We start from the raw sequence: 144179 nt of genomic DNA, 5'->3' as shown, positions 1-144179 counted from the left end.
ACAAATTTGAATAACACTGAGGTCAATGTTTACAAAAATTGTGCCACGTTACAATATATTGGGTAAAATTTATAAGATTAGTGACAGTTGAGCGTTTAGGCATACATCCATGTTGATTCTGATGGATAATCGGGACTATGGCGGAATTAATTATAGGTAGAATTGACTTCTCAAATACTTTTGCAAAATTAGTGATTATCGAAATGGATTACTAGTTCGAGATTTCAGTTGAATTTCCTGATTTATATTCAGGTGCCACCTTAGTTTGCTTCCAAGATAGTGGAAAATTTCCAGTGTTTAATATTTTATTGAATATTTCACATAAAGGAGTAGCAATTAATATTTTAAGATCTTTAATCATGAAGGATGGGATTCCGTCCACTCCTGATGTAAAAGATGGTTTTAAAGTTTTAAGTGCTTTGTCAACGTCTGTAGATTGTAGTTGAAGATTTAAAACTGAAGAAGGAATATGGAAATTTAAATCTGGAGAATTCAGAGGAGGAAAATCGGTGGTTGGATTATGTACAGATGCGTAAAAATTTGCAAAATTATTCACTATATCTTGGAAGCCTACTACTGGGTGATCGTCAAGGGTCATTTGGTTTGTGATTCTGGTCTTTGGGTTTAATGTATTCAAGTTTTTCCAAAATGTTTTTGGATCATTATAAAGTAGTGATTGTAAATATGATTGATAGTTTTTAAAAGATATTTGTATGTTTAAATTATGGCTAAATTCTTTTAGGTTTATTTTGAGAAATTGAGTCCGACTTGATTTATATCTTTTATACATGGTATGTTTTAGGGAAATATCTGAGATAATATCATTTGTAAACCAAGGAGGATATTTAGGAGAGAGTAACTGTTGCGAGAAAGTAGGAATATTATCTGTCATTGATGATAAAAGTTGACAATTAATTTTTGATGCAATCTTATCAATTGTGTCTAATTGTATATCATATAAATTGTTAAAAGATAAAAATGATTGGTAAAGCGCAGCATAGTTCCCCTTTTTTAAATTAAAACGTGGAGATTTATAAGAAACTTTTGATGGATCAGTGTTTATGAGATTTTTTTGATTAGTAGGACATAATGTTACTATTAAGGGGGGATGGTGTTTATCAGGTGGAACAAAAGAAATAGGAGCTTCGCACACATCTAATTGATCTTCGCTAAAAATAAGGTCAAGAATGTTACCGTAATGGTTGGTAATTTTATTAAATTGTATTAAATTTAGAGTTAATGTAAAATTTTTTAATAAAAACGCCTTGGAATTCCACCCGTTATCAGTTTGAACCTGATTATTGATTTTAGTAAATGAAGGTACATTAAAATCACCTAAAACTAAGATACGTGTATTGTATGTAATGAGCTCTTCTGAGAGTGTTGTCAAAAATACGTTGAAAATTGAAAACTGATATGGATGGTACAATATATAAAAGTAAAATATTTAATGAACGTGAAACGGTTAAAGATACTTTCACGAAAACAAGGTTCAAGAACTGGTAAAGTTCATTTGAAATATTAATTTTTGCGTTCTTAATTTTTTATTAATTGCAAGCAAAACACCTCCTCCCCTGCGATCTTGTCTGTCATTACGAGTAACATTGAACATATGATGGGGAAAGATTAAAGCACTATCCACATTATCCCTGTGCCAAGTTTCCGTGAATGCTAAAATATCACAAACATAAAAATCCTGAAAATCTTTTACGGTTAACAATTTAGAATTTAAACCGCAAACATTTTGATAAAAAATGTCTATTGTGTATGTGTCATTTGGGTAGAGATGACTGGTTGATTGACGATGATTCTCGGAGATCCATTGATGTGGCGTATTTTCAGGTTCGATTCTCCCTGAGCTATACGCGTCTGTAGTACTGTCTTCGCCTGCCAATAGTCATCCAACTGCATTCGGGTTCTGTCTACAGTGACAATGACTTTGCTGTAGTGTGGAGAGGATTTGATTTTCTCTCGCGAATTTTTCGCTGCAGTCAAGATCGTAGTGGCAATTTCCGGTGATCTGCAGAGGATCTTTAAAGGTCGTGGATTAGGTCGAGAAGATGAGAATTTACCAATTCGTATTATACGTAATTCAGAAATGTCAATAGAAATAGAAATGTCATCGAAAAGAATAAAAGAAAGCAAATCCCTTGATTCCTTTAAATCGAGATCAAGATTAAAAATATTTTCTTGAAATGCCTCAGGTAAACCAAATATAATAACATTAGATTTCGATTTCATTCGCATTTCCATTTCACTAAATAGATACTCACTTGACTCATCAGAAAGAGACTTATTTTCGAGTGTTTGTAATCTTGTCGTGAGAGTGGACACATGCGAAATAGTTGTATTTATTTTTTCTTCGTTAACAACTACACGGTCACCAAGGTCGTTGACGTCGCTGCGAAGATTAGTTAAGATTGAATTGATACCCTCAAAACCTTGAGCCACTTGTACACTTAGGGCATGGATGTCACTGGACAGTTGGTCAATTTTTTCTTGCGGGGGAAGCGGGGACGCAGATCTTGACGATGTCTCTGAGCCTGAGCATTTAGGACAGCTAACACCTGGTACAATATTGGCTTTGAGCTCTGCACAACTCGGATGATATGCAGAGTTGCATATAGTGCAAGTGATAGGGTCTTTTACCTTTGCCTTGCAAACTTTACAATTTTGAGACATGGTTTTAAATGTTTACTAACTTATCTATGTCACTATATTGTCAACACCTTCGCATAGTCTTATTATTGAAAGAGAAAAAGGACAGATATATATTTGTGAAGTTAGCAGGCAAATTTATAGGCACAGGCGAGTTGAGCTGGTAGTAATTTCTGAGCACGTGTAGGAGAGCACTTTTTAACTGTAGAAAATAGGATTTTCGTTGGAAAAAAAACCTATACTTTTCAGGATAAATAATGGGGTTGGTTAACACTTTACGTTCTGCTTGTTAAAACACAAGTTTTCACTATATAGACCACAAATTGTAAATAATTCGGTATAGAGTACACGTTTTTAGTATGTACAGTAGAAAACCATAGCAAGATTGTAATTGTTAAATTTGTAGATGAAAACCACCAATAATCCAATAAAAAATACCAATTTAGTACTCAGTTTTGCGACTCATCAATCCACTCACACAGTAGTATGTTGAAAATACACTTTTTGTGTCAAAAAACCACTCGAATATGGAGCGACTCAAACAATACAACTACTCGATTTCAGGACCGTATACAATTTGTAATGCAAGTTGTAATGATTTTTGATAATTTTTATTAATTTTTGAAAAAATTCAAAATTTTCAAAAATTGTTAAAAATGGTTAAAAATCAATTATTTAAAAAAAAAATTATTTTTTAGTTAAATTGAGTTAATATAGCTGAAAAATGCAAGTTCTAATAATTTTTGATAATTTTTATTAATTTTTGAAGAAAATTCAAAATTTTCACGAATTGTTAACAATTTGTATTGCTTCCTGACTTGCTCGCTCAACTCGCAACTACTCATTTGATTGCTGCTGTCTGCTCGTGATATTTTATTGGAGGACGACTGTTTTGTTTGAGAATCATTGTGCCTTCTTGTCGAGTCGTACCCGCGTAAATAATAATTAAAGTTAAAGTCTCGCCTAGGGTGGTTACAATTATGGCGCCCAACGCGTGTTAATTATAGAATAACAGTATACTTTTCTTTATTGGGATTTAACCCATCGAATCTTTCAAATACATATATAAAGTATAAAATTTTCAATTTTCTCCACGGAAAATTCCGCGATTGGCGTCCGTATATTGCACCGCCATGCGACTTTTCCAGCGTTGAAAATTCGAATCTTCTTTAAAATTTCAAAAAAAAAAATGTTTTCTCGCGTAGTTGAACATTTTTTATCCCTCTTTGAATAAAATTTTGTTAAACTGCGAAAAACACATGATTCTCGAGCGAAACTCTAGATCCTATAGAGTAAATTAGCCTTTTTTAAAATTAAATAAAATTAATAATGACACATAAAATATAAGTGCTTGCTCTCTCTCTCACTTCGCTTAAAATAATGATTTTTCGTTTCTGCTATTGTAAACGCATTTAAGGTTTATATTGAACTTTTATACTGTCGCTTGTTTTAATTTGAGAAATTCATTCTTTCGCTTTTTGTTTCGCTTATATATTTATATAAGATATGTATAATTTCGAATTAATCGTCAAACCGAGAACGATTACCAAGGAAATTACTCAGACTAGAAAATGGTCATTCTTTTCTTGCTATAGTTAAGCGTATAGTCGCCGAACAAATCATCGCGTAAACACAGCTGTGTACAAAATTGTCTCCCTTTTCCCCGCTGGCATTAGTCCTACGACAAACTAAACGAGAAATTTTCCCCGAAAAATATCTCGAAATTAAATTACTTCAAGGTGAAATTTAATTCCAAATTAAAATAATAAAAATAAAAAAATATATTTTTTTTTCCCAAATATTAATTACTATTATTATACACTATTTTTTTCTCTCTTTCCAAAAGACATTTAAATAATCAATTAATTATGAACAAAAAATAATTTTTACAAAATTTTTTTTCTCTCTTTCTCCTTCTCAACAAAAAGAAGAATAATTAAAAATACAAATTAAATACCAAAATTACAAATGCCACCAAAACCAGACAAAATCTCGCTATAACAAATCGGGACCAATAACACGCTCTATCAGAGCATCAAAATCGCAGTCAGTATTAGAAACTGAACTAGCCTTTCGACCGTCAACTCAACTCTCACGATCACCACACGGTTTACAATACATTTCTTCCCTGGATAATACCATGGAGAAACACGAATCCGCGCCCACTGTCGGACCAACCGCCCCCGGCGGAAAAGAAACCACTACCAGTGACAACAGAACTGACGATCAATCGACAAACAATAACCAGTCAATTTCCTCTAATCCAAATCGCGATGACATTAGCATTTACAAAATCGCAACGAAATCGCAGCCTTTAAGGACGAAACAACAAATTTGCTCAGTGCCTTTCGCGTAGAAACAAACCAAATAATAGATGCATCCCACACTGAAACGAATCGAGCGCTAGAAATCCTCGATCAATGAAATCCAATCAAAAGTTGCGCACATACCCCCGCTACTAATACCCTCACCGCTTCTAACAAAGGTGCGAAGGCTATGAGCCAAACGGGAAAATGCCAACCGCGCAAAACCCCCAACCCCCTCTAGCCACATCCTCACTGCGAAGCCTGTTTCCATCACGCTCATTACAATTTGACAAAAATCATCAAATTTACGATTACTCAGTACCACCCCGCGCAAAAAAATGAACTAATACAACTAATACACAGACCGAAACCAGCTCCTCGCGCAGTAGTTCCCAACGTACACAAAATTATTTCCTCGTGGGGACTACAATTTTCCGGAAAATTGGAAGCAAATGATTTTATCACGGAATTCGAAAACAGATTATCGGCAACCGATATAAATCCCAATGACGAGATTCACTCGCTTTCACAAGTACTTACAGAACACGTGTTTACCTGGTACACACGGAGAAAAAAACATATATTTTCAGTGTGAACTATAGGACAACACTCTATTGTTTCTAGTTTACTATCTATGTAGTGTAAAAACAATCATAATCATTTTTACACTCCGGGAAGGTGCAGAACATTATTTTGTCGGTTTTATAGGCCCGGGTTGGAAGAGTGGGGGTATAACACTTCTCCCCAATGGAGTGAAACGGCTACTGCTGATGTAACAACATTGTAGTAGTGTCGCTAAAAAAAAGCTTCTAATAGTCTCAGGTAACTTAACTTGATTATTATATAGTTTATAATATTTTTCTGCAATTTCTCGATCAATAACTTACTTCATGTGTTGAATCTTCTTATATTTGTCTTTTTCAGTTTTGAATTCGGCTTAAAAAATAAATTCCTATTTTTGTACAGTATTAATAATTATATATGTATTTTGAGGATAAAACATTGATTATTGGATAATTTTTTTATGCATAAAATATGGATATTACATAATATTGGTATAGAAGATGTTTCTTTTGGTTGTCTTAAATGTTTCATATTAAAAATACTTCAATCTATTTAGTTTTTTTGGTATTGGATAACATTGGAATTGAATATATTTCGATATTGAAAAAAAATTGTCTGTTTGATAATAGTGGATGGAAAAGTATTGGAAAAGTATTTAAATAGAAAGAAAGAGGGTTGAACATTGTTTTAAGGGTTGAAGTTGTTTTATGGGTTAAATAATAGTTTGTAAGTTGAATATTGATTTGAATATTAATAAAAAGTGCAAAGGAAAACACAGCCACACAAAAAAAAAAAGTACCCGGGCCGGGGAATGAGACCACCATTTCTTGATGTATTTTGATGCGCTGAACCCGAATCTGAAGTCCGTTTAGCTCCATCACGTCAGGATTTTGACATAACCTCAAAAAACATAGATGAATTTAAATGACAGGAGAAATTTTTTAAATAATGGCAGATCTGTTTGAATCTTGTTACTCGGGGGTGTTTGGGGTCGCTGATTACGAATTTAACGTCAGATTTATAAAATTCAAAATGGCGGATTCAATATGGCGGACGAATTTTTAAAAAGTAGTTGGATTTTTACGAAAATTGGTATCTAGGGGTTTTGGGAGTCGCTGATTACAAATTTATCGTCAGATTATTCAAATTCAAAATGGCGGATCCAATATGGCGGACGAGTTTTTAAAAAATAGTTGAATTTTTATGTAACTTGGCCGATACTGGGGTTCCGAGTCCCTGCATCGTAATACGTTTCCTACGTGTGTCTGCCATGACGGCATCAAAGCCATTATCCAGGGACTTAGCCGGATAGCGGACAAACTCCGTTGTCCACCGTCACCGCGTGGAGGTACCCTGGATGCAGACACATGTAGAAACATAAAGATATTTGACCACCGTACTATATCTGCCATTTTACATTTGAATAATCTGACGTTAAATTCGTAATCAGCGACTCCAAAAAACCCCATGATACCAATTTTTGTAAAAATCCAACTACTTTTTAAAAATTTGTCCGCCATATTGGATCCGCCATTTTGAATTTGAATAATCTGACGATAAATTTGTAATCAGCGACTCCCAAAACCCCTAGATACCAATTTTCGTAAAAATCCAACTACTTTTTAAAAATTCGTCCGCCATATTGAATCCGCCATTTTGAATTTTATAAATCTGACGTTAAATTCGTAATCAGCGACCCCAAAAACCCCCGAGTAACAAGATTCAAGCAAATCTGCCATTATTTAAAAAATTTCTCCTGTCATATAAAATCAGCTATGTTTTTTGAGGTTATGTCAAAATCCTGACGTGATGGAGCTAAACGGACTTCAGATTCGTGTTCAGCGCATCAAAATACATCAAGAAATGATGGTCTCATTTCCCGGCCCGGGTACTTTTTTTTTTTTGTGTGGCTGTGAAATAAGTTAAATAATAATCATTATCGAAAATGATGTAATGTGGAAAAAGATTAAACAACGATAATTCACGTTCATAAAAGACTATCATTATTGCATTAGTTAGCTGAATTATAGTTAATGAAACATTTTATAGGTGAAACACATGTAAATAAATTTTTTTAAAGCAAGAAACTAAAATAAACGATTAGTTTTGAAAATTGACTTTATCAATTCTTTTTAATTCTTTTTTCATTATGCAAAGTACTTTGTATTTACAAATGCTTGATTTAGTAGTTCCAATTGGAGAAAGAGATAAACATATTCGAATAGTTTTTAGATGTAAAAACATTTCTGGTCATTGGATTTGTGTTTATTACGATAGAGTAAGACTTTATATTTTTGATAGCCTTAATGCAGGGTGTTTGAATATTCATCAAATAGTATATTTAATTAGATTTTTCCCTTTTAAACCCTGGCGGATTTGATTTACCTAAATTCGACCCAGCTGGGGCGAATCTAAGTCGAATTTAGGTAATTATAAAAAAAAAGCTTTAAATTGATGAAAATTTATAAAAATTAGTATTGTGAGGTTAAATGAACATTTATAGAGTTAATTTTTGCAAGAATTTTAATTATTAATGTGATAAATAATCACTTGATATGTGCAAGTGGTAACTGTAGATTTTAACTCGTTGTCAGTTTTCATAATATTTTCAAGAAATTAGTGTAAAATGTGTGAAAAAATAATTTATATTTAATAGAAATTGCAAATTTTATGAAATTATTTTATTATTTATCGAGCACAGTTTAAAATAATTGCAATTTAATTTAAAAAAAAAAGTTTTCTTAAAAGTGATAAGAACTCTACTTTACCGACAGCAAGAGGATATTTTCAGGTAAGTAAAGTTATTGTAGCGTGTAGTTTTGTTGTGACTAAAAGATGTCGCTTTAGTTTCTATAGTGATCAGACAGGATTATCGAATCTCATGATATAAAACTGAATAGGTAACGCATACCTTTCTTTCTTACTACAAGGAATATAACATAAGTACTTCTTTGTTTAACATTGCGTTTCTCTATCTAGACGATTGAAAATGGCAGAAGAACATCATCGTCTAAAATCTTAATCTTCTTCCTTTTTGTTTTAAAAATAAAAAAAAATATACATATATCTGTGTATATGTATATAGGGGAGAGTGACAAACAGTGGGACTTTTTTTTTCAAAGACATATTAATATGTCAATTTTATATATTTTTGGGCACTTTTTGGTATTACCATAAAGTTTGAACTCTTTTCTACATAATGCGTATATTCTATTTAAATTATATTGTGATTAAATAGAAAAATTTCAAGTTTACGAAACTTGATACATTTTTCTTGTTTTGAAGGTTTGTGTTAAACAGTGGGACACCTATTATTAAATGAAGAGCTCCACGGAATAACGATCTATGGCACAATTGAAAAGTTTGGTTATGAGCTTTCAAAAAATGTAAATTTTTATGAAATTTGTAATAAGTATGTATATGTAAATTGTTATTTATTACACTTTTGGTAACTATTATTAATTCTATTAGTTACAATAATTCGCTTACAGCTATTAATTTATAAAATTTTTATATTTTTTGAAAGCTCATAACCAAGCTTTTCAATTGTGCCATAGATCGTTATTCCGTGGAGCTCTTCAAATAATGAATAATTGTTTCAATAATAATATTCTGCTTCATACTTTGTAAATATATATGTTTTGCATTAAATAACGTTAACAAATGTTGCAAAACACTCATAATTTAATAATATTTTACATTTTTATAATACGATGTCAAGTCTCGTATGAAAAATTGCTATTATTTTTTTTTACGTTTACAGTACTGCTGATCATACGTCATAATTTGGTCAGAACCTAAAAACAATTTGGAGAAAAAATTGAATAGTCGTTCTCTTATCAAGTTTTATTTTTCAAATGTTGCCGAACAATAATTGTAATAATTATAAATTTTGAATTTTTTAATGTTTTTTAGCATAAAAAAATCACATTTTTAGTCGCTGTGTAAGTATAAATGCGCATCCGTATAGCTGACACAACTTATAATTAGTGTTGCCAAAATCCACGTTTCATAAACTTAAATTTTTGCCTGTTCCAGTGTTTAATGTCCCACTGTTTAAATTGAGCAATCGCAAAAAATTATTTAAATAAAAATTGTTTGTAAAATTTTAAAATATTTTAAATTATTGGATATTATACTTAAAAATATGAGTAAACGAAGTAACAATTACACTTTTTTAAAAAACTGTCCTATCTATATAAAAATCAGCATTGTATTTCAAGAAAAAATTTACTCCGTAACGTCAAAAACAGTTTTTTTCCATTTTCTTTGTAAATAATGAATCAATGTGGCTAAAATTTTTGGAGATACTGTGTTGTCATAAACATGGTTTACATTTAAATTTTGGTCGAGTTTCTTGAAGTAGTTTTTCAGGAAATTAAAGTGTCCTACTATTTAAACTGCCCACTGTTTATCACTCTCCCTTACCTGTATTAGAGCCCTAGAAAATTTTAATAAAAAAATTTTTTAATTATTACCTGGCCCCTCAGAATTAATCTTCATTAACAAAGGCTCTATTGTACAAGGATTGTATTGTTTGTGGTAATTGTTCTGAGGGTCTAATACTGGTATATACATATTTTTTTTTATTTTGAAAACAGAAAAAAAGAAGAGTAAGATTTTTAGGCGAAGATATTCTTATGTTATTTTGAATCCTCTAGATAGAGAAATGCAATATTAAATGAAAATGTTTATATGTTATATTCCTTGATGGGAGAAAGAAAGATATACATTAACTCTTCAGTTTTTGACTTTTATCTTTATATTTCCATGTGAGAATACACGGAAAAAATTTCAAAACGTCAGCCGTGCCGATGCCAATGTAAACCTACAGTACATTTCATTATGTACTCAGAGTTAATCTTCATTAACAAAGGTTCTATTGGCCAGGGGTTGGTATATCTTTATTTTTCAAGATAATAAATGTGAAAAAAGGAATTATTACCTGGGTCCTCAGAGTTAATCCTGATTAACAAAGGTTCTCTTGTCCAATGGTTGGTTTGTTTGTGGTATTTGTTCCAGGGTTTTAATACAGGTATAAATACGTATATGAGGCAAAATTCCTGAAATGTCCGAGCAAAAAATTAAAAGTTCTCGAATTTAATCCGATTTTGAGATAAACGTAAATTAACATTTTGACCTTGAATTTCAAGGTCAAATGTTATTTAAAAAAAAAAATTTTTATTAACAGCGTGTAGCCCGTCAAAAAGCTTTAAAAATCATTATATATATGTTAACTTTTATGCATTCTACTTATAAATATTGTACATTGTAAAAAAATTTTTTTTTCTAAAGTCAAAAATTAAAAACGTAATTCAAAAACTATTTTATTAAATTCAATAATAATTGATTTTTAGACTTTCACCAACAATAACAACATTTTAGAAAAGTATGGATTAAATTCGAGAACTTTTAATTTTTTGTTCGGACATTTCAGGAATTTTGCCTCATATATGTTATTTATAATGAACTACTGATTACTCATATAAGAGTGTCCTTTTGCACTTATTGGCTGATCAGTAGTTACAGATTCATAGTTACTTATAGTTCTCTCATTCTTTTGGATATTTGGTAGTTTTATTAGATAAAAGGCAAAATCGGTTATATTGGATTAAAGTAAAAATTGGTTATACTGAATTAAAGGAAAAATTGGTTATATTTAATAAAAGGTAAAATTGGTTATATTAGAGAGAGTGAGCAAAAGGGTTAAAAATATTTAGATTTTCATAAATCAAAAATAAAATTAAACGAAGTATACTATGGCCAACATAAAAGAGTATGTTATTTTAAGTGATAAAGATTTAAAAATTATTGAAAATTGAAATAAATTGTTAAATTACATGCATATGTACAAATTTGAAGATTTATTAAGCAAAGATTCCAATTCTTTTTTCAATACGCAAAGTGCTTTGTATGTACAAATGCTTGATTTTGTTGTCCCAATTAGAGAAGGTGATAAACATATATCATATAAACATATAAACATATTTGTGTCTATTACGATAGAGTAAGGCTTTATATTTTTGATAGCCTTAATGAGGGGTGTTTAAATGTGCATCAAATAAAATATTTAATTAGATTGTTCTCTTTTAAACCAACAGTAGTTTTTGAAGCTGTTGATCAACAACCTTTTGGTAGTGTTGAGTGTGGAGTATATGCAATAGCATTTGCAACATCTATATTATTTAACGCAATGCCAAACCGTGTAAATTATGAAACTGATAATATCAAAATGAGAAACCATTTTAAGTCAATGTTTGAAAATAATTGCTTAAATCATTTTCCGACAGTAAGAACGTCTCACAATAGGAATTCTATAATAGAGAATGATTAGAACCGTCTTTTCATAAATTGAACTCAGGAACATAAAAATTATATTTTTAGTAATTATATTCCCAGTAATAATATTAACAGAATTCTATTAACACAAGATTTAAAAATTAAACATTCTCTAAATGACACTAGTGAAAAGAAAATAATTCGTACAACTGATAATAATGTGAACAAAATTTCACCACATGAATATTTAAAAATGAAAAATTTTCTGAGTAAAGAAAATGATAAAAAGATAAATCGAGCAATTAAAGAGAAGGGAAGAAAAAGGAAGGCAAGGCGCGAAGTTACATATGAGCAGAAAATAATAAGACAGGAGAATGAGAGATTGAGAAAACGTAATCGTAATAAAACAGAAATAAAAAAGAAAGAGCGCAAAAAAAATTTGACATGCAAAAAAAAGAAATTATCTATAAAAACTGAAGATGGAAAGAAAATACGCAAGGATAAGAATTTGGCATGTAGGAAAAGAAAAATATCAATGGAAACTCAAAATGAAAAGAATGTGCGTCAAGAAAATAATTTGTCATGTAAAAAGAAAAAATTTTCTACGACAACGGAAGATGAAAAGAATGTGTGAAGAAAAGAATTTGACATGTAAAAACGATAATCGGAATAAAAAAAGTGCAGGAGTTGCAATAATGTCTTTTGAAGATTTCGATGAAAGTAAAGTTCAACAGAATTATTTAGGTGTAATAAATGTAGAATGTAAGTTTTGTAATGCGTTACATTTTTTGTGTGAAAGACCGTCACATAGATACATCACCGAGGTATGTCCCCGCGAAGAGGACATTATGATATCGCCTGAATGTCACAAAAATATTCCCGGTTGATATCAGCTTGACATTCAAGCAATATTCCGTGCTACTTGGGTGGTAGATCCAATATAAAGAAATTTTTTTGAAAAAAAATGAATAAAAAATATGCTTAATGCACACTTGCAACGTAGTCGGCCGCTTGCGGACGACAAAGTTGCTAGTTATGTAAATAATCAAGCCATTCCAAATCAAAAGAGGCAGATTTCAAAAAGGAGAGAATTCGTCTCAACTTAAGCAGTAATTTCTAATACTTATTTTCCTTAGGAATATAGCGACCAAACATGACATATTCTGCAATAATAATTAGCAGAAAAACTTTTGCTGTAACCTAAAATTGTATTTAAACCAAGATTGTCTCCTAAAATCACTGCAAGAATAAATTTTATATTAACTTTTCCATTTTTAGTTAAGACATCGATACCTATTTCAGCTAAATATTTGAATTCTGCAATTAATTTTGCAAATGTTATTTTATTACCCACTGTTTTATAATCATCATGATGAATTAACATTGCTAAAATAATATTTTTTAACTTTCCCCTAAATTGAGCTGGAATGTATAGCTAAACAATATAGGCTGCACCGAGTTTATGGATTCCATTATGAGAATCAAGTGCATTCCCTGTTTCGTACTCATCGAAATATAATCCCAAAGGAAGACTATTCCGTTTTTAAGGAAGACATGTATTCTAAAACCGTATCCAATACACCTTAAGTCTCAAAGAAAGATTTTAAAACATCCATTAATGGAATTACTTCAACACTTCTATTTTTTGGTACTTCTTTTCCAACAATTACTTCAAAATCTTCACATACAGTATAAGAAGTAGGATCAGTGTAAAGTCCCTTTTCTCTGAGATTTTTAAAGCGTAAATGTTCAGTTTTGTTTTTTCCTAAAGTGGTGGGCAAAATTTGAAACATGGAATCAATTTTATTTTGTTCTTTTTGAGGAATGCAATATTTGTCTAAATTTTTTTTAGTTTTTTCATGTATTAAATTTAATGGAATTGTTACAGTGTTATTCATTTTTTCCATTACACATTGAACAAGATTTCTAGGAATCGCAGGTTTACTTACAAATTCGTAATCATACGAGTTACTTTATCCTCAATCAAATCAGTTAAATTACATTCTTGTTGACTTTGAGATGTTTTAAAACTTTGACTATTATTTGAAATTTTTGAAGTTGTCAGATGGTACTTAATAATGAGTCGTCGGATATTAGAGAAGAAGCAATAAGTGGTGGGAATTTCGAGTTATTTGAACTAACAGTGCTGACACAAGAGATATTAGGATCTGAATTAGAACAAAAATTCATAGAAGGTGTGTGTCATGAACTCGATTTCGATGTGCTTGGACTTATGTTACAAGCAGGCGTAATAAATACCTCATGGTGGATTTCAGGAGAAAAAATAGACGAAATTGATAAAGATGAGCTTGTGCAAGGAGTACTAGCATTTGGTACAGCAGTGGCGGATCCAAGGGGGGGGTCATGGGGGTCATGACCCCCCCTGGGAGTCTGGAGTAAGAAAAAATTAAAACCTTTTAATCCGAGTTTGTGGTTCAAATATTAGACCTGCGTACAGAAGTTTTACATATAAATTTCTCTATCTTGTGTTCTGATAGTCTATTTTTTACTAATATTAGAGCTTTTAATCTGATTCGCACAGTTTCCATGATTTTAAATGCTTTGGCAACCTTTCTAAATTGTGACCCCACTCTGACTCTTAGGTCGAACCATCGATTTCTGAGAGAATCGATTGTCAAGAAATCGATTCTGGTAACTCGAAGGTTTTTGTTGAAAACAGCAAGTTCTATCACTGGACAACGATTCGTTTATAGAATGCTCTATTGACATGAAATTGGAAGTTTTGCTAAGAAAATAAATCTGATATATATGTGTTTTACATTATTGTTTGACTTTAGTGCGTTTCGAATATAATAATGACATACAACTCGAAAGTTGTAGTTCAATTCTGATTTAGGGGTTATGTTGTGTAAGTTTACACTTTTGCCTTTTATAATTTAAAAAACTTAAACTGAAACTAATAAAGTCTTATTATTTAAAGATTTCTTCTATTCGACGTAAATATTTCATCGACATTTTTCCGTTTCATTGGATTTTATATTTTGTGCTTTTAACCTTGCATGTTTCTTTACCTCGTTCTGTTTGAAATATTGTTCAAATACGTTTCGTTGTTTAAGTTATTTTGCGTTCTGTAAAATAGTTATCCTTCCAAACAACATTTTTATTTATTCTAACCTCACAAATAAGTTTTTGAATTTTGTTTAAGTGGATATGTAAAAAATATACACTTTGGAAAGAATAATTATGGTGAGTACATTAGTAAACATCTGTTATTTTTGTTTTTAGCTCCTCTTATTTGCTATAAAATGCGATTTTTCTTTTTTTGGTGTAGGGTGATTTAAAGAGAAAAGGTGGTGGTTCAAAAAGTAAAGATTCTATTAGAAAAATTGATAGTTTTTTCGTAAAAAAACCAAAATTAGATGCTGTCGAATCTGTGGAAAAAAATTCCCTAATACCAAAAATTGATGTCTCTGATGCTTCTGTTCCTGACGCTGCAATTGAATTGCCAAAGAATGCGTCTTGTAATGATGATTCCATTAATCCGCCTTCTCAATCTGATTTGGCATCAGACATTGGTTGTTATATAGGAAAGCAGATAAGTGACGAAACTAAAAGTAAATTACTTCAGCAACATTGGACGCCACCTGATAATTACAAATTTCCTTATAATGTTGTGAAAAAAAATGGAAAAGAAACAAAAAAGTACGCTCAAAGATCACATCTTACTAAATTTCATTGGCTTGTTTTGTCACCCAAAGATCGCGGACTGTACTGTATATATTGTGCTCTTTTTGTGACATCTACAGGAGGAGGTTTCCAAAATAGAACGCCACTTAAGAGACTGGTTAAAGAACCTTTAACTGCATTCCATAAATTAACGGGTGAAAATGGAGTCCTTTTAAAACACGAAAACAATGAGTACCACCGAATGGCCGTTGAATCAGGAAAAAATTTTGTTAAAAGTTTTTTTCATCCTGCTGCTGATGTTACTAACCAAGTTTTTACTCAACGCATGGCTCAAATAAAAGAAAATAGAAGCCGCCTACAACCAATTGTCAATACGATTATCTTTTGTGGTCGCCAAAATATTCCATTGCGTGGTCATAGAGATGATGGGATGCTTTCGAGTACAAGTAAAAGTAAGCAAGTTTTGAACGATAGTTTGGTAGCAAATGAAAATGGAAATTTTAGAGCTCTTTTAAAATTTCGCATAAACTCTGGTGACAAAGTATTACAACAACATTTGGAAACCGCCAAGAGTAATGCTACTTACATCAGTAAAACTGTACAAAATGAATTGATTGACGTTTGTAAGGAAATTATACAGGAAAAAATTATACATGATTTAAAGGAAGTTAAATTTTTTTCAATTATATTCGATGAAACAACTGACATATCACATATTGAGCAACTAAGTCTTTCTTTTAGATATTTCCACAATGATAAAATATTAGAGAAGTTTATAACTTTCTGTAACACGTACGAGATGCTCCGATATGAAAAGGAAGACAAGATAGCGGATAGCAAAACGTCTGAATGCGACCAAGAGCGTCGATTGACAGGTGAAGCTTTGGCCAAAATTGTAAAGAATCTTTGTTACAAATTTAATATAGATTTAAACTGGTGTGTGGGGATTTGTACTGACAGTTGTGCGGTTATGGCATCTGAAGTAAAAGGAGCTGTTCAAGAATTAATAAAAAAAGCTAAACATGCTAAACGTTTGCCATGTAACAATCACGTTTTAACCCTTTGAAGCACAGCGGTACACCAGTGTACCACATACTTAGATTATATGATATATGGCGAAAAAATTTGTTAAAACCTGCTTGGATTCGCTTAAAATTCAGTACTCGGGGGTTTTAGGGGTCGCTGATTACGAATCTGCTGTCAGTTTTTCAAAATTAAAAATGGCGGATCTAATATGGCGGACCATTTTTTTAAAGTTGCTTGAATTTGCTTGAAATTCATTACTCGGGGGTTTTTAGGGTCACTGATTACGAATCTGATGTCAGTTTTTCAAAAATCAAAATGGCGGATCCAATATGGCAGACTTTTTTTTAAAAAATCGTTCGGATTTGCTCGAAATTCAATACTCGGGGGTTTTTAGGGTCACTGATTACGAATCTGATGTCAGTTTTTCAAAAATCAAAATGGTGGATCCAATATGGCGGACCATTTTTAAAACTTGCTTGAATTTGCTTGAAATCCGTTACTCGAGGGTTTTTAGGGTCGCTGATTACGATTCAGATGTCAGTTTTTTAAAATTCAATATGGCGGATCCAATATGGCGGACACATTTTTTAAAACATGCTTGAATTTGCTTAAAATTCAGTACTCGGGAGGTTTTTAGGATCGCTGATCACGAATCTGATGTTAGTTTTTCAAATTTCATAATGGCGGATCCAATATGGCGGACCATTTTTTAAAACTTGCTTGAATTTTTTTGAAATTTAGTACTATGGGGTTTTTAGGGTCGCTGATTACGAATATGGTGTCATTTTCTGCAAATTCATAATGGCGGATTCAATATGGTGGACCATTTTTTAAAACTTGCTTGAATTTGCTTGAAATCCGTTACTCGGGGTTTTTAGGGTCGCTGATTACGAATCTGATGTTAGTTTTTAAAATATCTAGAAGTTTTTGAATACAATCGCGTCATTGATTTCTATAAATTTTAAATCATTTTTTCATCAGCTAAATAAGAACTTTTCTCTTTTTTAAGCACTAAAGAAAGGAGTGTGTAAATATATGAATAAATTTATATATTTCTGAAAAAGAAAAAATTCTTTATTGTTATATCCAGAAACATGAACTAGGAAAATAATTCGAATCCCTGATATTTGATTTTGATACGTTTTGCTATCAAAAATATGTTGGTATTTTTGACGGCATTTATCGGGTTAGCATATGTGTTATTTAAATTGTGAGTAAACTGTTGTAATGCAGGAAACTTCTCTCATAAAAGTTACTTGTAAAGATTGTTACCCAGCTCTAAAGGTAATGTCCTAATAATCAGCCAGTCGGTGATTTTGCAACGAAACTGTTTCATACTTATCTCAAAAAAACTTCTGCTTTGATCGATGATAGATTCATGCGTGACATTGTAGTCTAAAATACACTAAGATATTCTGTGTTACCATTTATTTACTTTCAGTCCACTTTAGCATATCAGATTTATCTACGTCATAAATGTGCTCACTGTGATCTTCATCTCATCAAAATATTTTTACATTGACATCTTTGCTTGTTCAATTAGCAAAATGGTCCGCCATATTGGATCCGCCATTATGAATTTTGAAAAACTAACATCTGAATCGTAATCATCGACCCTAAAAACCCTCGAGTAACGGATTTCAAACAAATTCAAGCAAGTTTTAAAAAATGGTCCGCCATATTGGATCCGCCATTTTGATTTTTGAAAAACTGACATCAGATTTGTAATCAGCGACCCTAAAAACCCCCGAGTATTGAATTTCGAGCAAATCCGAACGATTTTTTTAAACAAGTCCGCCATATTGGATCCGCCAATTTGATTTTTGAAAAACTGACATCAGATTCGTTATCAGCGACCCTAAAAACCCTCGAGTATTGAATTTCAAGCAATTCCGAACGATTTTTTAAAAAAAAGTTTCCCATATTGGATCCGCCATTTTGATTTTTGAAAAACTGACATCAGATTCGTAATCAGTGACCCCAAAAACCCCCGAGTATTGAATTTCAAGCAATTCCGAACGATTTTTTAAAAAAAGTCCACCATATTGAATCCGCCATTTTGAATTTTAAAAAACTGACCTCGGATTCGTAATCAGTGACCCCAAAAACCCCCGAGAGTTTCAAGCAAATACGAACGATTTTTTAAAAAAAGTCCGCCATATTGGATTCGCCATTTAGAATTTTGAAAAACTGACAGCAGATTCGTGATCAGCGACCCTAAAAACCCTTATATGTGTTTAAGTAATTGAAATACATCCATGTCAAAAATTCGTGCTTCAAAGGGTTAAATAATGCTTTGGAGAAATCCGTTAAAGTTGCTTCGTGTCGTAATACTTCTGGTACAATGAGAAAAATTGTTGCTTTTGCAAATGCTTCAGCTAAACGACATGAAGTGTTTGTTGAGGAAATTGGAAATTCAATGAAGGGAATTTGTGAAACTCGTTGGGTCGAAAGACATGATGGACATCTACAATTTCAAGGCGACAACTTACTGAAAATCTGTAATGCCTTAGAAAGAATTTCTTTGTGGAAAGATAGAAATACTGCTAGTGATGCTCATTGTTTACTTCAAGCACTCCGAAGCTCTGATTTCATTGTGTCTTCTGTTTGTTTAAACGATATTTTAGGTAAGCAATATATTTTATATTAAATAATTATCTTTGAGCCTACAGTTTTATTCATGTTCCGCAAAATCTTTGAACTGAGTTATAGTTATAATTGAAGTAAATTCTATAACTTTACAAAAAGAACAGTCTGTGTATCTGCCTGACATTTTTAATATTGTATTACTTAGTTCTCACAGTAAAAGATCAAACTATTTTTATGATACTACATTTTTAACTGATTAGTTTAACTATTTTGTATTTTCAGGGACAACTGTTTCACTGAGTCGCTTACTTCAGACAGCTTCAATAGATTTGAAAAATGCCATGGATGCAATAACTGACATAATAACTATATTACAGCAAAAAAGGAGAAAATGCTGATGTAGTTTTTCATCAGTTGTTCTCTGACGCCAAAAAAATTGCGGAACAGTTAGACGTAGAGCTGCGATCTCCTCGTATAACTAACAGACAAATTCATCGAGCTAATAATCTGCCAGCACAATCTGTTGAAGAATACTATCGCAGGTCGATATACATACCTCTTTTGGATCACATCATAAATGACTTGCAAGAAAGACTTTCTCCTGAAGTAATGAAGCTGTTTGAGTTAAATGTATTTTTCCCAAAATCAACCTATGATGAGCATGATCTACATGTTGTACGCAAGCTTACAAAGTTTTACAATGAGCTTTTAGATAATGTTAACGAATCCACAGTGCTTCAGGAATATAAACTTTGGATAGCCAAATGGCAAAGAGAATTAAATAATGGGACGAAAATTCCACAAACAATACCCCAAATAATTGACGTATGTGACAGTAATCTCTACCCAAATGTCAAAAAATTTCTACATATTCTTGCAACTATACCAGTGAGTGGAGCGACAGCAGAAAGGTCTTTTTCAACATTGCGTCGGCTCAAAACCTGGCTTCGATCAACTATGGGAGAAGAGCGTCTTACAGGATTAGCATTGTTGAATATCCACCATCAGATCGAGGTTAATGATGAAGAGGTTATCGATCGCTTTGGACGGAAAAAAAGAAAAATAGATTTTATCTTATAACTTTTGTTTTTTTTAATGCAGAAAATAACAATTATATTTAATTTGTTAAAATTTATTACTGTTTTCAAAAGAGTCAATAAATGACTATAATAAACATTGCAGTTTTATATATATATATATATATATATATATATATATCATGACCCCCCCCCTGGAGAGACGGCTGGATCCGCCACTGTGGTACAGAGACTTTTGGATCAGTAGGAGGCGAAACTAATTTTTTTGGAAAATGTAATGGATGTTCAAGATTAACATGACGTTTAAAGGAATTCAAAAGAGAAAATGGTCTTTCACATATAGAATAATATACGATAATGTGAAATTAAAGCTCGTAGGGATGTGTTGCAAATTACTTTACATAAGTGGCAACGCATTTTTCAAGAAAAAGATAAAAAAAATAAATTGCACTAAATGAAAATATTATATAAGTAGAAACTCCGCAGTTTTTCGATTTCGGTTTTATGATTTCGGATTTTCGATTTTTCGATTTCGCTTCTCGGATTTCTATTTTTTGATTTCGGTTTTTCGAGTGTTATTCTGTGTGTTAGGAAAAAAAATCTCCAACGGGACGGGATAACCTCGAAATGAAACACTGCGATGTTAATGTTAATGAAATATAAAATTGAGAATTTATTAAGTGAAAAACTATTAAAATAAAAGTAATATATTATTAAGAAATATAGTACTTGTGAATCACTCGACTTAACTAACTCGCCACTTTGGTTGACACACCTTTTCGTGTAACAATCACTTTCTATCGTCGCTATCGACCCTTTTGTAACCGTCCAATAAATATTTTCTGTAAAAAATAATATATTAAAATATTAATTTTGAATTCATTATGCATATATAAATTAATAACACGTGCATTTTATTAAAAAAATACCTCAAAATTGGCTCCGAATTTACAAGATCAACTGCAACTTCAATTTGCAAAATACTTTCTACGTCACTTGTAGTAAATATTTTATAAATGTAGCGTTTAATAAAATTTCAGAGGTGTACACTAGTACAAGGGTATTGACCATTCAAAGATTGGTAAATTTTAAAACATACATCTAGAGCTTGTAGTAAACTTTCCATCACATATCTCATAGTGTAAACGCAAACGTAAATCGAGTGAACTTTTTCGAGTGTGTTCCCAATAACCATAATGAAAGGTTGCACAGTATCACCTCTTTCGTTGGCTCTTCGATTGATACGATCAAGATGAATTTCTAATTCTGTCAAATCCTGCATAAAATGGATTTTGAATATAAATTAATTAATTAATAAATTATGAAATATTTACATGAACATGAAGGAAAAATGTTTCTACTAATTCTGTATTCGATGGTCTGAAGTTTTTCTTGGTTTTCTTGTTACGAATCGTTCCAGCATTAAAAAGTTAAGGCAGATAATTTAACACTATAGCGTCTAAAATAAAAATTTGTTTTTAAAAATCAATTTTTTTTATTCAAATCGATTGAAAAATTACACCTATAACATACCTTCTTAAAATTATTATAGTAGTATATTGATTGTTATGTAATTTTTTATTAAACTGAGGTAAAATTTATTATTACAGTTTTAACCTGGATAATTAAGAAAAGAGAATTAAAATTTTAGATTACCATTTCTCTTTTTGGAGTCTCTTGTTTCAGGAAAGTACTTGTTCTTAATTCCCAATTTTATAACCCCACGTGAAAGGTATTCCAAGGCAGAATGCAATAAAGTTTTGTGGTCAGGATACTTATTAGCAGGTACGAAATAAATGGACCCCTTTTCAGTTGGATACGCTAGGATTATTTCTCTTGTAGCTTTTATGATTATTTCTTTTGGAATTCTAAAAAAGTTAAATTAAATTATTGTTTAAACTAAAGCTTCTTATATAAATGCAAAAGATTATAAATTGCTATAAAACTGCACATTATTTTTGGAATAATTTTGGAATAAATAATTCACAACTGAATGCACCAAATGTTTTCGAGAGGTGATGTTTAATTTATCTCCAGATTTTAAAGCAAGACGACCTTCAACGTTGGTTGAAATATACGTTTTCAAACTCTAGAAATGTTTAAAATTGAACATTTAAAATGTAAAGGAAACAAAAAAATTTTTAAAACGTGTGTATTTAATAATTTCTTTAATAGTGAAATCTTAATAATCTTAATACACACGTTTTCAAACAATGGTTTATCTTGTTGTCCTGAAGAAGTATATTCAACGGATGCGTCAGTTTTTGAACTATTTAATGCAGAAGTATTATTTCTGTATCGATAATTTTAGCTCCATTAAAATCTGAAAATCCATTTTCATCTGTGGTTTTAACTCCATTATCTTGTACAGAATCTCCGAATTGTTCACTTTTTGCACTATTTGATAGAGATGAAAATAATTCTGTCGGGGTAGTTTCAGGTTCGTCAAGATCTATCGTAAGGGATCCGTCAGCTTCGACAGTTGCTCCAACCCCTTTATATTTTCAAAAAATGTTAAAATCCAAATAAACTAAAATAAATAAGAATAAAATATGAATAAATACAATAAATAAATCTGAATAAAATTAAAAAAAAGTTCTCTTAAGAGTAACTCACAATTGTTATCTTCTTTACTTTGGTTTTCCTTAACAAGATTAGCCTTTTCGTCATTAACCTTAAAAAAATAAATCAATTTAATAATAATAATAATGTTTCTTTATTTTTACTTTTATTAGGGTTCCGTACGCGAAGGGGGAACCCTATTAATGAGACTAGTGAAGCAAGGCATGTACCCCCCCTAGCAGCCACACGAATTTATCTATGTATTTTGGCGTGTAGATTACAGGAAAAATATAGCGAGCACAATTGGAGTTGATGTTCATATTGTTTTTAAGGAAAACTCATATTTTTAGAAGAAATCATGGATTTTTGGAATAAAAAAGAAGAAAATTTTATCCTAAGGGATCCAAATTTATACTTTTTTACGTATTTTTACGTGTAGATTATAAAAAAAATATAGTAAGCATGATTGGAGTTAATTATCATAGTGTTTTCAAGGAAAACCTGATAATTTTCGATATATGTGACTATGTGTCTATCTATGTGTTTTCATGCTCACATTACAGGAAAAATTAAGCAAAATTGCAATTTTTCCACATGCCTTCACACTTTTACTCCCTTAAATTTTAGGTTTCAGGGTACGGAACCCTCGGTTTTAATGCGAGTGTAACTCGCACTTGTCCGATTTTTATTATTATTTTATGTGTAAAGATTTCAAAATCCACCGATTTTAAAAATAAATTGTAATGTTTGAGAAATTTGCTTCTTGGACCAGTGAGTTTAATTATAATTTTAATATCTTCATTATTTAAAAGAGTAAACATCATCGATTTCATTTTCTGAAAAATTATTTTTAAAATAAAGGATGATAAATTACTAATATTATTAATTTTCCTAAAAGCGGTTAATTTAATTTTCCTAGAGTGTAAGACAAATAATGTAAAATGTGTACCATTTACAAAGGGAAAAATATAGTAGAGTGTAAATAATATTATCAAGAATTTCAAATTAACCAAATAAATTTTTAACATTGAAAATTTAACACTCCAGTTTTCTCCTTGCAGCACTTACCGTAATACTTGGCAAACTTGGGACGAATTCGCGACTAAATTTCGGCACACTATTGGCGAACCAGTCGATGATTAATATTTAACAAATGAAATTCAACATTCGGTTTAAAAAGTCAACGAAACCGCAGTACAATTTATTATTAGAATCAGCGCCCTTTACAATAAATTAGAGGAAAAAGTAACCGACAAAAAGCAACTCGATCGAATATATAGAGCTTTAGACCCCGCTTTAGTGTTTCACTTCAACCGCGAATCTTTTGCAACTTATGACGATTTAATAACAAATGTTCATAAATACGAAAAGAAGCTCGCGAATATGCAACAAACAACAAAAATACGGAACCAAGACTCTAAAAAGCCTCGTCAGCTTCGCGGGAAAAATCAATTGAACGCTATTGAAACACAACCTGCCCCAAATAACGAAAAACAACAAAAGGTGGTTTATCAAAAACCTAAACCAGAGGGCACGCGAAAACAAACAGCGCCCCCCAAAAAAAAGCCAAACCGGAAATAAAATTAAATAAAGCGGACATTTACAGGGAACAAATTAAGCGCTTACAAGCTAATCTCCCTGAAGAAAAAAAAACCCCGCACATTCCGAAAAGGCCCCTTCGTCGCGACATTTGCGCCGTCACTCTTCTTCTCAATCGTCTCGCTCCTCGCGCTCTGCTTCATCGCAGAAGGAGACGCAGATCGCCGTCACGTAAAAAACGCGATAGTTAAAAAAAAGAGACCGTCGCGATAATAACGGCAGAAATAATAATAATCGCTACAACAATAGGGACGGAAATCGTGGACATAATAGAGGTGGTTGGAAAGGCCATAACACCTATTATAACAATGGCTATGGCTACCCCCACCAATTTCCGCCACACTGTCCTCCGAACTGCCAATGTGGTGCACAGGCACAAGGACCGCAACCTACATACGGTCCTCCGCCACCACCAAATCCTTGGCGCAACGGATACAACCGCGAGTTTCCCAATTCAAACTGCCCTAACGCACATCCAAAAAAACGACAAAGATGCCAGGAGAGACTAATCCTCCCTGGCGAAACAAAAAATAATAAAACGGCCGAAACATTAAAATTAAATTCCGATCAGAATAATCAGTTTTCCCAACAAAATCGCGATAAAATCGATGATCATGCAATCGCAAGCTGCAGCCACACCGCAATCGAGTCAACGCACTTTCCTGAAAATGCCATAATGCTTAGCCAAGCGCCGGCCACCAGAGATGAAGCTAGTGATTCCGACTGTGACTGGGGCGAATGCTATCTCTCAGAGTACGAAACGGAGCACGAAGACTCGGACGATGAATCCCCCTCCACCGACCAATTGAAGGCGGTAAGAGTAGGGTTATTCTCGCTCGCGTTACCACCCACAACTCCCAATAACCAATTATTTACGTTAAAGGAGACTCCTGAGTGTAACGTACAAAAAGGGCACGCAGTGCCCTTACCGTCTTAATAGCGATTAACGATCACGACATCGATTAAAATAGGCAAAAAAAAATTTACGGGATAACTAGATACCGGAAGTGATCGCACCTTTATTTCGGGTGAACTTTACGACAAATTAAAATAATTCACAAATGGCGAACCGGTCTATGACGCAATAACTCACGCCGGTGTACAACTTGCGCAACGCGATCACGTAGCCACGCCACGTTACTCCACGAAATTTGACATTGAGATTGACAATTGCGATGGTGAATTTTGGTTTGCAATCCTGGACGGACTCACCACGCCAATCATTCTCGGAATGGATTTAATAACCCAATGGAAGGTAGTAATTAACGCCATCCGCGGTTATTGATCCATTGGCGGTTCAAATACCAAACATCCCTTTTTAACAGCCATTAATATGGTTAGTTTCATCAATTCGGCTCAATTAATCATGCTAACTCCGAAACAATTTAAAACGCTCGAAGAATTCTTAGACCAGGAATTATCGAACTTTGCAGCGTATACGGGTGTCGTCAACGATCTGACCACCCATGTAATCGAACTGACGGATCCCACACCATTTAAAATAAAACAGTATCGACGCAGCGCAAATCGACAAATACATCGAGAGAAAATTTATTGTTAGAGGTAACGGTCAATTTGCAAGCCCAGCGATTTTAACTTATGGTAAAGATACCGTGGGTTTGTATCAACTACCGCAGACTGAATAAGGTCACGAAAAAGTCAGCGTATCCATTACCGCGTATGGACTCGATCTTGGACGCATTGTCAGAAGCTAAAATTATCAGTACTATTGATCTTACTGACGAGTTCCATCACATCCTGATCCATCCCGATTCGCGAGAATACACGGCTTTTGCAGTACCCGGTCGCGGACAATTCGAATGGGTCAGAATGCCCTTCGGCCTAACTAACGCGACGGCTACATTCCAAGAGTTTACTGATCGATTAAAAGAAAAGTTTGTCGAGCACGTGCGAAAGCACGATCTCCCCGAACGCTTTATCTGTCAGGTATACGCCTACCTGGATGACTGGGTAATAATTTCTCAAACTTTCGAAGAACACCTTTAAATTCTAAAAATTATACTCCGAATTCTTCGCGAAGCCGGAATGTCAATAAATAGAGAAAAATCGTTCTTCGTGAAAGTCTCAGTCGAGTACCTCGGCTAAATTCTCGATCACGAAGGCCTTAACTCAAACCCAAACGTATCGCACCGATTCTAGAACGGCCAAGGCCCAAGAATCGCAAGGAATTACGCCAATTCAATGGCTCTGTTAATTGGTACCACCGCCACCTGCGCAATATAGCGCGAGTACAAGAACCGCTTAACAAATTAGCGAGTCCTAAAGTACCATGGAAGTGGACTGATCAACATGAAGCCGCGTTTATTGCAGTCAAAAATGAATTAAGAAACGCTTTGACGCTAAATGCACAACGGCCCGGCCTACCGTTCTTTTTATACACAGACGCGAGCGATACAGGAATCGGCGGCATCCTGACACAACAAGATACCGACTCCAGAGATGGGCAATGGAGCTTGCCGCACATCGTATAAAAATCGAGCACCGAAAAGGGACGTTAAACAAAGCGGCGGATACGCTATCTCGTCTTTACGAAAAACCTCTGGAAGCCACGCCCCCGATCCAATTCGACCTCCTCGTAACGAGATCCTTCCTATCCTCTCTAAATACCATGACTCACCTCAATCTGCACACCAAGGTTCCGATAAAACTTATCGATCAGTTCTTAACTAGTGCTATTGGCCTGGTATGCGAAAAAACATCGAACGTTATGTCAATGAATGCGAGACTTGTTTGCATTGTAAACCCGACAACTCTCCTCCGCAGGGTTTAATGTACCCGCGAAAAATTACAGAACCATGGGAAACCGTGTCCCTTGATATCATGGGCCCCCTACCGCGTTCAAAATCAGGCAAATGCTATATTTTAGTTTGCGAGGACGTTTACACAAAATACATTGAATGATACACGCTTTCTAAAGCAGACGCCCCAAAGATTATTAAATCACTAACAATGCTAATCAACCGATGGTGAACCCCAAAAACATTTTTAACTGATAACGGTACGGAATTCGTAAATAAAAATCTCACGAAATTTATGCAAAAAGTTGGCTGTACTCAGCGAACAACCCCAGTTTACCATCCGCAATCCAATCCGGTAGAACGCGTAAATCGAAACCTGAAAACGATGATTGCTAGTCTCCTAGAGGAAGATCAACGAGAGTGGGACAATTCGCTTGAAGAAATACAATTCGCGTATAACACAACTATTCACACTTCGCTAGGCGTAACCCCGGCGTTCCTAAACTTCGCTCGCGAACCGCGGCGTACCGGTGGACCATTACAAGATTGACCCCGCCGACAAGACAGTTGACGGAACCACTAACGAATGGTTGGAACGTGTTAAACGAATCGACAGTCTTCGTGTTAAAATACATGAACACATGACTAAGGCCAGCGAGAAACAGAGAAATTTTTTAAACAAAAACCGTGAGTTGCGAGTGATATACTATAAAAATTTCACTACTGCCACGTCAGGAGGCAACAAGCGGATGTACGGGGATCCACTGGTGATGGCAATTCAAGAAGGGGGGATTGTAACCCTTAATTACTCAATATTTCTCGTTTTAACCTATAAAACCCTACTTAAATATTATTAGTATTTAAATCTCGCGGTGGTTTAGTTTGCCCGGCTGAATATGGTGCGTTGGTCGATGCCTAGCAGACGACAAACGCACGCCATTCAGACCTCGCGAGCCGGCCCGCAGAGAAAAGCTAGCCTTCACGCCGATTACAATTTGTATTCGCGATCGTGATATTTAATAGCAATATAAATCACAATATCGCGTGTTTATTGTATTAATCTTCCAAGACATTGTAATCATATTATTAAAGCTTTATTATATTGAACCTTGTGTCGTTATTGTGGTGTAAACCAGTTTGTTTCCAGCATTGGATAATATCGAGCAGTCCATCGATCCAGTAAGTCCACTTTGTATTGCTTTCTGACTTGCTGGCTCAACTCGCAACTACTCATCTGATTACTGCAGGCTGCTCGTGATATTCTATTGGAGGACGACTGTTTTGTTCGAGAATCATTGTGCCTTCTTGTCGAGTCGTACCCGCCTAAATAATAATTAAAAGTTAAAGTCTCGCCAAGGGTGGTTACAAAATAAATAAAAATAAAGCACGAATATTGTATTTGTGTGAAATATTTGCTTACAACTTCCGAAGTATAAAACACCTTTTTGACTACGCTTACCTTTAAAATTAAATATAAACGTAACAGCAAGTGACCACGAAAAGTAATTGACTGAAAGAACATTTATTTATAATTCTACAAGTTACCACACTATTTGATTGAAACATTTAGGTCAATAGGAAATAATTTAATTATTATTAGTAATAAACAAAAAAGAATAATTTTGCATTAATTAAGCAAACTTTTATTTATTTATGCATCTGCATGAATAATAATAATAATATAATATGCATACATAATTATTTTTATTTTTTAATTCCAGTCTTTCATATTATGTTGTTTTATATATAATACATAAGTGACCATAAATCAACTCACGTCTGTAAATGTTACTCCCTTTTGCTTTTTAATTTATTTACATTATATTTCATTGTCTTTGAAACGGTTCGTGGGCGTTATTTGAAAGTTTACAGTGTAAGGCTCCAAAAGTTCTTTTCTTGCTTAAGGGGTAAAACCACTCGAGAACCTCAAAAATTAGCATAATTTTAACAATTTTTTCAAGAAAAGTATAAAAGTAATGAGAAATATTTTTATATATCTTTATTGTGTACACTTTAAAGATAAAAAAATATGCACAGTGGTCTTGAAGCAGCGGCAGGAATGAAAATGGATGTAAAATGTTTCAAAGCATAGTTTTTTCCTGAAGACCTATAGATGCCAAATTTTCAAACCCCGAAATCGTACCCCATTTTTTAAAATAAAAAAATTTTTTTGACTTGGTACGCTACACGAATTTTACCCTATATATCTTCTGGAAGAACTATGCGTTGGAAAATCTTCCTTCCATTTTCATAAACCTTGCCGATGCCACTGCTTTAAAACCACTATGTATACTTCATAAAAAAAAAAAAAAAAATATCAGGTGTTTCATCCTGGGACAAAATTTTTTTTTTCTATTTGTACATCTCAAAAGCTAGAGAAAGGCATAGGGGATTTTTTAAACTTGATTTTTGCAAAAATAATGAACATTTTAAGAAAAAAATAGGCACTACCCAGCTAAAAATTCATTTACATGATCCTTGACAAATTCTCTACAGGATCCTGACAGAATCTTCCACAGGATATTGGAACAACGATCCTGAACAGGAACCTATGCAGAAACATTTGTTACTATGGTTCCTTTGCAGATTCCTGTACAAGAAAATTTATTAAAAATAATGTCATGCAAAGGTTCCTACACAGGAACAGTTGCATGATCCTGTACAGGAAAATATTTTACTCTTTTTTATGCCAACGTACATTTGTAGGAATCATAAAAGGTCCCCACGCAGGATCGAAGGTGTATTTTTTTAAATAGAGGAAGGTGGGGGAATTGGAGCCCTTTAAAGAAAATGATTAAAAAAACCAACATATTATTATAACAAAATATTGTTTCGGTCATATTTTACTCCTTTTGTTATTTATCATTAATTATAATTAATTAGAAATTAAGAAAAAGAAAGGAAATTTGCAAAAAAAAAAATTTTTCTAAAAAAATGCATTTTCTCTCATTATCCCACATATGGGGTATTAGGAGCTCTTACTTGAAATTCCAATAAAATAATAAAATTTCTATTTTCTTTCAATATATTTTTTATTTTGTCAATAATTCTCGACAGATGAACATTTTACAAAATATTTAAGACATAAAAAAGACCTACAGCTTCTTTGGTATTAAAATATCCAATAATAACACATTTTGGACAATAAAACACAAATGTAGATTCTCAACAATTACATAGGCAACAACATCAAATTTTATAAATGAATCTTGTTCAATTTTCACAGAAATAAGAAAAGCCATATCGAGGTAACGAAACTCTGCTGGCTGACACAATTCTTCCATTACCCCAAAGAATTTTCACAGGCCACAATTTTAAAAAATGAAGAAAAACAAATTTAATTATTACCTCTATTTTTATTCATGTATCCAAATCTCTACACATATTTATCTCTAATAAAATCACAAAACATAATTAAATAATATATTTTTAACTATTTAATTTGATATCCAGAAATATTTTCCATTTAAGAAGAAAAACTCGAAAACTTGTTTTTCCTTGTAGTTTCTACAAATCTTTCAGAAATGTGACCATTTGTCTTGGTATGACATACAGGAAGACTGTCCAAGTTTTCGGAGTTATTTCTTCGAAATTAAAAGTATCTATGCACTTGTAATTTAAAAGCTCCCATTACCCCACCTTCCCCTACAATAAAAATGTTTTAATTTTGTGATAAATATATATCGATATACTTATTTTAAAAAAAAACCATTGCAGGAGCCATAGAAACTTAATGCGCAACAAGTAAAGTTGTTAATATTCAGGAACAAAGGTTCCTGCATGGGATCCTGTGGAGGTTCATGTGCAAGAATTTATATTAGAAAATTTGTTTTAAACTTTCAGACAAAGGAACATCTGTAACTAACGTTCCTGTCCAGGATCCTGTGAAGGATCTCTGTTCTAATATCCTGCGCAAGATCCTGGCAGGATCCTTTACAGGAATTTTTAACAGGGTATATTGTTTGTAACTAAAGAAATATGCAACATACAAAAAATTTGTACGTCTTTCTCTACGTAATATTATTAAGAAACTAAAGTCAAATTTTTAAGTAAATCGGTTGAGATTTATGAAAGCTATGTTTTCGGCCAGCTCAAAAAAGTAGTTTTGAGAAAAACGCGTAAAAAGTATTACTTATGATTTTTTTGATATACCTTTCATCTACAATGCCTGCGCCATATAATCAGTGGAATTTAACTGACTAGTTGTAATAATTACTGCAAATTAGTTAAATTTTACTGATGGACCAAGCCAAGAGTTAAAGTGAAGTAGAAATGTCACAGCATTAGATTATATAACAAAATACCTTCACCGAGCACGCAGTACAGGATCACGAACGGGATCAAATTCAATCACTTAAAAAGTGTTTCTTCTTATAATTAATATAGTTTCTTATTTTATACATCCTTAAGCACCTTTTAAAGGAAAAAGAATTTTTTTGATTTCATGAAAATTCTAGAATGGTTTAACCCCTTAAGTAAAATGTTACGCTATGTCAAATTCATAGATTCATAGATAGTTCATAGATAGTCTTCATAGATTCCACTTTTTAAAATCTGATTCATTATTTTTATAAATCACATAAGTTTTATTAAGCTTTTCTAATAAAAAAAACCGTAAATATTATCTAAATATAACCGTGAAATATAGCAAAAAATGTTATAGGATAACATTTTCTGAATATAAGATCTCAATTGCACAATGTAATATTGCCTCATTCTATTACGTACTATTGGTATATATTTTATTACTTTAAAATTATGTTCACTAAAAATATTAATCTGCTCTTATTATTTTAATACAATATACTTATTATTAGTTTAATTTCAACAAGGCATGAACTGTCACCAATGGCCGTGGATACAGTTCAGATGCGATGTACAAAATGTATATATATAGGGAACGTTTACATATAATATTATGAGCTTCAGAGCTTAAAGTTAAAAAAAATCGGATCCTAAATCAGATAAAAAATCGGAGAATAAATCTGACAATATTTAGGATGAAGAAATTGGAACAGGATTTAGGATATGAATAAAGTTTATGTTCCAATTTATGTTCTGATTCAACATATGATTAAATATTGTATTAAAACTTAAATGTGTGATAGCTAAACAAATTATTTGACTAATAATTAACTCTGGAATTAGAAGAACGTATCATCTCGAAAATGTCTGGAAACATAATATTCATACTTTTTATCAGAAAAAAATTAAAATTAAGTAGGATTAAAACTACACAGAGATTTTGCTAAATATGATACGAAAATACCTAATGGAAAATGTAGGTCTTATATTTAAAAAATTCGAAATTTAATTTAGTAACTGATCAATTTACTGACCTTGTTTAAAATTTTTGACGTATTGTTGTTGGCATTAGGAATAATTCGGATTGTGAAACTAGCGATTTCGGAAATTAGATGCATATGAATTTTCTCCAAATTTTAAATAGTTTTACTCTTAATTATTCTAAATTCGATTCCTCATACGAAATAATTATTAATTGGCCTAATCTGAATATGAACTAATTCTTATTTGGTCTAATCTTCATTTAATATAATCCTCATTTGACCTAATCTTAATGTAACCTAATTTGTCTTTGACATAATATTTATCTGTCTTAATTCTTAATTGGCCTAAATTTTTGTGGTTATTACAAATGAGTATTATATCACTAGTTAAACAAACCTGATTATTTTAAATGACAACAACTTAACCACCATAGATCGGACTAATTTAAATTTATTCCGAAATAGGTCTAAAATTTTAACCAGGGTGGCGAAAAAGTAGGTTTAATCTTACTTAATTTTAATTTTGTTTTCTAATAAAAGAGTAAGAATATCAGTTTTCCAGCCCTTTGCGAGATGGTCCGTTCTTCTGATTCCATGAGTTAATTATTAATCAAATAATCTGCTTAGCTATCACACATTTAAGTTTTAATACGATATTTAATCATATACTTAATCAGACCATAAATCGGACCATGATTCGGACGTGAATTCATATCCTAAAGGATCTTTTCTAAACATGAGACAATATATATAACTCTTATGTAAAATTGCATGAGATGGGTAAAGTTAAAAAAGTGCGTGACATCATATGTTAACTTATCGATTGGTCTCTTTTCGGTTTAGAAAATAACAACTGATATGAACATTTATCAGTTACAATAATAAAATTCTTTTAACAATCCTATATTAAACAAGCATAAAAAAACATCAAAACTTTTAATTTCAGTTAATTAGGTTATTTGTTTTCTATTTTTTACATTTCACAAAATCATGAAACTGTTGTTACACAAGTTTTCGTAACATTTTTTGTTCCAAAAATTTATTTACAAATCATAATGTTGAGTAGATATTAATTTTTTATACAATACGATCAAACTGGTAATTCAATTAAGGAATATAGCACATATTCTTACAGTAGGGGACACGTATGCAGGTTTTTTTTGAAAAATTTTTAAACTAAAAATATTTAACGAAAAGTTTTATATGTCGTTCCAAAAGTGTTGTCCAGGGCTACAACATTGCCTAAGAAAATAGTAATTTTTTTCAAAAATAAAAAATTTACGTTTGATTTTTTGAATATGGAATTTTTTTTGTTCAAAAAATAATTTGACTTGCAGGTTGAGACACCTAGTAATTGTAAAATGGTTGAAATAAAATAAATAACGACGTCATTTAAAAAAATTTATTTATTTATTTGTGTTGAAGGTATTGAAGATTCAAAAAGTTTAAAAATGTATTAATTTTTGTCAGAATCGGCATCTAAGTTACAATTGTGTCTTGAAAATTTCTAATATCCTCGGAGCTTATTAAAAAAATTTAGTTTATTTGTCTCACAGTTACTGCCAATTTATTGTAATGTTTAGTAGGTGATGATCGTTAAGGGCTGAATTTAATCCTTTTGGAGTTGATAGTAACTGGAATATATTCTACGAGATTTCTAGTATTTATGGAATTTATTAAAACTTTTTGTTTAGAATAACTATCAAGTTGTCGAAATAAAGTCAAGTGACTCTCCGCGTCTCAACCTGCATACATCACTGTTATATTTTGATGACATAAAATCTTTTATCGGTGTTAAGATAGATTTGAAATTCTATTGGAATGTTAAAATAGAACAAAAACTGCTATGTAAATATTCTTTTCACTTTTCTCTATCACTATAAAATATACACTTTATTCACTGCACGAAAATGATTTAAAACACTTTTTTCTTAAACATTTTTTATATGCTCTGGCTCGAACTTATATAAAACGAGTTACAGCTTATGTTTTATATAAATAGTTTGCTACTAACAAAATAAAAATTTGGTAATTGGTAATTTAACAATTTAGTATTATTAGTTATATGCTAAATAATATCTTACTGTCGTAACCTGCATACATCTGTCCTAGTATATATTCTACGAAATATTTATCACATTACAAAGTATCTTCGTTAATTTTAAGTTTTGAGAAAAACGCGTTTAAAGTTTTCGATACAAAAAAGTAGAGTTTTAACTATTTCTTTGAAAACGTTATGTATTCGAAAATAACTATTGCACTAAAACCAAGATTTACTATCACTTGCTAATAGTGCTTGCTTCTGACAATTAATAAAATTATATTGACAAGAAAGCGAAAAAATAAAGGGATCTTGTGCGCACCGTTAACTACATTTGATAGCATTTGAAGTGCTAGACTTATGTACATTGTATCATTTATACTTCGAATTATAGATTAACCTGTGGACTGCCGGAAAGCCTAAATTTAGTCTTTTTTGCTGGATTTTGCTAAACGCCGGCGGGCTAAAGGTTAATAACACAGGTTTACAAATTCGGGTCAACTTTTAAACCCAGAAAGTAAAGAGCGTTTTTTAACGTATTTTTTTATGCTGAATTCGAATCCATTATTAGATTTTCCGTACCACGTCAAAATTCAAAATGGCGGATCCAAAATGGAAGCAAAAAATGAAAAATCAATTTGATTTGCTTGAAACTTGTTACTCAGGAGTTTTAAGGGTCGCTGATTACGAATGTGGCATCAGATTTTTAAAATCCAATATGGCGGAAAAAATTTAAAAATTGATCGGATTTGCTTAAAACTTGTTTAAAAATCTGATGTCAAATTCGTAATCAGCGACCTCAAAAACCCTCCGAGTAACAAGTTTTAAGCAAGTCCAATTAATTTTTAATTTTGTCATCCGTTAAATTGGATATTTCATTTAAAATTTTAAAAATCTAATGCCAGATTCGTCATCAGCGACTTCAAAAACCCCTAAGTAACGTATTTCAAGCAAATCTGATCAATTTTTAAATTTTTGTCCGCCATATTAAATCCGTTATTTTGAAAATATAATGCTATATTCGTAATCAGCGACCCCAAAAACCCCCGAGTAACGATTTTTAAGTGAATTGAAGCGATTTTCAGAAAAGTCTTCTGCCATATTAAATCCGCTATTTTGAATTTTAAAAATCTGACTTCATATTTGTAATCTGCGACTTTAAAAACCTTGAACAAAGTTATGTCTTTTTTTTATAAATAATATAGTTTAGTTAACAATAACAATTTTGTTAAAAGCATCAAAAATTGCAATTATCTCAAAAACCTGACGTGTACTAAAAAAACGGACTGTGGATTCGAATTCAGCATTAAAATTTACTTCAGGAACAGGACTATGTTTCTCGGGTCCAAAACCATGTATTCCTGTGTAATGTAGGATCATATTCTACAGATACCCAGTGGGACAATTGCCAAGACTGAATATTGGCTAAATATTGGACCAGTTATTTTAGCCAATATTAGACCAAGCCTGGGAGTGTAGAGACCAATGCCAAGGATCTAATTTCAATATTGGCCCAATATTCAACCAATATTCAAAAATTCAAAAAATCAGACTTTAGCCAAGATTAAAAAAATTAATTATTAAAAATGAAATATAATAAAAATTTTTTATTATATTTATATATTATATTTTATTATACATAATAACATTATTATTTTCCTTCAGAACAAGGGTTATAATATATAAAATCATCCGCAATAAGCGGAGAAAAAGAAAAAAATATTTCCTAACCTCTTGCTAGGCATTAACAATTATCAGCTAAATAAAAGTGATATTCTGAAGATTCTGTACATATCGTGGATACTTATACCCTAACCGATTGATGTTGTTTATGAGAGAAAAAAACAGTGCCATCTGGCGGATAGTTGGAAAGTTAACGTAGCGCGAAATTTAAATTGCGTGAAGGAAAAACAGTAAGTATAAACATTTACTTGAAAATGTATTTACTTAAGAATGCATACTATCGCATTAAACAAAACTTAATTAATGTTATAATGGTCACAAATAATTTTTTTAATTTTAATTCTTTATACTTACAGTTTTCCCTTCATGCAGTTTGAATTTCGCGCTACGTTAACTTTCCAACTATACGCCAGATGGCAGTGTTTTTCTCTCCCATAAACAACATCAATCGGTTAGCGTATAAGTATCCACGATATGTACAGAATCTTCACAATATCACTTTTATTTAGCTGATAATAATTGTTAATGCCTAGCAGGACGTTAGGAAATATTTTTTTCATTTTCTCCGTTTATTGCGGATGATTTTATATATAACCCTTGTTCTGAAGGGAAATAATAATGTTATTATGTATAATAAAATATAATATACACTGGAAGCCCGATCAGCGGTCACTCAATCAGCGGTTTTCTGTTTACATAGTTTGTAGGTGAGGCTAGCGAAGGGCAAAGAGGGAGCTGTCGAGTGGCGGCAGCACCGTATATACTGAAGGCGCTCTGTGCCCTTTAATTTTCGTGTATATTGCCGTGTGAAAAATGTCGAAGAAAAGAAAAGAAAACAATTATTTGACTTATGAAGAAAAATGTCAGGTATTTAAAAAAATTAAGTTAGGTGAATCTAAAGAAGATATTATGCGGGTTACATAATATTAGTAGATCTGCTTACAATCGATTGCGTGACAATGGTGAAAAAGTTGTCGAAGAAATTGGAAGCAATTCTGAAATATTGAAAAAAATACTAAAGGTAGTACTGATAAACATTTGGATTCCACTTTAATCACCTGGTTTCAGCAAATTCGTGACAGAGGTGATCCAATTTCTGAACCGATATTAAAAGAGAAAGCTCTTCTTTTAAGCCAGCATCTTAATCCTGCTTCTAATTTTAAAGTAAGTATTTACTTGACATATAAATAAAATAAATAATCTTTTTGATAAAACTATTACTATATAACAAAATTTTAATGAAACAATTTGAACGAGCTGATTGTAAAATTGTTTGTACATATGTCATTAGTGTTTATTTGTTCTGATGTGTTCAATGTTGTATTTTTTAGCCGAATGTACCAAAAAAAGGGTTAAATGTTTTGTTATTTTAAAGAAAGTAACGTAAAATATTATAGGTTATGTTTACCATAGTTTAAGCTTGATTAAAAGTTTATTTTCGTTGTTTGAAAGCAAAATGTTTTTTCATTTCGCGTGGCATCTAATTTATTGACGTTTTTTCCATGCAAGTGATGGTTGGCTTCAGCGTTTCAAGAAGCGATACGGCATAAAAAATGTTGAAATAAAAGGTGAAAAATTGTCCAACGATCCTAAAAACGCTAAAGAATTTTCACTGTTCTTTCAAGAAAAAGTGATCAAAGAAAAATTGTCGTTAGACAATATATATAACGCTGATGAATCAGGGATATATTGGCGATCTTTAGTTTCTAAGACTCTTGCCTTGAGTACAGAAGCAGAAGTTTCAGGACGGAAGGAACACAAAGAGCGCATAACAGCCCTCTTTTGCTCTAACGCGCAAGGAAGTCATCGAATTCCGATATTAGTTGTCGGGAAATCATGTACATCTAGGTGTTTAAAGAACTTAGTTACACCCGCGATGAAAGAAAATCGCCTAAAATATTTTGAAAGTCTTGGAGTGATATACACTCATCAGAACAGTTCCTGGATGGACCGGCAAATATTTATGCTGTGGTACGTATTAAATTAAATTTATACTCAAATATGTGTTTAAATACATTTTTTCCTAAATTAATGTGATAAATTTTTAATAATAATATGTACAATTTTCAGGTATAAGCAGATATTTATCCCGTTTGTAAAGGAACACCAAAAACAAACAGGTGTGGCGGGAATCGTCACTTTGATTTTAGACAATGCTCCATCGCATCCGAGTGAAAAGGAGCTGAATGCCGTGGATAAAATTTTCAACGTTCAATTTTTGCCGCCAAATGTAACGGCGTTAATACAACCCTTAGATCAGGGCTTAATATCGCTTACAAAAAAACATTACAAAAAAAATTTACTGCAACGTGCATTATTTTTTTCCACAGGCACAGAGAGATATTTAAAAAATTTAAATTTGGATGATTGTTTTATTCTCCTCAGGAAAGCGTGGGAAATTTTAGATGAGTCTAGACTACACAAAGTTTGGAGATCAATTTTAGGTGATTCGTTCATTAACGATCAAAATCGTTCTACTGCCTCCAATAATAAAGGCTTAGAGTCTTCAACAACTCCTGTTAACGAGGAATTGTCAAATCAGCAAGAGTTTAGCGATCAGAATCACTTCAATGACAACGGTTTGCAGGCTTCAGCAACTCCTCTGGAGAAGGAATCATTGAATTTTCCCGAAGGCTTTGGAGAACGAATTGTTAATATCTTCACAAATTCGTATTTCTCAATACACGAGTCAAGAAAACATCTTTTACAATGGTTACATGAAGACGAAAAAGATGATTGTGGGTGGGAGCCTATGACGGATGAGATGATAATAAAGTTGGTAACTACTGGAATAGTTGAAACAACTAACATTGCAAACGAAGTAGAAGAGACGAATAAAAGTGAAAATTTGCAAACTAAAATTTCACACTCACAAGCACTTGAAAGTCTCCAACTATTGAAGACTTATATGGAAAGTGAAGATTTTTTGCCACAACATCACGCTTGCCTTGAAGTCATTGAAAAAACAATAGAAAAAAAAATTCGTGAAATTCCGTCAAAAAATTATAACTTTTACAATCCTATATTTTTTACACTGAGAAAAATATTTTCTTATTTTAAAGTTAACAATAATTTTAAAGGATTTTATTTAACTGAATAAATTTATAAGCTTAATTAAAATGCTGTCAATTTTTTTCTCACATTATTTGAGATATAAAATTATGCAATATTAAATTTTAGAACTTTTATTTATTGAAAATACGATAATTTTTTAAAATCCATACGATTGCTTGTTTAGAATCATGACAAAAACCTATAAAAAAATTGCCGATAAAAAATAATAAAAATTGTGGAATAAGTACATAGAAATAAAATAAATATAATAATAATAATAATTTAATTCTATTAATTTTAATAGTATTAAAATAATTATATAATAATAATAATAACTCCATAATTTAGAAAAGCACGTGCATCCAGTGGTATAATATTAAAATAATTTCATCAGGAAATCTTTTCTGTTTGCGAATTATTTTAACATTTTTCTGCCAAAATGTAAAATTTGTAAAAAAGGGAGACATGTATCCTACTGGATATTTGTGCTCCTTAATTTTTAAGTATCTTTAAATTTTAATTCATAATATGTTGAAAATTGTTATTTAACCTGAAGAGGACGACAACGTTGTCGTCGAAACGTCGTAAAGACAAAAACTTTTTATGTGAAATAAAAAAATATATATTAATCCAGAATTTCCTGATGAAATTATTTCCATAATTTAGTTTAAGAAAAACGATTTTTTGACATTTTTCAGAACCTAAAATCATATTTCACTAAAAAAAATTAAGAAATGCATTTTTTAACAGTTTTTTTTTTTTTTAAATTTTATTTAAAATTATTAATGATTTAATTGTTTTTTAATTTCCCACAGTATATTATAGTTTAAAATTATTAATATTGTCAGAAAAAAAATTGATAATCTTGAACAGCATTAATTTCGATAGGTTGAAATTTCACCGGTTCCTCCCCTTAAACTTAACCATGTTTGCCTGTGTAGCAAAGATAAAATAAGTTTTTAATCAAGTATAATACGTTTGATTTAGAAAAATTGGTTTCTAGTGTACTTCATTCAATTTTTTATTTTTTCGAAATATTTAGTGTGAAAAGAATGGTACCCAATCATAAAGTAGTTCGTACGGCCCTGTATGTTTACACTTTCGTGCTTATCTGATCCGCTCTATCAGCGGTAGTGCACCCCCGGAGCTGACCGCTAATCGGGCTTCCAGTGTATAAATATAACAAAAAATTTTTATTATATTTCATTTTTAATAATTAATTTTTTTAATCTTGGCTAAAGTCTGATTTTTTGTATTTTTGAATATTGGTTGAATATTGGGCCAATATTGAAATTAGATCCTTGGCATTGGTCTCTACACTCCCAGACTTGGTCTAATATTGGCTAAAATAACTGGTCCAATATTGTCAAAAGTGCTTTCATTATTGGATTAATATTCAGCCAATTGTGCTTTTTTCACTGGGTACTAAAGTAATTTTTAAAGGAAGAAATAAAAATTTTCTTTACACGAGTTTTCCCCCTTAAATTATTCAATTTTAAAAATTCTACTTTTTAAAAATATTGGTTAAGTACGTCCTATCTTAATACTGATATTAGTTTTTAATAGACTTTTGTCTGTTCTGTAAGTTTTGACCAAAAACATTCGGAAACATAGTAGGTTCATCCTTGTTCGTTAGAATGTTAAATTATTATCTTAAATCAATGTGTCTTATAAATATGTTTTCACACGTACGTGTACAAAGTTCACTGCAGTTTACAGAATTTTTTTTTACAAATTTTTGTTTCGTCGTTGATTTTTAAGAATATCGCTAATATTATTTTCTTTGTTCTTATTTAAAATACGAGTCTCAACTTGCTGGTCCTAATTCTGGCCAAAAGGTGGCGGCCATCTTTCTTTTTTCCCAAGTATACCAGAATTCTTATTTTACTCTGGATAGATGTGTAGTTATTCTGAATTGAGGCAACACACTGGTTGATAAAATCGACTTATTTCCATGCGATATCGTAGATATAATAAACTTTTAGATTTTTTATTGATAACTAAACAGAAAATAAATTTTTTTGATCTATATGGTTTTATTAACCCCTTGAATGTGAGAATACATCTATAGAAGTACATTCTAAAGTGGACTTCCAGTGTGAGGTACGTCTATAGACGTACATACAAAAAAATTGATAAAAGGCACAAAAAACAAGTAGATTTAAATCACACATACGTTATTTATGGTATTTTTGACGCAGAATCCGAATTTAAAGTCAAATTTTGAAAATTCAAAAACTAAAATCCAATATGGCTACTTAAAAGTAGACTTGAAACTTGTTACTCGGGGGTTTTCGGGTCCGCTGAATTCGAATCTGATGTTATCAATTCCTGTGGCATATAAGTTGTGGGTACATACGGATTAGACAAGTATTTACCGACATGTACTTGGTGTGATCTTTTCGACACGTAGTTCAATGATTTGAATTCAGAAAATAAAATATATAAATATTTTATTTATAAATAAATTAGACTTTTGTATAACTTTACTGATTGATCTTTCAAAACCTTTGCAAACTGTTAAATCAAAGCAATTGATAATAAAAATCTGCGCATTATTTAGAAATAGTGTACAGCTTTGGTACAGATTCAAAAAAATACTTAACATATTTTTAATCAAAATATTATCCTGGATTTGAAAAATGTGATCCACTATTGCTCATTATACTAAACATAAGTAATAATTTTCTTAATCTATTTACGATGCTTGATTTAAAAATAAAATTGTATACGATAAATATGTTATATTCATATCGTATAAAAAACAATAAATAAAAATTATTAATGAAAATATGGAAAATTTTTGAAAACAAAATGAACACTTAGAGCCAGTGAATGATAATGGTGAACCAGTGAATGAAATCTCATTATTTTTAAAACATTTACTACTTCAAATAGTTTGAAAATTTAAAAAGATCTACTTATCATTGTCTTTTAAACAAAGATGCTCTCTATAATTTAATTATTGTTTTGATTCTATATCGCAAATTCGGATAAAATTTATTTTATTGTAAAATTATGTTAATATCATTTTTCATAATTGTTATGTTCTTTAATACCTTGTAAGGTATTAAATAATTTATATATAATATGTATGAGGCAAAATTTTTGAAGTGATCCAACTTTAAAATTGAAGGTTTTCGGATCGGGCTGAAATTTGCACAAACTTTAGTACTATGGGTAAGTACTTCACCCACAAATTATTATTATGTTTTATAGAAAACTGTAGAGGGGGAGGGAGTTCAAGTTTTTGGTCAAATGTAAACAGTGAATTTTTTAAAAAATTGTAACTTCTATATAAATGGATGAAAAAAATTTTGACCTATATGTTTTCGAAAGGTTTTTTTGTGCTATTTCGAATGGTCAAAAATTTTTTTTTAATTCAAAATGTACCTCTTTTTTTGAAAATCAAAAATATTTTTGATTTTTTCTTTCAAAAAGGCCCTTTCTTTCTCTTTTTTTAATTCTCAAAATGAAGCTTAAGAAATATACTTTCAATACCAAAAAAATAGAATGACATTTTTTTTTCTTTTCGAGATATTAATTAATTAATTAATTAATGTTTATAACAAATGGAATATTTTACAAACAAATAAAGTTATGGTAATTCTGAACTTACCAATTAAAAGTTAAGGTAATTTCGCATCCAACGAGCCCTATATGAAGTATTTTCGATAAGTAGATTGTTAATAAACAATTGTAATGTTAACTAATTGTTTATTAATAATCTACTTATCCAAAATACTTCACGTAAGGCTCGTTGGATGCGGAATTACGTTAACTTTCAAATGCTGATTTCAGAATTATGGTAACTTTATATGTTTTTAAAATATTCCATTTGTTATAAACATTAATTAATTAATTAATTAATATCTCGAAAACAAAAAAATGTCATTCTATTTTTTTGGTATTGAAAGTATATTTCTTAAGCTTCATTTTGAGGATAAAAAAAAGAGAAAAGAAGTGCCAAATATTTTTGATTTTCAAAAAAAAGAGGTACATTTTGAATTAAAAAAAAAAATTTTCACCATTGGAAATAGCACAAAAAAACCTTTCGAAAACATATACACTACCGTCCGAAATTGTGCGAACTCTGCTTTTTCAACAACTATAAAACTGTTCAAATCTTCAAAAATATTAAAACTAAAATTTTTTCCTCTTTATTTTATTAAAGCTAATAAAAGTCTGAAAGAAATGACACCTTGACAAAGAGAATATGTTAATTTTTCAATTAGATATCTAAGAAAAACCCAATTTTCAACGTTTTTACTATTTTTTTAATTTCTCTGGCAAAAATTAATATTTTCAAACGTTCTTAGGCTCATTGAAATCGTATTTTGTTATGCAATTTAAATTATATAAAACAATTCATGTACACATTCTTCCCTAGCGTAGGCAAACCGTGAAAGTTGGCTCATAAAATGTCAAAAAATTGTGATTAATATTTATATGACAAAAAATGATCAGTAAAATGTATAAATCTTAAATTTACTTACATAAATCAGAGAAGTTAAGAATGATATATTTACTTGATTTTTAAACATTATATTTTATTGTAGAATTAAATTTAAATTTTTTGACATTTTATGAGCCAACTTTCACGGTTTGCATACGCTAGGGAAGAATGTGTACATGAATTGTTTTATATAATTTGAATTGCATAACAAAATACGATTTCAATGAGCCTAAGAACGTTTAAAAATATTAATTTTTGCCAGAGAAATAAAAAAAATAGTAAAAACATTGAAAATTGGGTTTTTCTTAGATATCTAATTGAAAAATTAACATATTCTCTTTGTCAAGGTGTCATTTCTTTCAGAATTTTATTAGCTTTAATAAAATAAAGAGGAAAAAATTTTAGTTTTAATATTTTTGAAGATTTGAACAGTTTTATAGTTGTTGAAAAAGCAGAGTTCGCACAATTTCGGACGGTAGTGTAGGTCAAAATTTTTTTTATCCATTTATATAGAAGTTACAATTTTTTAAAAATCCACTGTTCACATTTGACGAAAAACTTGAACCCCCTCCCCCTCTACAGTTTTGCATAAAACATAATAATAATTTGTAGGTGAAGTACTTACCCATAGTACTAAAGTTTGTGCAAATTTCAGCCCGATCCGAAAACCTTTAATTTTAAAGTTAGATCACTTCAGGAATTTTGCCTCGTGTATATATTATATATATATATATTTAATTTATAAAATAATTTATAAAATATGATATATTGAACATTTAATCAATTTACCATTTTTTTATTAAATAATTTTTAGCATTAGTTACACGTACTTTTTAGCCAAATGTTTATTTACTAGTGAATGTGTGTTTTCTCCAAATTATCATAATGTACTATATTCAAAAAAATTAAATACATGAAACTATTTCGTAAGTCAACATCATTTAAAATAGAATGTATGTTTTGATGGTTGATGTCTCAAAAAGATCTATAATTTATTTAATTATTTATTATAATTAGTTTTAACAATGTAACATTTTTTCTCTTAGGCGATCATGTGATTGATTTATAAATGAATGTAAAGTATTTCTCATTATACGCTGATTAATATAACTACATCCTCAAGAACTTTTTGTTTTCTTGTTTAGTTAGCAATAAAAATCTAAAGGTTTGTTATGCACAACATAGCATCGGATTGAAATACAATCAGACAGTAAGTTGACTCGATTTAAAATAAACCAATTCGAACAGCACTACCTCGGATTTCGACAATTTTAACTAGAGGCGGTTCGGTTAATTTTGAATCGAAGAGGGTCATGCCTTATTTCGCAAATTTGACATTACTAACTATTAAACAATCCATAATAATACACCCAATTGCATAAATGATGTTCTTCCGGTTCGATGGTATTTTGTGACACTTATATATATAAGGCATTTTACGTGTAATGTCTAGAGTTAAAAAATTGATTTCTCGAAAAAAGTGAAACTTTGGGAAATTGTAGTCCTACCTGATAGTAAAATATCCCCAAAAAAAATTTTGAAATTTTGGAAGAGATAGAGGGGGGACAAATTTATCAGTTTTCCCTGACACCGCCTACTATTTGAATTTTTTTATCTATAAATGCAATAAAAAAATTTTGGGAGGTATGTTTTTTGAAGGTTTTGTGATGTTCTTTCAAATGGTGAATTTCGTTTTTTAAAACTTTTGAATTTTGACCTTAATTTTCTATAATTAAACATAAATTTTCTATTTACACTAAAATCAGTCCGATTTTTTTAAATAAATAAATGTCAGCGCGCGCGGCGAGGCGGTCGATTTATACCGTGCCACGGTAGCTGTTTACACTGGCGCTCGCCGACATAAAATCTTTGATATTTAATATCTCGAAAACAAAAAAATCGGCATTCTGAAAATTTATATACAAATCGGAAAAAACCTCAGCTTTCGTTTGTAATTATTTATTTTTAAAAAAATGGACTGATTTTAGTGAAAATAGTAAATTTATGTTAAATAATAGAAAATTAAGGTCAAAATTCACCATTGGAAAGAACATGAAAAAACCTTTAAAAAACATACCTCCCAAAATTTCATAAAAGTCAAAAAATTTTTTGGGGATATTTTACTATCAGGTAGGACAACAATTTTCCCAAGTTTCACTTTTTTTCAAGAAATCAATTTTTTAACTCAGGAAATTACACGTAAAATGCCTCATATATAATAATTTTATTAATTCGTCGCATATGGTGTATACATTGGTTACACGTTATATACCACGATCTAATAAAATTATTATACAAGCGTCTCGATTTTACAAGATATTGCAACCAATGTACAGTCAACTTTACCCGACGGGAAATTCACTTCAGAAATCAGGATTTCCTGATTTTAGAATTAAAGGAATAGTTTAAGAAATTTTCGAAATCTATAGAAATCCCGGGAAGTTTCATACGAAATCTCAGGAAATCTTAGTAGAAATCGCTGGGAGTCTTGACACAGTGTCGGCTCGGCAGCCGACATCTGCCGAACGCAACTGAGCAAGTCCGAAGTATTTATCGACTAATGATCACATCTATGTATAGTGTCGTTATCACATGCCGAGTCACTTTTTATAAAATTATAACGAGTTTGATTTTTAGACATAACTGAGCACAAGAATTTTCAAATTTATTATAATTATTAGAGTAGAAGGGGGTAATGTAGTGCAGCGCCTCTACCGACTAAGCGAATGAATCGAATTACTTGCCGTTGGTATAGTAGCTGTGTGGTGATAAGTCATGCTCATGTCAGCCATTACGGTTGTTATTATGCACCTGTCACAAAAACTGTAGCGTCATTTGAAAAACACGCGTTTTTCCAAAAATAATTTCATTTTTCTGACAGTGTTGAAAAAGGTTTATAATTTATATAAAAAAAATCAGGTGAGTGTTTTCTGAAGTGAAATTTATCGCTGAATACAAATCTGGTATTATTTTGGCAATATTTTTTATATTTACTTAGTTATTGTAATCGACGTGAAATAAGTGTCGTGGGGAAATGTAGTGCACTCGGTTGGGAGAAATGTAGTGCAACTGATGGAGCCGTCCAAATAAAGCGAAGCTTCAGGAAAACGATGAGGACGTTAATGGAGTCGTCCTGAAGCACAGAACTAAACGTCCTCGTCGATAAGAAAATTTTGTATTCATGTTTACGTTTTTTTTCAGATTTTAGCAGTTTCTTATTTTTTTTAAACAAATAACTATTTTTAAACTTTTTATATATTTTATGTACCTAATAGTGCTTAACTTTTTCAAATAAATTAGTTCCTTTTCATTTAAATTGTTGTATTTATTGATTATTTATTCTATTAATAATTAATATTTCATAAACTATAAATATTATAGATTCTTTAGAAGAATAAAAATGATTTAAAAAATTATTTTTTAAATGCGCTTTCAAAAAGTGCGTGATTGTTTTTGATATATTTAATAAACTTATAAACATAAAAAGTCGATCAAAGTTGATTTTTACCAAGCTAATCCAAAATTTCATTTCAATATACATGGCCGCTTCCCCTTATTTTCACTCGATAGTCATCCCTACTCCTCTCGACTATCAAGGCGCTCACGCTCGGTCTCAGAATTCGATTCTCTCTCTGTGAATAGTGCCATAAACAAAATCCATTGAAAACTTGGATTTAGAAAAGGCACTATTTGCAAAGAGCAAATCGAATCGCGCAAGAGGAGAAATGTACTGAAAGAGGGGGTACTACAATTCTAAGAAAAAGCTTATCAGATGTTCAATCTTTGGCAATATTCATAGAGTTGACTGTATACCATATTCGTGATATACACCATATGTCACGAATTAATACAATTATTATAGAACTGTCACGCTTTTCAAAGTGTTGTCAAACCGGATGGACAGCATTTATGCAATTGGGTGTATTAACTTACAAATTGAGAATCGATATGTCTATAGTTAACTTTACATAGAGAATTTGTATACAAGATTTACTTAATTACTTTCTGAGACCCTTTAAAAAAAGTTGTTTTGGCTTTATCAGCATAAGTCATGGCAGATTCATCAGAAATTAAAAAACAAAATATTTTTATACTTGAACGAAGAAAAAAGAAAAAAATTTTAATTTATAGCGGAGTTTTAAAAAGAATGCCATTTTTTGGTGAAATTTCCATCACGTTTTGGCCTGTAGAAATAGTTATGATTAAAAAAATCCTTTGTTCAAGCACGAGATAATATTGAAAAATATTATAAAATAATATATAAAATATTATCTTATAAGAATATTATTTTAAAGAAGTGTGCCAAATATGAACAAGATCGGTTTGTATCTTTTCGAGAAATCGTAATAACCGACATCAAAAACAGCGTTTCGAGAAAAATGCGATTAAAGTTTTAAAGTGAAATAACACGCAGAAAAATTTTTTGTTTCAAATTACATAAAATCAGCGATTTTGGCACAATATAACAACTAAGATATTCGCAACTAGTTGTCCTTACAAGGTGAGAGGTAGCGAGGGAGACAGACAAACAATAGCTAAGGAAAATATGTCAGGTTTACTTGCGACGTGCCAGGCTGAAGTACTGCGCAGGGGGAACTTCCGAAAGATCTATCTCTTAGAAAATTTCTCCACTCGAATTGGAATTTTGGGATAATATTCTGGACATAATGAACTATTTTTTCAAGCAAAAAAAATATTTTTAAGTTGAAACCCACCTAATCCCTTAAGTAGTTTTATTACACAATGGTTTACTTATAGCTAACGTAATAATCGAAACAGTAACACCAAGTTAGTTAAGTTTAACGTGCGATACGGATAATTAAATGAAATATATCAAAGATAATATTCTTGATACTAAAGCATCTTACACAAATCATGTAATTGATTTCAATTGATTACTTTAGATAAAATAAAAATATTTTCATAAAAATAAAAGAAGAACGACGTTTTTGCGCATGTAAAGAAACATTCTACCTTCACGGATGTATAAACAGATGAAAATTAAGGAAGTGTAGAAAAACAAGAGTTATAAAAGAAATATAAATCGTAAGAAAAAAAATTATTTTATTTTGTATTCAGAAGCAAAGGAGCGAATTTTTTCTGGAGGAAAAATCATATGTATTTATTTTCTTAATAACTGGGACGCAACTGTCTCCATTGCTTCACAGGTTTCTCACCACTGTCATTATTTCTTTCGTACCTCCGGTACATATATGTATGTACACACTTACAAAATTTGATGTAACTTTTATAAAGTTTGTAAACTTTTATATCACTACGCGTCAAATTTTTTTCTATTATAAATGGTCACTGCTACGTGAAAAAAATTATAAATTACATAATTCAAGTATAATTATTTATAACAATAGGTATAACATTGAAAATAATTTTAAAAAATGTTATATAACAATTTAGTCATTTCATTAATGTTTTAGACAAAAATTTTTAACAACACTTTAGTTTCTTATGGTTTTGCGGTCGCTGTTTACGAATCTAAAGTCAGATTTTAAAAATTCAAAACGACGGATCAAATATGGCTGACAAGTTTTGTAGAAATTTTATAAGTGATTATATTTTCTAAAAACTTGACACTCGGGGGTCCTTAAGGGGTTACACCACTTTGAAAGCATGAAAAAATACGCATTTTTCAAGAATTTTTTTTGTAGAAAGGAAATTTTTTTAATAAAATTAAAATACATAACATTAATATGCTACAATTAAACTAGAAAAAAAATATTTAGAAATTTTTTTTTAATTGCCTGCGACAGCTTATTTAGCGGAGCGCTTCAAAAATCGATGGTCTTGCGGTGGCCTAGATAATTCAGTCTTGATTTAAGCTAAAATAAAAAACCAAAAAGCTTTAATTTCTGTAGTCCAAAATCTAAAGAAATATGTAGCAGTTTTTAAATATAATTATTTACGATTTCTGGGCAACTTTAAGTAATGGAATTTTAATCCAAAAAACATATTTTTTTATTCAAAACGATGCCATTTTGTCAAAAATACGTATTTTTAAAAACGGCTATGTATTTCTTTAGATTTTGGGCTACAGAAACTAATGATTTTTGGCTTTTTATTTAAGCTCAAATCTGGACTGAGATATCTGGGCCTCCGCACGACCATCGATTTTTGCAGCGCTCCGCTAAATAAGCTGTCGCAGGCAATTAAAAAAAAATTTCTAAATATTTTTTTGTACTTTAATTGTAGCATAATAATGTTATGTGTTATGTATTATTTTATTAAAAAATTTTCCTTTCTTAAAAAAAAATTCTTGAAAAACGAGTATTTTTTCATGCCGTTAAAGTGGTGTAAACCCCTTAAGGTCGCTAATTCGCGTACGTGAAAGTACGAAAGGGTTATATTTGTTTGCAGTAAAAAGAGTGATATATTGGTAATGGCTTATCCGTTAATATTTCTCTTACTTACTGATACTGAATATGAATTTAATGTTTATTTGTTTTAAAAGTAAATGAAATACGAAGTTTATATATTAATGATAATCAACAAATATAAGTAATTAAAAACTTGTGAAAAACAAATAATAATACAGGTCCAGAAACAAAAATAACATATGCATTAAATTTGTATCTACTGTTGGTAAGTAATTGCAACGTGATTTACTAACGAATCAGAGTTTCAATTATTACAAAATGTCATTAATAAAATAACTCTTTTTTTCTTCAAATTTTCAATTTTTTATGATTGTAGCTTTTTAAATTAATCATTATTTGTATTTATGGGTTATGTGCTAGAAAAGAACAAATAACACGTTCAAGACATTTTTTCTAAAAAATACTTAAAATTAATGATAATAATAATGATGACGATACAATAGTAATTAACCTTATTCGATCAGATCATATAGGGAAAAAAATATAAATTTCATATTATCTAAAATTTTCATACTCCTATGGTACAAAAACTCTATTCTGTAACCGTGTATGAAACTAATTTACATTATACAATAAATATTATTTATAATTTGAAATCTAATTATATCTTTTGTCTAGCAATATTTATTAATTGTTCTTTTTTTTAATTGATTCTAGAAGAGGTAAGGCAAATTATTTCAGTTTCTATTTTCAAGAATTAAATTATATTTGTGCGCCATTGAAAACTCTATTCCGTATCCGGTCACAAATGCAAGTTTTAAATGTAAACTAATATATTACGGAAACAATGGAGTGGTTAGTAGTTAGAATAATGGTGCGGTTATAGGTCAGTGCGAATTAGGATAAAAGAAAAGAAAATATACTGTATAATTGAGATTTTCATTTGAGCAGACTTCAGTAACACAAAGAAAACTCCATTCCGTAACCGCAGTAAATTCAGAATGATGTTAAATAAATGATAAATATTATTAATCATTTTTAAGATAGTCTTTTATTTAAATAAAATATTGCAAATACTATTGACTGATTATTTATACAATTTGTAACTTAACTTCCTTATAACAAGTTTCAACCGAATACAATCAATTTTTAAAATTTCATCAGCCATATTATATCCGCCTTTTCGAATTTTTGAAATCTGACTTCTCATAGGAATAGTCATATTAATATTTTTTATTTTTTTAATTTAATCATAATTTTGCATTTATCCTTTTCAAGAAATTTGCCTTTATATGTCTGTTAAAGTCATTTTTTCATTTAAAGCACTACAAATGTCGTCAGTGTATACCACTTTCTTAAAATTACACCAGAGTTAAAATTCCGTATACCACCCAGTGGGCAAAAAATCCTGTTCGTTTTAAAAACGTTTAAGAACGTTTCATGTCCGCCAAATAATGTTCAGAAACATTTTCAGATCATGGATGTTCAAATAATGTTCTGGAACATTGTTTGTCTGACATGAAACGTTAAAACGTTTTTGGAACAAATATAGTTTATGGCATACTGGAAAGCTAACGAGTTGGTATACGGAATCCTGTGTTTGCTATACAATTTTTTATTAGGTTATTCTAAGTATATTATACCAATTTAAAATTTAAAGGGGTAGTAAATTATTTTGAATAAATGAAAATATATGCAAAATAAATTAACAGCATTACAATTAAATTACTAGTAAAATAATTATTTTAACACAGATAAATGTGAAAGCGAGTTCCACGCAGAACAACGACTGTAAAATCCTAGACGTGCTCAGGCGGTGGATCTTCATTGATGTTTTCAGAAGGTGAAATCATAATTTCTAATTGTTCTTTTCTCATCTCTTCCTGGATTTTGTCATCATCAAAATCTTCAACATTTAGAAAACTGCGTCTTACTGCACCATTAGCAATGGTTGAAAGTGACGTTTTTTTCTGGGTATCTCTCCATGGAGTTGTGAGGATCTTCAATCTCTGAAAATTGCATCATTAGTCATTTTAATATAATATACTTTACACAATTTTGTGTCTTAATTATTATCCAAATATTATACTTAATAAAAATTGTCATACAATATTGAATAAAGTTTCACCTTGGTCATTTTTATTGATTTTAATTACAAAGCAACACATATTTTTTGGTCAAGGAAGAAGGGTTCATTACAATATATAAATAGGGTAAAATTCCTGTAGCGTACTTTAACCACGAAGTATTGTTAGGTTTTTTCAAAAACTACATACAGGAGAGGGGGGGGCGTTGAATTTTTTTGAAAAATTTAAACAGTGAATTTTTGAAGACTTATAACTTTTAAACAGAAAGATGAAAAAAAATTGACATATATGTTTTCGAAAGGATTTTTCCTGCTCTTTCGAAGGGTGCAAAAATTTTTTCTAAAAATTAAAAATTTGACCCTTTTTTGTTATTACTTTTAAACACTAAGATGAAAAAATTTAGACCTATATGTTTTCGAAATGTTTTTTCATGCTCTTTTAAATGGTAAAAAAATTTTCAAAAAATTCAAAATTTTTAGAAATGCTAAGGAAACTATTATTTTGGTTGGAAACTTCGGTAACATATTAAAAAACGGGGTACAATGTAAGGGGCCAAGTCACGCGCCTACCAAGCGTACTCTTCGCGCACACAATATATGCTTTTAAATATGGAATAAGATTCTTGTAGCGTACTAAGTGAAAAAAACGTGATCGGATCGGGCTGTACCTTGCACATTATGTCGGCACAAAAAGTCTTTGCCCCTCAGAATTGGTCAACTTTGCAGGATGATAACTCAAGAAAAAAAAATCGTAGTAATTTAAGGTAAACAATGAAATAAGTCTTGTTTATATGCGCGTAAATTGATATGTAACGCATGTAAGGAAAAATTTTTTCTTCTAATTTATTAAGTAATATGCATAAAAATGTAGCCTAAAAATTTGACTTTTTAAAATCAATGCACTTTTACCTGTTCCTTCCATGAAAATTATACTCATAAAAATTTACTTCAGAAAAATTGTCAACTTCTTTCCTATACAAAGTAATTTACTCAACTTAAAAATATTAATATTTGTTAATGTTATTAACATTTTTATTTAACGTTGATATATCAACTGATAATAAAGATACAGTTTTGCGCTAAATTTTAAAATGTACAGTTAAAAAAATTAAACAAAACTTGATAATTTTTACTTTGATTCAATACATATTTCGGTGGTAGTTCGTTTAAGAAATTTTCAGTTTTTAATGAGGTGTTGAAGAAAAAAACGTAACAAAAAAAGGGTAACAATGACAAGTGCTACTCACCGATCGAAAAGGTTCTTATAGTGAATTTTAAGGCCAAGCTTTTTTGGACCTTTAAAGACATAGAGAAGCAAGTGGAACTAATTTTTTTAGAAGTTTTTTATGCAATATGCAGCGTAGAAAATCGCTTTTTTCTTTTATTCAGAAAATGATAATTAACAACTTGTTAACTTACATTCCTTAGAATTTTTACTAAACAGTTTGAAGTGTGAATCCCTACGATATATTTATTAGCAATAGATATAGCAAAGTTGAACAAAAATGTTTATAACATTTACAAATATTAATATTTTTAAGTTCAGTAAAGTTCTTTGTATAAGGAAGAAGTTGATAATTTTGCTATAAAATTTGTAAATTTTTATGAGTACAATTATTATGGAAGGAACAGTAGAAAGTGCATTGATTTTAAAAAGTCCCATATTTAGGCGACATTTTTATGCATATTACTTAAGGGAGGGGGTATGGTTAATTCGGTGTAAAACAGGTACTTTTTTAATAATTTTTTTTGGTGATATAAACTGTGTTACTTTATTAACTTAATTTCCACATATTAATACAATATTTGAAGTATATTTTCCTAAATTCTGATTGAAAAATATTGCAAATTGTACGAGTGGCAGTAAATCTCTTCGTGCGCCTCGTAAAAAAATGGATTTGCGGTGTTCAACGTAACTCGCAACAGAATCATCTGAATAAAAAATTTTTTTTTGTTAAAGGAGATGTTTTTCGAGGTAACTACGAGAGTTTTTTTTTACTTTTCGCAGCACTTGAAACCCAAAAACTCGATTTTCGCTAAAAAAATCGATCAATTTTTTACTGTATAATTAATAATTATTAAAAAAAGCTCTCGTAGTTACCTGGGGAATTTAGTCAAAAAGAACTGTGCCAAATTTCAGAACAATTGGTTCAGATGATTTTGAGATATCGATATCGTGTCAAGTGTGTTAAATGCTTTTGAATGCTTTTGACAATTTTAAGTTAGGTTAGCCAACCTATGTTTTCAACATGGATAGTACAATGGTTGGTTACACTTGATATGGAATGACTCATATATACCTATATTCTTCCATTGGCGATGTATCTTCCACTGGCGATGTATAAAGCTAATAGCAGTTCCGCCAGTGGAGTTTAAGTCTCAAAAAGGGTGTGGTTTTTAGTGGGTCGACCAGAACAAGAGCGCACGGTGTGTTATTTTTGCAATTTCATGTTCAAAACCTAATGTCTCTTGAACACATTGACAAAATTGAATGAACCTTGGACCAAAATAAAGCTAAATAAATGTAGAATAGAGGAAAATTAAAGGGAACCCTTGATTTATTTTTTTGAGCTCCTGGGTGTCGAGTGAAGTTAGCATTTTTTAGGAAAAAATGGTAAATTGAAGTATACAAACCGGTATATCATGGTAAAACTTAATAAAACAACTTTTTTGTAAGCATTTAGGATCACTGAATACAAAACTAAAGTTCATTTTTCAAAATTCAAAATGGAGAATTCAAAATGGCGGACTAAAACAATGCAATTTTGAAACAAAAATTTTTTTGTTCAAACTGTGGTACTTTAACGTTTTTGAGGTCGCTGAATTTAAATATGATGGTAAAATTTGAAAATTCAAAATGGCGAATCCAATATGGCGAACAGAAAATTTAAAAAGTGCTTAGATTTCAATGAGACTTGGTACTTTAACGTTTTCGAGGTCGCTGAATTCAAATATGATGACAAAATTTAAAAATGCAAAATGGCGGATCTACTCTCTAAATCTGAATCAGTGAAAATTTCGCTGATTTTCTCAGTGACAAAGATTTTCACTGAGAATCAGCGACTATCACTGACGAAACAGTGACTTTACTGAAGTTGCTTCTGCGCCGACGCAGTAAATTTCAGAGCGTCATTTGGTGCAAGAGAAATCTGGGCAAGTTAGGTTAAAAGTTATATCAACATTTGCGTTTTTTAAGTGAAAAAATTGTTTAAATACTTAGTAAGTACATATTATACACTATTATTTACCTTTTGGATCATAAGTTCATATACAGTAGTTGAATTTATATCAAAATTTGATCAAAGATTACTTTGGTTTATACAGTGTTATTTTTAACTATTTTATAATAAATTTAACAAAATACGTAATGATTATAATTAATTAATTAAATTTTCTTTGTTTTATAGATGGTTTCGATTATATAAAATTCATAAATTGTTCAAATTATCATTTGAAAACTAATTCGTTTTCGTTTGACACGAAACATAACCTCACTTATATTTTTCATGCGATATTAATATTTATCACTATTTTTGCGCATAATTTTAACTATACCGACAATTGATTTTCCCTTTAATTACTTCTGCTTTGTATTTTGTAGATTACACTTTTACTCGGAATCAGCAATAATTTCAATAAGATGGATTTATCGAATATATCTACATTGCCCTTAGAATTGTACACCAAGTTAAGGGACAATAATATTCCAGAGGAAATATTTCAAATTTTAGAAGGTTTGTGTAAAAAGATTTTAGTTAAATCTTTTTACACAAACCTTCTAAAATTTGAAATTTTCTATAATTTCATTGAAAATTATGTTTATGATCTTCACACGGGAACTCGCAGTGTAGTTACATCGATGCACATCAATGTGTGCAACGTTATCAACGAAGAATCGTCAAATTAGTTTTATAGTTTATCAAACAAGTCATTGAAACTTCGATTAATGTGTTTTCTATTTATTTTCAATGGATGTTTCATTTTTTATATTTTTGTGTTTTTATTCTACGTTTTAAACTTACGTTTTCCTAATATTAATTTACGAATAATTACTAAATAATGTTCAGTTTTCCTAATTGATGTACGTGTTTCAATAAATATAATATTTTTCATTAAACTAATATTTTATCTTTTGACACAGAAAAAACTAAGAAATATTTAATTCACTGAAAAATCAGTGAAAAACTACTAATTAGATCAGCGAACTTTCACTGTTTAAATCAGTGAAATAATTCCTCGCTGATTGAAACAGTGAAATTCCACTGATTCCCAGTGGTATACTTATAGCTATTTCAATCAGTGACTATTCACTGAGAATAAGTGGGATTTCGCTGATTCAGATTTAGAGAGTAATATGTCGGACAAAATATTTATAAAATTTTTAGATTTCAACGAAGCGTAGTGATTATAAATTTTTTTTTATATGAGTCGCCGGAAAGTAAAACCACACATAAAATTCTGACGGACATGTTAATTCAATGGGAGTCAGAATTTTATGTGAGGTTTTACTTTCCGGCGACTTATATATTCATATTGAGCATTATATTTGAAGTCTGTGACTAGAAAAATAATAAAACACTACGCTTCGTTGAAATCTAAGAATTTTATAAATATTTTGTCCGCCATATTGGATCCGCCATTTTGCATTTTTAAATTTTTTCATCATATATGAATTTAGCGACCTCGAAAACGTTAAAGTACCAAGTCTCCTTGAAATCTAAGCACATTGAAAAATTTTTCGTCCGCCATTTTGGGTCCGTCATTTTGAATTTTTAAATTTTAACATCATACTTGGCTTCAGCGACCTCAAAAACATTAAAATACCACAGTTTGAACAAAAAAATTTTTGTTTCAAAATTGCATTGTTTTAGTCCGCCATTTTGAATTCTCCATTTTGAATTTTGAAAAATGAACTTTAGTTTTGTATTCAGTGATCCTAAATGCTTACAAAAAAGTTGTTTTATTAAGTTTTACCATGATATACCGGTTTGTATACTTCAATTTACCATTTTTTCCTAAAAAATGCTAACTTCACTCGACTCCCAGGAGTTCAAAAAAAATAAATCAAGGGTTCCCTATAATTTTCCTCTATTCTACATTTATTTAGCTTTATTTTGGTTCAAGGTTCATTCAATTTGGTCAATGTGTTCAAGAGACATTAGGTTTTGAACATGAAATTGCAAAAATAACACACTGTGGAGCGGTCATCCCCACATAACCTGAGAGTACGGGCTCCAGGTATCTGACTTGGAAGTAGGCCTCCAGGGTTATGTAGATTTTCCACTTCCCTCGTAATGAAAAAAAAAAAAATAATAAAAAAAATCATAATATACCTATATTAGTATTTTAGTTCTGATTTTAATCTCAAACTCAAAGACGAATTGACGTGAAACGATCCATATACACTGGAACGCCGGTTATTAGGACACTTGATTATTTGGAAAGCTTAGGCGCTAAAACGGGGTGAGGAGAAAAGGGAAGTATCTCTGCACGCAGTAGCGCATCTATTAAAGAGTCCGTTCCCCGCCTTGATTTAACGTATTATTTTGCAATTATTTATTGGTGTTTTATGAATATGATAAAAATTATTAAGCTGTGTGACAATTTTGGTAAGTAAAATTTGTTTTATTTCTAAAAAACAATTAATATTTCTCACTTAATTAATATTTTCTTTTCTCACGTCTCATGCGCCTAACCTCAAAATTGTTGTTCAACTGTCAAACTTTGGTTATGTATTTCAATCGAAGGCAGCAAAAACTTCTTACGGCCCTGTAAGTTTATGCTTTTTTGTCAAGGTGACCTTTCCAGATTATTCGGACACACACCCGAGTTGTCCTAATAACCGGCGTTCCAGTGTATCTATAGGTTAAAAAGAACATAACCTCAAAAATCAAGGTCAAGAGTAACCAACCTAAGACCTTTGTTTTTGACATGGTAAGTACAATATAGGTCTTAGGAATAGCTTAAAAATTAAATGACATATGTGAAACATAACCACAAAATTAAAGGTCATAAGTTAAAATACCTACAGGACCTGCAGGTCAAGCACTCAAAGGTTAAAAAGTCATAAGTGAAAATTCTTACAAGTCATGTACTTTAAAGTACTTTTGGTCAAAAATAATATGTCAAAAACCAAAGATATCCTGAAAATTATAGGCACTGTATGAAAAGGAAATTTTATTATTGTGATTTATTTTTAGTTTATTATGGTTAGTTTATTTATGGTAACATATGATGAACCAATAATCTCTGCAAACTTTCAAGATGAGCATATGCCTCCTTTCGGAAATACAGAGGGTCAAAGGTTTAAAAATACAAAATGTCGGATCCAATCCACCTTTGTTGGTTGGATTATTAACCCGTATCTTTGTTGAACGGGTTGTCGATTACATCTTACCTTTGTTGGTTGGATTATTATCCCTTGTCTTTATTGATCAGGTTGTCGATTACATCTTGCCTTTGTTGGTTGAATCATTATACCTTATCTTTGTTGATCGGTTTGCAGATGACATCTTGCCTTCGTAGGTTGGATTATTCCATCTTACCTTTGTTGGTTAAATTATTACATCTTGCCTTCGCAAGCTGGATTCGGCATTACATCTAGCCTTTATTGGATATATTGGATCCTCCATTTTGATTTTTTTAAAACTGATACCAGATTCGTAATCAGCGACCCCAAAAACCCCCGAGTAACCATTTTCAAGTAAATTGGATGGATTTTTAAAATTGTTGTCCGACATATTAGATCCGCCATTTTGAATTTTAGAAAACGGACTTCAAATTCGTAATTAGCAGACGAAAATCTTGAACGAACCATTTCGTCTGATTTTTTGAACATTATTATTCTATAATATTGCATGTTCTTTTTTTTGCCATAGCCCCCTTTGACCCTCTGTATTTCTGTAAGAAGGCATATGCTCATCTTGAAATTTTGCAGAGATTATTGGGTCATCATATGTTACCATTTGGCATAAAGAAAGTTTTAAAATTCGAGGTACGACAAACGGGCATATCCTGCCGAGGTTCTTTAGATAAAATTTTTTTAATTTTAATACTTGCAAGACTTTAAAAAATTAATCATTAAAGTAAAAAAGAATGGGGGTTGGCGCGCGAAGCGCGCATGGGAACGAGGCTCCCCTAGTTATTATTTTAAATAATATGCATTTTTACACAGGTTTTGAGATACGAAATTCTAAAATTCTAATATATACTAATACATAGGTATAGTTAATTCCCATGTAGCATTCAATCCTCTATAATTCTAGAGACAAATTCTGAACGGTACGAGAGTTGAATGGTAGACGAGTACATCGATACTAATATAGGTACGCCAACGCCGCCGCTGTATCAAGACTTTGAATATAGCCGAAAGTCCCAGGATTGCCTCTGTGTTCGAGACTATGTTTGACAAACATAACCATAAATTTAGGTCAAATTCTAGCGAGAAATACCCCCTAACCAAGAATCGAACATAACCTTAAAATAAGCTCAAATTTTGTCGGGAAATACCTCCCATCAACAAACAAAAGGAACATAACTTCAAAATTTAAATGAAGTTCGACCGTGAATATAGCCGCAAGTCCCGAGGATTACCGTTGGGTTCGAATCTATGTCCGACAGACAACCTCAAATATCCCTAACCAAAAAACGGTGAAAATCTTTTTATAATGGAGAGAGATCTAAAGAAAGGGACCTTAGAAGCAAAAAATGATAAGGTACGTTTTGAAATTTTTAAGTGAAAATACAGAAAGACGTTCAACTCGTAATGGAAAGTAATTATATTTAAGTCTTCTTTACATCCGAAATATTCAATAAAAAATGATTTCAGTTTTACAAAAACAAAAATAAACTTTTAATTCAAGTAAAGCTGTCGTAAACATAACCTATAATTCATCTGCTTTTAAGGTCCCTTTCTTGCGAACGCGTCACATGTACACAAAATTAAATTTCTAAGTCAGAAGCAATCCCCATAACAAAATTTAAAATTTTGTTGTGTTTATGTTCGCCGCAATAGGAAACTCATCTTAAATAATTTTTATACGTGCTGGGTGTCGAGTATGTAATTTGATTTGATTCTGACATCAAATTCAAATTTATTTTGACGTCAAAGTCAAATTTAATTCAAGAAATTCATTTCTTGATTTGATTTTGACGTCAAATTCAAATTTATTTCGACGTCAAAGTCAATTTTAATTCGAGACATTCATTTGTTCATTTAACTTTGACGTCAGAATCAAATCAAATTACGTAATCGACACCCTGTTTATCTTTATCAAGACGACATCTATATTTTATTGTTTTTTGGATTGAAACTTTTATTTTCTCATGATTTTTAATCTTTTAAGTTGCATTTTTAGATTGGTAAATTACTATCTTCTTACAGCTTTTTTCTGACATGTGTATTTATGTGAAAATAAAAATTTCATTCAAACGTATTCTATTACACCGTCCAACAAAATTCAACTTTTTTTTCACACACGAAAAAATCAATGATTTTCAGAAACTAGGACCAAAAAAAAAGATACCCGTGTCTGGCCAATTCATTTGAAAGTTGTTTCTTAGGGGTTTTTGGGGTCGCTGATTACGAATATGATGTCAAATTTTCAAAATTCAAAATGACGGATTCAATATGGCGGTCGAAATTTATAAAAGTTCATCGAATTCACTTGAAACTTTTTACTTGAATGTTTTTGGGGTCGCTGATGACGAATATGATGTCAGATTTTGAAAATTCAAAATGGCGGATCCAATTTGGCGGTCGAAATTTATAACTATTAATTATTTTTTGTAAAAATTTGGTATCTAGGGGTTTTTGGGGTCGCTGAGTACGAATCTGAAGTCAGATTTTTAAAATTCAAAATGGCAGATTCAATATGGCGTTTGAAATTTATAAAAGTTCGTCGAATTCACTTGAAACTTGTTACTTGAAGGTTTTTGGGGTTGCTGATTACAAATTTGATGTCGGGTTTTCAAAATACAAAATGGCGAATCCAATATGGTGGTCGAATCTTTAAATCGTAAAAATAAGAGTCTAAAATTTACACAAACGTAAAAAAAAGTTGTTATGAAATGTTTCTATTAATTTTATTTTATTGCATTATATTTGTTTAATAAATTTTGATTATAACCTCTTGAATTTATTAATTCTAATAGAAACTTAATTTATTAAAAATCACTTAAAATAAAAATTTTAAAATGTTAGCTTGCAAATTTTAACAAAAAATTAATCGAACATTTAAAGTGCCATATTGAATTTTAAAAATCTACAATCAGATTCGTACTCAGCGACCCCAAAAAGCCAGAGATACGAAGTTTTATAAAAAACTAATAACATTTAAAAATTTCGACTACCATATTCGATCCGCCATTTTGAATTTTGAAAACCCGACATCGAATTCGTTATCAGCGACCCCAAAAACCCCTAAGTAACAACTTTCAAATAAATTGGTGAATTTTTATAAATTTCAATCGCCATATTGGATCCGCCATTTTGAATTTTGAAAATATAACATCAGATTCGTAATCAGCGACCCGGAAAACCCCGAGGTACCAGGTTAAAAATCGGTGTGCACTCTAGCTGACACAAGTTTCAATCGATCCTCTTAGTTTTTTTTATTTTGCTTGTGATATAATTATCTAGCCAAATAGGGGAAGCTGGGGATTTGGTACTGATGGAATATCGACATCAAAAACATCGAATGTTTCGTTTTCGATTCGATATTTTCCATATATCGATGTTTGGAATCTATGTCTTCCCCAACCGGGTAAGAGAGACAGATACAAATTTCTTTTTGCTTTCTCGTGGAGGAAGCTTTGTAGTCCTTTCGTTTATAAAATTTTTCAAAACGGTGAAAATAAATTTTCCTCTATATAGAAACATGTTATATGAGATCCTGATCAATTGTCCGGATGTATGTGTGTGTGTGGATCGTTTTTGTGAACACGATATCTTTAACAGGTTTTAATGGATTTGGGTAAAATTTGGTAGGCTTATTTATCCCATTAATCTCTCAAAAATGAAGAGAAGATTTTTAAAAATACCCCCAAAAAAAATTTTATCGTCTTTTTTCCAAAATTTTTTTTTAATTGAAAAAATTTTTAAATAAAAAATTTAAGGTAATATATAATATAATCCTCTTCTTTACGTCAAGACGAATCGATTACTATATATAAAGCATATATTTGATTGAAATTTAAAGAATTAATGAAAGTTAAAAAATAAAAAATTCACATTTTAGCTAAAAAATGTTTTATTTATAAAAATTCAAGTTTATATATGAAATAATTGTATTCCCTGCATTTAAACGAATCGATTGCTATATATAAAGTACAGATTTAATTTAAAATTTTAGAATTAATAAAAATTAAAAAATCAAAAATTAATATTTTAGCTAAAAAATTTTGTGGTTTTTTAAATTCAAGTTAATACATAAAATAATTGAATTCCTTTCATTGAAACGAATCGTTTCGTATATATAAAGTATATGTTGCACCCAAAATTAGTGATGCACTTCGATCAAAACAATCGAGAAATGACCACTTTCAGACGAGATGTTTGCTAGTTTATAACGAGGCCTCGTCTTGCTTCATTTTTTATTTCAAGTAGCTTGAAATTGACGAGACTGATCGCAGATTCTTTTAATAATAAAATTAATGTCAAGATAGAATAAATGTAACCTAAAAAGCTACGTCCAGGATAACTATATGTATAGCAGAATATAACATTTTTTCAATTTAAATTTAGCCCATATTATCCGAAGTATAAATTATATTATTACAAAATTTATCAAATCTTTCATTTACGAAGAAAATATTGTTAGCTTTGACGAAATTCTTTTTTGGAAAAAAATTTAATTTTAAATTTTTCAAAAGTCATTTTACAGTGTTAGATTTGATTTACTTAACAATGAATACATTAAGATTTTTATTCAAATACGGTAACATTTATAGATTTTCAAGCCTTATATTTCATTGATTTTTTTTAATTAAAGAAAAAGGCATTCTTTGTATTATAGAAAAATTATTATAATTTAATTGATAAATTCAAAGTAAAACAGGTAAATTACAATGAAATGATAATTATATAATAAAGATAATTTAAATGAACACTAATGTAATACATACATAGGTATATAAGTAATCTGTGGTTAGGTTTAGGAGGAAACTGTCAAAATGACGAGTTTTTGAATTAAAAACGAGTCGAGAAAAAACAAAAGAACATACGAGCGCTTGACATAAAAAGTCGTCGTGTGACGAACATAAAATAAACGAGACAGACGAGCATCTCGTCTCGATATGCATCACTACCCAAAATAAATTACAATTTTCTTAATTTTTCAAAAAATGTAATGAATTTAAATCAGTTTTTAACTCTTCACACAATGAGGAGGCAAAATGTTTATGAAATAAACATAAAGGACCCCCTCCGACTCACTCCTTGTTTTAGATTATCTTTGGGTTAACAGCAGCAATAATTAAAATTATAATTTTTTACTTTTAAGTAAGCAAATAAGATAAGTTTAAAATACATTGTTTATTAAATATTTATTCATACCATCTCTTTCTATATACAAGTTTAACACAAATTTGAAGGGTTTATGTAAATAGTATATTTTACAGTATCATTAAGCAATTTGAAGATTTTGAAGTTCTTTTACATTATACAGGGTGTTCCAAAAGTATGAAAACTTGAAAATATCTCGAAAAGTAAGAATTTTTGTAAAAAATGTTCAAGACAAGAGTTGTTCCAAACAAAAAGATGTACATCTTTGAAACAAAAAAATTGGGCCCGGAGCCCAATGTTAGGCCCTACAATGAAAAAAGTGGTTTTCTTAAATGAGACCACTAATTTTCAGTATCAAATTCGTAATCTCCATGAAATTCTGCGTTCAGACATGTGGTATAAGTGCCCAAAATATTGGGCCCAATCCAAGATATTGGGTCCAAAATTTATCAACAGATAAATATATTTTAAAAACTCGCATCTTGGAGGGATTTTGAGATCACAGGATTAGAAATTGAGCATAGAGCCCAATGTAAGATTCTGCAGCCCAATGTGAGGGCCCAATATTTTTGGAATTTGTACCACAAGTCTAAGCCCAGCATTTCATAACGATTACGAAATGGAAGGAAACTAATTTTTTTACTGTAGGCCTCACATTGGGCTGCGGAATCTTACATTGGGCTCTGTGCCCAATTTGAAAAGTAGCTTTGAATTTTTAATCCTGTGACCCCAAAAACTCCAAAAGATGCGATTTTATAAATTAATTTATTTGTCAAAAAATGTCGAGCCCAATCCTAGACATTGGGCCCAACATTTTTTGGCTTTTGTACTACAAGTCTAAACCCAGAATTTCATAACGATTCTGAAATGGATACTGAAAATTAGAGTGTTTTTTTTAAACAACTAATTTTTTTAATGTGGGCCTCACATTGGGCCGCGGAATCTTACATTGGGCTTTGTGTACAATTTGAAAATTAGCTTCGAATTTCTAATTCTGTGACCCCAAAAACCCCTAAAGATGCGATTTTTTAAATTTATTTATTTAACGAAAAATGTTGGGCCTAATCCCAGACATTGGGACTAAAATTTTTGTCATTTTTACTGCAAGTTTAAACCCAGAAATTCATGGGGATTAGTAATTGGATACTGAAAATTAATGGGTTTTATTTAAGGAGGTTCATCCCTTCAAGCGGTACTCATTCTATTAGGGGTTTTCCGTAAGTTTAAAACCGACAGCTATAGTCCATAAAAGTTGAGCTCCACTGGCCAATTTAGAGGTTAATTTGCCGTTTCTCCTCTTCTTTCTTTTATTTACATGGAATAAGTTCAAAAGTTGCTAACTTTGATTAACATTTACTTCACAACCAAACGGTAAAAAAATTTCATATTTTTGTAAAAACTGTTAAAACTCATAATTTAAAACATATTAGTTTTTGAAAAAAATCTGTAGAACCGTTTTTTTTAATTAATGAAAACATGGTCATTTTTCATGTTTTTTCACTGTTCCCATGTAAAACTTCAAACTTTATCAATTTTTATCTTGAAAATGATACGGTAAAATTCAATAAAATTTGAACAACACATGTAAAGTGATGTCAATAATACATCTTAAAAATTTTTAAAAAATCTGTAGAAAATCGATTTTGGGAATTGGGCCGCGGAATCTTACATTTGACTCTATGCCTAATTTTTTTGTTTGAAAGATGTACATCTTTTTGTTTGGAACAACTTTTGTCTTGAACATTTTTTACAAAAATTCGTACTTTTCCAAGTATTTGCAAGTTTCCATACTTTTGAAACACCCTTTAGATTACAAATTATTTTTATTACTTATTATTTTACAATTTAATATTTAAATTTTTTATTCTAAGCTATTATACTATTAGAAGATTTGTTTATTTTAAAAATAAGGTCGTACTATTTAATAATTCACGTAATCTTTTGATTTCTAAATATTCGATGGTAAAACATCGAAGACATCGATGTTTATATATCGATACAAGTGTAGAAACATAAATTTTTACCTTCATGAGATAAAATTTCTGTAAGTTGAAAACAATACAAAAATGTTACGAATTAACATTGACATACTGTAACATAACTTCATTTCACTTTCTATTCATTCTTATTTCATATTTATCACATTTTTAACTACATTTTCATTTACTCACTTCTATTATCACTTTCACTAAATTTTCTCGTCGATATATATCACCTTTACTTAATTTTCACTTCAACTAGAAAATCATCTTTTCGTCAATTTTATTTAGCCTTTTCTATCACATTAGTTTTTAACTTTCCTCACACTTCACTTACAATTCACACATACATTTTTCTTACTTTACTTTTATTTTGCTGTAACTTCACTGTACTCTTATTTGAGAGTGAATTCAATTGAAAGTGAAGTAAAGTAAAACATAGTAGCACCTCAGATAATTCAGCAACATTTTAAAGTCATACCCTTTTGTTGATTAGGACTAATCCACTTGCGTTTATAAGCTTTGATATTCGATTAGTACTCGGGTGTTTTTTCAAGTGAAACAAAAAATCGCGAAATCAGTGTATCATGCTATAAAACCTCTGTATTACAATATATTATTGTCTCGAGGCGATCAATTTAATAAAGTAATTTATATTTATTTTAATAATGCCGCCTTAAAAAGTAAAGAAGATTTTTTATTAGAACGTGTAACATTTGCCTGAAAATAAAAGCAATTAGGCCACAATTATCTACAATTTATTAATGTGCATGACTTTAATCTTATATTAGAAGCAAACAAGAATTGGATATTTAAAATATTGGTCGAAGGATTAGAACATTTTTGTACCCATGGCAGAATTATTACGAGACAGTGAATATGAAGATGATAGTACTGATAATAAAGAAATTGTATTTGATGATAATAATAATGATGATAATAATGTGGATGACGAAGAAGATGCAAGTGATGATGAAGAAGATGGAAGTAATAACGAAGAAGATGTAAGTGATGATGATGAACATGTCAATGATATAGATGATGTACTGGTTGAAAACTTTAGAGATCTAGAAGTTCGTAATAATGACGCGGGTGGAAATGAAATGGAAATTGTTAAAGATGTGAACGGGGAGAATAAAGCCATGAACATTGATATAATTGAAGGTCAGGGTAGAGAAGGTCAACAAGAGACCTTATTTAAGGTATCACATCAGTAAAACCGTTTTCTATAAATTTTCTTGAAAATTTTCCCATATGTTCTTATTATCATTCTTGACAAATTTGCAAAATATGAAGAATTTTCGCCGTACGGAATCAGAGATATTAGCAATCAAAGTTGCTTATTTTGCATGGGAGACGGGACTAATGTATGGGGGAGAAGTACATTTTCATAAATATCATCAGAAGTTTTCTATAAATTTTTTTCAAAAACTAATGTTGAATTCACGAATAAATTTGGAACTAAAATATACAAAGAAATTTATAATTTACCGTGCCGTTTATTTGTAATTATAAATTAAAAATTCTATTTCATGACGTCATTTGCAATATATAGCACACCCGCCACTTTGATGTGGCAACTTCGCAGGATGGTAACATTAGTTAGAGAGAGACAGTAGTCCACAGTAGTCAAAGCGAGACTTATAGCGACGTTGTCAAACCTCCTACTCCTTCTAATCGCTGCTAGTGTGGGGTATACGTGTACGAGTGTATTTGTAGAAGTAGGTACAGTATGGGCTGAGAGTATAGGGAGTTAAGGGCGAAAGTATAGTGAGGGAAGTAGTAATGCGAGCTACAAACTTTTGACTCCGATTAGTGCCGATGTGATACCTTAAAGTATCAATGGCACGTGTCATTACAACCAAATCAAGATGTAAGAGCAATCGATCATTTATTACTGATTTTAAGTCGGGCAGTACGACATTGTAATACATACGAGCAAGTACTTGACGAACTGTTGTGTCTGATAAAGTCGTACAGATTTATGAATATTCCTATATTTAAAGCAGCCTTTTAGAAAACGCTTGGACGAAATAAAGAAAATTTATTTTACTAGATATTTTTTTCCAATAGCAAAGATCAAATGGGGGTAGGAAAAGTAGTGGATAGAGTGTGTCATTGCGGTTCACACGGTCCAGACCTCGATAACGTAAATCATTAAGGTATAGGGACAATAGAGTTAAAGTAAATGAGAATAGTATTGAAGATATTTATGATGGTCATAAATATCAAGAACTAAAAAATCCTGGAAATTTCTTGTCTAACGGGAATAATTTTTCTTTTAACTCTATGGACCGACGGTCTTAAATTGACAAAATCATCTCCTGCCACATCCTGTTATTTTACAATTGAATGAATTGTCGCCTGATTCTAGAAAACAGCATATGTTCTTAGCGGGACATTGACAACAATCATCCACCTATGAACAGTATATTGCGTCCTATCTACAATGAGCTGAGAGACTTGTAGCAACATGAAATTCCTTGTAAAACAAATGGAGGAGCGGAAATAATAAGTAAATTTATAACTACCATCTTCATAGCAGATTCTGTAAGGAAGCCTGATGTTTTACGAATGAAAAAATTTAATGGCAGGTTTGGATGTACCTATTGTTTGGCCCGTGGTGAAATGGTAGAAAATACTTAAGTGTACAAAGCAGAAGCACATCAGTCACGCTCCAATGCATTGATACGTAATGATGGAATAAGAGCTCTTGCTCAAAGAAAAATTGTGAATGGCGTAAAGGGCGTTTCAGCTTTAGTCAGACTTCCAGAATTTGATCTAGTTAATAATGTTCCTGTAGATTGCTCTCACAACACTTATCTTGGAGTAGCGAAGAGGCTAGTAATACGATGGTTGACGGATGCCAACGAGGATTGGTATATTAGGAGATCCTGACTAAACAGCGGCTATTGACACGAAATTGTTAACGATTAAACAAGGATACCAAGAGCATCTCGGAGTATAATTTCGTATAAAATGTGAAAGGCATCAGAATGGCGTAACTGGTTGTTCTATTATTATTCAGTAAAAATATAAAAAAAATTTTTCTCTTGTGCCAGAATCGGGCACAAGTTAAATTCTTGTGGGCAATATTCCTCCCTATGAGCACAATTCCCAAAAAAATTTTGAGCAAAAAAAAGGTGGGGTTTTTGAGTAATTTAAAATTAAAGTTTTTTAGTGAAATGGCCGCCATTTTGTTATTTTTAAATATTTTTTAAATTTTCCAATGGATTTCGAAAGAAGAATAAAAGTCCTTTCAGACACAAAAGGAAAAAGTGAATTATCTTAATTACTCAAAAAGTTACAACACTTTTAAGATTTTTTCTCTTCATTTTAAAAAAACGAAGTTCTCGACTTATATATTTGAACTCCTTATAACTTAAAGAAAAAATTTTTTTTAGCAAAATAAAAAAATACGTGTCGTCTAAAATTCATTGAAGAACAACATTTTGAAGGTGAAAATTATTTTCAGCTCCGACCAAGTCAAGCTTGTCTGATTTGAAATGAATTCGGTCTAATGAATTAACTTGCAATTTTTTATACAAGTTCATTTGGGTCTGCTGAAACCGAAAAAATCATAAAAACTTTAAAAATTATTTATTGTTTAATTATTTTTAATTGTAAACAATGACCTGTCAGTAATATATTTTTCTTACTTTCGAAGAGGAAAAGTCTGTGGTGAAGTTTTAAATTGATCAAACTTCCAATGAGAAAGTTGTTCCTCGGTATTCAAGAAAGTTTTTTGGAAAATTTCAACAAAATTTATTGAAAAATAAAAAAGTTATGCAATTTTTAAAGAATACGCGCCGCGTGACACATTTGCTCCAATAGACAGTACAGTGCTATAAAGGTTATAGCACCTTTATAGTCACCTTTATGTTATTAATTTATTTTTTCTATTATTAATATTTTTATTAAATTGTTATTAATATTAAATTGTTATTAACTATTATTCCATCGCAAAAAATTATTATTATTATGGTTAATAATTCCACATGTTTTTTTCATGTTTATACATCTGTATTTATTTCACAAATTTTTTTATTTGTACAAATTTTTCATGGTGCACATTTTTTAATAATAGTAACAATAAAATATTTTCATTTTCTACACTAATTAAAAACTTTTAATTTCAACTAAATTTTTCAAAATAAAAATTTTTTATCTTATCTAATAAAATTTCTTACCTTTTTAAATGGTTTTTAGTTTTCTTAATAATTTTTTTTTAAGTTTTACTTTTTTCCATAATTTTTTTAACATTTTTACTCTTTTTAGCTAAGCTTTCAATTGATTTTTATTAACTATTTTAATAATAATTGTGACATTTCACTATTTTATTAATATCAAGCTTGAACAGAGTCATTTTCAATATTTCTAAAATTAAAAAATAATATTTATAAATAAAGGTTTTAAAAACATATCTATAAGATAAAAATACTAAAAAATGTGTGCCATGAAAATTTCTACAAATTAAAAAATTTATGAAATAAAAACACATGTATAAACAGGGAAAAAAATGACGGACATATTAACCATAAAAATATTAATAATAAATATAATAAATAATTATTAATAAATAGTTATCATTATTAATTGTTAAATAATAATATTAATAACATAAAGGTGACTATAAAGGTGCTATGACCTTTATAGCACTGTACTGTCTATTGGAGCGAATGTGTCACGCGGCGCGTATTCTTTAAAAATTTCTCACTGGAAGTTTGATCAATTTAAAACTTCACCACAGACTTTTCCTCTTCGAAAGTAAGAAAAATATATTACTGACAGGTCATTGTTTACAATAAAAAATAATTAAACAATAAATAATTTTTAAAGTTTTTATGATTTTTTCGGTTTCAGCAGACCCAAATGAACTTGTATAAAAAATTGCAAGTTAATTCATTAACATTTGACTTTAAAACAACGATTAATGTTTAAAAATTTAATTAAATTTGAAAAAAAAATTTTTGGTGTTTTTAATTTTTGATTTAATTAATATTAATATATTAATTTTACAGGAATAAGACTGGAAATTTAATTTTTATAAATATTTATTACAGACGTTTCGGCAGCAACTTTGCTACCCTCTTCAGTCTATAATTATACAGAAAAACCACATGTTTATTATTCATTCTAACCTCAAACATAATAATTTAAAAAATTTTAACTCACCTATATAAATTTATCAAACATTATAAACTTAAATTAAAAATAAAATTATAAAAAGTTACATGTCTTCGGAGGAAGAACATGTCCTTTTAAAATTAATTTTTTACATGTTGACTGATTTTTAATTTAATTATCCGATGGAATTCATTGAAGAACACATTAAAAACAGAATTTTGAATATTAAACATAATGATATTAATAATAAAAAAGTCATTGACAATAGATATATTTCTGAAAATACCTTTGTTATTCCATATTTTGGAAATTTTTCAAAAAGGGTTCAATCAATGTTACAAAAACACAATCTCAATACACTTTTTAGAGTTCCGTCAAAATTAGATACAATTTTTGACCTTGGTAAAGACAAATTGAAAAACTGAAAGACTACTTGATATAAGATTAAATGAACTCAAAAGCAATATTAAAAGATGTGAATATTATCACAATGTAATATCCAAACACAAAACAAACAATAAAAATCATGATTTCGATTGGGATAAAATTGAAGTTTTACACACAGAAAAGAACGAACGAAAAAGAGAATTAATGGAAATGTTATATATAAAAAAAGAAGGGGATAGTGCGATAAATTTAAAAACTGATGTTTTGAATTGAAAGGGATCTCTGGAAAGTTTAGTTAAGTAGTTATAATTGATAATTATTTGAATTTGAATTTTAAATTTGCCGCTTTTTTGAGATAAAATGGAGTTGTGTCATAACTTAGAAATTTCGATTATCACTGAAAACAAACTTTTCACACTATCTTTGCTTTTGTCTTCATCTCCGTTTTCATGCAGGTCTTTCTTTTCATAACCTGTTTTTGACTTGATTAAATTAAAAATCAGTCAACATGTAAAAAATTAATTTTAAAAGGACATGTTCTTCCTCCGAAGACATGTACCTTTTTATAATTTCAATTTAAGTTTATAATGTTTGATAAATTTATATAGGTGAGTTAAAATTTTTAAAATTATTATGTTTCAGGTTAGAATGAAAAATAAACATGTGGTTTTTCTGTATAATTATAGACAAAAAGCTGGGACGGACGCAAGAGTCTTTTCATAAGGGTTCCGTCGGTACACCGAAGGTGTACGGAACCCTAAAATTAGTTTGATAATTTCATAAAATTGTTTAAAAATAATTTTTTGTAAAAGCTTGCTAGACTTCAATTCGTGGCACATTCCTCCTTAATGCATGTTTTTTTGTTACGTTTATATTTCATTTTGAAGGTAAGAGTAGTCAAAAGGTATTTCATACTTGGGAAGTCGTTAGCAAATATTTCACACGAATGCAATATTCGTGCTTTATTTTTATTTATTTGTAGGAATGTTTCTTGCCCTCAGCCCTATGGGGACCGTTATGAAATTGTTCTTACTTATTTGACAGAAAAGAGTATTAATGGTTAAGAGAAATTAAAATATAAAGATATGCAAGAGAATATTAGTTTATTATAATAAGAACTCAAATATAAAATCAAATTAAAAAAAACAATTTTGTTGCAGATGTATGGCGAAGTGGTGCGAGTGATGCTAAGGGACCCTTTTTTACAATATGTATGTGATGTTTTAATGTCAATAAATAATTATAAGTTAATTAACATTGATTTGTTTTCAGGATCACAAAATAGTTTAGGAGCAAAGCGAAAACATGGTGGTTTTGACGAATTAACAAAAATGATGTCAAAGTTGCGGATTACTGACAATATACCAGGTAAATACTGACTTTGATTATTGATCCAAAAAAATATTAATTACAAAACAATTAATTTTTTTTATTATATTATTAGTATAAAAAATGTAATTATTTAAAATTTTATTATATTTAAATTTCTAGCTCTAAAAAGGAAACGCAAACTAGCATTATCGACGGAAATGGATCCAGGTGTTTCTCTTTTAATTCTTAGTGACAAAATAGGTCAAATAGTGTTATTCGCATCATTTACAGTAAAATTAATAATAAAATACACACATATTTATTCTTATATATTCGAAACTGTTATAACAAATTTTTACATTTTCAAAACAAATTGATCAATTATTCAGATTTTTATACACAATTATTATTACATATGTATGTAAAAAAATAGAATTACGGTTATAATGTTATCAAAGATAAATGGTTTAATTATATATTTTTATTTAAGTAACGATTTTAATAAAAAATTTCTTATTTCTCTCTTTTTTTATATAAAAAGAAATAAATAAAAATAAATAAATCAAAATTATTTATTTAAAAAATTTTAAGATTTCGAAATATGTATATATATATATATATTGGAAGCAAAATTATTGTTTAATTGTTAGTCGGTTAGTAAAGTTTTTAGAGTCGATATATTATTATATTTCCTCTTTCAAAAAAAATTCAAGTCTTTATTGCTAGTCGAATTACATAGTATGTGGTGAGTGCACTAATAATTATTCCAATCAGAGATAAACCTCTAAATAAGGTTTTCTTTGATGAGTGCTTAAAGCTTTTAATTGGTTCTCAATTTCTGAGAGGGGTGTTCCTCCAGAGAGATCCCATTTAGTTGTTTGGAATAATTCATCTTTTGTTAAAAATTCGTCTAATATTGGTATGTTGTGTAGGTCTGTTGTATTTGTTATTATGGTAGAAATATTTAGAGATAGGTCAGGTTGATAAAGATATTCTATCCCAGTATTATGTATAGATCCTTTAGTTATAGTTATGTAAAAACTTCTACAAACGCAGGTGTTTCCGAGACGTAATAATCCAAATCCAGCAATTTTAATACGTCGTTCGTAATTATCAGGGCAAGTTATAGTCATAGTTTCTTGGCTAGGAGTAGAAAATAACTATCCTCCTAATGTAGTAATTTGTTTCTAATAGGTGTTTGTATTTATTTTTAATCGTATATCACACAAATCCAAAGCTTTTTCATTTAGTTCGAGTAGTAACTGGCTTTCACATGATTTTAAAGCATTTATTTCAAATATTGGTTGATTATTATCGCAAATATCATAAGTATCTGTTTTTATACATGTATTGAGAGATTCTTGGTCCATATATATGTATGATCGCCGGTCTTCAGATATGATTATGTATGGTGTTTCAGGAATAATGTATGCGGAATAATTTTGTGGTTTAATATTTTGGGGAACTGGATAGGAATGGATTTTATATATTTTATAAATATTTTTGTATAATAAAGGAATATCCACTAACATTAGGAATTTTTTTTCATGGTAACCTGTTTTTGTTCTCGCCATAGTAGATATTTCTTCTGCTAAAATCCTAGATCCTTGTATTGGAAAATCATAATTTTTATTAATTGTTTGTAATCGATTTTTAATATCTACAAATTGTTCGCTATTTAACAATGATGGGTGAAATTTTCCTTCTCTAGCTGAAAGAATTATTTGTATTATTTCTTTCAATGCATGGATAAAATGGTCTAGTTGTGTTTCTAAACTTTGAGTCCATTGTGCTAAATAAATATAGTATCAGGAGCAATTTAATTACTCAGTTAATGCGTTTAAACCTTTCAGATTGTTGCAGACATGATTTAAAACTTCTGAATGACGGTCTGCTTCTTCATATAATTCTTGTAAATCACATCGTATTATGTGAGTTTGTTTTCCAACAAGATAGGATAAATTTCTATTTAATTCGTAAAGTTCGTCAATAGCTTCGTTGTAAATTTCTCCGTCTTTTGTTGTTAATATACCTATTATTGGTTTTAATGCTTGTCCAATGAAGTCTAAAGAGGATCTACGTTTTCTCATTGTTTTAGTTAAATTTTCCATATCTAATGGTGTTTCTTTGAGGTTAGTTAATAAATTTTTTGCCTCATGAAACATATTATTTGCTCGAACGACCTTTTCTCTTAATACATGAGGTCTTAAGGTCTGCTCACATGGCTCAGTATAAGGTCTTGCATAATTGATAAATATTTGGTCAATTATTGTCATTCCTGATCACAATCATTATTAATTATATTTAATAAATAAAGTTCTGTTATTAACTAACAAATTTCTATTAATTATTGTAATGAAATATTATTTTAGAAAATGCATTGAGAATCTTTAAGTTTGAAGGTTCTTTCGAACTTTGGTATTCATTGACTGGTGTCTCAGACTCGGCGGTGTTATGAGTACGTGATGTTTAGATTATGAGGTGTGAGGAAAATCCTGGCTGGTGACAATGAGTTGATGCTACATTTTAGGTTCTCGTTGTATTTCTTTATTATCTATTATTCTCTTTCTTTTACTTATAAAATTTTTGTCAATTATTTAATTATTTGCATAAAAAATAATTTTATTACAAATTATTTAAAATTTATAATTTCTTATGTTATAAAAAAATTATACTTTTATCATAAATAAATAATAAAAAAAGGAATAATATTAATAATAATATAAATAATAACAGTAAGTTATTTTTACAAATAATCAGTTATTTAAATTATTCCACTGTAAAAATCATTAATATTATTAACAGAAAATTATTAAAATTAATAATTTGTTAATTTTATAATAACAAATATAATATATGTTAATTAAGTTAAAATTTATTGCATTAAATAGTTATTAGAAAATTTAATTTTCGAAAATCATTTAATTAATTTTTGAAATTTTTATTGAGAAAAATTAAAACTTTAAATAATTGTTTAATGTAAATAAAATTGTTTTAATTTTATTGTTAATGTTACCGCCCGACATAACATTAAAATTTTTAACTTTTATTTGTATAAATAAGTAAAAACGTTTTTTACACTTTATGTTCATTTTAAAAGTTAAAGGCTCCTTAATGCAGATTAACCGTTCTGCGTACATGATTAACAGAATGGTCAAGCACAAGTAATTTCAAATACTAATAATGATCCAAAAATAGATTGAATATCATGATTATTATTCGTAAAATGAAATTATAATGGACCGAATCCATGTCAAATCATGCAGGCAGTCCGATGATATATTGCGAATTAATTTCAGAATGAAGTATGTTATTCTACTTGAAAAATAAAGAAATACGTGTTTTTTTATATTTTGATTCGATTTTGTATGTAGTTTTTACGACTTTTTAAAGAGTTTTTCTACAAAAATTAATTTTTTTGCATTTTTCGCTTAAAAAAGCATAAATTGCTTTTTAGATTTTTTATGTATTGATCAATTCTAAAAGCAATATTTAGAAAAAAAACAATTTCAACAATCCAATCAATCGATCGAATTATTTTCTAAAATTGCGTAAAAAATAAAGAATGTTAATACTTTAAAATCAAATTAAAGATTCTGTTGTCAAATCGTTTTAAAAGGAAATATAAAAAGTAGTTTTATAGAACCCAAAAAAATAACAAACAAAAAATGTACGTATAAAAAAAATATTTTTGAAACCTATTTGTTTCGTTTTTTTTCTCTAAAAAAATTAGATATTTTTAAAAATTATTAACATTCTTTATTTTTTACGCAATTTTAGAAAATAATTCGATCGATTGATTGGATTGTTGAAATTGTTTTTTTTCTAAATATTGCTTTTAGAATTGATCAATACATAAAAAATCTAAAAAGCAATTTTGAAAAAAAAAAATTTTTTGAAATCTTTTTTTTCGTTTTTTTCTAAAACAAAGTTATTTTTCTTGCAAATTATTAACATTCTTTATTTTTTGCGCAATTTTTGAAAATAATGTTGAAAAGTAAAAAATGAATCAAGGAGCAGTTATAAACCTTTTAAATTTGATGATTTTTAGAGTTTTTAATCAAAAAATGAAAATATTTTTTTTCGCCTAAGAAACAAAAAAATACCAAGTGAAATTTTTATGGTATGTAGTACATATGTGTACCAATAAATCCTGAAAATTTGGGGCGAAAAAAAGGTGTCATTTTTGAGAAATAATTTTTTTTTGTTTTTTCGAAAAATTCCATTTTTATCCTTGTTTTTTAATATTTTTCATTCGGAGCAATTTTTTTTAAAAGAGTAAAAAAAATGAAAAAAATAAGCCCAGGAGCAACAAAAAAAGTTTAAAAATTACGAAAGTTATGCTTTTTTTAAGCGAAAAATGCAAAAAAATTAATTTTCTTGAAAAAATCTTTAAAAAGTCGTAAAAACTACACACAAAATCGAATCAAAATATAAAAAAACAAGTATTTCTTCATTTTTCAAGTAGAATAACATACTTTATTCTGAAATTAATTCGCAATATATCATCGGACTGCCTGCATGATTTGACATGGATTCGGTCAATGACGTTATTTGTGATTGAAAACATTTTGGTAACAGAATAATAATATCGATAACATTAATTAAAATAGCCTTAACTCAGGCCCAGCTTTAGGTGAAATTGCGCCCGGGCCGAATATGAAATGAGCGCCCTTTTATTATATATTGTGATACATTATATCATATATTATAATATACAAGAATCATAATATATTTAATACTTTTTTTAAAAAATTAAAAATAAAATAACAGTAATAATAAATAATAAATTTATTACAATTCGTAAACTATTATGTAATTACAAAAATTTTTGTAACGATATCTTTAAACGTTTTTAATGAAATTTTAACATTATTACAATAGCATTATAAAACACACCTTTTTATATAGTTATATTAATTTTTCAGAATTAAATGAAATTGACTTTTCGTGCTTTGGCTTGTGCAAATTTTTCAATACTTTTAGATAAATCGAGCTGACTACCTATTTCATTTTCGATTGACAACAATGCCAATGAATTAAGTCTATCTTGACACATAGTTGACCTTAGGAACGACTTAATTAATTTTAATTTTGAAAAACTCCGTTCTCCACTAGCAACAGTTACTGGCAAAGTCAACAATATGCGAAGCGAAACCCAAATATTTGGAAAGATATCAATTATATTACTTTCAACAATGAATCGAAGAACTTCCAAAGGACATTTGATTAATATAGATTTTATGTACTGAAATTGATTTAACTCTTCATACAATTCTAGTCCGTTGATATCCGAGTCCGCGTCGACAGTGAGGAAGGTGCTTAACTCCTGACATTTGGATAACAAAATGACATCGTATTCAGCAAAATCTTGAGATGATTGCCCTTGTGAATTACATGAAAAATCATACAAAAATCCCCAAAGATTTTCATGTGTCTTTAATTTCTGAAACCTTTCGTTCATAGAAGTTAAAGCTGTGTCGACCAAAACAAACAAAAAATCTCTTCGGAATTGTTCTTCTGGTGTAGCGTTTGCAGACTCATCTTGACTTTCGTAATCGAACATTCTTTTCTTTTTTCTTTTGCGAGTTGAAGTAACAAAGAATGGATCAGCACCAAGATTTTCAGCAAGTTCTTTAGCAGATTTTAAAGAAGATTCAAAACCTACATTTCTATAGACAGAAAGAAATTCGGTTAATTTTTTTATCGACTATGTGGCAGCAGCGATGTCCATGCTTTGACTTTGCAAACTCTTGCTGACGATATTGGCTTGAAACAAAATATCATACCAAATGACTAAGGACATAAGAAATTCAAAGCGCATCATTTCGTTAGCTAAACATTTAGCTTCATGTTGTACAGCGTGATCTCTCGAATCAGAATTATATATTTCCATTAACGCGTTATAAACTTCCTTCGTTTGACACTTGATGGCTTTGACGGTATTCAATCTGCTTTCCCAACGAGTAGTGCACAACGGTTTAACAGTGAGATTTTGGACATGACTTTTTAGAAATCCCATCTTTGCGTTGAAGCTGAGAATAGGACATAAATGCGTTGAAGTAAGCCAAAAAGTGTAATGCAGATTCTCGATGAGGAAGCAGCATCTGCGATCATTAAATTCTCGCAATGACACCCACATGGATTAAATGATGCTCTAGGATTCAATTCAAGAACCCTAGCTTGAACGCCCATGTTTTTTCCCTTCATGTTGGAACCATTGTCATAACCCTATCCTCATAAATCTTCAATTCTTATATTATTTTCGTCGAGAGTTTTGAGTAAAAGATTTGTAAGCCCTTCGCCAGTTGATGTGGGAGCAATTTTGAACCCCAAAAAGTGCTCTTTGATTTCGACATTATTACCGTCAATTTCCACAAATCTCACAGTGAATGACATTTGCTCAGTATGGCTGTTATCAGGAGTACAATCAAGAATAATAGAATAATATCGTGCATTTTTTAATCTTTTCAATATTTCTTCTAGAACGTCCTTCGCCAAAAGATCAATTAATTCATTTTGAATATTTTTTCCGCAATAATGATCTTTTATTTCTTCCTTCGAAATTCTTCTCAAATGTTCTCGCATGATATCGTCAAACTTCCCGAGTAATTCTACTAATACAAGAAAATTTCCATTATTTTTTGCATAAAGTTTGTTAGATGAGCCACGAAAAGCCAGATTGTGTTGAGCAAGATACATAGTTATCATCATGAGGCGTTCTAAAACAAGTTTCCAATGCTGAATTTCGTCGTTTAATAATTTTTGATGTTCTTTGTCTATTCCTTGATTCAAGGTAAGTTTGGATTTACACTCGAACCAGTTTTTAATCGCTTTTATATGATCAACAGATTTCTCATGTTCTCGCAAACGCACGTGAATATGTTTGCAATCTTGCAAACCAGTTGTTGACAATGACGACAAACCCTCGACAGAAAAAAGTTTACAACAAAAACAATAAATCTTATTAGCACTTTCAGAATAAACAAGCCAACTTCTTTTAATTTCTTCGCCATTATCTAATTTTCAACATTCAATGTATTTTCCGCGCAATAGTGAAGTATTCGTTTAATTATTCTAATTTGACATTATAACAACAATAAGGTTAAGTAGATTTTGACACATTTCCAGGGAACAGTAGCGCAAGCAGTGGAGAAACATATAAACTAACAAAAAACGCGCCAAGTTTAACTGAATAATCTTTTATATACATTTTCAAAAAAAATTTAGATTTCGTAATATTAAAATGTATTTTTTTATAATCAGTTTAACATTTTTTATTTATAGTACGTAAACATTTTGGCGCCCAATGAAACTTGGCGCCTGGGGCGGTTGCCCCGCTCGCCCCGCCCTAAAGCCGGGCCTGCTTAACTTATTATCATAAGGTATGATAATTAATCGACATAAGATTATAATTGAAATGACGATATAGTAGAAACCAAGAAATAAAGAACTCTTACTTTTAATTGGTATGAATAAAATATGACTAATGTGTAATAAATCTAATATATGTGAACGTATATATGAGAGATTCTTTTTCAATCGCCCCAGCCCAAAAAGTCAATGTTCTGGGATTGGCTTCATACTTTGGTAAATTGTTGTCCTATATGATAGTAATAAATCCCTAAAATATAAACTCATTAAAAAAATATTTGTAGAAAGTAGAGGGGGTTGAAGTTTTGACGTTTATCTATAATGAATTTTAATGCATTTTTCACGTACTTTTTAAAAATGTATACGAAATTTAAAAAAAAAATTGTTGACACCTTTTTTTCAAAATCAACCCTTATTTTTCGATTTTCACCCCTTCGGGTATTTTTTTTTTATTTTCATTGGAAAGCTGAGGTTTTTTCCCATGAGCTATGTAAATATGAAAATGGGACAACAATAATTTTGTGAGAAACAGAATATTAAAGTAGGCGGTGCCGATAAGGGGTATACCTGGAGATCATCTTTGAGGATTTAGGTAGGCACCGTCTAATTTAATATTATATTTCTCACAAAATTATTGTTGTCCCACTTTCGTATTTACATAGCTCATGGGAAAAAACCTCAGTTTTCCAATGAAAATAATAAAAAAAAATTCCCGAAGGGGTGAAAATCGAAAAATAAGGGTTGATTTTGAAAAAAGGGGTCAACATTTTTTTTTTAAATTTCGTATACATTTTTGAAAAGTACGTGAAAAATGCATTAAAATTCATTATAGATAAATTAAAATCCATTAACTTTTGTCATAGTTATACAATGAATTGAGTAGTATATAAACCCCATCTCAGATCAGAGAAGATATCAAAAGTTCCAGTGTATATCTCTGATTAATATCATTGTAGAGCGACCCTTCATTTAAATCACGAAATTTATTGTAATCTTTCCGTAAAAGTGCAAGTTTTGTTAAAGTTTCAATTAGAACAAATTCTTTCCTATAAGGTGCAAGAAAAGCAAATTTAATACTTATAACAAAGTTCTTTCCTAAAAGGTGCAATTTAAATTTCTTTTCACTTAAAATAGATTCTTTCGTATAAAAGGTGCAAGAAACAATAACTAAACAATTACAGTAACTAGTTTCATTGATTTTACTGTCGTATTTTGTGATATAAAATATTAACAACTAAAAGTCTATAAATTGCTTCTCTTTCACATTTAAAGAAGAATTCTTTCAATATAGGTGCAAGTAACGTGAGATAATAAATTAAAGGCTTGAAAGTTAAATATTATAACATCATAACATTATAACATAGTCTTTATAAAGTGACAACCATCATACAAAATAAAATATCAGGGCCGGGATTACGACTAGCAATGCTGCTGAGTTAGCAATTATTGCTAATTAGCAAATATAACTTAACAAAATTTCATGACATTTGTAGGAAATTTATCCCACAATCACATTTTATTGCTATTTGGTAAATATATGTGATACAAAAAGAAACAATTTTTAAAAAAAAATTTAAGAAAATTGTTCCTCCTTTTGTATAAAAACAAAAAAAAATTAAATATGTGTTGTATTTCAAATAATATAAGTGATACAAAAAGGAACAATTTTGTAAAATTTAAGAAAATTGTTCCTCTTCGTATCACTTATATTATTTGAAATACAACACATATTTAAAAATTTTTTTTGTTTTTATACCAAAGGAGGAACAATTTTCTTAAATTTTTTTTTAAAAATTGTTTCTTTTTGTATCACATATATTATTTAACATACAACACATATTTTTTAAACATTTGTTTTTATACCAAATAAGTTCGCTTCGAGTACGGAACCCTCGATTTCAGTGCGAGTGTAACTCGCACTTGTCCGATTTTTTTTCGTTTTTTGCGGAAAAATACAATTTTTATTAAATTTATCATTTTTCTTCAAAAATTTGATAAAAATTGATCATAAACTCCAATCGAGCTTACATTTTTTTCCCTGTAGTTTTCACGCAAAAATACAGTTTTGCAGCAAATATGAACAGTTTGGGTTGAATATTATGTGCGCTAGGGAGAATAAATCATTTTTTCGAAATTTTTGATTTTTCCTAGACAATGCTATGTAAATTGATCCGAATCAAGTTTGCTATATTTTTCCTGTAATTTTCACGTAAAAATACGTAAGTGTACCAAATTTGAGCTCTTTATGTCAAAAGATGTGGCTGCTAGGGGGGGGGTACATAGTCATTTTTAGGTATTTTTCGTAAAAATTCATGGTTTTTCCTTGACAACGCTATGATAATCAACTCCAATCATGCTCGCTATATTTTTTTGTAATCTACACGTAAAAATACGTTAAAATATATAAATTTAAATCCCTTTTAATAAAATTTTGTTCGTTTTTGGTGGAAAAATACATTTTTTTCCTAAAATTGTCATTTTTTCTTGAAAAACTTGATAAAAAGTTAATCATCAACTCTAATAGTGATTGCTTTTTTTCCCCTGTATTTTTCCCGTAAAAATACATATGTATACTAAATATGAACTGTCTGGGTTGAATATTGTGTGCGCTTGGGAGAAAAAATCAATTTTTTCGAAATTTTTTATTTTTCCTTGACAACGCTATGTAAATTGATCTGAATCAAGTTAGATATATTTTTCCTGTAATTTTCACGTTAAAATACGTAAGTGTGCCAAATTTGAGCTCTTTATGTCAAAAGATGTGGCTGCTAGAGGGGGGGTACATAGTCATTTTTAGGCATTTTTCGTAAAAATTCATGGTTTTTCCTTGACAACGCTATGATAATCAATTCCTATCAAGTTCCCTATATTTTCCTGTAATCTACACGCAAAAATACATATGTGTACCAAATTTCAGCTTTCCAGATAAATTCGTGTGGCCGCTAGGGGGGGGGGGGTACACGATTTCAAAAAAACCGATATTAATAGGGTTCCGAACCGAGTACGGAACCCTAAAAACGAGCAAATTGACACCAAATTTTTGTCAAATTGCTCGGATTGATAGCAGTGAGCATGAAAACAATTAAAAGATTTCATGCAACATAACCATTTCAATTGCTTAATCATATACAGGGTAGCAAGAAAAATGTTAATCATTTATAAGATATTAATTATTATAAGTACAATAAAATAGAAGATTAAGTAATAAATAATTAAATGAAAACGTAAAAGAATTAAAAGGAAATAATTATTCAATTAAATATATTAAACCATAATAAAAAATAAATTATAAATAATGAAATATTTCTCGAAAATATTATGATTATTTATTAAATAAAAATAATTATATTAATACTATCATATTAACAATATTTATGAAATGAAATGTTTAAAGTCTTTTTTTTGAATTAATATGAAATCAAATGTTTCTATTCTTATCAATTAATATAGTTTTTAAGTGTGTATTTTTCTGTAAATAATTCATAGGTTAACCTAAATCTGTCAAATGATTAGAATTATATCGAACACCCGGTAGCTATATTTTTTTCCAGCGTGAATATAACTGACATTGCCAACTAGCAGTTTCCTAACTTAGCAGTATTGCTTGTCGTAATCCCGGCCCAGGTCTTACCAATCTGATTAATCAGAACAACCCTCTCAAGTAAATAAATAAATTATTTGTTTAAAAACTAGTCTTAGCTCGGGATGTAACAGTTAATATTTTAACATACTAATTTACGTATAGTAAATTAGACATTGATATACATATAGATTTTGATTTGGTATATGTGTATCAATTTTTAATTGTATATGCTCATGAGATTTGGACAACGTATACGCAGTGATCTGGTTGTGATCATTGTGACTTTGGACGTGAAAGATGTCTTCATCTGAGAGTAAGTATGAATATGTATAATTTAAATGGAGATTATTATAGTTCAAAAAATATTAATATTCGATAGATAAAAGTATTAAATATATATGTTATTTTGTTTTTATTTTCAGGTTTTAAGTGCAATGTTTGCGGTAAAGTGAGGAGGGGCCAATTGCAAGTGGCAGTACTGTCCTCAGCTGTAAGTATATGTTTAAAAAAATGTGTAATTAATTTTAAATTGTAAATAATAAAAAAAATATAAATGATATTTTGTTTTTATTTTTAGGTGGTTTCTTATAAAAATAAAATTTATTATTATTCATTATTATCCCCGCTATTACCCACACGGAGAAAAGAGGTATAGTGCACCGTACTTCTACGCGTTTAGTAAGAAAATTTGAGTCGTGACGAATAAACATTGAGTCATGGTTACTAAACAGCGTTCAATTGTTTTTGCTTCCTTGTGGAGGAAGCTATGTAGTCCTTTCGTTTATAAAATTTTTAAAAATGGTGAGAACAAATTTTCCTCTATATAGAAACATGTTATATGAGATCCTAATCAATTGTCCGGATGTATGTATGTGTGTGTGTGTGTATGTGTGTGTGGATAGTTTTTGTGAACACGATATCTTTAACAGGTTTTAATGGATTTGGGTAAAATTTGGTAGGCTTATTTAACACATTAATCTCTCAAAAATGACGAGAGGATTTTTAAAAATACCAAAAAAAAAAAATTTTATCGTCTTTTTTCCAAAATTTTTTTTTTAATTGAAAAAATTTTTAAATCGAAAAATTTAAGGTAATATATAATATAATCGTTTTCTTTATGTCAAGATGAATCGATTGATATATATAAATTATAGATTTGATTGAAATTTAAAGAATTAATGAAAGTTAAAAAATCAAAAATTCTCATTTTAGCTAAAAAATGATGTGTTTGATTAAATTCAAGTTTATATATGAAATAATTTTATTCCTTGCATTGAAACAAATCAATTAGTATATAGAAAGTATACATTTGAATAAAATTAAAAAAATTAATGAAATTTAAGAAATAAAAAATTTTTGTCTTAGCTAAAAAATTGTGTTTTTATTTAAATTCAAGTTTAAACATAAAATAATTGTATTCCTTGCATTGAAACGAATCGACTGGTATGTATAAAGTATATATTTGCGTTAAATTAAAACAATTAATGAAAGTTAAAAAATAAAAAATTTACATTTTAACAAAGAAATTTTCTGTTTATTTAAATTCATGTTCAAATATAAAATAATTGTATTCCTTTTTTTAAACTTTCATTAACTCTTTCAATTTAAATAATAATAATAATAATTTAAATATATATCATACATACCAATCGATTTATTATAATGCAAGGAATGCAATAATTTTATGTTTAAACTTGAATTTAAACAAACACAATTTTTTTATGTATATTAATTTCAGTGTTACTGCTTCCTCCATGAGGAAGCAAATTTTTTGCATCATATAATGAGGAAGCAAAATGTTCATGAAATGAACATAAAGGACACCCTACTTGTTTTACATTATATTTTTTTAATCTTGTTTTTATTTTTTGTAAATTTTAACTTTTTTGTAAATGAAAAAATTTTTTTTTTAATTTGTTATTTTGTACATTGAATTTTTTTTTGTTTTTTCTTAACGTTATTTTTTACATAATTTTTTTAGTTATTTTTTACATAATTTTTTTTGTTATTTTTTACATATAGAAAAAAAATTTTTCGTTATTTTTTTGGGGCGGTTTGAGGTGCCTACAAACTAAATGCATACATTGAAACTGTATATAAGTTCCATTTACAAGTACAAATGAATTTTAACATTAATTCGTATGCAGTTTAAAGTTTGGGTCAGTTGGGGTAAATGGGGACAAAATCCGTATTTTTCACAAATTACGTAAGTTTCTTCCTTTAAAAGGTTATATTTGCGGATTTATTTTTTAAGTTATTATTTACATTCCCAGGATTAATTTTATGCAGCAGAAAAAATTTAGATAAGCTTTAAACGCATAAAACTGACTGTCCCCATTTACCGTAAGATTAAAATTTTTTTTTAAATTTGGGGTAAATGGGGACAGCGTAGTTTCTAAGAAAGGTTTAAGAAAAAGTTTCCTTAAGTATATTACTGTATTAAGGGATGGAAAATCTTGAAAAAAATTTGTAGTAGATATATAATAGTTGAACCAATTAAATTTTTTTTTATTTGAGTATTTTGTCTCGCATTTGAAAAAAACAGACTTAAAAATCATACAAAAGAACGGTGCTGAAAAATGACCAAAATTTGCCCATGCGGGAATTATGAAAAACGAGTAGTTTACCCATAGTTTAAACCCTGCTGAATCCGAAAATGATAATTAGAATCTTGCAAACCTGAGGGAAAGGGATGAAAAACTACCCCTAAATAAGCAATTCCAATAACACAGGCACACAAAAAAAAAAAGTTGTCTGTTTCTTGAACTACACATATATTTCCTACAGTATTTTGGCCCGCTGAAACCGAATCTGAGGTCAGAATTGCTCCATCACCCTCAGTTTTTTTTTAAATCGACCAAAACCACCCTTAAACGGACAAATTCACACTTCGGAGATAAAAAATAAATCAACTTATTTTTTAGAAAAACCAAATTTTACATCTACGAAACTTTGCTCCACTAACTCAAAAACAAAGCCAGCATTGATCCAGCACCCCCTGAATTTTTTTAATCGAAAAAACTACCCCTAATCTGAAGAATCAAATTCAGGAGGTAAAACAATAAAATAACTGATTAAAAAATTTTATAACCAGGTATTTTTACTCCAGCAAGGCAGAAACAAATCCAGAAATGCTCCCGCACCCTCTAAATTTTTTTTAAATCGAAAAAACCACCCTTAAATAGAAAAATTCAAATTTAAGAAGTAAAAAAAAATACTTTACCGGCTTTTTTTAAAAACAGAACCTTACATGTTTGTAGTTTTGCTCTACTAACTCAAAAAAACAAAGCCAGCATTGATCCAGCACCCCCTGAATTTTTTTAATCGAAAAAACTACCCCTAATCTGAAGAATCAAATTCAAGAGGTAAAACAATAAAATAACTGATTAAAAAATTTTATAACCAGGTATTTTTACTCCAGCAAGGCAGAAACAAAGCCAGAAATGCTCCCTCACCCTCTAAAATTTTTTTAAATCGAAAAAACCACCCTTAAATAGAAAAATTCAAATTTAAGAAGTAAAAAAATATTAAATTAACGGCTTCTTTTAAAAACAGAACCTTACATGAATGCAGTTTTTCTCTACTAATTAAAAAAAATAAAGCCAGCATTGATCCATCACCCTCTGAATTTTTTTAAATAAAAAAAACTACCCTTAATCTGAAGAATCAAACTTAGGAGGTAAAACAATAAAATAACTGTTTAAAAAATTTTATAACAAGATATTTTTACTCCAGCAATGCACAAACAAAGCCAGAAATGCTCCCTGACCCTCTAAAATTTGTTTAAATCGAAAAAACCACCCTTAAATAGAAAAATTCAAATTTAGGAGATTAAAAATTAAATAACTGACTTTTTTAAAACAGAACCTTACTACATCTATGTACTTTCGCTCCACTAACTCAAAAACAAAGCCACCATTGATTCATCAACCTCTGAATTTGTTTAATCGAAAAAACTACCCCTAATCTGAAGAATCAAATTCAGGCGGTAATACAATATAATAACTGATTGAAAAATTTTACAGCCAGGTATGTTTCCGCATTGCTGGAGTAAAAATACCTGGTTATAAACTTTTTTAATCAGTTATTTTTTTGTTTTACCTCCTAAGTTTGGTTCTTCAGATTAAGGGTAGTTTTTTTTATTTAAAAAAATTCAGAGGGTGATGGATCAATGCTGGCTTTATTTTTTTGAGTTAGTAAAGCAAAACTACAAACATGTAAGGTTCTGTTTTTAAAAAAAGCCGGTAATTTATTATTTTTTTACTTCTTAAATTTGAATTTTTCTATTTAAGGGTGGTTTTTTTGATTTAAAAAAAATTTAGAGGGTGAGGGAGCATTTCTGGATTTGTTTCTGCCTTGCTGGAGTAAAAATACCTGGTTATAAAATTTTTTAATCAGTTATTTTATTGTTTTACCTCTTGAATTTGATTCTTCAGATGAGGGGTAGTTTTTTCGATTAAAAAAATTCAGGGGGTGCTGGATCAATGCTGGCTTTGTTTTTTTGAGTTAGTAGAGCAAAACTACAAACATGTAAGGTTCTGTTTTTAAAAAAAGCCGGTAAAGTATTTTTTTTTACTTCTTAAATTTGAATTTTTCTATTTAAGGGTGGTTTTTTCGATTTAAAAAAATTTAGAGGGTGAGGGAGCATTTCTGGATTTGTTTCTGCCTTGCTGGAGTAAAAATACCTGGTTATAAAATTTTTTAATCAGTTATTTTATTGTTTTACCTCCTGAATTTGATTCTTCAGATTAGGGGTAGTTTTTTCGATTAAAAAAATTCAGAGGGTGCTGGATCAATGCTGGCTTTGTTTTTGAGTTAGTGGAGCAAAGTTTCGTAGATGTAAAATTTGGTTTTTCTAAAAAATAAGTTGATTTATTTTTTATCTCCGAAGTGTGAATTTGTCCGTTTAAGGGTGGTTTTGGTCGATTTAAAAAAACTGAGGGTGATGGAGCAATTCTGACCTCAGATTCGGTTTCAGCGGGCCAAAATACTATAGGAAATATATGTGTAGTTCAAGAAACAGACAACTTTTTTTTTTTTTGTGTGCCTGTGTAATTCACGACAATTAAAATGCAGTCAAGTAACATCTAAAAAATAAACCAAAATCGCTTAAAACTTGTTACTCGGGGGATTTCTGTGTCGCTGATTACGAATATGATGTTAGTTTTTGAAAATTCAAAATGGCGGATCCATTATGGCGGACGACTTTTTTAAAAAATCTTGAGAATCGCCTGAAACTTGTTACTCGGGGGTTTTCGCGGTCGCTGATTACGAAAATGATGTTAGTTTTTGAAAATTCAAAATGGCGGATCCAATATGGCGGATAAAAAAATTTAAAAATCCACACAATTTGCTTAAAACTTGTTAGTCGGGGGTTTTCGGGGTCGCTGATTACGAATATGATGTTAGTTTTTGAAAATTCAAAATGGCGGATACAATATGGCGGACGAAAAATTTTAAAAATCCACAAAATTTGCTTAATACTTGTTACTCGGGGGTTTTCGGGGTCGCTGATTACGAATATGATGTTAGTTTTTGAAAATTCAAATTGGCGGATCCAGTATGGCAGACGACTTTTTTAAAAAATTATGAGAATCGCCTGAAACTTGTTACTCGGGGGTTTTCGGGGTCGCTGATTACGAATATGATGTTACTTTTTCAAAAATTGGAAATGGCGGTTCCGATACGGTTGGACAGTTTTCTATGAACCGTCGTATTCGCTTGAAACCACTAATATTTACTATTTGAATTGTTCTAGACATCACTTACTGTTTATTTATACGTATACCCAAGAATCACGTAATATAACCTCAATATCAAGGTAATATTACACGTGAGATTCGTAATATAACGCTGTAATATTACAGTGATCTTAAAATGTCCGCCTCAAGGTAATATTACCGGTAATGTTACTGTAATATTACGCGCTAATATTAAGGTAATATTACAGTAATATTGCAGTAATATTATACCGTAATATTAAGGTAAGAGAATATTACAGTAATATTATGGGAATATTTCTTTACGAAAAAAATCTACCCATCCAGGGAATCGAACCCCGAACTCAAAGCACACGAGTCCAGAGTTTTACCAACAAGCCACATTGACTTATAATATATTTACGTTTTTTATGCTTTATGAATAACTCAAATTATTCTCACAGGTGTCTGGAAAGTAAAAAAGTTTGCCTACGATGCCAAGAAAAATCATTGTTACCTGGTGGTTCCTTAGCACCCCCTGAAACGAGAAAACTTAACCCAAAAATCATAGCTGTTCATTTAGAGAAGTTTCACCTCTTTCAAGGGGTGATTTTAAAATATTTCCAAAAAAATTGTTTTTTAAGGGTCAGAAATAAGTTTTAAATTATGTTAATGATTTTTATTTATGTCAATGTGTTTGTAGGACCTCATTTTCTAGATACAAGCCATTAATATTTTTTTTATTGAAAAACCTAGAATTCGTAACTTTTATTTTATATAGGTGACGATTTTTAATAATTTAATTAACAGTGAATTTTAATTTTTTGGAAAGTTAAAAATGTGTATTTTCAATACAAAAAATATTGAAATGTCCTTTTTTGTTATTTTCGAGATATTAATTAATGAATTATTTAATGTTAATAAAAAATGCAATATTTTATAAACAAATAATGTTATCGTAATTTAGCGTTACCAATTGAAAGCTAACGTAATTCCGCATCCAACGAGACTAATATGAACTATTTTGAATTAGAGGGATTTTTATCAACAATTGCAATGTTGTTATGCGATTATTTATTAACAATCCACTAACCCAAAATTCTTCATATAGGGCTCGTTGGATGCGGAATTACGGTAGCTTTCAATTGGTAACGTCAGAATTACGATGACTTTATTTGTATATAAAATATTTTATCTTTTGTTAACGTTAAATAATTAAATAATTAATATCTCGAAAATAACAAACAAGGATATCTCAATATTTTTTGTAGTAAAAATACACATTTTTAACTTCTCAAAAAAATCAAAATTCACTGATTAAATTTTTCAAAAAATCCAACTCCTTCCGTCTCCTACAGGCAGTTTTTGAGAAAACCTAACAACACTTTCGTGGAATTTCGCCCTATAGATATAAATTCATTAACACGATTTATTTATTTACTAATTAAATCATCCAAAATCGTCACCTACATAAAAGAAAAGTTACGAATTCGAGTTCTTTTCTATTAAAAAATTTTTTAATCACTTGTACCTAGAAAATGAGATCCTTCAAACACACCTACATAAATAAAAATCATTAACATAATTTAAAACTTATCTCTGACCCTTAGAAAACAAATTTTTTGAAAAAATTTCGAAACTTCTCTAAATAAACAGCAACGATTTTCGGGTTAAGTTTTCTCGTTTCAGGAGGGGCTAAGGAACCACCAGGTAACAATGATTTTTCTTGGCATCGTAGGCAAACTTTTTTTTCTTTCCAAACACCTGTGGTCTGTAATATTATTGTAATATTACCGTTAATATTACTGTAATATTACCGTTAATATTACAGTAATATTCCCGGTAATATTACCTTGAGGCGGACATTTTAAGATCACTGTAAGATTACTGTAATATTACAGCGTTATATTACGAATCTTACGTGTAATATTACCTTGATATTGAGGTTATATTACGTGCTTCTTGGGTATACGTATAAATAAACAGTAAGTGATGTCTAGAACAATTCAAATAGTAAATATTAGTGGTTTCAAGCGAATACGACGGTTCATAGAAAACTGTCCAACCGTATCGGAACCGCCATTTCCAATTTTTGAAAAAGTAACATCATATTCGTAATCAGCGACCCCGAAAACCCCCGAGTAACAAGTTTCAGGCAATTCTCATGATTTTTTAAAAAAGTCGTCTGCCATACTGGATCCGCCAATTTGAATTTTCAAAAACTAACATCATATTCGTAATCAGCGACCCCGAAAACCCCCGAGTAACAAGTATTAAGCAAATTATGTGGATTTTTAAAATTTTCGTCCGCCATAATGTATCCGCCATTTTGAATTTTCAAAAACTAACATCATTTTCGTAATCAGCGACCTCGAAAACCCCCGAGTAACAAGTTTCAGGCGATTCTCAAGATTTTTTAAAAAAGTCGTCCGCCATACTGGATCCGCCATTTTGAATTTTCAAAAACTAACATCATATTCGTAATCAGCGACCCCGAAAACCCCCGAGTAACAAATTTTAAGTGATTTTGGTTTATTTTTTAGATGTTACTTGACTGCATTTTAATTGTCGTGAATTATTGGAATTGCTTATTTAGGGGTAGTTTTTCATCCCTTTCCCTCAGGTTTGCAAGAGTCTAATTATCATTTTCGGATTCAGCAGGGTTTAAACTATGGGAAACTACTCGTTTTTCATAATTCCCGCATGGGCAAATTTTGGTCATTTTTCAGCACCGTTCTTTGTTTCTTATTCCTTATGACTCCCATAACAGAAATTCACTTGAATTTTTTATTTTTGTCAATTTGGTTAATAATAACCCTAAAAATTTGAAAACTCGGAGTAAATGGGGACAACTTGTTATTATTAACCAAATCGACAAAAATCAGAAATTCAAGTGTATTTTTGTTAAGGAAATCATAAGGAATAAGAAAAAAATTTTGTATGATTTTTAAGTCTGTTTTCTTTGAAATGCTAGACAAAATACTTAAATAAAAAAATAATAAAAGATATCAATTAAGCAAATTTAATCAATTTATAAAAAAAATTTAAGTTCGTCCGCCCTATTAAAAATTCCTTTCAAGTATTTTTATCCTTTAATACACCCTAAAACCTTTTTTAGAAACTATGCTGTCCCCATTTACCCCAAATTAAAATTTTTTTTTAATCTTACTGTAAATAAGGACAGTCAGTTTCATGCGTTTAAAGCTTATCTAAATTTATTTCTGATGCATAAAATTAATTAATTTGTGAAAAATACGGATTTTGTCCCCATTTACCCCAACTGACCCAAACTTTAAACTGCATACGAAATAATGTTAAAATTCATTTGTACTTGTAAATGCAGCTTATATACAGTTTCAATGTATGCATTTAGTTTGTAGGCACCTCAAACCGCCCCAAAAAAATAACGAAAATTTTTTTTTCTATATGTAAAAAATAACAAAAAAAATTATGTAAAAAATAACTAAAAAAATTATGTAAAAAATAACGTTAAGAAAAAACAAAAAAAAATTCAATGTACAAAATAACAAATTAAAAAAAAATTTTTTCATTTACAAACAAGTTAAAATTTACAAAAAATAAAAACAAGATTAAAAAAATTTAATGTAAAAAATAACAATTTTTTGTACAATATAACTTTTTTATGAAAATTCTTGTGTAGTTTTGATACTGACTCCACGCAACGTAGCTACAAAGTTATTAATTGAAACTCCATAAAAATCAATCCTGTCGTTGTACAAGTTAGCCTCTCTAGTTAGCCGTGGTATTACAGAATTATCGCTATAGTGAGTACGGTTTAGTTGAAGTTTGAACAAAGTTGGATGTCTCACAGGTTTAAAAGTTACAAAAAGTCATGTAAGTAGTAACAACATTTGAGCAACGTAAAAACATGGACGATATCTTAAATATAAAAGAGCTTATTCAGACTTCGTAAGATATGTTTTAGCAATTGTCATTTTTTTCACGATGTTCAACTGTTTTTATTAATCCTTCAGTGTATCAACTGTAAAAATAGTTATATAGAATTGGCCTCTAAAAGGTTCTAACGGTGGTTTTACGTTTTAGTGATCTTCATATGTTTTAGCGATTGTCATTTTTTTCACGATGTTCAACTGTTTTTATTAATCCTTCAGTGTATCAACTGTAAAAATAGTTATATAGAATTGGCCTCTAAAAGGTTCTAACGGTGGTTTTATGTTTTAGTGATCTTCATATGTTTTAGCGATTGTCATTTTTTTACGATGTTCAAATGTTTTTATTGATCCCTCAGGGCCAGTTTCATCAACTCCGGTTAAAAGTTAATCAGCGATTAAATCCCTAACCGACCAATCATGAGCGTTTAAATTGGCTTTAATCGCTGATTAACTTTTAACCATAGTTGGTGAAACCGGACCTTAGTGTGTCAAATGAACGTGTATAGTTTTAGATGTGATTTATTTAAGAAAATTACTTGTACTCTTGAGTTGGTGAGATTTATTACTTAAAAATTAAAGATTACCCGTTTTTTTCTTGCCTTTGTCACTTCCTTATAAGGAGGATCATTTATTTCATAGTATTGTACTCAGATTCAATAACATTAATTGATGTTTCGTTTCTTTTGTTTTATTCGTTTCCTGATAAATTAAATTATTTCATTAACTGATTTTTTTTGTTATTCGTTTTCATTCATGCGTTTTCATTTTGTGTTTTACCATTTTATGACAAGGTGAATTGTTCGATTTACATTTTTGTACTCAGTTTCGACTACATTTAATTATTATTTTTCTTTATTTCGTTTTTCACAGTTTCTTTGCCCCTATGCAAATTAGGGGGTGATAGGTGACCAAAAGGGTTAAAAATTTCAAAAATTCCCGCGAGCAACAGCGCCATCTCGCGCCCACGGTCAGTAACATACGAGATATAAGTATAGAGTGCGCAACCCTGTACAATTTCCATGTTACGCTGCGACAAACCAATAGAAGAAGACAAATGCAACTAGTGGGCCCTACCTTCCTTCTTGTCTTACTAACTCTGAAACATCAGTGAAACAAGGATGGGAAAGGGGCTTACAAATCGCATCTGTCTCTTTCAGTCCAACGCATATAATTTGTCGTTTTTTCGCCCCTCTTGCGCACTCTATTCTTATATCTCTATGGTCGGTAACATCGACCAAGGGTAAAGTAGATTTGCCATATGTCGGTAAGGTAGATTCCTACATTACCTGTGTTTTAGAACTGGCACAGCCCTACTACTCATCATAGTAGTCCAAGATGAATAAAAGGACGCGCGTAGCGCGTAAAAATTAGTTCTAGTAAATCATAAAAAAACAAAATTTAATCTGGACAAAATGACAAAAAATTAATTTGTTTATAAAAAATTAATTTTTTTTAATTAAAAATTTTCTTCTTAAATTTCTTAAAAGTTAAAGAAAAAACAAAATTTTTATTTTATGGCGAGATTTTACCAAATTCAATATTTTCAGAGATATAATGCATTAAAAAAAGGTCTAATATCGCAAATCCAAAATTTCAAAAATTCGTAACTAATAAATTTGGCCGATTTTTCAAAAGTAAAAAGTTGGGGTTGTACCTCGTGGGGAGTCGTGCTCCACCTTAATTCTTTTATTATGGCTATTAATATGAAAAATTTCAACTATTGGCTTATTCTTTTCTCGTTAAGAATTAACTTTTTAAGTGGTACCCGTCATCTATGGATCATTTTTCGTGTCTTTACCGATATTGAGTTAAAATTTTTTCTAAAAGTTTCGTTGTCTCTTCATGTTTAGGTCATTTCCACTAATTTTTTTAAAGTGATGACAATGTTTAATGAATAAAAATTAGCTTTTATTAATAACTTTCGACGTACAAAAAAAATTCGCATAATCATTGGATGTATTAATTATTCTATGACTATTTTTTTTTGAAAATGTAGAAAATGGAGAGTTGTGCCTCACATCATATTTAAAAGTTTTTAATTCTAATACGCACTTTCTTTTTTTATTTTACATTATTTATGAATATTTCGAATGTTTTATGCAATTTAAAGAGACTTTTTACATCTGTATTCACTGTAAATGAAATTAACTACCTAGTTTCATTTAATTATTTTTAAAGTAATTTAATTTAAATTATCTGAAATTAAACTTTTAATACCTTATCTATTACTTTATTTTATGTGAGTTATCTTACTTTTTCACATTTCATAATTTAAATAAAGAATATTCTAAAAAATATGTTTTTTTCTTCAATTTTCAACGGTAGAGCACAATTCCCCACTGTTTTTGAAAAGTCATAAACCAGTATATTCGAAAAACAAGCAAAAATTTTATTTTCGTTTTGAATTTTAATTATGCTAAAAGTTGTGTTTGTACGTGTACTAAAAGTTCTATATAATAGAATAGTTAAAAAATTTATGTAATAGTTTTGATTGAAAAAAACCTAGAGCACAACTACCCACACTCCCCTATATATGTGAGGCATTTTACGTGTAATGTCCTGAATTGATTTCAATATCATGAAATTAAAAGAATTTTATTAAAATTTGTATTATTTTTTGTAAAATATGGATTTAAAGTATATGAGATGCTGGAAACTGACACTTTTTCATCTAATAGAAAATATTAAAGAAAACATATAATTTCCATCAAAATGTAAAAGAAATATTGGAATGACTAAATTAATTTTTCTAAATTGATAAAAGCAATTAATGATAAGAAATAATAAATCAAATATGATTTTAAAATTAACCTATAAAATAACCTAATTTTGCGATTTTTATCCTATAACTGCTGTGACGGAGTGAATCGTCACGACATCTCTTATCGATCCCCGATCCTGCGCCGGTACTGGGCTGCGGTAAGGTAGAGATCAAGCGGGCGGGTGACCTACGAGTAATTTGAATGTATGTCGCTCGCTCGAATAATTTTGGTTGTTAGTTTAGGATAGAGGTCACTGCCACTGTGGAGCGAGAGAGAAGGAGCGAGGCTACAGTGACGGTGGAGAGAGAGAGAGACAGCAATATGACGAAGCCAGTGGGATGAGGCATAGAGAGACGCCGAAAATCCCAATACTTTGGCGTCCATTTATCGATTACGATCGATGTCGCGGAGAGACATATACGTACGAGCGCGTGTGTTACACGAGGCGGAACTCGTGGAGTAAATTATATTTATTGTGATAGATACATTTGAGTTGTGTAGAACTGGTGTCTATTTTGTATACTGAATATAGTGAATTTGAAGAGACCTGTGTAAGGTGTATTGAATAGCAGCTTTGAGGACCATTGTGTGGATCTGTCGAGAAGCTGAGAAGCCCAGACACGTGGTCGGGTATACATCGTGGGTAAGTCGTTTATTTGTCCAAGTCGTGTCTCGCCGCTGGTATTTCTGCTTGCCGGTGTTTTGGCAGAATTCCCTCTGGAGATTGAGAGCATCTCAGAGGTGTTGTTTTGTTGTTGATGAAATGGATGTAAAATAGTTTATTAATTATCTTTAAAATTAATTGGCGCCTGACGGCGAAAATTTATATAATAAATTTTCTTATATTTTTATTAGTTGAGGCCAGTGATTTTGATGTTAGCAGATTTATTTAATTTATTAAATTTATACGTCATAAATTATTGGCGCCCAACGTGGGGCCAGGTCAGAACAGCGAGACACGACAAATTTACTTAATTGGTGATAAAATTTTATTTTTTTTTGTATGTGAAATGAAATAAAATTTTGTATTGTACATTTATTGTGGCCAGATATTTTTCAAGTGGAAAAATAATTTTGGCCAGTTGTGTTTGGCCAGACGAATTTATTATTGTGTTTCCCCATTATTTCTCTAAATTAAATTTCGCAATGTTCATACCGTGTAAAATTTAGATCGGTGTGTTAATTAATTGTGAGATCGCGATTGTGACGTCATAAAAATTTTCATTGAATTTTCCGTTATTGAAAATTATCGTTATCAGGGCCAGTGAGATATTTTTGCTGATTTTTAAATAAATTGATTATTTTTCGAGAACAATAAATAATGGCTAATTAAACAATTAGTGCAAATTATTTAAAGTATTGGAATTTTCGACCATGTGCTCGGCCGGAAATAAAATTCAGTAAATTCACGGGACGTTTGATTTTGCGCAGTGATTTAAAATGTGTTAAATTCACGCGACGATAAATTCAGGCGGGAAGATAATTGGATAGAGAGAGAACGCGATACCAGTGACGTGATTCACTATTACTAGTGAGTTAGAGAGAGAAAGAGTTATAGTTGAATCATTGGTCAGTCGCGGTAGAGAAAAATTTTAATTCGCACCAGAAAAATCGTGCGCCCCTGTACATGCGTGGGTGGTTACAGGGCCGGATATACAAAATGAAATTTTATTTTTCAATTTTTGTTTTTTTTCGCGTATTCTTTCGCGAATTCAAAATTTATTTAAATTTTTAATTATTATTAATAATTTATTTAATTCTCTCGTGTCGATTAAATTCAATTAAAATAAAAATGGCCAGAGCGATCGACGAAATGCAGGCGTACCACGAGCGAATGAGAAGGCTAATGGAAATTCCAGAGGCGAATCGGGCCTGGGACACAATTGCGTTTATGCCACCGGGACAAGTTGTAACAAAATTGTTGTTGCACCAGTGCTGTATTAACGGTACAGAGCAGGTGCTTAAAGAAAGATTATTCTGGATAGAATTGAGAATGTCCATCGATCCAGAAATTGATGTCCCATTTAGCGAACAATATGATTGCGCGTCTTCTGATAAAATATTCCTCAAGGAAGCATTGTCAGAGCCACACAGCAGCCCCTTCCCAAATGTCTCTCAACGGAGAGGGGAAAGAAATTATCGTCAGACGAGACCGATTCTGAAGAGGGGGGGAAAGAATTTTTAGGGCGTACATTGACCGAAAGTGTGAATACAACGGCGGGTACGACAATACCGGCGGAAGATAGATTGTACAGTAGAGATAATCCGACCATCAATCCATCAACACCACAGTTCACACCCCCACCACCATTAGTCACAACGGCAATGACTACCAACACTTCCCCCACTACTTCTATGGCACAGATAGGGATGTCGACCATGATAGTGTCAACCCCCGCCCAATCAATAGTATCCCTGACTATGGCCCCGAATGTATTAAAGCAACACGAGGCGTTCGGGAAATTAAATTTGTCACCCGAATTTAAAAGACTTTTGCGGGCTGCCGAACTAATTGACAAACATTACTCCGAGGGGGGGTGGGAGTTTTAACAGAGCCAATGTAGGGCCGAAATCGGACAAGGGTATAGTTTGACCCACCATCAACACGCGAGGATTTCGTCCCCTCAGAGAAAGACAGCGAACCCCAGCGATTCGCCGAAAGCTCAAAATGAGCCGAAGCGAATAACTAACCCTACCCCAGAAAATCTATCACAAAACAGCTATTCTACTAAGGAAAAAGATAATTCCCAACGCGTACCATCAAAGGGACAACGGGCCATAGACTTTGAATCGTTTGCAGTAAAAGCGAGAGAAATAGCGAAGTAAGGAGTAGGGCAAGTAGGGGTAACGTTAGTAACTATAACGTTAGTGGTCAGTCTGAGGACAGCAGAAGCTATAGGAGTCAAGAGGACTATGAATTTAGGGAACTAAGGAGAAAGAAAAATCGGGACAGAAAGAACACAAATAGGAGTAGTAGTGAGGATGGCCAGAGAAAGAGAGAGATTAGGGAAAAGAGAGTCAACAAAAGAGATAGTAGAGTAGATAATAGAGACAGGAGGAGGGGACACAAGAATTCGGAAGAAAATAAGAGAAGAAGGAAGAATTTTTCTGATTCTTCCAGTAACTCAGATTCCGAAAGTGATTCTCAGACGAGCCAGAACGAGGATAGAACAGAGAATGTAGTAGAATCTATCCGTACGTCGAAGGTTCTTAAAACTTTGAAAGAGTGGGATTTAAAATTTAAGGGGTACGAGAATGAGAATGCGGAGGTATTTCTAGAAAGATTGTCGGACTGTAGGGACTGTGCCACACTCTCTGACAAGGATATACTCCAAACACTTCCAATTATTTTGCAAGGTGATGCGATTATTTGGTTCCGTACCCTTCGTCATGAATTAAAAACGTGGAGAAGTTTCAAACGGGCCTTTACAAACGAGTACTTGGTGAAAGTCGATGACGAGGAAATTATCGACGAACTAAAAAGTAGGACCCAAGGAAAGGACGAAAGAATTTCTTCATATTTGCGTAGCTTTCGAGTCATCCTGGGACACATGAAGTACCCACTCGACCGTAAGAGGCAAAATAAAATCGCTTTCAAAGGATTATTACCCGAGTACAGGCACCATCTGGATCGCCAGAAGTACGACTCACTTGGCCAGATGGAGAAGATTCTTAGGAAATTCGAGAAGACGAGAAGTTTGGACGAGAAATATGTGCCCCCTCCACCAAAAGAGAAAATGCTTTTCCCATCGGCCGCGTATAAAGGAAAATCAGAGAAAAGGGCCGTAAATAAGAGTGCGAAGAGCGAGAAGGTAGCAGCACTCGGAAATGAATCGGGATCGGAGAAAGAGTCGAGTAGGAGTAACCACTCCACTAAGAAGAATAAAAAGAAGAGTAAGGTTAAGAGGGGCAAGAAAAATGAGAAAGCTCAAGGTCAAGACGCGGTGGACGCTATAAAAAAGGTAGTGACCCCACCCTTAGCGCTCAAGGGACTAACGAGACGACAGACCAAACGCAGCCGCAGTTTGTTTCGGTGCCGATACAAACGTTTGCAGCTATGGTAGCAGGAGGACCCAGACCTAGTTTCCCCAAAGCATTTGGACAAAAAGGGGGAAAAACGGGGCAGAGTGGCGCTCCAACACCAGCAAGTCCTAAACAATTCTTGGGACCTTGCTACAACTGCCAGACGGTGGGACACCGTGCATCGGAATGTCCCAAACGCGTTTGTTTCGCTTGCCAACAACCAGGACATCATGCGAAGAAATGTCCTATGAGACAACCTCAAGTGGAGAGTTGTCTAGTGTGTAAAACCCCGGGAGTGACGTTCCTAACTTGTACAAGTTGTACAACACTTAGGACATGTTTGGGAAACGGCACGTGGGGGGCACAACACCCTTTTGTACCCCCCTCTGCCCGAAGGGAAGAGTAGAGAAGGTTGAATACCCAATTAACGATGGTGCGACTTGTAGTTGGGTAAAAATAGAGTTTGAGTTAGAGTTAGAGAGAGAGAAAGTCTGTAGAGAAGAGTTAACCGAGAATGATGTGTTCAAAATTGTGCCAAGCGACAGTAGGGCTAGATCGAGTGAGGAGAACTCACTCCATTGCAGGCCAGAGAAAAGTGTTAGTAAGGAATGTAGGACTAAAAGTACGGAAGTGGGTCCGGTACCTAATGTCCTGGGGAGGGGAAAGGCTGTGATGGGCTCAGCTGACCCAAACCTGATTATGGTTGAGAAGTTGGATGGATCCAGGACAGAGAATAGATATTTCTTTAGGATGGCCATTGGCGATAAACTATATGAAGCATTATTCGACTCCGGAGCAACGATTTCGGTAATCAACTCCAAAGTAGCCGAACCTTACAAGGACCGAATACAGCCGTCCAGATCAGCAATTAGGAGTGCATTAGGGGGCACCACCAAAAACGCTGGACTTTTGAATTTAACCATGGTAGTCGATGGTTATGTACAGAAGTTTGAGGTCATGGTCATAGAGTCATTGACACCTGACGTCATACTGGGGGTTGATTTTTGTAAAGCCTGGAAAATGGAAGTCCAGTTAGGACAGAGTTTATGGAGAGTATTCGGTGGAGAGTGGCACGAATTTGACAAGAGTGAAGACACAGACAGTGGAGAAATAATTATTGCAGAGTGTGCTGGCATCTCCGCATTGGATGATGAGCAGAGACAGATTGTCCAAGCCATAGTGGATCGTTGGGTACTGCCAGAAACAGACGAACTTGGAGTAACCAGCCTAACAGAACATCACATCCGTGCGACGGATGAGACACCTGTCCAACATCGGCCGAGGCGGATGTCACCGATCATGATCACATGGGCGCAGGAAAACACGCAGAAACTTTGGAAAAAAGGTATCATCGAACGGTCTGCGGCCCAGTGGAGAAGCGCGCCAGTTATTGCCAGAAAGGGAGAGAACGATTTTCGGCAGTGTATGGATTACAGAGACGTGAACAAGGTCACGGTGAAGGATGCGTACCCCATACCGACGATCGACTCCATCTTGGATAAACTCAGAAGAGCAAAATTCTTGTCAAAAATAGACTTAAAACTAGCGTATCAGCAGATACCAATGGCCGAAGAGAGCAAGAAATATACTGCTTTCGCAATCCCAGGATCAGGATTGTGGCAGTATCGCAGGATGCCGTTTTGGTTAACGAACGCCCCAATGACGTTTCAGCGTCTTATTGACGCACTTTTCGGGCCAGAGTTTGAACCATTTGTCTTCGGATATCTGGACGATATCATAGTAGTCACGGATACTTTTGAGGAACACATCAAATGGTTAGAGATAGTGTTGAGAAAGCTAAATGAGGCCAGACTAGTTGTGAATCCAGAGAAGTGTGAGTTTGGATGCTCTAGGGTCACATATTTAGGGTATCTCTTGGACAGCGAAATAGTCAGGCCAGACCCGAAGAAGATCGAACAAGTCATGACTTATCCGGAACCGAAGAACATAAAACAACTTCGTCGTTTCTTAGGCATGGTTGGTTGGTACTCCAGATTTATTTCTAACGACAGTGATATCAAGATACCTTTGGTCAGATTGCTGCATAAAGGCCGGACGTGGGAGTGGGGAGAAGAACAACAAGAGGCGTTTGAAAGGCTTAAACAGAAGCTCACTTCGGCACCAGTGTTGGCTCGCCCAGACTTCACCAAGACCTTCACCATACAGTGCGATGCCAGCGATTACGCCATTGGAGCGGTATTGACACAGGAATTTGAGGACGGAGAACATCCGGTCATGTACATAAGTCGAGTCCTAACGGAGGCCGAGAGAAATTACAGCGTGACAGAGAAAGAGTGCTTAGCGTTGCTGTGGTCAATTAAAAAGTTTAGACCTTATATTGAGGGATACAAATTTCATGTGATTATCGATCACAGTGCCCTCAAGTGGCTGAGGAATTTAAGAGACCCAACAGGTCGTTTAGCGAGATGGGCACTGGAAATGCAACAGTGGGACTTTGACATAGTTCACAGAAAGGGTGCACAACATCATGTCCCAAATGCATTGTCCAGATTACAAGAGAGTGAAGAAGAGTTAGTGTCCGCGTTTGAAACCATTGAGGACCAATGGTACCTCAAGCGCCGAGAGTTAGTGATCCAGCACCCTCAACGTTTTCCAGGATGGACAGTGGAAAATGATAACCTTTATCGCCATAGAAGTGACCCACTTTTAGTGCCGATAGTAGGAAACGAGGAAGGGTGGAAATTGGTCGTCCCAGAAGAGTACAGAGAAAGAGTTATGGAGGACGCGCATGCGCAAGCGTCAGCTGGTCATCTGGGAATAGAAAAGACCTATGATCGCGTGGCTAGAGAATACTATTGGCCAGGTATTTGGAACGATGTACACAATTTCGTGACGCATTGCATACAATGCCAAGTACATAAAGTTTCTCAAGCGGGACCAGTAGGTATGATGGGACAGAGGATAGTCGAAAGACCGTGGTCAGTTGTAGCAGCGGACACAATGGAGTTTCCACCGAGTAAGAATCGTTATAAATACTTGGTGGTGTTTCAAGATTTATTCTCGAGGTGGGTTGAGGTGAAACCCCTCAGGTCTGCAGATGGAAAGTCGGTAGCTAGAGCGTTTGAGGAGTTGGTGTTATTTCGATGGGAAACACCAGAATATTTCCTATCAGATAACGGTAAAGAATTTGACAACAAATTTCTAAAGTCAACTTTAGAAGAATATGGAGTCAAACATATTACAACACCACCTTATCATCCCCAGGCCAACCCAGTTGAAAGAAGTAACAGAACATTAAAGACGATGATATCTACTTTCATTGGGGCCGATCATCGTGACTGGGACTTGCATATTCACGAGTTTCGTCACGCAATGAATACCGCGACACAAGCTGCTACTAAAACGTCCCCAGCGTTTCTTAACTATGGTCGACATCCTAGGCCAGTCAAAAGTTTGCGTAGAGAAATTGAAAAGAGAGATAAAGTGGTTAGAATCAATCCAGACGAGTGGATAGATCGGGTAAAGAGATTAGATGCGCTGAGAGATTTAGTAGCGAGACTAATTGACAAAGAGCGGGAGAGGCAAACCAAATATTATAATAAAGGCCGTAGAGAGGGTATATTTAAATTAGGAGATATGGTGTTGTGTAGAACACATAAACTGTCTAGTGGTACCCAAAGGTTCGCAACTAAGTTAGCACCCAAATTCGAGGGGCCCTATGAGATAGTCGAAGTGTTATCGCCCACCGTATTCGTGTTACGCGCAGGAGACAGCCGTAGAATCCCTAAAGTTCACGTGACTGACTTAAAGCGATATCTCCCACCAAGGGGATAAAAGTGACATAACTAATTGTATTGTGGTTTGCAGAGAGACGTGAGAGAGAGCAGAGAGGCCAGAGAGAAGGACAGAGAGATAGACGAAGGAGAAAAATGCCATACGATCGCATTGGACAGAGAGGGATGGAAAGAGGCCGCAATCGTCCATCGACGGACTTCGGTGTGGAACCGCGAGGTCAAGGACGAATGACGAGGGGTCGTAGTCAATCCGCCCATAGGCCAGGGGGCGAGTTCCAACCGGACACGACGGCTACGAGGGGGGCATCATTACTGATGTTCCCTAATAGAGATGCGCCACTTCCCAACCCGTTGGAACCGGTGAGACCAGGGGAGGGTAAAATAAAGAGGCCAGAGAGAGGGTTAGAAACGGAGGAAGGTGCAGTGGGGGGAACAATAGGCCAAGGAAAAATGGAAGAGAGACGGAAGGATCTCCTGGGAATAGACGGGTTCGAGAGACAATAACTCGCAGTCTCCCACACTCAGAACAAAGCGGAGATCGTTGTCCCGTATACTTGGCCAGCAGAGAGAAGCAAGGGGGAAAGCGAAGAGGCATACGAGAGCCGCCTTGCAGAGCACGAGTTGGAGAGTTTCCTGCGTCACGGGTCGGTGTACCCGACGAGAGACTTGGCCCGACTAAAGAGTCGCCAAAGTGAGGCCATGTCGGCCAGACAGAAACCAGCTCTGAGGAAAGAGGACATGGAGAGCACGGCACCGACCCCGAGGGAAGCGCGTTTGCACTCCCCACATCCCGGACCGCCTAACCGTCGGGAACCTGTAAGGAGAGAAGCGGTCAACGCAATGAGCGCTCAGTCTTCTCGGGATTCCCGAAATACAGTGACACAACGGCCAGAGAGAGTAGAGGAGAAAAGAGGTAGAGAGGTGGGAACAAGGAGGACACCGCTGAAGATCAAAACTTCGCGGTTGATCTTCGGGAATTTAAAGGCAATTCCCACGGTGAGCGCAATCGACCCCCCGCCATATGCCTGTTTCCAGTGTTGGAGGTTCGACCATAAGTTGGAGGCCTGTTCGAACACCAAAAGATGGCCATATTGCCTAAATTGTGGTCGTCGATTGGTGACGGTCGAGACTTGTCCGCGTTGTGCAGAGGCATACGCAAGGAGACGGCGACAGGTGGTTGACCGAGTCGAGCGGGTCAATAAAAGAGAAGAGACCGAGACAAAGAAGCCAACAAAGGAGTAGACCTCATCAGGAGAGGTCAAGGACAGAGAGATGAAGGAGAAGGGTGATGACGAGGATCTAACGACAAAGATCTTAGAGATCACGAGAGCCCTAGCGGGACTGCCGGCCTCCACTATAGATAAGGCCATAAACCATCTGCTGGAAGAGAGGAGGAAGCAGTTTGGAAAGAGGGCGGATGTGTAGGTGGGAGTCCCTGGCCAGAGAGAGAGAAAGGAGTTCGGACAGAGAGAGAGGAAAGGAGTCGGCCAGAGTGAGAGAAGGAGGGACAGACGGACAGAGAGAGAGAGCAACGGGTGAACCATGGCCAGAGAGAATCGAGGGAGATGACCATTGTTGCAGCTGATTTGGTAAGAAATAAAATCTTTTTAGATTATCATTTTTTGTTGTTGTTATATGACGATCCTACCAGGGGTAGTTCCGGTCATGGGGAGGGGATTGTGACGGAGTGAATCGTCATTTGAATGTATGTCGCTCTCTCGAATAATTTTGGTTGTTAGTTTAGGATAGAGGTCACTGCCACTGTGGAGCGAGAGAGAAGGAGCGAGGCTACAGTGACGGTGGAGAAAGAGAGACAGCAATATGACGAAGCCAGTGGGATGAGGCATAGAGAGACGCCGAAAATCCCAATACTTTGGCGTCCATTTATCGATTACGATCGCTGTCGCGGAGAGACGTATACGTACGAGCGCGTGTGTTACACGAGGCGGACCTCGTGGAGTAAATTATATTTATTGTGATAGATACATTTGAGTTGTGTAGAACTGGTGCCTATTTTGTATACTGAATAAAGTGAATTTGAAGAGACCTGTGTAAGGTGTATTGAATAGTAGCTTTGAGGACCATTGTGTGGATCTGTCGAGAAGCTGAGAAGCCCAGACACGTGGTCGGGTATACATCGTGGGTAAGTCGTTTATTTGTCCAAGTCGTGTCTCGCCGCTGGTATTTCTGCTTGCCGGTGTTTTGGCAGAATTCCCTCTGGAGATTGAGAGCATCTCAGAGGTGTTGTTTTGTTGTTGATGAAATGGATGTAAAATAGTTTATTAATTATCTTTAAAATTAATTGGCGCCTGACGGCGAAAATTTATATAATAAATTTTCTTATATTTTTATTAGTTGAGGCCAGTGATTTTGATGTTAGCAGATTTATTTAATTTATTAAATTTATACGTCATACTGCAAAAAAAGGGAAATCATTAAATGAAATAAAATTTATTTATTTATTTACATATATGTGGGTGATTCTCCGCGTAGCGCACAACTTGTTTTTTTCATGTTGCGAAAGAAAAATCACAAATAATATTCACATAATATTTCGAATCTAATGTAAAAAGGTAATTTCTGTGACTACAAACAAAAACCAATAGTTATTTTTGTATTTAACTTTATAATTTTTCGTGAAAAGTGGTTTTTAAGGCTAAAAACATTAAAATTTGACCTGTCCCCACAGGATGTTAAAACAAAAAAGTTAATATTTTTAGCAATGTGCACTAATAAATACAATTTTTATTGCTATTTTAGTATTGTATATTGTAGTGGAATTGAATAAAAAAACGTTTGATCAAAAAAAAATTATTCTCTTTGTTTTTTTGCTATTTATACTTGACTACACTTTTGTGTGTTATTCTGCGTTTTATTATTAAACATTGAATTATTTAAATAAAAGTCAAATGTTAATATAGTTCTACTTCAGTAACAGCAAAAGTTATATTCCTTAAGTTGATCCATGAAGAAAGTAATCAATTTTCTAATTTATTTTAATTTATTTTAATTTTTTTTACACATTTTAAGATTCAAATTTGTACAGGGCATCACAAAATCGTCTCCACCGGCATCCACCGACCTTTCAATATTATTAAAAAAAATAGAATATAATTAAATAATAAAGGTTAAATAAAGTGTAGTTATATATATTATTTTAGTCTATATTTATGTGAAACATATGAAACAAATTAAAAATAAATGATAATTTTCTCAAAAAAAAAAAAAAAATTATTAACATCAGTTCCACCGGTTCGAGCGACCCCAGCGTCTCCACCCGCCACAAAATTTCGACCGTCACTAGTCCAAGTTTAATACACAATGAATCAAACGAAATTAAAAATATTTATTATAAACTATCATAGCTCCGGTAAGTTTACTATAACTTACCAAATAAATTTCTATAAATTACCGTATAAATTTCCATAAATTTCCGCATAAATTTCCATAAATTACCAAAATAAAATTTTTAATTGTCGTTCGCGCTATATATATTTTTGTAAATTACCACAAAATTTTTCATTAATTACCGAAATTAAAATCTTTAATTGCTATTTATGCTTTACATATTTTTATGAATTATAGCCAAAATTTCTATAAATTACCATATAAATTTCCATAAATTACCGCATAAATTTCCATAAATTACTCAAATAAAATTTTTAATTGTCGTTCGCGCTATATATGTTTTTGTAAATTACCGCGAAAATTTACATAAATTATCGCGGAAATTTCCGTAAATTACCAAAATAATAATTTTTAATTGTGATTTATGCTTTATATATTTTTATGAATTTTAGACAAAATTTCTATAAATTACAGCATAAATTTCCATGAATTATCTCGAAAATTTCCGTAAATTACCGAAATCAACATTTTTATTTGTCGTTCGCGCTATATATATTTTTATGAATTGTTCCAAAAATTCCCATAAACATTTTAAATCAAATTTCAACTATTTTATAGAATTCAACAAGCACAGAATTTTTTTTAATTTGTTTAAAAAAATTAAAAAAATTTTCCTGCCCACCATGGATATTTATTTCTTGACACTTTATCTTCAAAAATATGTATTGATATTTATCATTTCGATAAAAAAATATTTTTAAAGTTTCAGACACCAAAACGTGCGCTACGCGGAGAATCATCCATATACGGGCAATGCCCTTTCGTACAAGTGTACTAAAGTATGAAAAAAAGAACATAAGAAAAATGACAGTGCGAAACAATGTTTTGTTCTTTCTCAAACAGTATCAAAAATTTCAGAGAGTAGCTTAATACAAATTTACTTAGAGAAATACCATAAAAATCAAGGTTTTTGTGGTACTCATTAGCTTCTCTTGTTATCCTATTTATAACAGAATTAATTCCATAGTTTGTTCTTTGAAATAACTATCTGAACAAAGTTGGATTTCTGGTTGGTCTAAAAGGAACAGCAAAATTTAGCAAAGATAAGAGTGGAGGGCAGTTAATAATGCCGTTAATAATTTTAAACATAAATAGTAAATTAGTAAATAAGAATCTGTTTCTTAATAAAGGAATACCCAGAATCCTTCTCAGTTCAGTATAGTCATGACTAAATCTATCAAAAAATGGTATCCCCGTCTGTCTAGCAACAAAACGCATAAATTTATTTTGCACCCGTTCCAGTGCCATTAATAAGTATTCTTGGTAAGGTGACCAAATCAATGAAGCAAATTCAATTATTGGTCTAACTAATGAAAAATATAAAACCTTTAACGCTCATATATTCTTAAACCGCGATGCTAAAATTTACTAAATATAAAGTGCTTGTAATTAACTTTTAATTTTTCTTAGCATTTTTTTCTTTTCTTTTTAATAAAAATATAAAATTAAGCAATTAAAATTAGCACTTTGCTGATTTTCAAGAATTTTAAACGTTAATAACTTTGTTATAGAAAAATAAAAAATTACTAAACTTGGGGAATATAGCAATGGTCACTAAATACACGCAATATTTTACTTTAGAGATAAAGATACTTTTTGAGATAATAAAGATTTAAAAATTCACTATTTTTATCAGGTTAATACATGTAATATTTATACAGATGAAGTTTGTTCAAGATTATTAACCATCAAGGACGAACTTCATATTTATAAATATTATATATATTAACCTAATAAAAATATTGAAATTTTTAAACTTTATTATCTCAAAAAGTATATTTGTCTCCAAAGCAAAACTTTTGGAGTGCCTGTATTTAGTGACCATTGAGATATTCCCCAAGATTAGTAATTTTTTATTTTATTTATTTATAAACTTTATTATATTATTATTTATAAATTTATAAACATATATTTTGATAGAAAATATATGTTTTCTTTAATATTTTCTATTAGATGAAAAAGTGTCAGTTTCCAGCACCTTATATACTTTAAATTCATATTTTACAAAAAATATTACAAATTATAATAACGACTTTAATTAAAATATGATAAAATCACTATGTTAATTTTAAAATATCAAAATAATATTTTATTTGGACGTTTCTGTTTTCCTTATCTTTTTTGTGTTTTTAGCGTTGACAAGATCTGTTTATAGAAAAAATGCTAATTTCGAATATCGATTTAAGATTTTTTAATCCTACTTTTATATAGAATAAAAAGTATCGATTTTTTAAGTGTTTTCCGCCTTAAAAATTTATGCAATAGCACAAATAAAAAAATATTTTACTGTAGTAGAATTTTAATACCTTTATTTGTATAAATTTGAGCACGAATAGTAATAAAAGTTATTAAATATTTAATAATCTTACCTGACAGATGGTTCCAGGTGTTACAATAATCTTATAGATAGCGAGACCGGGTATCATGGCAACTGAAGAGGAAGCAATACACCAGCCCAAAATATTAGCCCACGTCGGATAAATATAGCCCTCATAGGTCAATGGTTCGTATCCCATTAAACCATAAACAATAATAAACTGTAAATTTATTTTTGATTATTTATTATTAAAAATTGACTCTTATTGTTTTATTATTTTACTATTACGTACAATTATAAAAAGTGGGGCAACGAATTTCCAGCACACTCTCCAATAGACTCCAGGTGTGAATCCAATCATGTCTTTGATGTCGGCACAGAATCTTTCAGTACCGTATATCCAGCTAACGGCTATCGCTTCAGCTAATACAGCAAATAACATTGAATATCCAGCAGCGTAGCGATCCAAAAGATGAAAGAAATAAAAACCACCCTGAAAATGTTTAATCACACACTATTTTGTTGTGTTCGAGAAAAACACGTTTAAAAATTCACGTCCGTCTCATATACTCTGTTGCTTGAGCATCTATCGATGGCTGACTGAAGAAATTAAAAAAAGAGCCATAAGAAACATTTGGATGGATAAAGAATTTATATTTGAGAATTAGCTATTGGAAAACAATCAAATTTTGTAGGCTAATTTTAGTCATCGATATTTAAAACCATACACAAGGATTTTCAAAAATATATTCACATAATTTTTTTTGTTACTTTTTCAAAAATTCGAAAATACGTTTTTTAACCAAACATTTTTTACACTGTATTAGGGTTAGAATTTGATGAGAAAAGGTTTTAGGTTTTTATGGAAATCAATCATAAAACAAAAAATAACTTTTCTTATTACAAATTCCGGTAGGCTAACAACATGCCCTTCGGACCAAAATTATAAATATAGTGGATGCCTCCTACTACCATTCTATTATTCAGAATGTCGTTAAGGTTCGTATTCTTATTTTTACTCTTAATTTGATCAATCAGAAAAAAAGAAATATAAGAACTGGTTTAAATAAGAAGTCACAATTTAAACCCCAAAGAAAAACATATATTTTACAAATAAGTATCAAATGCTTTTAGTACATGTATCAAAACAATGTGTTTAATAGTGTGAATGTCTGTGTAGTGTATTTATACTGCATTAAAACTCACCAAATCAAATCAATAATATTCAAATCAATAAGAAATCGATAGTCCTCAATAATCAATCAATATTCCTTGATTTCTCATCAACAATTGGTTTTATTAATTGATGAAAAGGGTGGGAAATTATAATGAAGTTGTCTGTTGCTAAAACACTTCTTGTAACCTTGCAATTTTGGGTACTGGCGTGATCCACCTTCGATAAGTCACTCCTTGTATTGAGCAATTATATAGCTCAAATGTACATTGATTTATGAAATGATTAAACTTTATTTACGAAACTTTGTTAAAATGAAGTCTTTTATTCTATATTGAGGTTCTTTACCTTGTATTTCTTAACATTCTCGAAATTTTTTTAACAATACTAAAATGAGAACAGCTACTTGTTTCTTAATTTATTTATAAATTAATTTGAAAAATTGTGTTTGTGTTGTATGTTTGTATTTAATATTATTGATAAGTCCATTTGTAATTTATTATAAGTAGAAAAAGAATTTAAATCACTATGTGATTTAAATCTTACAATAATTAATTCAATTTAAGTATCTTTTATTTAAAATTGAAAATTTTAAAAAGTTACGAAATTCGTTCGTAACAAATACACTATTTTAAAAAGATACATAAGTAAAAACGTGGTGTTTTCTATTGTTAATTATTTTATGGAGTGGTATATAATTTTTCTTTATGTCTTCTTTTTTAAACAGTTGACGACTGCAATAGAGGGTAGATTTAGAAAAAGCAAAATAATATATGAATAAAATTAAGTCAGTAAAAATAATAATAAAAAAATGCTTATTTTTTTGTTCTAGATGTAAATATCTGAGACACATTTTGTTTGAATATAATTCCGATACGTATAAGTTAATCTTTAAATTATAAACATAAGTTTCTTAAATTTTTTTAAAGTCTCAATTTTTAAAGAAAAAAAATATTGGGAGAAAAAAATACAACAGAAATAAATTTTTTTAATGTGAAATACCTAAAAAAAATATTTATAAATGTGGTATTTTATACTCCCCCTTTTTATGGGCTGTCGTCCCTTGACAGTCTATATAATACAAAATTAAGATTGGGAAGTTTGTTTGTATAAAAGCTTTACTTATAAACTGTACCTTTAACTTGTTAGTGACCCAATAGATTATATATCTCTCTATATTAAAAAAGATTTCGCCGCTGTTTCAGTACCCCTTTGACCTTGAACCTTGACCTTGATTGTTGACCTTTGACCTCGACCATTGACCTCCTTTGCCCTTAAAAAGGTCAAATTTAAGAGCAGTTTTGACCCTTGATCTTTGACCTCCTTTGCCTTCAAAATTCATGTTTAAAATGCAAATTTAGAAACATTTATATATTTTTAATGTTAACATCTAAGTCAAGTGTATATATTATTATAATTTAATTTTCATAAATTGATTCTCCTCCTTCCAATAAAAGATTCAAAGACATTTTAGGTTCATTTAGTAAAATGGTAATTTGCTTCTCATTGTGAACTTTAATTCCAATACTCAAGTCATCTGTATTGAATTTAAAAAGTTAGTTTTGTTATTTGTTATTAATTTATTTATTGTTATTATTTAAATTTATTAAATGTACCATTTTCATATAATATTTCAACAATTCGAAGTTTTTCTCCCAGAAGAAAGTTGCACTCATCCGAAAAAATTTTGAATTTTTATAATGACTTTATTTTGTCCATTTGTAATAGTTCCAATATACGTGTTAGAATTCATTTTTACTAATATATCCTGTATATTTTAATACATTTTCTTTATTAAAATTAATTTCTGTTATTTCATTTTTATTACATTTTAAAATATCAAAATTTTCCAAAATTGATACTTTTGAAACATGATTTAATAATAATTCATATTGCATATTGCCATCATTAAAATCTGATGATTCTTTTGCCGTCAAATTTTAAAGAAGAAGTTTCTTTGGAAATTACAAAATAGATTATGTAAATATAAATTATGTAATATTATATATAAAATTATATAAAGACAAACTAAACACAAATCGACAAATTTACATTAATATATAAAGTACAGTGAAAGTTCAATGAACTTATAGCAAAATATAAACAAATAAATGCGAGTGCGATTGTACGAACAGAGAATGACCAATGAAATAATAATGATGTGAAAATTAGCTATTAATTAAAATTAAATGATATTATAAAAATTTGAAAAAAAATTTTTATAATATTGGCTCAGATATTTTGTATCATCTTTTTTGTTTAAAGGATTATCTTGTAAACCTATATGTATCATTTCAGAGATCAGTCTCCTTCGCCAAATTGGTTCATTATCAAGAACAGAGACATCATTCCAATCAAATTCATGTTTTAAGTCTCGCCTGTGTGTCGCAATACTGTACATTTTCTTAATTTTATATTGTTTTATTTATATTTTATTTTATTTATTTATATTTTTTATATTTTTATATTTTATTAATAAATTTTTAGTTTCTGATGAGGACAGCAGTGCTGTCGAAACGTCAAAAATAATTTCTTTTATTTTACTGACTACTTGACTTGGATTGATTGTTAAATTTTCTTCCTTACTATTCATTACACCAAGGGATAAATTCATTATTAAATTAATTGTCATTATTGTTTACAATAAATTTAAATAGTTCGAATTCATCTTTTGACTCATTTTTTTAGATTTAAAATTTTTTAATTTATCAACAGTTTCGACATAACCCACAACAGACCTATTATTTATTATTAAAAGAATGTTTATTTATTATTAAAAGAAATTATAATTTTATAATAATAAATAAATTAGAATAATTTATATAATTTATTGGATGTCAAAAAACTTACACAAACTTACTTCCAGCCTTAACTTTTTGCTGCAAAAAAAATGATGATGTGAATTCGACATTTTCATCAATTTAAAATTTTTTTTGTTTATCATTCGAAATATCTTCATTAGTATTATTCCTTTTTCTGGACATTTTTCTATTTGAAAAATATTAACTTTAAATTTTGACAATTCGAACAATTTTTATAGGCAAAATATAAATTAAGTAACTGAATATAAACAAAACAACTGCAGACAACTTCAGAATTGTTTTCAATCTGTCAAATTAAAAGTTTTGAAAGTTTGGTTACTCTTTAGAAGTTTTTAAATTTTAAAGTTAAAATTTTAAATTTTAAAGTAAAATTTTTTGAAAAATAAATTATAATTGTTTGGTAAATAAATATTTTTGGAAAATATATTTCACTTTTAAAATGAATATTAAAGAAAAGATTAAACCAGATGGAAATTGTTTGTTTCGATCTTTTTCATATAATAGCCAAGAAAAACATCAAAAAGTTAGAATGAAAATTGTCAATTATATTTTAAATAATTGGTTTTTTTATGAAAATTTTATTGTTGGAGATGAGTCTTATGACCAAATTATTTTAGATAAAAATTCATATCGAAATCTCATTTCAAAAAATAGTTTTTATGGTTGTGAAGTAGAAATACAGGCTTTTGTGTCTATTTATGATGTCAAAGTAATTGTCCACCATAATATATTTAACAATATTAAAGATTACAGAATAAGTAATAATGATAATAAATTAAGATTGTTACTTTCTGGATCGCTTGATCATGGACATTATGATGTTTTAGAAAGTTTTAGATAGGACGAACAGGTGCTGAAAGAACAAATTATGAAACAAGAAAATCAGAGATTTTCTGATTTAATGAAAATGATGTGAGATAAGGAAATGATTTGTGAGGGACAAAATTTGACGGATGAAAATCGGTTAAAACTAAAGAATGATTTGATGGAAAAAATGGTGTGTCACATGGAAATGATGTGTGAGGAACAAAATTTTATGAATGAAAATCAGATAAAACGAAAGAATGATTTAATGGAAAAAATGATGTGTGAGCAAAAAAATTTGATGAATGAAAATCAGAAAATACGAAAGAATGATTTGATGTGTGACAAGGAAATGATTTGTGAAGAGATTGCGATAGAACCAATTCAGAGAAAAAGAAAGAATACTGATAGTAACGAGGACCACGTTAAGAAAAAAATAAAATCTGACGTATATTGTGAAAATATGATCAAAAAACAGATAAAAAGACAGAGAAATAATTTTGCATATTATAATAAAAATAAGGATAAAATTTGTTATAAATCGAAAATTAAAAATATGACGGAAGAATTAATTACAAAAAAAAAATGATCGTATTGAAGGAATGTCTAAAAAAAGATTAAACAAGAAACGGGGAAAAGATAGAGCAACACACATGACTCAAGATCGTATTGATAAAAGAAGAAAAAATCAAACAATTGGCAAAAAATATAAAAATTTAAATGGTATTCAAAATTTAAAGTATTTAGAGTTTGGTGACATGGATTATCGGTGTCCAAATTGTTCAGCTTTATTTTGTTTAGTAGAATTTTCGTACAAGAGTTGTTGTCACAACGGAAAAATTAAATTGCCTCCATTGAAACCTTATAATAAAGTTTTGGAAAAATTGTTATACGATCAAAAATTTCGAAATTTAATAAGATATTATAATAGTAAATTTTCGTTTGTAAGTTTTAACGCAAATGTCGGGAAAGAATTTGGAAAAGGAATATATAATTTAAGAATTTATGGACAAGTATGTCATACCATTTCAAACACATTATTATCTAAAAAAGGTAAATCTCCGGTTTTAGGGCAGATTTACATTTACGACGATATTGATGCAGTTAATGAAAGGTTGAGTTAATGAAAGAGTAATGAGAAATTAATTAAAAATGTAGTATAATGATGCCCAGAGAATTGAGAAAATTTTTTGCATGGTTTTTGATTGCTGATAGTTCCCCTTCCCATTATAATGTTTGGACTAAATTTAAACAATTTTTTTGTGAAGGGTTTAAAAATAATAATGAAATCAGGGCATTAAATGAAATAAACGAAATATTGTATTTAGAAAATTTATCATGTTCTAATTTTGGTTTGCCTGAGCCTCAAAAAATAGAAAATTTAAAAACTCCTGAAGAAGAAGAATTATTTGTGAACGAAAGTGAAGAGAATTTTTTAAAATTGTTTGGACAATGAAATGAAGAACAAAATTCGATTTTCAAAAAAATTACTAACGATAATTATAAAATGATAATTATTGATTGGCCGGGTGGAACTGCCAAAACATTTTTGTATAAAACATTAATTTATTATTTTCTTTCAAATCGAAAAAAAGTTTTATCTATGGCATGGACGGGCATTGCATCTATTTTACTGCCTGGTGGTATGACAAGCCACAGAACTTTTCGTTTACCTTTAGATTTGTCAAATATTGAAACACAGAAAAAAAATGGTAAAAAGTGATTGTGGGTAGAGGGTAAAATGCGTTTAGGTACAGGGTAAAAGGTAATATTGTGATGGGTAAAAATGCTACCAAAATATTACTAGAAAGATGGATGCAATTTTTCAATCTGACTAATTGAAACATAAAATACGTGTTTTCATGGATTTATAACTTAATGAAAAACTTACAAAATGTATTTTTAAGATGAAAAATCCTGAAAATGTTGTAAATTTAATAAATTTAATTATTTTTGTAAAGAAAATGTGTTTGCCAACAATGCCAGCTGACACTTGTAAACAAACAGGTTTGGGAAGCAAGTGTTCAAAACCAGAGTTGGGAACGATAAAAAACTTGTCCAACAATAATTTTCGTAAAGCATATTATTAAATATATTGTTTTACAAAAACAAAAATCTTATAGATAAATAAAAAATGTTATAAATAAATAAATATTTTTAGGTTCATTAATTAAATTTATTAGATAAACCATAAAAGATAATCAATTACTACAAATTTTCTCAGGAATGCACAAAAAGATGCGCACAGATATATGGCGCGAAATTCAAATAATGTCAATTTAAAAAATCAATAATTTAATTTTTTCTCCATTTTGAATTCTTACCCCACGAGTAGAAATCTTTCTTTTTTGAAAAAAGGAGGAGTTGAAATCTTTTTTTTTATTGGCAAAAAATCGCCATTCTTTATTTGGGGGTTGGGACCAAATTTTGTCAATTATAAAATTTAATTTTTTCTCCATTTTGAATTTTTGACGCAACAAATAGAAATCTTTCTTTTTTGAAAAAAGGAGGAGTTGAAATCTTTTTTTTATTGGCAAAAAATCGCCATTCTTTATTTGGGGGTTGGGACCAAATTTTGTCAATTAAAAAATTTAATTTTTTCTCCATTTTGAATTTTTGAGGCAACAAATAGAAATCTTTCTTTTTTGAAAAAAGGAGGAGTTGAAATCTTTTTTTTTATTGGCAAAAAAAACTCCATTCTTTATTTGGGGAATGCGACTTAATATTGTCAATAAAAAAATTTAATTTTTTCTGCATTTTGAATTTTTGACGCAACAAATAGAAATCTTTCTTTTTTGAAAAAAGGAGGAGTTAGAAAATTTTTTTTTATTAGCAAAAAATCGTTATTCTTTATTTGAGGGTTGGGACCAAATTTTGTCAATTTAAAAAATTTAATTTTTTCTCCATTTTCAATTTTTGACGCAACAAATAGAAATCTTTCTTTTTTGAAAAAAGGAGGAGTTGAAATCTGTTTTTTTATTGGTAAAAAAATCTCCATTCTTTATTTGGAGGATGCGACTAAGTATTGTCAATTTAAAAAATTAAATTTTTTAAATTGACAAAATTTGGTCCCAACCCCCAAATAAAGAATGGCGATTTTTTGCCAATAAAAAAAAAGATTTCAACTCCTCCTTTTTTCAAAAAAGAAAGATTTCTATTTGTTGCGTCAAAAATTGAAAATGGAGAAAAAATTAAATTTTTTAAATTGACAAAATTTGGTCCCAACCCTCAAATAAAGAATAACGATTTTTTGCTAATAAAAAAAATTTTCTAACTCCTCCTTTTTTCAAAAAAGAAAGATTTCTATTTGTTGCGTCAAAAATTCAAAATGGAGAAAAAATTAAATTTTTTTATTGACAATATTAAGTCGCATCCCCCAAATAAAGAATGGAGTTTTTTTTGCCAATAAAAAAAAGATTTCAACTCCTCCTTTTTTCAAAAAAGAAAGATTTCTATTTGTTGCCTCAAAAATTCAAAATGGAGAAAAAATTAAATTTTTTAATTGACAAAATTTGGTCCCAACCCCCAAATAAAGAATGGCGATTTTTTGCCAATAAAAAAAAAGATTTCAACTCCTCCTTTTTTCAAAAAAGAAAGATTTCTACTCGTGGGGTAAGAATTCAAAATGGAGAAAAAATTAAATTATTGATTTTTTAAATTGACATTATTTGAATTTCGCGCCATATATCTGTGCGCATCTTTTTGTGCATTCCTGAGAAAATTTGTAGTAATTGATTATCTTTTATGGTTTATCTAATAAATTTAATTAATGAACCTAAAAATATTTATTTATTTATAACATTTTTTATTTATCTATAAGATTTTTGTTTTTGTAAAACAATATATTTAATAATATGCTTTACGAAAATTATTGTTGGACAAGTTTTTTATCGTTCCCAACTGTGGTTTTGAACACTTGCTTCCCAAACCTGTTTGTTTACAAGTGTCAGCTGGCATTGTTGGCAAACACATTTTCTTTACAAAAATAATTAAATTTATTAAATTTACAACATTTTCAGGATTTTTCATCTTAAAAATACATTTTGTAAGTTTTTCATTAAGTTATAAATCCATGAAAACACGTATTTTATGTTTCAATTAGTCAGATTGAAAAATTGCATCCATCTTTCTAGTAATATTTTGGTAACATTTTTACCCATCACAATATTACCTTTTACCCTGTACCTAAACGCATTTTACCCTCTACCCACAATCACTTTTTACCATTTTTTTTTCTGTGAACAACGTTTTTGAAGTTAAAATCAGATAAAAAAAATTAAGAGAAGCTGACGTTATAATTTGGGACGAAGCTTCTATGATACCCAAAAAAGCTTTGGAAATAGTTGATAAAACATTAAGGGACTGTTGTAGAGTTGAAAATATATCTTTTGCAGGAAAATTATTAATATTGGGGGGAGATTTCAGACAAGTAGTATAAAGGCCTCATAGTTGTTCTCGATTTCCGGTTGCAGAAATTGTTATAAACAATGGTTAATGTTGGTAAAACGTGGTTTTTTGGTGCTGGTTGCTTTCCTTTAAAATTTAAAGGAAAGCAACCAGCACTAAACTACTATAAACTATAACCAACTATAAAGTTATTATTAAAAAAGAAAAGTTATTAAAAATACCTACAAAATGGTAAGTCGAAAGTTGAAATCGGATTATTTGTTTTAAAGTTAATGAATTTAAACCATTAAAAATGGTACTTTTTTAATTGTTTAATAACTTTGTTAATAATAATCCGATTGGATTAAAACTTTTTGAAGATGTGCCCCTCGCACTAATAAACAAATGAACGTCCGTGAAGCTGGCCGGAACATACAATAATATGAAAATATTCACTACATGAGAATTAAGGGCTCATTAAGGGATAATTAGGGCTGTGTGTCTTGAATTTTGGGCTTTTGATTTATTTAAGGAAAATGACACCCGGCTAACTTCATATTGAAGCTGGCCAGAAACACGCATAACTTCTATGGCACTGCTCCTATTAACTTCTAAGTGGTTAAAAAATTTAGGGCTCATTCAGGATTACTAAAAAAAACGCAATTTCTTATTCAGAGCACTACCATTTTATAAGAAATTTTTTCAATAAAGATTTTTATGGATTTATTGTAACCGATATTATGATACCCGCCGCTTCTTCAACAGAAAATGATGTAATTTTAATTGTTTTATTATAAGCAATGTTCATGTACGTATACAGCAGTGCACTCAATGATGGTAAAGTGTGTTGCATGTGAATTTAATATAAAATTTTGTACTTAAATAACGTTTTATTGGCAATTATAATTTGCCGTAAACGTGACATATAAATAAATTTTCGAAATTCGAAATGCTTTACAAGAAAATTAATTTGGTTTGAGATATTTCTCACTATTAAACTTCTAAGAGAAATACAAGTCTAGAAACAGGAGGTACAACTTCAGTAGTGGGGGTACAGGACAAATACGTAAGAGTATGGTCTTCTGAAATTAATTAAAAAAAGGACTCTATCCAATACTTTTTTTACTGGGAATCTTCTAACTTTTTGCATCAATCTAATTGAAAATTGAAGTTACTATAGACATTCATGTACGTACGAGACCACTGTCAATTGTTCGGAGTGAAGTAAATATTTTCTACTTAATATAGGTATTGCAAAAAAATCAGAAACAGTACATTTTTTTACTTAATCTTTAACTTAATCAAAATATGTATTTTTTGTCACAAAACAATTTAAGTTATGATAATAACTTTATCATTTGTATATATTATAACGTGATTTTTACTTGACTAATTATTTTTCTATTATTTTTACTCTAATTTTACCAAAAACTATTAATTTTAAATTTTATTATCTCACGTTACTTTATTTTTAAGTTATTATTTTTTTAAAAGACGCCAAGTTATTTTTATGGAAAATAACTAAACCATTCTATATTTATTTGAATATAATATAATATCCGCCTGCTGGCTCAGCACGTCATTGTAGGATACCAATAACCCGCGGAGAGTGGGGGGGAAAGGATAAAGACACAAGTAAAACACTTCACTTAATTTGTTTCATAATAAATTTTAATTTTATGGAATAATTTTATTAATAAGGTATTCGGCAGAAGGCCGAATAATATTTAACATGTGATTTTATAACGCGAGAAATTTTACTACGATTGGAAATTTTATTATACAAAATAAATTGTTTTATAATATGCCGATCTGGCTGACAAATTAGTTATTACACTCGGGACTCACCGTCTATACGACGCCGACCCCTCAATGAACCTCGTCCTGACATGACTCTTAATAATTATTTATACACAATTTTATTTCTTTTGTTACAATAATAAGGCTTGTTGCCTATTACACTTCCAGAATGAGAATGACTAAAAATGGCTGACCTGTCACGCTAGTCGGCGTCTCTTTGTGCGCTTTCTTTTTAGAGGTGAGTCCCGGTGAAAGTAATTATTAAAACTTTTTCTTTATCGATAATCAATTCATCACGAGTCGATATTTTTCATGAATCCGGAGGGTAAAGTAGAACGCTACCGTGCCACGGCGCATCATAGCGCTCTCTATCCAAAATGGCCGCTCCCATTGTTGTGACAGCTGAGTATACCAATGAATATTCGTCTTCCTGGTGCTCTTAAATATTCGGGAATCTCTTCCAAATATATACACCAGGAAGCACTTCCCTTGTGGTACGTCAAACATTATTAATGATATGGAAAAGCTGACTCATTTTGTTGAATCGGAGAATTACTCCGATTAATGTCCATTTTTTTCATGAAATAGAAAAATAAAAAAATTGATAATGTGGACAACAATTTACTGTTTCCGTTGAATCGATCTGGCGAGTCAGCAGGTATATTTAATTTTTTTTCAACTATTGCTTAATTTAATATTTATAATTTTTACAATTCTCTTGTTATTTTATTACTTTTGACAACATACTGATTTTTATTTGTTTTTAGAAATGATGGTGATTCCCACCCTGGAATATTTTTAATAGTTTTATATGAGAATTAAGGAATATTGTGACGAGCATAAAATGCCGCGTCACAATATATACATATTATTCTTATTTACAAACGTATTAAGGATTTTACCACGGAAGAAGTAGTTTTCACAAATTTTGCAATTTACCAAAATTTATTTAAACACTGATTTCAGTGGCGGATCCAAGGGGGGGTCATGGGGGTCATGACCCCCCCCTGGGAGTCTGGAGTAAGAAAAAATTAAAACCTTTTAATCCGAGTTTGTGGTTCAAATATTAGACCTGCGTACAGAAGTTTTACATATAAATTTCTCTATCTTGTGTTCTGATAGTCTATTTTTTACTAATATTAGAGCTTTTAATCTGATTCGCACAGTTTCCATGATTTTAAATGCTTTGGCAACCTTTCTAAATTGTGACCCCACTCTGACTCTTAGGTCGAACCATCGATTTCTGAGAGAATCGATTGTCAAGAAATCGATTCTGGTAACTCGAAGGTTTTTGTTGAAAACAGCAAGTTCTATCACTGGACAACGATTCGTTTATAGAATGCTCTATTGACATGAAATTGGAAGTTTTGCTAAGAAAATAAATCTGATATATATGTGTTTTACATTATTGTTTGACTTTAGTGCGTTTCGAATATAATAATGACATACAACTCGAAAGTTGTAGTTCAATTCTGATTTAGGGGTTATGTTGTGTAAGTTTACACTTTTGCCTTTTATAATTTAAAAAACTTAAACTGAAACTAATAAAGTCTTATTATTTAAAGATTTCTTCTATTCGACGTAAATATTTCATCGACATTTTTCCGTTTCATTGGATTTTATATTTTGTGTTTTTAACCTTGCATGTTTTTTTTTACCTCGTTCTGTTTGAAATATTGTTCAAATACGTTTCGTTGTTTAAGTTATTTTGCGTTCTGTAAAATAATTATCCTTCCAAACAACATTTTTATTTATTCTAACCTCACAAATAAGTTTTTGAATTTTGTTTAAGTGGATATGTAAAAAATATACACTTTGGAAAGAATAATTATGGTGAGTACATTAGTAAACATCTGTTATTTTTGTTTTTAGCTCCTCTTATTTGCTATAAAATGCGATTTTTCTTTTTTTGGTGTAGGGTGATTTAAAGAGAAAAGGTGGTGGTTCAAAAAGTGAAGATTCTATTAGAAAAATTGATAGTTTTTTCGTAAAAAAACCAAAATTAGATGCTGTCGAATCTGTGGAAAAAAATTCCCTAATACCAAAAATTGATGTCTCTGATGCTTCTGTTCCTGACGCTGCAATTGAATTGCCAAAGAATGCGTCTTGTAATAATGATTCCATTAATCCGCCTTCTCAATCTGATTTGGCATCAGACATTGGTTGTTATATAGGAAAGCAGATAAGTGACGAAACTAAAAGTAAATTACTTCAGCAACATTGGACGCCACCTGATAATTACAAATTTCCTTATAATGTTGTGAAAAAAAATGGAAAAGAAACAAAAAAGTACGCTCAAAGATCACATCTTACTAAATTTCATTGGCTTGTTTTGTCACCCAAAGATCGCGGACTGTACTGTATATATTGTGCTCTTTTTGTGACATCTACAGGAGGAGGTTTCCAAAATAGAACGCCACTTAAGAGACTGGTTAAAGAACCTTTAACTGCATTCCATAAATTAACGGGTGAAAATGGAGTCCTTTTAAAACACGAAAACAATGAGTACCACCGAATGGCCGTTGAATCAGGAAAAAATTTTCTTAAAAGTTTTTTTGATCCTGCTGCTCATGTTACTAACCAAGTTTTTACTCAACGCATGGCTCAAATAAAAGAAAATAGAAGCCGCCTACAACCAATTGTCAATACGATTATCTTTTGTGGTCGCCAAAATATTCCATTGCGTGGTCATAGAGATGATGGGATGCTTTCGAGTACAAGTAAAAGTAAGCAAGTTTTGAACGATAGTTTGGTAGCAAATGAAAATGGAAATTTTAGAGCTCTTTTAAAATTTCGCATAAACTCTGGTGACAAAGTATTACAACAACATTTGGAAACCGCCAAGAGTAATGCTACTTACATCAGTAAAACTGTACAAAATGAATTGATTGACGTTTGTAAGGAAATTATACAGGAAAAAATTATACATGATTTAAAGGAAGTTAAATTTTTTTCAATTATATTCGATGAAACAACTGACATATCACATATTGAGCAACTAAGTCTTTCTTTTAGATATTTCCACAATGATAAAATATTAGAGAAGTTTATAACTTTCTGTAACACGTACGAGATGCTCCGATATGAAAAGGAAGACAAGATAGCGGATAGCAAAACGTCTGAATGCGACCAAGAGCGTCGATTGACAGGTGAAGCTTTGGCCAAAATTGTAAAGAATCTTTGTTACAAATTTAATATAGATTTAAACTGGTGTGTGGGGATTTGTACTGACAGTTGTGCGGTTATGGCATCTGAAGTAAAAGGAGCTGTTCCAGAATTAATAAAAAAAGCTAAACATGCTAAACGTTCGCCATGTAACAATCACGTTTTAAATAATGCTTTGGAGAAATCCGTTAAAGTTGCTTCGTGTCGTAATACTTCTGGTACAATGAGAAAAATTGTTGCTTTTGCAAATGCTTCAGCTAAACGACATGAAGTGTTTGTTGAGGAAATTGGAAATTCAATGAAGGGAATTTGTGAAACTCGTTGGGTCGAAAGACATGATGGACATCTACAATTTCAAGGCGACAACTTACTGAAAATCTGTAATGCCTTAGAAAGAATTTCTTTGTGGAAAGATAGAAATACTGCTAGTGATGCTCATTGTTTACTTCAAGCACTCCGAAGCTCTGATTTCATTGTGTCTTCTGTTTGTTTAAACGATATTTTAGGTAAGCAATATATTTTATATTAAATAATTATCTTTGAGCCCACAGTTTTATTCAAGTTCCGCAAAATCTTTGAACTGAGTTATAGTTATAATTGAAGTAAATTCTATAACTTTACAAAAAGAACAGTCTGTGTATCTGCCTGACATTTTTAATATTGTATTACTTAGTTCTCACAGTAAAAGATCAAACTATTTTTATGATACTACATTTTTAACTGATTAGTTTAACTATTTTGTATTTTCAGGGACAACTGTTTCACTGAGTCGCTTACTTCAGACAGCTTCAATAGATTTGAAAAATGCCATGGATGCAATAACTGACATAATAACTATATTACAGCAAAAAAGAGAAAATGCTGATGTAGTTTTTCATCAGTTGTTCTCTGACGCCAAAAAAATTGCGGAACAGTTAGACGTAGAGCTGCGATCTCCTCGTATAACTAACAGACAAAGTCATCGAGCTAATAATCTGGCAGCACAATCTGTTGAAGAATACTACCGCAGGTCGATATACATACCTCTTTTGGATCACATCATAAATGACTTGCAAGAAAGACTTTCTCCTGAAGTAATGAAGTTGTTTGAGTTAAATGTATTTTTCCCAAAATCAACCTATGATGAGCATGATCTACATGTTGTACGCAAGCTTACAAAGTTTTACAATGAGCTTTTAGATAATGTTAACGAATCCACAGTGCTTCAGGAATATAAACTTTGGATAGCCAAATGGCAAAGAGAATTAAATAATGGGACGAAAATTCCACAAACAATACCCCAAATAATTGACGTATGTGACAGTAATCTCTACCCAAATGTCAAAAAATTTCTACATATTCTTGCAACTATACCAGTGAGTGGAGCGACAGCAGAAAGGTCTTTTTCAACATTGCGTCGGCTCAAAACCTGGCTTCGATCAACTATGGGAGAAGAGCGTCTTACAGGATTAGCATTGTTGAATATCCACCATCAGATCGAGGTTAATGATGAAGAGGTTATCGATCGCTTTGGACGGAAAAAAAGAAAAATAGATTTTATCTTATAACTTTTGTTTTTTTTAATGCAGAAAATAACAATTATATTTAATTTGTTAAAATTTATTACTGTTTTCAAAAGAGTCAATAAATGACTATAATAAACATTGCAGTTTTATATATATATATATATATATATATCATGACCCCCCCCTGGAGAGACGGCTGGATCCGCCACTGGACTGATTTAGATTTAAAATAAACTTATTTGTTCAAACAATTTTTAAACAAAGGACAATTGCTGTTTACTAACTTTTTAGATAATGGAGTTTTTCCTAATTTTGCAATTCACCATACTTGAAATAAATATTTAACTTTAAATTAAAAATTAAATCATTATTAAATAATTAATAACCAAACTATTATTGTAACATTATTATTAATTATTATTGTTTTACTCACTTCTGAGAAAAAAACTAGTTTAGATGAATTAAAATGAATTAACTTTTTTGGCAAGATTCAATTCATATTTATCGCTAAGCAAGATTGAGTGAAGCCCCGACTAATTAACACAAAATTTTGCTTCAAAATATTATTTTTCATTAAATAAAAAGTTAGGCATTTTTCGAGAAAAAAATACAATCGAATACAAATTAACATTTAAAAATTGAATAAATTTACAATTTTCTATTGCAACATTCATTTCTTTAAATGTCATATCAATTTCTTTCCAATTATCTTTTCTTTTCTGAAATTGTCGAAAAAATGAATGTTTAAATAGATAGTATTAATAAACATTTTATCGACGGGGGCATCGAATTAATTTATACAAGGTTATTATCTATGGATAACATGACTGTAAAAATTCGAGTACTCGATGATGCTTCGAGGCAAGCTCGGGCTCGGCTCGAAAAAATTTCGGCTCGGCTCGGTCATTCGAGCTTTTTGCACACTTTTTAACTAATAATATAGAGTATTCTTAAAGGGCTTAATGAGCCCTAAATGTTTCTGCCACTTAGAAGTTAATTGGAGCAGTAATATAGAAGCTATGCGTGTTTCCGGCCAGCTTCAATATGAAGTTAGCCGGGTGTCATTTTCCTTAAATAAATCAAAAGTCCAAAATTCAAGACACACAGCCCTAATTAGCCCTTAATTCTCATGTAGTGAATATTTTCATATTATGGTATGTTCCGGCCAGCTTCATGGACGTACAAAATGAAAAAACTTTGAACCCAATCGGATATATAGTTTATAAATTATTCCATTTGTTAATTAAAAACATGTCGTTTTTGAACCTTATTTTTACAAAACAATATGGAGCGAATTCAATTTTTTTTCTTTCATTTTACTCTTCAAGAGTGATCCTATCGTGTATATAAAAGAAAGAATTAAAATTCATTAAATAATTGCATAATTATGGATAAAGAAAAAAGGGTACGTTATTTATTTATAAACAATTGCAATTACTCGGCGAGATTTTACTCTACCGAATTCTCATAAAGGCCATTGCATTTCTTTTTTCTTTACAAAACTTTCAAAAAAAAAGAAAACCTATGTAGCTTAAAGGAGAGTGGGAGATAATTTTTTAATTTCAAAAAATTCTTGACTATAATTATTAATATTTTTTAGTCAAATTTACAGTACCTACTTAACCTTCGCTTGACAAGATGCCCACCCAGGGTGGGCCAGACAAATTGAAATTGCCATATCTTCTAAAGTTTTGCCTTAATTGAATCGCGATTTTAAGTCACTGAACAAAATCTTAAGAACTTTCAAAAAATGTAAAAACAAATTTTTTAAAAAAATTTCTTCTTGATTATTTATAACTTTTATCAATGTATGTACGGAGATAACCGGGATGATTCAGATATTTTTTTAATTCTATTTTACAAAAAGACTTGAAATCATGCAGACTTTTCACTGTGAGTGTTTTATGATGTCAAATAATAGATATAAAAAATATTATATTGCATTTTTCATTTGTTTAAACAATTTATTGTTATTATTTATTAACTTTCTTTGTTCTGCACCTAGAAAGATGCAGTTTTTTTCTAATTTTGCAATTTATCAAGCGGAATATAATAAAAGATAGATTTGATGTAAAATTATTAATTCAACAATTGTTTAAACAATTATTGTTATTATTTACTAACTTTTTTTGTTCTGCACCTAGAAAGATGCAGTTTTTTTCTAATTTTGCAATTTATCAAGCCGAATATAATAAAAGATAGATTTGATGTAAAATTATTAATTCAACAATTGTTTAAACAATTTATTGTTGTTATTTACTAACTTTTTTTGTACGGCACCTGGAAAGTTGCCGTTTTTTTCTAATTTTGCAACTCATCAAGCCGAATATAATAAAAGATAGATTTGATGTAAAATTGTAAATTCAACAATTGTTTAAACAATTGTTAAATTAGTAAATTTATGTCAAATCTGTCTGGCTATATTATATTCGGTTTGATAAATAGCAAAATTAGAAAAAAACTGCATCTTTCTAGGTACACTACAAGAAAGTTAATAAATAACAACAATAAATTGTTTAAACAATCGTTTGAATACTAAATTCATATAAAATCTTCATGTTTATTATGTTGAGCCTGTTAAGTTGCAAAATTAGAAAAAAATTGCAACTTTCTTGGAACATTATAAAGAAAGTAAATAAATAGCAACAATTATTTGTTTAAACAATTGGTTAAATAGTAAATTCATATAAAATCTTTGTGTTATTATGTTGTGCTTGTTAAGTTGCAAAATTAGAAAAAAATTGCAATTTTCTAGGAATATTATGAAGAATGTTAATAAATAGCAACAATTATTTGTTTAAACAATTTATAATAATAGTTGTTGCAAATTGAATTATATATTTTATTTTATTTATAACCTTTGAATTAATAACTACGAAGAAAAGGTAACAAATTTATAAAATTCTTCTACTGTCGTATGTATATTTCAAAAGGTTATAAATTATTAATAATAAATTGTTTAAACAAATAAAAAATCAACAAAACATTAATAAAATATATTATTTGGTAACATATAACAATTTTGGAAAAAAACTGAATGATTCTAAGTTTTTATTGCAATATACAAAGAAGAAAACATTTGGCCCACCCTGGGTGGGATCTTGTCAACCGTGTATATAAAAAGTATCCAGTCCGGCGAAGGTTAAAGCTTAATTTACGTACTATAAGATAAAAAATTGTAAACATTGTAGGAAATTTTTTTCTTATTTATAAAGTGGGCTAGAGGGAGTTCATCATTTTTTCATGCTTCTGACGTCGAAGTGGGGGAACGCGGTAGCGCAGATAGACACCCGCCACAAAACTGAAATCGTCCGTTCAAATTTAAAAAAGTTGTTGTTAGTCGGTTAATTATTAACCAATTTTAATCTTTCTTTTTTTAATTTAATGGTATTTTTTCTCCTCTTTTCAAAAATAAAATTGTATTTTTAATAAAAAAATTTTTTCTCAATATTTAAACAATTTTTTTAATAACAAAATTTTTTCATTAAATCAAACAGTTTTAAACTTTTTTTTAATTGTATATAATATTAAGTCTTTTTGATGTTATTTTATCTTTAAAAATTATTAAAATTATTTATACACATTCGTGTAGCTCTATGTACTTTTTTTCATATTATACAAAATTATATTTTATTTTAGTTTACTAGTGATTTTCTTGCTTTTTAAATGTGTCTAACACAAATTATTATTATCATTATTAAACTATAATAAAATATAATTTTTCACATTATAAAAAAAGTTAAACAGTGTTACATGAATGTGTAAAAATAATTTTTAAAAATAAAATAACATTAAAATGCTTAAAATTATGCGCAATTAAAAAAATGTATAAAAATGTTTGAATTAATGAAAAAATTGGATTATTAAGAAAAATTGTTTAAATATTAATAAATAAATTTTTTTATTACAAATATAATTACATTTTTGAAAAGTGGAGGAAAGATACCCAGAAATTAAAAAAAAAGATTAAATTCGGTTAATAATTAATCGACTTGCAACAACTTTTGTAAATTTGAACAGACGATTTGAGTTTGGTGGCGGGTGTCTATCCGCGCTACCGAATTCCCCCACTCCGACGTCAGGAGCAAGGAAAAATCATGAACTCCTTAAGCCCACTTTATAAATAAGAAAAAATTTCCTACAATGTTTACAATTTTTTATCTTATAGTCCTAAATCAAGCTTTAAGTACTGTAAATTTGACTAAAAAATATTAATAATTATAGGGTCAAGAATTTTTTGAAAATGAAAAATTATCTCCTGCCCCCCTTTAAGCTACATCGTTTTTCTTTTTTTGAAAGTTTTGTAAAGAAAAAAGAAGTGCAATGGCCTTTATGAGAATTCGATAGAGTAAAATCTCGCCGAGTAACTGCAATTGTTTACAACTAAAAAACGTACCCTTTTTTCTTTATCCATAATTATGAAATTAATTAATGAATTTCAATTCTTTCTTTTATGTAAATGATAGTATTATTCTTGAAGAGTAAAATAAAAAAAATTGAATTCGCTCCATATCGTTCTGTAGAAATGAGGTTGAAAAACAACATGTTTTTAATTAAAAAATGGAAAAATTTATAAACTATATATCCGATTGCGTTCAAAGTTTTTTCATTTTGTTTAGTATTGCGAGGGGCAAATTTTCAAAAAGTTTTAATCCAATCGGATTATTATTAACAAAGTTATTAAACAATAAATAAAGTATTATTTTTAGTGGTTCAATTTCAATAACTTTAAAACAAATAATCCGATTTCAACTTTCGACTTACCATTTTGTAGGTATTTTTAATACCTTTTCTTTTTAATAACAACTTTTTCCTTTAAAATTTAAAGGAAAGCAACTAGCACCAAAAAACCACGTTTCACCAACTTTAACCATTGTTTATAACAATTTCTGCAACCCGAAATCTAGAATTACGATAACTTTATTTCTTTGTAAAATATTTCGTTTTTTATTGTTATTTACCTAAAATTGAACCAAAATACTTTATATAAGGTTTTTAGATGCTTGTTGTTAATAAAAAATGAAATAGTTTACAAACAAATAAAGTTATCGTAATTCTGAACTTTCCAATTGAAAGTTAAAGTAATTTCGTATGCAACGAGCCCTATATGAAGTATTTTGTATAAGTAGATGGTTAATAAACAATTGCAATGTTAACTAATTGTTTATTAACAGTCTACTTATCCAAAATACTTCATACAGGGCTCGTTAAATGCAGAATTATGTCAACTTTCGTTTAGTCACGTCAGAATTACGATAACTTTATTCGTTTTTAAAATATTTCATTTGTTAAAAACGTTAATTAATTGACCTATATGTTTTCGAAAGGTTTTTTTGTACTATTTCGAATGGTGAAAATTTTTTTTTTAATTCAAAATGTACCTTTTTTTTGAAAATCAAAAATATTTTGCACTTTTTTTCTCTTTTTTTTATCTTCAAAATGAAGCTTAAGAAATATACTTTCAATACCAAAAAAAATAGAATGACATTGAACGATTATACCACGATTTTGTTTGGAACGTGTTTATTTAGTAAATAACAAAATTTTATATAATTTTTTTCATAAGTGTCACTGACTACTCTAGCAGGTAAACATTTGTTTGATTGTTTATTAAATCATACTTTTTATTGGTTAGTTTTTTAGTGTCATTTCGCATGGAGGGTCAAGATGGGATATGGAGTTTATTTCATCATATAATTTATTCATAATAATTTATATATTTAATTATATTTATTTATATATAATTTATAAGTAAAAACGTTGAATAGTTTTGTATAAATGTTTCATTTTTCTTGTAGAATGGTAAAAAAATTATGAAAGAAAGACAAGTAGAGAAAATTGGTCAGTAGAGAGCATGAAAAATGCGGTGGGTGAAAAATGGGTTTCAACTTAGCAGCAAAAATATTTTCTGTCCCTCAAATCACTTTGGAAAAAAAGGTGAAGGTGCAACCTTCATTATCGAAGATTGCAAGCAATAATAGATTGATTTTTTTGTAATCCCCAGACTGCTTCTTAGGGTATCCCATCTTACCCCCAGGGGTAGGCAAGATGGTCATATTTCACTTTTCCACATTTTGTTAATTTTATAATTAATTATGTAACAAATGTTCCTAATAAGACTGTGCCACGGAAGTCTGATTCCCAAAGATGATTATTGTAACAAATAACAATAGTATAAATAATAGTATAAATAACAATAACATAATAGTAATGTTAGTTTTATTGAGCTGTAAACGTTAACTATTTCATCTTCCCCCTTAATTTACTATTAAAATAAAATTAAATACGTTAAAAATTTTAAAAAAATTGACGGGACCGAGAATCAAACTCGCAAAAAAGCAGGATAGCAGTTAGATACACTATTCACAAGACTAACCAGCCATGGACAGATGCTCACGCAACAGAGTATATGAGGTGGGTGTCAATTTTTAAACGTGTTTTTCTCGAACAAATCGAAATCGTGCATTTTAATATTTTACAAAATGAAACCTTCTATTATAAAGTTTTATTAGGTATACCTACTAAATTCCAAATTTTATAAAAATCGATACTTCGTAGTGTTCCCTTATTTGTCAATATCACTTTTTTGTTCACAAACATAATATATGGGGGATCCCAGATGAAGTGATCAAGTTTAAAATTTTTTTTCTTCGATCACGCTTAAACTCGGGTCATTTGTAGTACTCAGATGTTAATCTGTAGTAAAAATATTTTTTCATTTAATCCCATATTTTTCGATGGGGGGTGAAAGGGTTTGGGGCTTTAAGGTTCACAGCATGCTTTTATAACTTTTTTTCGTAAATAAATGAAAAAATGGAACAAAATGTTAAAATATGAAAAAATGGTAAAAAATGTTAGTTGCCAATATTTAAACATTCAAGTCCCATTTTTTCAACTAAATATTATTGTAGGAAGAAACCTCAGCTTTCAATTTAAAAAAATGTACATTTTACCCCGAAAATTAATTTTGAGTTTCATTTTTTTAGTCAAAAAATTATTTTTTCAAAAATGTATATTACCAATCAAAAGAGCATCAAAAAAGCTTTCGAAACTAATATTGATAAAAAAATATTATTTTGATGAGAAAAAAAAATTATCAAAACTTACAATGTACCGTAAAACCCCAAAACTTTCATTCCTCCCTTTCGGAAAATATAGGACTAAATAAAAAAATATTATTACTGAAGATTAACATCTATGAGTACTACAAATGCCCCGTGTTTTAGCGTGATCTGAGAAAATTTTTTTTGAATCTTGATCGCTTCACCTGGGATCCCTCAAAAATATTTATTTAAACTGTTATTATTAGATAAACGATATTTTTAAAAAACTTATTTTAAAATTAGACAGCTTTGTTAAAACCGATTATGTTGGGCGTTTTATATGAGAACGACATATAATGTCTTAAATTTTCCTTAACTTTTGAGTTTTGAGAGACATTTTGATGTTAAATAAGTATGTAAATTTTGAATTAAATTTTTAAAATATTTTCAGAGATATTTGCATTAAAAAGTTGTTCCAACATTTTTTTTCTGATAACTTTTGTTGTTTTGATCCTACAAAAAAAGTTCCAAATGTTTTTTACTCTAAAAAATTTAAAATTTATGAAAAAAATTATTGTAATAAAAAATTATTAAATTAACTTAATTAAAAAATAAAATTTTATTTTACGTTTTGAACAGGTTCTCCCTGTTCCTCAACTCTGAAAAAAATTATGAATGAAGTTAATAATGTTATGAAGGCTTCCTGAAATTTCCAGCTTGCCCTTTTTTTTCAAGATGAAAATATTTAAAGATTGAAATTTGTGAGTTGAGCGCGCAAAATGATCATTGTAACATAGGCCCTTCAAAAATCCGCACCGCATGTGATCGTCGTGCCGGCACGGTAAGCAATGGGCCCATGTTACAAGGATCATTTTGCGCGCTAAACGTTTAAAACGTAAAATTAAATTTTATTTAAATATAAATCAATTTAAACATTTTTAGAGTTAAAAACATTCAGAACTATTTTTTAGGATCGAAAGAACAAAAGTTATAAGAGAAAGAAAAAAAAGTTACAACAATTTTTTAATGCAAATATCTCCAAAAATAGTAAAAAATTTTAATTAAAAAATTACATATTTCTTTAACACCAAAATGTCTCTCAAAACCCAAAAGATAAGGAAAGTCTTAGACATCATATGTCGTTCTCATATAAAACGCCCTATATGTTTCTATAACAATTGTATCTACACTTTTCAGTTGAAATTTTTTACCTGCGAACATGAAGCAAGGCCAACGACAAAATAAAGGGTGAAAAGGCAAGCAACGAATATCTCACGATTATTTCCAATTAAAGGAAATTCATCACTAAGGGCAGTAATAATAGCTTCAGATCCTCCAAACTGAAAAACAAAACATATTGATTAAGTGGGCAAACTCGTGTAAATATAAATTTTTCAAGATTTTTTTCACAAAAAAGTGGTAAAATTTTTCTTGAATTGAAATACAGCATACCATAAAGTGTACAACATAAGCTATATATAATAATAATTATTTTAATTAACCCCTTCGGTGTAGAGATATAATATAACCAAATGGTCCCAAATTGTGTAAGACATTCTTGTGAATAAATTTTCATGACACTTAGTACTAAGGGGTTTTTGGGGTCGCTGATTACGAATCCGATGTTAGTTTTTCAAAATTCAACTAGGAAGGTCCAATATGGCGGATGATTATTAAAAAGCATTTGAATAATTGCCTACATATTGATAAAAGTTGTTACGTATAATACAGAATCCTTTAAGGGAGAGAGGTGGTCCACTTGCCCTCCGGGTGTAAAGTATATATACACATATATTTATTTAAATCTTATTTAATTCTTTTTATTTTATTTTATTATACTTAATCTTTAGGGTTAAAATTAGAACAAAATGTATCGGGGAACGATACATGGGCATGGAATGTGTGTGAGTGAGAGGTCATCATGGCTTCAGCAAGAGCGTCTCCCGACACGTCCATCAAGGTGCACGGCTCCCGCTCGACTGACTCTCGCTCCCTCCACCGTACCGCGCAGGCGCGGTGGGAGGGGGTACCACTACGCGCTGATTGGCTCCTACCGGCCGGGAGGGGGAAGACTCACGCTCTCCACACGGCCAGAGTACATAAATATGGAGCATTTTCCAGGCAGTCAAACAGATTTCTCCTGGACCTTGTACAGCAAAGACGTGTGCCTCGCTCTCGCCTCGCTCCAGCCGACTCCACACTCACACCAGTCCCGTTGTCGTTCCCTTTAGGGAAATTTTGGAAAATAAAGAGGCGTTAAACCGCAGTACAGTCTTGCTTTCATTGCCTTCCTAGAAGATCGCCTCCTCTAACCTGCCCTTCTCAGGGCAACTTTATTAAATCCAATCTGCCCTTCTCAGGGCAAACCGACGTAGAAATTTCTTTGTTGAACTTTCGGGAGCCTTATACCGACTCACAGGGTGGATCGAGTAGCTCTAACGAGTCTGTTGAGTGTACGCGTGTTACACGCCTAGCTTTCCAGGACACCGACTTCAATCATCGGCCCTTCTCAGGGCCACCAAAACACTCTCTACAAAGGAAGCAACCAAAGTTCATTTCAAACTTTGAGCCCATTGCCTTCACCTGCGGTGATTGGTATCAATATTAAATTTTAAGAGTGAGCCACCCCAAAAACCCCCGGTTAAGAATTTTTGGGGAAAATTTATCGACTTAAAATTCTTGGCGGCCATATTGTATCAAAAATTATGTATTTTGAATATCTGTCTTCAGAATCGTGATCAGCGACCCCAAAAACCCGCAAGTAACAATTATTAAGAATAAACGTTAAGATGTTTTGTTGTTGACCATGACGTGTATACACGTCATCCCCCATAAATGTAAAACAAGTTCATTACATTTATAAACTTAGTTTAATACAGGATAAAACAATTTATTTTTTCGTAAGAGCACATAATATGACTTGATGATTACTCAAAATCGACTGATTTTCGAAAAACGATACAGGCAGAAGTACAGTTGATCAATTACCCCACTTTTGTCAAAAAAAGAAAAGAAAGGTAGGAGTTAATCCAGGTAACAATTTCCGCAAGTTACAGTTTCTTAAAAAGGTTTATTTTGACCATTACGGTCGATGTTTGAAATTTACAATTACCAGATGCTGACAATAGAGTAATAAAATTAAGCCTTCATAGATTTGAAGATTTAGAAAGTTTTCAAATATTAAAGATAGTCTTAAAATACAATTGTAAAATAATAAATTAAATTCTACGAAAGTTGAAAAATGCATGTTTCAAAAATATCTTTAATTTGAATATAATAATCGTAAAAAACAAAATCTAGTTGAACATCACAACAGTTGTTAATTTAAACGAATTTAGATAAATTATTTCTGAGTAATTTAAACCTAAGATGAAAAAAATCTTTAGAGGGCCCGCGTGGAAATGGAAGTATGGGCAAAAGATGGCAAAGTATGGCCAACTATGGGTTAAACATGGCCAAAAGCTGACAAAGTATGGCAACAGTATGGCAAAAGTATTGCTAATGACCGAATCCCATAGTTAAAGTATGGCTTCAAAAAAAAACCATTTTTTTCAATTCTCCAACTATGGGCGAACTATGGGCCAAGTATGGCGAAGTATGGGAGACAAAAAAATCATTTTTTTCAAATTCTTCAAATATGGGCGAACTATGGGCCAAGTATGGCGAAGTATGGGAGGCAAAAAAAATAATTTTTTTCAAATTCTTCAAATATGGGCGAACTATGGGCCAAGTATGGCGAAGTATGGGAGGCAAAAAAAATCATTTTTTTCAAATTCTTCAAATATGGGCGAACTATGGGCCAAGTATGGCGAAGTATGGGAGGCAAAAAAAATCATTTTTTTCAAATTCTTCAAATATGGGCGAACTATGGGCCAAGTATGGCGAAGTATGGGAGGCGAAAAAAACACTTTCTTTAAAAATTTTTGAACTATGGGCGAACTATGGGCCAAGTATGGAGAAGTAGGGGGGGCGAGAAAAACACTTTTTTTAAAAATTTTTGAACTATGGACGAACTATGGGCCAAGTATGGAGAAGTAGGGGGGGCGAGAAAAACACTTTTTTTAAAAATTTTTGAACTATGGACGAACTATGGGTCAAGTATGGCGAACTACAGAAGGCAAAAAAATCATTTTTTCGCCTCCCATACTTCGCCATACTTGGCCCATAGTTCGCCCATAGTTCAAAAATTTAAAAAAAGTGTTTTTTTCGTCTCCCATACTTCGCCATACTTTACCCATAGTTCGTCCATATTTGAAGAATTTGAAAAAAATGATATTTTTTTGCCTTACATAGTTCGCCAAACTTAGCAAATAGTTGTAAAATTGGAAAAAAATGATTTTTTGCCTCATATAGTTGTCAAACTTAGCTAATAGTTGTAAAATTAGAAAAAAAATGATTTTTTTGCCTTCTATAGTTCGCCAAACTTAGCAAATAGTTGTAAAATTTGAAAAAAAATGATTTTATTTGCCTCCCATACTTCTCCATACTTGGCCCATAGTTCGCCCATAGTTCCAAAATTTAAAAAAAAGTGTTTTTTTCGCCTTCCATACTTCGCCATACTTGGCCCATAGTTAGAACTATGGGCCAAGTATGGCGAAGTATGGGAGACAAAAAAAATCATTTTTTTCGAATTCTTCAAATATGGGCGAACTATGGGCCAAGTATGGCGAAGTATGGGAGACAAAAAAAATCATTTTTTTCAAATTCTTCAAATATGGGCGAACTATGGGCCAAGTATGGCGAAGTATGGGAGGCAAAAAAAATAATTTTTTTCAAATTCTTCAAATATGGGCGAACTATGGGCCAAGTATGGCGAAGTATGGGAGGCAAAAAAAATCATTTTTTTCAAATTCTTCAAATATGGGCGAACTATGGACCAAGTATGGCGAAGTATGGGAGGCAAAAAAAATCATTTTTTTCAAATTCTACAAATATGGGCGAACTATGGGCCAAGTATGGCGAAGTATGGGAGGCGAAAAAAACACTTTTTTTTAAATTTTGGAACCATGGGCGAACTATGGGCCAAGTATGGCGAAGTATGGGAGGCGAAAAAAACACTTTTTTTTAAATTTTGGAACTATGGGCGAACTATGGGCCAAGTATGGAGAAGTATGGGAGGCAAAAAAAATCATTTTTTTTTCAAATTTTACAACTATTTGCTAAGTTTGGCGAACTATAGAAGGCAAAAAAATCATTTTTTTCAAATTTTACAACTATTAGCTAAGTTTGACAACTATATGAGGCAAAAAATCATTTTTTTCCAATTTTACAACTATTTGCTAAGTTTGGCGAACTATGTAAGGCAAAAAAATATCATTTTTTTCAAATTCTTCAAATATGGACGAACTATGGGTAAAGTATGGCGAAGTATGGGAGACGAAAAAAACACTTTTTTTAAATTTTTGAACTATGGGCGAACTATGGGCCAAGTATGGCGAAGTATGGGAGGCGAAAAAATGATTTTTTTGCCTTCTGTAGTTCGCCATACTTGACTCATAGTTCGTCCATAGTTCAAAAATTTTTAAAAAAAGTGTTTTTCTCGCCCCCCCTACTTCTCCATACTTGGCCCATAGTTCGCCCATAGTTCAAAAATTTTTAAAGAAAGTGTTTTTTTCGCCTCCCATACTTCGCCATACTTGGCCCATAGTTCGCCCATATTTGAAGAATTTGAAAAAAATGATTTTTTTCGCCTCCCATACTTCGCCATACTTGGCCCATAGTTCGCCCATATTTGAAGAATTTGAAAAAAATGATTTTTTTTGCCTCCCATACTTCGCCATACTTGGCCCATAGTTCGCCCATATTTGAAGAATTTGAAAAAAATGATATTTTTTGCCTCCCTTACTTCGCCATACTTTGCCCATAGTTCGCCCATAGTTCAAAAATTTAAAAAAAGTGTTTTTTTCGCCTCCCATACTTCGCCATACTTGGCCCATAGTTCGCCCATATTTGAAGAATTTGAAAAAAATAATTTTTTTTGCCTCCCATACTTCGCCATACTTGGCCCATAGTTCGCCCATATTTGAAGAATTTGAAAAAAATGATATTTTTTGCCTCCCTTACTTCGCCATACTTTGCCCATAGTTCGCCCATAGTTGGAGAATTGAAAAAAATGGTTTTTTTTAAGCCATACTTTAACTATGGGATTCGGTCATTAGCAATAATGCATAGGCGTAACTTTTGACTAGGGGGGGCACAGTCCCAGCGTGCATATTCTGACAGGTATATATTTCTAAGGGAAAAAGGGGCTAAATGTTAAATTTTTGAATAATGTTTTTTAGGCACTAAATCCTCTAAAACGCATATAGATATAAAGATATATATAACGTTTTTCCTATGTATAAATTAATATTATTCAGATTTATTTTTTTAAAATTTATTTAATAGAGACACTCAATTAGTAATATGTTTATTTAATCAAAGTAAAAATGATGTATAATATAAATAATTAATATTACTTTTAATACAGAAATGTAATTGTTAATAATACAAATGAACACAGTCAAATCACAAATCCAAGCTGTCATACTGATATACTGCTCTCATTAACATTTTACCAAAGTTCGGATGATTACACAGGACCACAAAGGGAAATTGAGGTGGACGTGTTAAGAATAGTTTTCTCTTTAAGTACAAACTTTTACTTTCATTTTTCATCGACTTGAACGAGGCGTAATATGTTCGGAAAATTAACCAAAATTTTGTGTCTAAAAGATCTCAAAACTAAATTTTACAATAAAAACTATAATATTATAGATACCCAAACTAAAATCAAAAGTTGCGTACTACCTAATTTAATTAATATTCTAAATGCCTGATAAAACTATTCAATAGTTTTAATATAAAACCCAAATGTCTTTTTTCACCCCGTTCTACTTTATTTCTATGAAAAACGGCGGTTAAAAAGTGCTAAAAATTATAATTATTTCATCATACTTTGAGTTATTGTTTATTGAAATCATATAATTAAAAGTTGGAATTGAATTTTTCATTTTTTGTCAACTTTTTTAACATTCTCCCCCACTGTGTGTTATAACAATGTATTACTTTTTAATACACATGCTAAAAAAACTCGCGTTTTTGTCCGTGCGAAGCGGGTCGTAACTGGTAGTTTTTAGGTTAGCTGTCGCCAAAGGAAAAAGACTCTCAAACGGAGAAAAGAAAAGCTTGCGCAGGCGCGACTGCGTCTGTTTCCCTTTGCCGTTTCCCAACCTAAAACCCGAGTACAACCGCTTCGCCCACAAAGGGTGTTTTCGGCATTCACTCAGAGTTAACTCTAGAGTTAGCAGTGGTGCTCAAATGTAAATTTTGATTTTCAGTTCGTCTGTTGGTTGTGAACGTTGTTGATTGGCAATTTGGCATAGACGATTCATTTTGATTGGCGCAGGGTTTGCAATTGTAACAACATGTGAAACGGGCCTTTTATTCTAGTAATGTAATGTTAAAATAAAATTTTTTGTTTCTAGATTTCATAAAAGTCCCCAAAAATTTATTACTAGATGACCCAGACTTAACTCTGTTTTCTTGCGAGAGTAAAGAAAAAGGGTCAGTCCTAACCTTTAATGGCCGACAAAATTTGTGAACGGATTGTTTGTTTTGAAAAGTGTAAATTAAAACATAATAATTTATTTTTATTAAAAATTATTTTAACTTTTTATTTATAAAAAACAACTTTAATTAAAATAAATAATCTAGTTTCTAAAACAATTCAGATTAATTAAAGTTAGAGAAATAATGAAAAATTTGAAAATTATAAACTTTAAAAAAATAACACGTTTATGGGTAGCAAAAATATGTTCCATTTTTAAATGAAAAACAAAAAATACGTATAAATTAAAAAAAGTAAGCAAACAAGGACAACTAACTTCAAACTCAGGGTGATGAAAATCGAAAATCAATTATTTTATTTAGGTAAATAAATTTTCAAAGATAATATCATTGAGCACCACTGTTAACTCTGAGTGAATGCCGAAAACACCCAAAAACATGAGATTTTTTTGCATTTGTGATAAAAAAGCATATGCACCGTGGGTGAGCTCTCGTTTATTGCCACGCACAAAGTTTTCGCACTCGCTTCGTCTTGATCGAAAACATTGTGCTCGTCAATAAACTGGGTGTTCTCAGCTATGGTGCGTAATATACTATTTGAGTAAATTAATGAAATAGGTCTCAAAATTTTTATTTTTAAAATTTAAACAATTTATTTGACAGCTGTCAACTGTCAAAATTACACTTCATTTATACTTAATGTTTCGTAGAACAGCCATTTTTGCGTAAATAATTATAAAAACACTTGTAAACTCATGTAGATAGTTTGACAGCTGGATGCTGTCAAAAATTACTTTTTACATCGGATTCTTGTTCAACACATTCTAAACCATAAGAATACATATTGTCAATGAAAAAAATTAATAAATAAAAATATTTACATACAAATTGTGAAAAAGTGTACTAAATTTTTGTTAAACCTCATTTCAACTTGAAGCCCTCAATGGCGCGGGTTAATATCCATTATTTAATAAAAATGAAGGAAGTTATGATTTTTAAAAATTAAACGTCATCATTGTACTAATGAATAAAAAAGTATGCTGTATATGAAATTTGTTCACTTTTTCTCAAATTTTTGAAATATGTGCTCAAAAATAACGTACCTAAAACGTAAGCAACAAAAAATTGAAATTAAATTTAAAAAGTGAGTTTTCTCATAGAGAGACATTTTCGATTTTTAATTTTTTTGCACTGCAATCTCTGATGAAAAAGTTTTTCCCCTATCTGCAAAAGTGATACTTTGGATTTTTAAATTACTATTTTTAGTTTTCTTAGTACGACGCACTAAATTTCAAGCAGTTATTCTACAAATATAACCTTTTTCTATTATCATTCATTTGTTTTTTTTAACTTTTAAAAATACTTACTATAAATCTTTGCATATACATACGTACAAATTTTAATATTTACTAGCGTCATATCCTCTGTCGCTAACGCTCGCTTGGTTGAAATTGTAATTCTTATTGTTTACTTATTTTAGTTCATTCATACCTATTTATTTGTTTTATTTTTTAAATTAATATAAAATTAAATTTATTATTATAATGAAGAACATTATAGTAATACACTGAAAAAATCATTAATGTAGACAAGTGATGCCAGGATCAATCTAAAAAATGTAACAGAAAAATTATTCATACAATGCCAATGGTGCCGCTTATCAAGCGATTCTAATATCGCAAAATCAACATTCGTAGATACCAAAAATGTAAATTTCATTTTAATGATCCATACAACGCCAAAACAAATTTGCAAATTTTTTGCAATAAACTTAAAAAAATAATTAAGAAAGAAAAATTCTCGTCCAAGTGACGTCATGAGAACGACACATTAAACATTTTAATATAATAGGAGATATTTGAAAAAATTTTAAAATCATGATAACATTTTAAATATTGAATATTTTTTGATGAGATTTGAAATTAAAATAGGATTTTTTTCTAATTCGTATGTTTAATTTATGAGTAAATTTTAATTTTGAATCATCAATTTTGATTCAATAATTATATCGAAGTGCCTATTTCTACGCAAACCTAAGCTGATATTTCAAAACTAAACCTACGCGAAGTGACAGCGAAATGAAAAAATAACGTAAACCGATCTCCCAAAACTAAACCTACGCGAAATGAAAAAAGTTTCGAAAAGTGACACCCGTGGGGTAAGTTTCACTTTTCACTTATCGTAAAAAATAAAATTCACCATTATTCAGGATCCAACGAATTTCGCAAAATACTTTTGGCCATATCCACCCCCTCTCGCCAAGATGTTTTTAAAAAGAAAAGCGAGCAGTACCTTACGCGGCCGAAGGCCGTGTTTACTATTTTGCGTTCACCGCTGCTGTAGACTCCACCCCACAATTTCTGCTAAATACTTTCGACCATATCCACCCCCTCTCACCAAGGTTACACTTCGCGTAACTATAGTTTTGGAAATCAGTTTACGTTAGCGTAGGTATGGAGCCAGCGTAATAATATATGATTCTTACGCAAATAATTTTATTATATAATATTAAAAAAACACAAAATGATTTAAGATTTTTATAGAGAATTTGCAATAAGTTATTTTTAATCACACATGTAAAAACACTCATTCCGTATAGTAACATTATTTGTATAAGATATATTGGTTAAGTAAAGTTTATATTTTAATTCCTTAATACTTCGCATATACTAACGTATTTATATAATAGAGAGAATTTAATTATTTATTTTAAATGTAATAATTATTTTTAAGAAAAATTTCCACAGATTTTAATCGCATATATCTGTCAAATAGAGGAGGAAGAGTGTAAGAATAGAAAAAAATTTTCGCTACTTTTCCTTTTTGAAAACAGGTATACTTTGTGAATAGGCATTATACTATGTATATGGGGTAAAATTGCTGTAGCGAACTAAGTGAAAAAAAGTTGATCGGATCGGGCTGTAACTTGCACATAGTTTAGCCCTAGGAGTGAGTAATTTAACCACGAAGTATTGTTAGGTTTTTTCAAAAACTGTCGAAGAGGGAGGGGGTTGAATTTTTTTGAAAAATTAAAACAGTGAATATTTGAAGACTTGTAACTTTTAAACAGATACAAGAAGAAAAATTTGTCCTATATTTTTTCGAAAGGTTTTTTCCTGCTCTTTCAAATGGTGCAAAAAAATTTTCATAAAATTCAAATTTTGACCCTTTTTTGAAAATTAAACATTTTTTCGAATTTTTTTTAAGTTTGGTCCTTTTTATTTTTTTTATTTTTTTTTTTTTTGAAAGCAAAAAATGTGTATTTTGACCACAAAAAATATTGAGATGTCCTTTTTTGTTATTTTCGAAATATTAATTAATTAATTAATGTTAATAAAAATTTATATATTTTATAAACGAATGAAGGTATCGTAATTCTGACGTTACTTAATAAAAGTTGACATAATTCCGCATCCAACGAGCCCTATATGAAGTACTTTGGGTTAGTGGATTGTTAATAACAATTGGCTAATATGGCAACTTTTTACTTGCTGAACAGTAAACTTAAGTAATATTTTCAAATTTTTAAGTTTTAAACATGTCTTTCGAGAATAGTAGAAGTTTAAGTGTTAACTTGAATGATAAAGTTTTTACTCATGCTGGAGAAGTGAAGTTATGTTCAACAGAGGTTGAGGAATTTATTAATGATGTCGATTTTGACAATTTCATTAAAGGATTGGATGAGATGAGTCGTTTGAATACCCCGAATGGTTCAAGATCCAATTAGAGAAGGGGGATAGTCAACAGGGGATACGAATGTCTATGTGGAGACATTTTTCTTTTAAGAATAATGTTATTTCTGGAATTTGAAGGTACATGTGATAGATCATTAATGAATTTGGAAAATGAGGATATTGATGGTATTTGATTTATAATTCTGGACATTGAGAATATAGGTGACAGTTTGTTTATAGTTTGGTCTTCAGGAGTAGAGGAAATTCTGGAACCTTTTTGTCTTTTAATTTTAGGAATATTAAGAATTACTCTTTTTTTTTGTTTTTCATTTGAAAGAATTTGAGATAGATAATATTTTTTTAATCATTTTATTGGCAACAAGAGCTTGGCCAACAGAAAAATCATTTATACAGTTTCTAATTTATCATGTACATGAACTGAAATAGAGCTCCATTCTTTTTTAATTTGTGAAGAAAAAACATATATAGGTTTTTCTAATTTCTATTCTCTACAAAGATTTATTAATTTATTACCTTCTTCAAAAGGTGAAGATAATGGATTGTATCTATTTTTTAAAATAAATAATAATTTTGTATATAGTTTTTCCTCTATCAAAATTTCTTTTTTATCGTAAATAGTTATTACAACAACTTGATGCTCTACTGTGTAAGAAGAAATAGTGTTATCTCGATCAAAACAGATTTGAATTTTAGGAGGTGCTAGATGTTTCTTTTTAATAAAGTTGTATAATTCAGTTACGTAACATATTTCATTCATTATTTTCTTTTTAGACGTGCACTAAACCTGAAAATAAATCACTTGCTTGAGGATTATTAGGATTTTGTATTATTTTAGTTAAGGTCATTGTGTCTGAAGGGTCATTATCACAGGTAAGGGTGGTTGGTTTTTTGTCATATTTATCTTTTGTATTCTTCTGTTCGAGACGTACTAATAGATTTATTAAAGTGTCCCACAAAGCGCCAAGCTAATGCAACGACCAGCCAAACACACTGTAAAGAGTATTAACATGAATTTTTTTTAAACTTTTGGTCCAATCATTTTCTGTTGTTCAGAGAAAATGTTGCACTTGAAAAGATCTTTCCAACCATGTGGGTGAAAATACAAAATTCAATTTAGAACGGAAGTTA

General features: G+C 30.6%; 2 protein-coding genes across 2 annotated transcripts; one reads left to right on the top strand and one right to left on the bottom strand.

Moving 5' to 3' along the window:
• The first annotated feature begins 36899 nt into the window (after positions 1-36899).
• On the top strand, positions 36900-51676 carry LOC127286906 (jerky protein homolog-like). The gene is made up of 6 exons (XM_051313538.1): positions 36900-36906; positions 37061-37203; positions 37751-38010; positions 38110-38277; positions 38425-38954; positions 51636-51676. Exons 1-6 carry the CDS (start codon positions 36900-36902, stop codon positions 51674-51676), a joined length of 1149 nt encoding a protein of 382 aa, XP_051169495.1.
• On the bottom strand, positions 50750-133364 carry LOC127286905 (sodium-dependent dopamine transporter-like). Its single transcript, XM_051313537.1, has 5 exons — positions 133311-133364; positions 133020-133148; positions 109402-109602; positions 109162-109329; positions 50750-51890 (listed from the first exon to the last, which is right to left on the bottom strand). Exons 1-5 carry the CDS (start codon positions 133362-133364, stop codon positions 51681-51683), a joined length of 762 nt encoding a protein of 253 aa, XP_051169494.1. The 3' UTR covers positions 50750-51680.
• Between the last annotated feature and the right edge of the window lie 10815 nt (positions 133365-144179).

Source organism: Leptopilina boulardi, unplaced genomic scaffold (genome assembly GCF_019393585.1).
Source record: "Leptopilina boulardi isolate dan_hultmark-lab unplaced genomic scaffold, ZJU_Lbou_2.1 LbouV2_365, whole genome shotgun sequence".
Lineage (NCBI taxonomy): Eukaryota > Metazoa > Arthropoda > Insecta > Hymenoptera > Figitidae > Leptopilina > Leptopilina boulardi.
This window is presented reverse-complemented; position numbering and strand designations above follow the sequence as displayed.

Bases quoted from the DNA above. Each gene is read 5' to 3' on its own strand.
- LOC127286905 (XM_051313537.1), bottom strand. From the start codon at position 133,364: ATGTCTTACACAATTTGGGACCATTTGGTTATATTATATCTCTACACC. The intron at 109,603-133,019 runs GTAAAAAATTTC...AAACATTTTCAG, and splicing joins GCCTTGCTTCATGTTCGCAG to GGTGGTTTTTATTTCTTTCA. The intron at 51,891-109,161 runs GTAAGATTATTA...TGCAATTTTCAG, and splicing joins CACCTGGAACCATCTGTCAG to AGATTGAAGATCCTCACAAC.
- LOC127286906 (XM_051313538.1), top strand. The intron at 37,204-37,750 runs GTAAGTATTTAC...TTAGTTTCTAAG, and splicing joins ATCCTGCTTCTAATTTTAAA to ACTCTTGCCTTGAGTACAGA. The intron at 38,278-38,424 runs GTTAATACAACC...TATTCTCCTCAG, and splicing joins TTGCCGCCAAATGTAACGGC to GAAAGCGTGGGAAATTTTAG.